Source organism: Psittacula echo (assembly GCF_963264785.1).
Source record: "Psittacula echo genome assembly, chromosome: 4".
Taxonomy (NCBI): domain Eukaryota; kingdom Metazoa; phylum Chordata; class Aves; order Psittaciformes; family Psittacidae; genus Psittacula; species Psittacula echo.
The window spans coordinates 87327691-87471869 of NC_137738.1; the positions used below are offsets into that span (position 1 = coordinate 87327691).

A 144179-nucleotide genomic window follows, 5' to 3' on the forward strand; every position below is an offset into this window, starting at 1 on the left:
ATAAAAGAAAACATTAAGAATATAAAAATAGTTTATTGAAACTTTGGAGCATGACATAAACTGCAAAGTAGGGTCATTGTATATTGATCCAAATTATGCATTCAACAGAGTCAAACTCCAGTACTGCTGGAGTTACTCATTTCAATTTCAACTGCATTAAAATAATGCTAGTATTAGTGTGCATAAGTTACAGTCTGTGCAGAGCTTTATGGGGGAAAATACATGCAAAATAAAGTGTAGCAACAGTCAAATGATGTGGTTCTCCAAGGGAGTTCATAGCTCGTGCAACCCTCTTACAGCATTTCATGAAATCCACAGTAAATATAAAGCAATTGCAGTAAGAGAGGATTTGGGACTCAGAAGCAGTAAGAGTGGCTGTAGCCAACCATTAAAGATAGATGCACTCCTGGCTTTGTGATGGAAAACTCTGCTTTGGTCACTGCAAGCAGAAAACACGCAAACTGCAACAGGTAAGTAACAGCAAGTTACTTACTGAAGAGGCATTGCTTGTCTGCTTTTACGTGCAGTTATGCCCATAACTTCCAGGGCACAGGGCTATAGCTGATGCAGGATGATCACATGGAAGCTACCAATGCTCTCCTCCATATGTACAGCTGAAAGAGAGGCAACAGCAAAGAACACAGCAGAGCACTCATACAGCTCCAGAAATATCTGTGCAAGCCAAAGTGCCGTATATCGAGATCCAGGAAGCAACTTAAGACCTGGTTCCCTGCATCTGAGTGTGAGAGGAAGGGGTGGCATTTAGAGAGCAGGTTGCTTCTGCAGCTGACAAAAGGACCAGCTCCAGGATCATTTCACATCATTTGACTCTGTTAGTCTCAGCCACTGGCATGAAACATACTTGAGACTTTCCACTGGCTGTAGAGAACCAGATCTGCTCTCTCTCACCTTGAGGGTGTCCTCCCCATCCCCTTCCTGCATGTCCTGGTGTGCTGGCAGGCGGGGCAGATCCCCATGCTGGTTTGCCCCATGCTCGCTGCTAAAAAAATGGGGTTTTCAAAATGCGGTTTCCATTCCCTCGTGACGCCCTGAAGCAGCTCCTCAGAACCAGCGAAGCCAAGAAGTCTGGCACAAGGTGAGCTGCACACCAGCAGAGCCAGCTGCAATTCACCATCAGCGCCACCTTCTAGAAAAAGCCCATACTGAAATTGCCACAAAAAAATGGGACAAATCTGCCCCCAGCCCAAAATGCTAGCTAATCCTATCTAAAATCCTTCAGAGATTTGATACATTCTGGCAACCCAACAGGAATTTTGGACATCAAAACCCGCAGCTTCTATGCTTCTCCTAATTTCACTGCTCAGACATAAAACTCAATAGCTTCTCTTCACTTCATGTCACAAGGCAGGTCTTGCTTCACTTTAAGACCATTTAGATTCTCCTCCTATATCCACTACTCATGCTCCAGCAAAACAAGCATTTCACCTTTCCAGTGGACAAGACACCCACTAAGCTGACCTGCCACATCTCATCAGAGCCTCCAAACCCCTGGCAGTCACTGCAGAGTGTCCATGACCTTCGGGCTACCCATGCTGGGTGCCCAGTGTGTGACAGGGCCTCTAGCTCCCTCCCTAGACATGGGCTCCACTGCAGATCCTGCACCAGCTCCAGCAAAGTGTCATGGGCATCTCAAGAGTAGCCAGAAGATGCCAGCAGCTGGATCAAGCTGAAAGCTCTGATACTCCTGGCACCTGAAGGATCCCTCAGCAACAGTATCATAATTTACCTGTAAACTGTAAGCAAAGCCCTCACCTTCCACATGTCTCAAACCTGCCACTTGCAAGTTTTAGCTGATGCTCCTCTGTTCCCAGGTGGGAAAAAAGAAGTTTTTCTTGCTCACTTTCTTACACTTGCGACTCTTAGTCCTCTCCCAGCTGTTTCATTCCCAGCCTGACTCATCACAAGCTATGCAACAATTCAGAAGCTATTCCAGATCTTTCTCTATCCTCTTTTCTCTTTGCTGCGGTTTTCCCACTTCTACTAAATCTTTATCAGATGACCAGCTTTAGGAAAATCAAAATGTCTGTTTGGTTTTATCAGTGATATATTAGCTACAGCCTCTGAGTAATTTCAAGCTTGATTACTATTTATTTTTATTTTGTAAAGGAATGACTAATGGGCCTAGTTTTCTCTGTAATTTGGATTGGTGGTGAATTTCTGAGTGACTGGATTTGAACACAACAGGAGAAGTAAATAAACAGATCTGTATTTGAAGTTTATGGCATGCATGTCAGAAGGAAAAGGTTCTTTTATTGGCCGTGAGGATAAATAACACTGGTGCCACATACACAGAGATGGTGAATTGAAAGCATGATTTTAGAGGTCATTCCATGATTGCAGCTGGTCTATATGAGAGAAACCACAGCATTTGTTAGTTACGTGGTTAAGCATCTAAGAAAAGAACACTGAAAATATTAGGATTTTCATTTAGGTCAGCAAGATGAGCTACAAAAGAAATATGAGACAAGAAAACAATGGAATAAAGAAGATAGCTTTCAAGATTAGAGCTGCTTTATATTCAACCAAATATATTTAAATTGCTAGTCTTGGAAAAGGTCATGGTCTTTATGAATCACTCATAATGTATTTCTTACTGGGTTACTTTACATAGGATGACGTGTATCTTCCTCCTTACAAGGACACGTATTTACATCGCAGGCACAGCCTGTGAGTAGAAGGCTCTCTGGTAATTTAATTGCTTCTATCACTGCAAAGAGAAGTAGCCCACTCATGCTAATGGCCAGTGGTTTACTTAAAAAGCAAATCAAGAACTGAAAGCCATTAAAACTAACACTCCTCAGCATTTCAAAGTTAGTGAATCTATAATATAAAAAAAAAATCCAATACGCTTCACCCAATCTGACACATGTATCTTGAAAACATGGGCTTGGATTAATTTGCTTTGGTATATTCAAGTTTCTTTATATGGAATTCCTGTTTCCCAACCTTAATTCCTGAAGAAACACTTCTGGTGTTGAAATGTGTTCTTAAAGTATGGGAGATAAATAACTTAAATTGCATTTTGTACTGCATCCATCACATCTTCACTTTCCCTGTTCATTTTTCACCATGTGTAATCATAGGTCGACACCCAGAAAGCAAACGGCTTAAACATGATTTGTAAATGATGCTGTGATGAGTTTTGGAATGAACTTTAATCCACAGTATTACATATACCTTTAAAAATAAACAGAGTCTACAGAAATATTAACCAACAAAGAGCAACACAGAAGGAAAATCAAACCTATAGAGCTGCACAATGATCATTGTATGTGCATTGTATGACATTTAACTTTATTTACAGCTAATGTGGTTTATGTGTAATGTGACTTTGTCACCAAATACCATAAAATTGTACTTCAGGTCCTGCTCTTGTACTTTACAACACTGTTACTTAATGAATTAACAACTAAAAACCTCCTACACTTAGTTCAGCTCAAGCATTTTCCGAATTACAGTAACATATTGATTCTTTCAATGTAATAAAACTAAATCAAATCCCAACAGCACGTGGACACTTAAAAGAGACTTTAACCTCAGAAGTTTTCTTTCTTGAGCTGTAAGTTCAATGGAAAAGAAAATCTTACAGTCGAAAACTATTGCAATTTTGTGCAATTATTCAGTCCATTAAAAAAAAAAAAAAAAAAAAAAAAAAGAAAAAAAAGAAATAAATAACAATAAAAAAATAATCTAGATAACGCACACTCACAGACCCTTTTTTGTTCCCCATGTAAAATTTTTCCTGGCAGGAAAAGGTCAGGCATCCAGAGCCCGGTGCGCTCCTGACATGATCTGTGCGGAGGGCTCACTCGTGAGGGCAGAGGCGAGAATGAATGAAGCTTTCCCCAGGACCGCTCGCACTCGAGGGAAGCCGGCACTAGAGGGCATTGCGGTAATGCTGGTAGATCCAGAGCCTTTCTTCCCACGAGCGCTGTAACTGCCTCCAGTTTTAACAGCACTGCTCTGCTCGTTAGCTTGTTGCAACAGCCAAGTACCAGCCATAAAAACTTCGTTACACGCAAGCAGCCAAAGAGCTTTCTGGAAAACGTGTTAATGCGCAGGGGTTTCTGCCAGCCGGCCAGGCGCACCGTCAGGCACAGCCAACTCCCCTCGGGGATGTGAACTGCTGCTTCTGCCCAGCGGGTGTGCGTCCCCGGCCACAGCACCGACCCACGGGGCACACGCGATGGCCATGAGAGCACACGCGATGATGGCCACGGGGGCATATGCAATGGCCACGAAGACACACACAATGGTCACGGACACACACGATGATGGCCATGGGGGCACACACAGTGGCCACAGGAGAACACATAATGGCCACACACACCTGGAGCTGTTCTGGCTGTTGCTGCATGGCAGACAAGGGAAGAAGGCAAAGTTAAGGAAGATTTCAGAAATGCCACTGAAAGGGGAATGACAAGCATCGCCTGGAATACCCACCCCAGCAGCAGTATCACACTGTCGGTGGTGAGACACTGGGACAGGTTGCCCAGAGAAGCTGTGGCTGCCCCATCCCTGGCAATGTTCAAGGCCAGGTTGGACGAGGCTTGGAGCAACCTGGTGTAGTGAAAGGTGTCCCTGCCCATGGCAGGGGGATTGGAACTGGATGATCTTTAAAGTCCCTTCCAACCCTAACCAGTTTGTGATATTATGATTCTATGAACTTGAGGTTCTCGTCCTCATGCTTCAGAGGATGAGAAACCTTAAGGTAAGAAATTAATAACAATGGGGGAAATGTGATAAAAATGCAGAAGACTCCAACCCAAACGAGAGAAAGAGGAAAAAAGAGAACAGGTTTTAAGCTCTTGTGATGTGTGCATAAGGCAAAAATAAAACCACAGTTCCAAGAAGCTTTTAATTTAATTAAGCATAGCAATGTTGCATGAAACAAGCAAGCACAGGGACACATGCTGCATGTTAACAACCATTTTTGATGTATTCAGCTTTTCCATCATACCCTACAAATGTTTATAGCGTTCCTTTTGCTTCTTACATGCAAGATACAGGGAAAGAGAGACAGTCTGTAATTGAATCACCTTGTCATTCATTCACAAGTAGGATGGACATTATCTGTTGGAAACTCAAATCAGCAATTAGATTAAAGAAAGAACTGAGCTTGTTTAGGATAATCAGCATGGCAATATAGGTAATCAGAAGCCCACTGAGTGGAAAATGTGATGTATTACTATATTGAACACTCTACACAACCCAAGAAATGTGATACCACCATAGGAAAAAGAAATGTCATATAGCTAAGAAAAATGAGTTTAATGGTTAATGGTTCTAACACCAAGTATCTCCTGGGTCAAATCAATAAATTCAGCAATGCAATCAGACAAGTTTTGTATTGGGATAAAAATAAATAAAGCATAAAGGTGCATCTATTTGGAAAGGTTGTTTAAATTTCATTTGGAAATTTGCTAACAGAAATCCACATGGTAAAACTATACAGTACATTCACAGTCAATCTGAGATACCTGAAATGCATCAGTCCCATAGAGCTGACCTATCTCTGTGTGCCCCACAGAGCTTACCCATGCATCAGCAGGAATCATGTCTGAAAGACGGTGCTGTTGTTAAATTAATGCGTGTTAAAGCACTAGGGGTGTCCAAGGGACACTTTGAACAGCACGGCAACTCAGCTGACAAGCAGGAACTTGTCAGTGTGCCATAACTCAGGCTCATTGCATTTGTGTAGTCAAACCTTATCCTTGGTATACTAATTGAGGAAACAACAGAAGCTGAATTTCATGGCAAAATTGGATTATCCCCAGCAGAAATCTGAGGGGTTCCCTGGGCAGATGTGAGGAATAGGACACTGACACACTTGCAGTTATTTGTCCAAGCATCTGTGAAAGGAGCTACAAAATGAGACAGGAAGAAACAGCTGATAACGTGGACCTGAAAGGACACGGTCAAAGCCTGACATAGCACAGACAGCTAGCTTTTCTCCAAGTGATGGTCCAGACACCTCAAATCTACAACATCCAAGATCCAGTGTTTAGGCTTCCTACACCATATCTAAAGAAATTTGAGGGACCTAAGGATAGGTCCCACATAAACCAGCACATTAAAGCAATTTACTGGAGATTATGGAGATGGTTCAATTTTACTTTCTCCTTTGGAATTCAAGAGCTTTCCAGCAAACAGTGGAAGAAACTCCTTTCTCTTTGGGGATCAAACTGCTAAGCCATGAGCCCTGGAGCTGCTTTTCTTTGCAAAACTGCAAAAGTATGTCCTTTCTTTCAAAAAACACCCAGATAAATCCCACGTGGTAGTGGTAAATGCGGGTTCCAGAAAACACTCCCATGAATTCTCCCCATAAATAAGGCTACTTCAACACTTAGGAGCAGGTGGAGCCTCACCAACAGAAACTCTTTATCTTTTAGGACTTTTTTGGATTTGCACGCCTATCTCCTACCTACAGCTCTCTGAAGATTTAGATCTTTACATACACCCTTTGTAGACAGGGTTATACTAAGGATAGAGCTGCCTTACAGATCTGTAATTCCATTTACTGAGAGCACTTCAAAACACTCCAAATGCACTGCAGTGATAAACTCGGAGTGCACTGGTATTTAACAGCCACAGCATCTTAGCGAGCCCAAAGACCTTCTCAGTCTTCTGTGCTGTAATTCCCCTGCAAGAGCATTCCCCCGCAATAGCATTCCCCCCAGCTCACAGTGCTGGCATGAGGATAGGTACCATGTAGCCCGGATGATGCTCGGGTATCAGTAGAAACCCCTGCAAGAACATACGGAAAGACTAAAAAATCCCCTACAAGAAAGCAGACTGAGTCATCTTCTCAGCCACACCCCAAAGGCAAAGACAACAACTGAAGACCTGGAACCACTCACTCTTGAGGTAAGGGCACCTGAGGGATGGGGTCACCTCTTAATAAAACGAGCACCTAAGTTCTCTCCTCCCAGAATACAGGGCTGCATCAGGGCAGATTTCAGGGTGTGCTCCTGCAAGCAAGAACTGTTGATATGCAGCAAGAGTAGTCTTGATCTACTGAGTGCTGCACATAGCAGTGTAGACACAGTCAAACCCACTTGTGTTAGATATATTGGCATTTAAACCCAAGCTAAGCTCTTTGGTTTGATTTGCAGTAGAAACAGGCACTTTTACTTTAGCAAAATCAAAATTAATCAAATTAAAACAAGTTAATTCCTCTTCAGAAACCAGTAAAACACTTTTTTTCCGTAGCCTTTAGAAATAAAATGTTAGTTTGCCTTGCCTGTCACCACTGAACATTGAATTACAGCTCCTCTTCTCTTAGCCTAATAAACAGTTTGTAGATACCCAGTCAGTTTGTATGATGCTGGAGAATTCATGCATGCTTCCACCAGTTTTAGTCTATTCAGTGAGGTCTACATTCTTTCTCAGTGTTTATTCTCCCTTTGGCTCACAGAGAAAAGGCACCAGCTTACCTGAGCTACCAGGATGGTCTTACATGGGAAGAAGGGTTCAGAATTACAGGATAAAGCAACAATTTGGCTTTCTCAGAATTTTTTTCTCAGAGGCAAGAAAAACCACAGATAGTATAGGATCTGACGCCCAACAGCAGTGTGTCCACCCGAAGGGTAGTTAATGACGACACCAGCATTAACCAACTGTGCTGTCCACAGACCCACGTCTACCAAGAGTTGGGGAGGAAGCCCACCAGACAAGCTCTGAAGTACAGAAACAAGAGGATCTATAACTAGAGAGCAAGCCAGGAGCTGGGTGAGCACAGCCTGTCCCTATACTTGCAACACCAAGTGGACTCACCCACAGACTTGAGGACAGGGTGGGCTTGACCCCTGTAGCAGGGTGGCAGCCACCAGCACCTCATCTGACCCCTCCTCCAAGACCCACGCACCCATCTTACTGGGCTGAAATACTGGATTTTAGGTCAAATCCCTGCAGGCAACGCTCAGGGGGCTGGCAGGCAGAAAGGGTGGTGGGGAGGAGGTCAGAGGCTCGTTCAGCACCTGGCTGCCCCAGGGCTGCAGCATCTCATTTCTCCTCTGGCCTCAGAGCCAGCATTTCATGCTATCTACAGGCTGCTGCTCTGTGAAGGAGTGAAGAAACCAAGGCACAGGCAGCTGAAGTTCAAAACCACAGCCAACAGAAACGGGTGTGCAGAACTAGCACAGCCTTTCCTGCTCCCCATGACCTGGAGGGAAGGTCTCCCACTGTGTGAAAGCCTTTTCTTTCATCTCTGTCCCCCTCAGCCCTGGAGATAGGCTTGGAGATAGCATGAGAAACAATGTTATCAAAACTAGTAGTTCTTCATTAATAATTTTTAATGTTATTATTTATATTCATCCTTTATACTATTACTTATTGTTTTAAATAACAAATTGGATTTATTTGGATTGGATTGCATTAACTGAATTAATTAATTTAAATTTGATTTATTTAGTAGTGCTCCCCAACTCCTCAGCGGGCCCTCAGCACAAAAAATAGCTGAGAACAGTCACTGATTTCAGGCAGGAGGGGAAACTTAAAGACAAAATGATGGCTTTTGTGAATAATCCAGGATTCAGAACAGAACCAAAAAAACACAGCAGGACAATGGTTTTACTTCAAAATAAAACCTCTGAATAAAATAAAAGGAAGAAAAGGTGTGATCATACATGTTTATAAGAAGTTAATATATTCAAATCCAGAGCAGAGGGAGGTCCCTGCCATATGTATCTAAATCTTGCAGAGGTCTAAAATGTAGGTCACATCTATTTAGGACACTGAGCATCCCTTTTGGCTAGTTCTATATGGCTTCACACCGAGCTAGTTGAAGAGCTGCCTGGTTCAACATGCTAGCCACTTAATATCCAATTCTAAAACACTCTCTCCTCACCCCAGGTGATGGATAAAGTTTCTATGGCTTCATCTCAGGACTGAGGACTCTGCTTTCGGGAGACAGGACTGAAAAACAAGCACAGCACTGCTGGGGATGAGAGTGCACATGTCTTTTGCAGGTGCTTCTCTGAGATCTCTCAAAGTACTTCTTTGGTAAAGGTGCCTTAAAGTGAGCGTGCTAATTTAAGTCATCTGAATAGCACACGTTTCCTTTGTGTAACAACGAACCTGGCCAATTTTACCTTGACTATCAACTTACTAATATTTGGGTCAAAAATTAGGAAAATTCAACAGGATTATAAAGAAAGATTTCTCATAGGAGTATGCATGGCCAGTTCTTAATCCTGAATTTTCTTATTCCTCCAAACTGCCAACACTAACTGAATTCCTCCAAAGAGTTGTTATATCAAAGCTTTTGCATGAACCTACAAATCAAAGAATACATTAAGTGCTGTATATATTCCTTGCTTGATCCTAGAACCCCTGCTGATTCAGGAAAATATCAATGTAATTTTAGAGGGTCATTTGGTTAAAGTTCCCTTTGAAGACAAAGGATATGTAGTAACTCAGACAAATACAACCAGTGCGTCTAAGAACTGAACACTAAAACATGCACCAACTTGATGTTTTCATGTTACTTTCAGCTAACACATTACTAATTGCTTACTACTCTTTCATCTAACAAAAAACTTAGGAAATGTTGAAGCAGGAAATACAAGAGATAAAAGGGAATGCAAAGCATCTCATCCTCAGATGGGGTTTTACAGCTATGAGATGTAATGTAAATGTTATTGACATTTATAAGCTCATTTTTTAACCTGGCACATTTGGGCTTTATTTTAGACTTTGACCCAAGCAGAAGCAAAACTACAAATCGAGAGTTCTTCCTGGGTGTTTCTGGTAGTATGCATATTGGTTTTATATATGTATGTTTCTGGTAGTAAATATAAACAGGGAAGAGCAATGTTTAACTTTGTGAATTAAAGCTTTCTCCTTCTGTATGATAACTTGTTCTAACGTAGGGTTTGGAAAGATATGCCCTCACTGCTAATAGGGAAGGCAGAAGATGTTTTTCAATTCTTTTTACAGAGTAGTTTGTCTATTTATCCATGCGTATCTACCAAAGGCTAAAGTAGTATTGGGTAGCAAAGGTTATCCAAACTTGAGAGAAGGAGCATACTGGAGTGAGAAACAAATTGGCTATAAACTGCTAATTGCTGAAAAAATCATCTTTTTCTTAGGCATAGAGTGAAACTGAGTCATTGCCTTCTCATTTGCTCAAGTAACCATCTAACACTTCAATTGATTTATTGATGAAGAGCTTAGAAAAAGAGCTAGTAAGCATCTTGGCTAGTAAGGCACATTTTTATTGCTCACAATTGAGATCCCTTGAGCTTGCAACACTACTGCAGATGAGTAAGCTAGATGGTCACCATTTTTTGTCTGAAAATGTTACTCTGCAACAGACTTACTAACTGTAGAACATATTTCCATAGGAATGTAAAAACAATCATAAGTACAATATATTTCTACAATGACAGGTCATTGCAATCTTGTCTGCCCATTAATACAACTAGTCTTCTGCTAAACAATCTTTTCCATACAGGAGGTGCTTGGAGAATATAAGAATTTACAAGTTTAGGCTTCTCTTGCTTATTTGAATTTCACAAACGTTCAAGATAATTATGGCAACTGCGTTCTTTTACTATGGAAGATCCCTATGCATCAGTGAAGATGCTCATCCTTGTAGCTATAAATCTGTATCTATTGTCTTAGCATGTGCGTCTTGGGTCTGGAAAAACCTTTAAAAAGCTTAGGGTTCAGTATTAACTTATTTGATATTAGTTTGCAAAGCTTAGTTACTGCTAGCTTAGGCATATCCAACTCACTTTATGGAAACCTTTAATTCCATATTACTGATACAGTACAACTGCTAAGTCATATCTGGGAACAATTATTCAGGAAAGCAAATGAATGTAAGTCTTCTAAAAAAATAGGGAATGGGAAAAAGATAAGCCTTTTCTTGTGTAGATTTCAGGCTGCAATGCATATGGTCTCCACCCCAAAACCACCACAGTTTTAACACATTCTGTAAAAGAATACAAAGATGGTTCCCATTTGCAGTGAAAGAGAAGTGAAGCTGAGGACGGTGTTTTTGAAAAACACACTTCTTTACACTATCTTATTTTTTATTTCAGAATAAAAAAGGAGACCAACTTTTAAGAGTTTCAGAACTCTTAAGGCAACTTGGTTTTTAATAGGCACTTCAGAGTCTTTATCTTCTGGACCCTAAGAAGACCATGCCCTGAGTATGGTTTGGAAATGCTTCATTTCCAACAATGTTTTAGTAACACTGAAGTGTGAGTATATGAGTAATAGCATAACCTTGTATTTACATTTGAAGCTGTTTTGGATGCAATGGCAAGTCTTTAGATACTATATTTTTTGACACTGTAATTACAGAAGTAGTAAAACATTTCACATACACATACAGTAGGTTCACTTGTGGAATGAGTTTGGTATCTAGCAGTAGCAATGCCTTATCTCTGCTATTGAAATATAAGGGATAACACTGGCAGAGGCCTAAACCGATGCAGGAAACATAATGATACTGTGAGAGGTTCCTCATAAATGAAAAACACTTTCAACTCCCCGGCATATGTATCAGCAGATTGCAAATTCATGTGTTGGAGGGGCTCCCAAAACAATCTTGCAATGATTGCTGAACACCAATGAAAGGCCAACAGTGGCTGGTATTTGAATCTAGCCAGCCCACTGAAGTGTGGGGTTTTTCTGCCCTTCCTCTTTCTTCAAAGAGATGTAGGAAAGAAAGGACAAGAATCTCTCTGAACTGAGAGAATAAAAAGCAATACTCTCAATTCCAGCCTATTAATTTCCACAGGCTACCGGGAGCTGCAAGGAACGAAGATGAGAGAACAAAGCACCAAGTTAACTTTATCCTTTTACCAGCATTTTTGCAATGTGATGGCCCCCCTGAGACTTTAACATCATTGCTGAAAGGGATTTTAAGCACTGCACTGCAGTGCCAGTTAGCTTGGAAATCACATTATAACCTTCATTTGCTAGACCAGTTGAAGCTTTTCCTCCTGTACATTAGCCTGTGACTTAAATGACAACTGAAGGATGCCACTTGCATCAGTTTCTTGTTAACTTTAAGAAAAAGCCTAATAAAACTATAAAAATAAGCAATCAAAAAATACCACATCAACCCTTCCTGGGCTGGGGGAAAGAAACTGCAGTCCACAGTGAAGTTTTTAAATCCATCCATTTATGAGTCAAAGCCATTGGAAATGGACTATTTTAGAAGTGAAACAACCAGTTATCACTTTTATTTGGATCAGACGGTTTCAATAATGAAGTAACATTGAAAATTCCCAACCAAACAGTCTGAGTCTGTGCTGTGACAGTGCACTCACCGCTGGTTAAGTGCAGCACAGTCAAACCATAGCTTTAAGTTGATGCCGGAGAGGGACTCTTCATCAGCGACTGTAGCGATAGGACAAGGGGTAAGAGGTTTAAACTTAAACAGGGGAAGTTCAGGTTAGATATAAGGAAGAAATTCTTTACTGTGAGGGTGGTGAGGCACTGGAATGGGTTGTCCAAAGAAGTGGTAAATGCTCCGTCCCTGGCGGTGTTCAAGGCCAGGTTGGATAGAGCCTTGGGTGACATGGTTTAGTGTGAGGTGTCCCTACCTATGCCAAGGGGGTTGGAACTAAGTGATCTTAAGGTCCTTTCCAACCCTAACTATTCTATGATTCTATGAATGTAACAGGCAAACTGTTTGCCTATTGGGCCATTACCTTAGTGGGGCACTCTTGGGCTAACTGGTCAGCTGAGGAACAGAGGTGTTTGGCACAAAATAAGGGCTTTTGCCTGAAAAACTTTTGTCTGAGCTGAGTTCAGGCCCAGCTGTGCTAGGAATAAAAGTTGGGGGTGGAATTTCCCAGACTGGGCCTCAGGAGGAACAGGCAGTGAGGAGGCAGTGGCAGAGGTCTGGGGGAGGGGAAGGTACAGGGGAAAGAGCAGGGTTAAGCAGGGCTAACCCAAATGCCAGTTTCTGAACTAGGTCCAAAGGGACCCATAGCTGAAAGGAAGAAGCAGACAGGGTAGTGAGGGGAGAGGAGAAAGCAAAATTACTGAGAAATGTCAAAAGAAGTTTGGAGATGCTTCACTAAAAATATTTAACTTTCTTAAAATTAATTGGCTTTATTCCTTGAAAAAATAAGTCACTGGCTTGTCTGCAAAAGGCAGCATAAAATAGCGTATAACCAGACAAACATGTCAACTGGCTGTGGCTGTAAATTACCTTCCTCTAATGTTTTGTCTTACTGGCTAAATACTACCCACACAGTAGCTAAAGAACAACAAAATGGAGAAGCCAGAGCCTTCAAACAGACAACTTGTATAAAACCTGAATAACTGGAATAAGAGCTGGAACAGCACCTAGATTCTGGTCGTAATGTAGGTTAAAGGCTGAGCTTACCTCCAGACACAGGACCAGGCATCAGACCTGACACTGGAGGACTCATTCCAGGAGGATCAGAAATGGGACAGAGATGCTATTAATTCCGTAACTGTGTCACCAATCTTAAGCAAGGACTCGTGGCCAGAAACTTCATAGAACTATACAAACCTACCTCTCATTGCTACTCGTTTATATAATGTAAGTATAGATGATTGCCTATATCTTTTTAAAAAATCTCCAACCATTTTCTGGTCTGCTAATACAGTCCTATAAATACTCTCTATAGGAATAACAGTAATAATACAACAACAACAGTTTAATATGGGTGTTTATCATGGATTGCATTGCCCTGTAAATAAAGGTTAAGCTGAAGTAATTAAAAAAATATATTATTATTTAATAATAATAATAACACCGAGAGTCCTCTTTAGAAAAAGAGGCTGTAGAACGATAAATTTTTCACATAGAGACAAAGGTTTAATATCTTAATCCTCCCCTCACTGGTTACCAAGAAAAATTGTATAATAAAAACAAAGGATTCCCAGTCATTTCTGAATGCCTTCTGAGCAAAATAAATCACTTGAACTCAAGAGATATTTTTGACAGTGAGCTAAAGGTATATTATGAGAGAGTAGGAGGCTCGGTGGGTGAATATAATCACTGCTTACCTGTGAGGGGTGTAATAGAATCTATAAAGAGAAATGTGTGGTTGCCCTGTTTAACAGACATTAGCCAGAAGAGCAGTCACACAATTCATCTTTGCTAACAATTCTGGTGAGTGTCGTATGGGTATTTTGAGCAGAGCTATACATCAGCATAAAACATAATTATTCAGCTGGATGACAAAAGCTAGTGCAGCACCTCTACTTCTAGTATATGCTATTGGTCACATTTTCCGAAGCACGGAAAAACCAAAAGAGAGTACACATTTTCATTTTTAGCATTCCACTTCAGAGGTCCTATCCAGATCTTTACATAGCTAACTCTTACTGTCTTCTCAGTATTTTCTAATAACTTCAAAAGCATCTAAAGGCAAACCTGCAATCAAACACTGACAGTTTGAAAAATATGCTTTGCCCTATTGAAAGAATTCCCTTTGAAATACATATAGTGATCTGTTTTAAAATATTTTGTGAAACTGCCATGTTATATTAGTATACATAGTGCATTATATACCATGCTCTCTACTGAGTCTTGACAAATCAGCTTTAAAAGAGATAGGAATTTGATAACGTGACTTGCTTATGTAAGATTATGCTAATTTCTGTTTCTGTGTGGGATCTTCTATAGGGTGGTATTAAGACACAATGTCAGGATTTGGCTTTGGCCAAACTGGGCAATAACAAGAAAATCAATCACAGTTACAACTCCATTTCAACATGGGCAATTTTATTCAGGTTAGTATCATTCATATAGTAAATTAAGCAACCAGTAGATTGCTTTAATATACTGAATTAGAACTGGTTTAAACATATTAATTAATTTTGAATTACTTCAGCTGAACCTTCATTCACAGGGCAATGCAATCCATGACTAACACCCAAATTACAATTTCCTTCTGCTAAAGCATCTCTTACCTTCAAGACTCATCTTTGCTGAATCTTAGCATCTGATTTGCAAAGCCAGGGATGCTGTCCAAAAATATGTTCCAGTTTCCGTACAGTATGTACTCCCAACAAAGTGTTTCACTTATACATTTTTAGTTAGAGCTCAGTATTCCACATTAAGCCTAGTTGTCGCTTCCAGCATTCACAATTACATTGCTTAACCATACAAACAAAGCTGAAGTCTATTTAGTTTTCACTAATTTGACCAATATAATTAGCATTTCATAAGCCCTCCTATAAACAAAACACTGGGTCAAATCAGTTATTGGTATAACTCCACTGAAAACAACAGAATGACCCCAGAGAATAATTTAGCCTATTTAGTTTTAATTTATTTGTGACTACTTAACCTGTAATTGTCTGCTTCTTAAAACATAGCCACATCCTTTCTAGCTGATGGGTCTGGGCCACATCCAGAGGCCAATCTACCCAATGGAAGACTGTTCACTGACCTCAGAGAACCTCAGGTTGAGTGCAAAATATGCTACACTTGAGACTTCAAATTCAGCAGAAAATCCATTTTTCAGTATCTTCGTCACAACACTGAGGGTATTGCCTTGAACTGAGACTTCCTGGTCTGACCAAACAGCTCTATAGCAGAAAAGGATCAACATCTGTCCCTCTCCAAGATCCACAGTCCAAGCAGGATAAAATAGGAAAGGCAGAGGAGGGAAGGTAGAAGTGGGACTGTAAATCATCACTTGAAATGGCAGCCCAGAACAAAAAGGCTGATGAATACCTGGCAGTGTTTTATGCCATCCCAATACCCTGCTTTGCTGCTTCCCCAGCAGAAGAAACTTTTACACAAGCACCTCCTGTCACAAGCAAATAGGCACATTTCAGAGTTTATAGCAAGAGTCCTGTGCCCTAAATTCAAAACCTCTAAGAAAAGGCAAGGAAGCACCTGAATCTCTTCTATGCCGTAGTGAAAATACAGTAGGTTTCCACCTGGGAGCCAAATGCTGGCTGCAACATGCAATGTCTTGTGTGATTTGGGATCATATCACCTAAGAAATTGCTTCTATCCCTGTGAAATCTTACTGCAGCCAAGATCTGCAGTGATGCTCAACTGTGGTTTTATGGAATAAATGTAAAGGTGTTTTTTGTGACAGGGGCTCAGTTTGGGATTCACTTACCCCCAAGGTTTCTGAAAGCTCAGGTCTGTTAACCTTCCAAGTACACTGTAAAACTCTTCTCTCTTTTCCTAGGCTCCAGTACAAGGAAAAGCAAAAAGCAGTGGAAAATGTTATATTAATGAGCTATCCTCTAGCACTATTTTATGTGTGTTAATGTATAGAAAAGATAAGCAGAACACAGCTGTACTTGTTGCACTGCCTGTAATGATATACTACATAAGGAAGGAAGAGAGGTTTGTAGAACAGGTGAAGAAAAGATTGGAGAGTTATTAAACCTGCCTAATCAGCACTGGCCACATGTTAAGCTTAGAAATGGAAATCCATCTGACTATTCCGTCTTCTCTGTATGATTACTTCATTGCTATTGTCTTGTTTAATTCCTTTTGTTTGAAAAGTAAATCATCTATTTCATTTTCCTTCTATGTTTCCCCCCATTTCATGTCTACTTCTGTTCTTTTTCTCTCTGTAAAACAATAACTTCTCTTTTCTTTCAGGAACTTGAAGACTTGAGGCAGGAATTCTTGGATGAAATTTTAGGGAAGGAAGCTCCCACTACTTGCTGACCGATGGGCAGTAATCACTGGTAAGCAGTTCTGGAAAATGCCTTATTTTGCTCTGGCAGATGCAATAGTAGACTTCTTAATTTCAGACTTTCATGAGTTTTTCATAAGTTGGCAGTCTTGAGAGGAGCATGGGTTGAGGATCGTTGATTGGTCCCTCACCAGCAACATTCAGGAGGCAAGTTAGATATTCACAGTAGTACTTTCAGCCTTAAATTCTGTGAATAGGTGAAGATCTATCTGTATCCACAGCGTCATCTTCTTTCTAGACCATGTCCTATAACATAAGCATAAGAGGTCACCATACCTGCCCAATTGCAGTGCCTCAAGTGGGTGGCTAGGCCATTTGCATACTTTTACCGGTGGTGGATGCAGTGTGATACCTAGCAGAAACACCATCAGATATGGAACATTTATAGATAGGATAGGATATTTTTACAAAAGGAGGAGAAGGAAAGTCAAATGATATTGGAAACATTGTAAGTTCTCATGATACTACACTGAATATGTGAGGAAAAGGGATTTCTTTGATGGTGATGCATCTTGCTCAAGAGATGAAAGAGTATGAATTAGACCCATCAAGTTACCATCAACACTGCTGGAAAAAAAAGAACAAAATGGGACAGAGGACTCTGTGGTATCAATCACGATGTCCAGGAGAGGAATCCTGATGCAATTAAAGCCTAGAGGCAGCTAAGAAAAAAGGTGCACTGTGAAGTTGAGGAAGCTGAAGCAGCACTGAGAGTGTGTGGTCCCAAACTTGCAAACAAGAAACTGCCTTTGACAGTTAATTCCACAAATACAAGTAATGGCTATATTCGGTGCTACCTTTCTGTAGACTCTGAGATACACTGAACGGGGAAGAAGCAGTAACCTTTATAATTCTATCATGTATTAATTTCCAACATAAAAAGTTTGCCATTTCCTTTGAAATGCTCTCTTCACAATTTTCTGTAGGCTTCAAACTTCAGCAGGCACATAAATAATGGAGGTACTTTTTTTGCCTTGCCCTGGAAAAAAATCCAGTTTTACTTGGAGAAGATCACTGAATGCCGGCATTTCTTGTCCATGTATCAGACAGCACAGGGCATTGTTGTCAGCCTGATAGCACTCTTCAACTTTTTTATTTCTACTCTGCATACATTGCCTTAGAATTAATTTTGGTTAGGAACAATTTGATAACTTAGATATTTTACTTGGAACAATGCTGAGTTCCTAAAACCATTTCTCAAGATAAGAGTGATATTTTAATGCAAGTGGGGAAAACAGCTAATAGTCTTTTATCTTGAGCACTGACTAGTGATGTGGAAATGACAAATTAAGTTAAGCCACTAAATCTATGCATAGTAAGAACTGAATATTGGTCTTCCACTTTCTCAGAAAATACTTTAAGCATCCTGACAGTACGGAGCTGGGTGAGGAAGGGGAATGCTGTCTGATGTAGCCAAAAAAAAAAAAATTTGGTTCACTTTAAACATTTGGAGTTGCAAAGATGTAGAACAGCTTTCCAAAATATAAAACAAGGACAAACATTAAAATCACCAACAATGAATAAAAACGGGACTTAAATCACTCTTAGTGAGATATATGATGATGTTAGATGTTATCTCACTTATCCAAGTGATTCTTTTCAGTCCTCAATGCTGTATTCCTAAGAGTCATTTTTAGTGAAACTCTTGTTTCTTGAGCAGGCCTGTTCCATCATGCCACTAGAGCAGTTGAACAGTCACACGGGGGGGGAAAGGAAGAAAATAACTAACCATCATCAAATGCTTTTGCTGTGTTTTTTATTTCTTCATTTGTTTACCTATTTACTTGTTGATTTGCTGCTCTTCTGGCCATGAGGAAGCTGCATGGCTGTGAAAAGCAGAGCACCTTCCCTTCCAGCTTCATGTCTGCAGGTCCTCTGAATCCTGCCTGCTTCCCAAGGCAACAGAGCTGCACAACCTTGTCTGGCACAGTGTCACCTTGTGGAGAAGACACTTGTTTTGTAACCTCAGACACTACAGTTTGAATGCTTTTCTTTCAGTGTTACACAGATTGTGAGAAACAAACGTAGACGGGACCTTTTGACATATGCACTACTGCAATAGAAATAAATAAGGGTAAGAGAAATACAGCAAAACTATACCATGCAGGTACACTGCCTCTCAAAGTCACCCAGGTATCTGTGTGAGGCTACTGCTGAAGGCCCTTCCCACCATTCCGAATTATTACCTGTCTTCTCTCCATGGCTGGTCTAACTAGAATAAAAGCCTTCTCCTTCTCTTGGATAAATGGCATTCTTAAGCATGAAGGTGTGTGGTAGCATGCTGCTGATGCAAACACTATAAAAAATAAAAACTTTTCTTTTAGCCCAAAAGGATCTAGGAAAGTAAATGAAAATAAAATATTTTAGGTTGTGAAGTCAGGCACCTGAAAGTCAAGAAACAGGAAATGCCTTTATTTGGTCATTTATGCATAAACTTTTAGGATACAACCTTAAATTACACAGTGACTGACTATGACCAGAAGGACTCCTATTTCATCCATTCAGTGCAAAAAATAGTTGTCACCTCATACATAAAGTCATGTTAATGACTGAGGAAACTCCAGTGTTGCTAAGGGTAACAGTAGCCATACTTCACTAAGCATACAAGCAAGAGGACATTAAATTACTTCAGAGAACAAGATAAATGAAACAACAGGAGCACATCCAGCGTCTAGGCCCCATACAGAATTGTTCAGAAAAGATTCACCAAGTCCTCAGTGCAAAGTGCAAGAGGGGGTTGAAACTGCAAGCAGGAAATATTTTAATGTTTCCCAGGAGGGAAATAAAAAAAGACATTAGTTCAGTCTCTAAAATTTAACAGAGAAATCAAATCTATGCTCCAATAAAACAACCTGAAAAGCTCAAAGCAGGAATAACCTTTTAATCTGTAAAGGGATAACAATATGTAATTACAGATTTAGACAGCCAAAGTCTGATAGCCAAAGGCTTACATGGAGTATGTTAATTAAAGTAGTTTTGATAATTTACTTTCCTTGCTGATGAGCAGTTTTCAAAGCTATTGACTGGGAAGCTGACACTCTTTTATGTAAGTCATTCCTAAAGACTAGAATTAAATTCTGTAAGTCCCTATACGTGCTTGTTGCTTTCAAAGAAATCTGAGACAGTAGGACAGAAACTCAATTTATGTAAAGTGCTTTAATTTCTTTAATGCAAATATAAAGATTTTTACTAACTCAGGACTTGGCCACATCCTTCAGAGATTAAGCCAAGAATGGCTACACCAGCTCAGACCACAGCTCATGTAACACTAGCACCCTGCTTTCACCCATGGTTAGTAGAAGACACTTCAGAAAAGTGAAGATACAGATCAACCCTTCTCTGGAGACATACTCCTAGCTTTCAACAGTCAATAGTTCAAGATTCTCCTGACTAGAAGATGCACCTGATCACTGTGTGAAACTCCTGAACTATTCTATGTTCAGGAAAGTCTTTTTTTTTCCTTTTCTTTTTATCAGCAAACACATAGAAATCAATAGACCAGTTATATGAATGAAATTACTTGCATGTTTAAAAGTCTAGGCCAGTACGATGGGCCTTTCTGAACGCAGCCATGTCCACCACTCTCCTGGCTCCTCACTCCCTTCTCAAGTCAGCTTCTCACATGCTATCTTGAGTTAGAGCTGATGTCGGCTGGTCATAAACAAGTGAAATACAAGTCCCTAACAGCTGGGAAAGCTGTGTTTCCAACAGCATGGACTCTGGGAGGTTACACAGGCTCTCTGAAAAGCATTGCTAACAGAGAAGTTCCCAGAAGCAGAGGCATGGCTCAACTATGAGAACTGAAAGACAAAGGTGTGCAGATAAGAGCAGGGAAGTCAATGATTAAGCGTGTGATAAAAATAAAGCAAGTAAAAAGGAAAACGGCAGAAAGAGGAAGAGAGCCACAAGCCATACAATGAAAGGTTTTGTAGACAGTATATGCTCTCATTTGATGAAGCTTAGTGTTGCAGTAAGTTTTTTTAGTAATCTGATCATATTTTGAACTACTTCTCTGTCTTTCATATAATATAGGTTTCTTTTGTCAACTCTTGATTTTTACAATAGCTGTTCACACTTCTAGAGTAATTTTTTACTATACTCATATCCATTATGGATTTCAAAAATCTTCATTTTATATTCTTATTATACTGATGTAAATTCAGAAAGAAAATCTGAATAGCAAGCAAAGAGGTTGCATTGCTAGGCTGCTTTTCATTCGCTGTTTAAGACAGGAATGCCTAGATTCAAAAGCAATCACATAAAGACACACTAAAACATGTAATAGGACTGATCTATAAATACTTCTTGGAAAGAGACAACAATGCTTGACAGATTTTAAGAGATGAAATCACAAGCCCATCCATATGTGGACCAGTAACACTCCCAGTGAAATTAATATCAGGATTGTGGCTTTGAACAAAACTCCCCTTTGTATTTATGAGTAATACCATCACAGCATTGTGTTATAACACTAATGGCATAAGAAACTACGAAACTGCTACAGATTGCACACAACAGACAACTCGGTTTATCCTCTGTTTAGTTATTTACGTACATCTTTTCTAAGTGAGAGCAAGGTGACTGTAACATACCATCATCCCAATCTGTTTACCCTCTCACCAAGCAAAAATTTCTTCATAAATACAAGACAAAGCAGTGATCCTCCCCTACAGAAATCAAAGTGCCTGAATTAAGAAGATAGGTTAATCCAAAAATATATTTGCATTTGACATTTTTATAAGCCTTGATGACTTTACAGACACTAAAGTGTTAGAATAAATTTCACAGTGGTGCTAAATGTAACAGAAAGATTCTTTTCTACACATTCAATTTGAAATATTATTTAATTCCTTATAGTTATCTCTAAACGCCAGTCATGTCATTTCTGAATATGCACAATGAATTGCCATTTTCCCAAGATGCACCCTGGCCAAGCCCTTATGCTCATCAGCAGAAGTGGCAAGAAAAAACACCAAAAACTGCAGTTTAGCATATTTGTTCACAGACACAGCAGGGCTTATTAGACTGTGAAGAGCATTGCCCTCATGCAGCTTCACACCTTTTGGATGAGAAGAGATACTTCCTTACAGTTTGCTTTCCCACCCCTCCATGTAGTTATGCCATTTACAGTGCTTCTGATGGTGATGGTGAATATAAGGCTGCTGTGCAGCCTTACAGGTAAAGCGAACACAATCTTGTCCACTGCTCCACTACACACAGCTTCTTAACATGAGTCACATTATTGTTTCTGTAACTCCCACCATTTATTATTTGCCTTTCCTGTGGAGTCCCTGACTGCCAGACTGCTTCTGGCCTTTTTTCTTGCCTGGCATTTTCACTAGCAAGAGTAAGGGCTCTGGAATCAGTACTAAATTCAGATTGGTACTAATGGATTTGCAATTAACATAGCTTACAACTGAACTTTCCTAAGCTTAAGCACTAACATTTTATGACTGATTTTAAAATATAAGATATTAAATACATGCCTTGTAGTTACAGCACTTGAGTGGGTTTCAGAATATCTGAGTTCTGTGGCTTGACTGACCACACTGACTTGGAGCGTTTATTCCTTACGAAAAACACCACTTGAATCACTTAATACTCAGTTGCGGTTGCAATGGATATCCCACAATGCACCACCTGTGGTTTCATAGCAAACATAGGGCTTAAATATTCATCCACTTAAATGTGAATTAGCAACATGATGTTCCTTCTTCATATTTAAATCATCTACTGTTTGAATACGGAATGGAATTTCAAAGATCTTTTGCTGTATTGTTGATTCTTCAGACTTTCCCTACCAGTAAAAGTTACGAGAAAACTACTATCACTAGTCGAATTCCATAGAGATCTGCTTGGAATCTCCAAGTCTTTTGAAAGCTTTCAAAATCCACTAAAATAATTCTTGGATTAATTGGTGAGGTACAATGTCAATATCTAGCTATTGCAGGAGAAGAAACATTTGATTCTGGAGAATAACAAAAAAAATACCATAAATCCTACTCACTTTAAGAAACTAATGAATTTTCCCAGTACAAAAATTGAACATGTTTGTGAAAGAAAGAGGGCAGAAGGAAACTACAGATAATTAGGATGAGAATGACAGCTCAGGTCAAGAAATATGTGTTGTTCCAGTGTGGATGATCTGTGTTTGCTCTGAAAATCTCAATGTGGCAACTTACTGTCTAGAATATGATTTTCTTCTGGATGAGGATAACTTTGAATTTAAAAGATTCAGACATCATTTTTTACACATATGTGCCTACCGATATGCTTAGTATAAAGCCCTTCTTCTACTCAGGTGAGATCCAGGAATCAATACAGCTGCTTAAATGCAGCTGTCCAGTGCTGTTTGAGGTATTTTTGGAAACAAATGTGACTTTATGGATGGTCTGAGGTTGCCAAGTTTAGATGCCTTTGCAGTAAGGAAGGTGGCAAGGTAGTTGACCCTCTCCTCTATCTCCTGAGTATGCATGTTTTATTACATTAAATGATGAGCTGAATAAATCAATTCACCAGGAAAACATAAACACCTAGTGTACTGGCACCTTCTTATATGTAGACAAGTAAATTTACAGACCTTAATCTTCACGCAAATCTTATTAACTGTCCATTTATTATGTTCAATGCCATTCTGAGACACTCATGTAGCAGTACCCAAGCAAGTCACCTGCACAATGGCAGCTAAGACACAGAACCTATAGAGGACCACACCTTCCTTAAGTGCCAGCTGGAGATAAGCATCATTGCATAAGGGCATCTGGCATTTCATTAGATATGTGGGGATGTGAACAAAGTTCCAAGAGATCATATTAAGGAAGAATGTAGAAATCCTAGAAATTAATAAGCCCTAGAAATTTCCCTCAGTCTTCCACTGTGAAACCTTGTTTATCACCTTGCTTATCTGGTGTTTGCTGCACCAGATGACCCACACAGACATAATGGGTATTGACCTTATGTTTGTCTAAAATAATGGAACAATTATTTGATATTTTTAATTAAATGAAAATTCTGATATGACAATCTGTGGTAAATTCTTAGAACAGACTTATTCTGAGACACTTCTACATCTGGTGTGCTAACTGTGGTTCAGTAAAGTTAAAAGTATATTTTTAAAGACTAAATCATAGCAGTTTTGCCCACGGAACAGGTAGGATGAGATTCAGTTCTCCTACATCTGAACTTCTCACCCCTATGCGTCCTTTGCAGTCAGTCTGATCTATTCAGACACCTACTTTAGAATGAGATTAATTGTACTTTACAGTGACTAGACCTCCACTGACGGTAAAGAAATGCACGGGGAACAAGCTCAGATGGAGACATCTGCACTGTATGAATTCCACACATTGTGATAAATGCTAATAAGTGTGTACTGAGTCCCTATAGACATTATTTTTGGCTGCAAAACCACCCCTACACTTGCCATTTTAAATAGCAATACCCTCCCTGCAAGCATAGCTTCCCAGCTCCTCACTGAATACAGAAGAAGCACTACTATCCAGCTAAAGTAGAAGTTAACTGTATGAATGATTTTCCCAATGTCTCAGTAAGAGTTTATAGCTTCTTTTTCATTCACTACTCACTCCCACGGGCATGGACATAAGCTAACAATAAGCACTTCACTCTGTTGTGACATTAATTAATATTTGCAAAGCCATTTAAAACCTTCAATGATCCAGAATTGTGAGGTATTATTATTGTGGTTATTATATAGTTTGACTTTGGACCTGATTTCTGTTCATGCTGCCTAGCTGTACTCTGATGGGAAGGCTACCATGAATATAGGTTCCCACACTTCCAAGTTTTGAACTTCATGAAACTGAAGCAACGTTTTGGTAGTGGAAGGTCAGTAAAGGACTCAGTAAAGAGATTGTAGACATGACTTGGCAATCATGGTCCTAGGTATGAACCAACTTGTATGTTGGTTCATTAAAATTAGTGATGTTTGTTCAAAGATTTAAGCAGGCACAGAAATGGTACCGTTTGGATTTCAAGTGAAAAGTCATGAATAAGATTTTAAAGCCAAACAGCAGAAAATATTAGTTTATGGGAAGGGGCTCTTCAGTTGATAGACTACTACTTTCTCCTATATACTTGACAATGAAGTCTTGAGTTACCACAGACAGATAGCCAAACAAGAAAATTACGTTAAATTAATAGCCAGATCCTCAACTCACAGATCTACAATGCTCAAATTCAGGTTACTGCAGTAATCAAAGTGTCTACATCTCCAGTACAGTCAATGGTGCCTAAGATCATACACTAAGGGCTCAGTTCAGTTGCTCATGCACCAGCATCTAGTGTCATGGCAGTTGCTCTCAGATATCACGCCTAACCTCCGATTGCCATTTCTAAAGAACATACACCCTCTTTAGGTCCTGCAATGTAAGTTATAGCCCATGCACATGTCTTGGGCAACTTGGAGCATTTGAAAACCATTGGAAGCTTAAGTTTACTGCCCACATAGTGGCTGACCAGGTGGATTTTGCAGTTGCCTTCGCTATACTGACCAGACCTCCATGCACTGTATCAGGATTTTAGGCATGTAGGGATTGAGTCAGTGCATAAAGACAGATGTCTGATGACTTCTCAGGCTGCGTATTTATTCAAGAGCTCTCCCGAGGCTGGGAGACATTACACAGGACCTAAGAAGGACTGGAGTCCTTTAGCATAGTAGCTCAGAAGCACCAGGAATAACATTGGGCTCCTGAAAATATCTGAGTTGATGCAGCTGAATCTCCTCATCTATAGGTACACAACTATATTGAGGTATCTTAATAATGAACTGAATATCATCTAGAGATTCTGACATAAATGGTACCTCAAGAATTTGTAGCTAGATTGTAGAGCTGATTATAGCAATATGTCATAAAGAATGTAATTTTCAAAAGTAAACATTTATGCTCTCAGAACTGGAGTCTGACAGAAGCAAGGACAGTGGTACGCACAACAGTGTCATTTAATAGCTTGGTAGAAAACACCAAGATACCTTGCAAGTGAACTTTATACAAAAGTGCAGTGAAACAAACACTTTTAACCGAAGAATTTACTGCCTGAATGGTGACAATGCATAGAAGCTACAGTTGTGCAGAAGAAAAAAGTTTACAGTCATCTTCCCTAAGTAGTATTATCTGCTTAAATCTGATCTATAGATATGCCTACATATATGTATAGTTGATCTATACAATATAGTTTTTATATATACAATTTAGTTAATCTATGCAATCTATACATCAAATACTTATTTCTCTTACTTTATGAATAAAAAATGTAAATTTTTACATACCTCTACGGTATTAGAATAAACTAATAATGATAATGTTTATGAGGATTGGAAGAATAGTCATGTGTATTACAATTATCTTCTTTTCCCTCAGTACCCTGCAGAACTAGGCTAAACTAAATATTCCATAATCAAAAGCAACAAAAAACAGACACAAAAAATGTAACCTGCCCATGCAGCTTAAACACATAGCATAGAGGAACAAAAATTCCTGGATTTATAAAGCCTTTGGAATACAAGAACCACAAAATTTATTTGATTTCATGCTTACAGGACAACAGAGAAGACTCATATTTATGCATGAACATGTTCCAGTTGAGGATGCTGAACTCAGTAGGACTAGGATGACTTACAGAAGTTTCATATGGAGCAATGCCTATATCTATTAGGGCCTTTTTAGGTATTAAAAACATCCAACTACAGAATGTTTTGAGTATATTTTTTTAATTTTATATATTAAAGTCTTACTTTGAATTACTCCAAGCATCTTCAGCTGAAACCTTCTAACATTTACTCAGTTTGAGAGAAACTTTGTATCACCTCTAAAACTCGGAGTGTGTGCAGTTTGGCAAAACAGAACTTCACGTGCTTTTAAATCCCAACAATAAGGGCTTTATTCAATTAAAATGATTTTTAAAAACCTTGAAAATTGTCAGATATACCTGCTACTGACAAAGACAAAGGATATGTGCATAATGATGTGCATAATCATTTTCTCTTTAACATTCTAATGGTCAGCAGCAGATTTAGCCTATAAAAATGCCAAAGTAAGCTCTGCTGGAATTAAAATGTGCAAGAATTGTTCTTTTAAAACAAACTTCTCTTACACTTTATTTGTTTTGTTATTTTAACTCTGGGATAAGTTAAAGGTAGCAAAGTGCTGTGTTGCCACTTGCGAAACCAGCAGCAGATCAGTCAAGTAAATGCAGGAGGCGTTAAGTTCCAAGAGCACTATGGACTCAGCTAGCATTTACCGGTCACTATATGGCTTTCCACTTTTTAGCGTTTTGAAATCAGCACCACAACTACCTAGAAATGAAAAATATTCTTGTCAAAAGAATCAGCTTAAAGATCAAAGCTCCCCAGTTCAAATGTAGCTGGTGAGGGAACACAAGCACGTTTCTCACATAACTGCTAAACTTCCCTTACTGATACTTGAACCAAAGGCATTTCATATAAGGCATTCCAAGTAGACACTTTTGCCTCTGCCTTCTATTCCTTAATTCTTAACTGCACACTATTTCTCTACCCATCCACTTTTTTTTATGCTTCTGATACTTTTATGTATTTAACTGCAGGCAGCAATTAGAAAGCTGGCACTTCCTGGCTACTAACATTTAAAGCTTCTAACACAAGAGAGAAGGAGCATGCCATGTACTCATAAGGAATAGAATCGTTACCAACAACTGCTATTATTGGCATGTTCCAAGTAGGCTCCAAAACAGCCTTTTTCTACATCTTAACCTCCTGTTGCTCAGCAAGGAATAGAATCACTAAGCAGGAAATCAGGCAAAAAATGTATCTAATGAATAAAAAAAAAAAAAAAAAAAAAAAAGAAAGAAGAAGAGGACACAAATCCCAACCCTGCTCTTGTGTGGATCTACTCTAAATCAGACTTTTTCTGCTATGAAAAAAGGGTGTGCATGAGGCAGGACATACAACTTGAAGTTAATGCAATGCTATGGCACAATCTTCAGCTTCCTGCAGAATTCAAAGTATGAGAACAGTGGGTTCAGTTGCAGCCTTACACTAATGAAAAATGAGTTATTTGTCTTTATGCACAGATGCTGATTTTAAAAGCATCTTTAGCAACAGTGAGAAACTACAAGTAAAAGATTCATTCCTTCAAGACTTGTTTAACACTAGAACTAAAATTCTACTGGAATGTATGAAAAAAAAAAAAGAGCATCTGTAGATTTCCCTAATGGAATTTCCCTCTGAGTTGGTCATGCCCAGCTCAGGTGTTCACATAGCCAGAACTTCTCAGGTGTGATGCAGCAAAACTGCTTTAGGGTGAGCTTGCAATCACCCCTTAAGGCTGCTCATCTCACTCCATTCACCACACAGGGAACTAAGAAGTACTGGTAACCGCTTATTACTGCCCAGATGGAGTCACCTACAATATGCACATTTAATCAGCTGCATCCCATACCCAGAAACAAAAGTCTCAAAGAAAGAACTGGGTCCATGAGTCCACCTGATCACAATTTCTCTTTCCTTCAAAATCAGGTTCATGAAAGTATGTAAAATGTATCAAATACTGTGAGAAATGACAGATGTAAATTATGAAAAGGAATTAACACATTTCACAAAGAGACACAATTTGCTAAGCAACACTTCCTAGTACCACACATACGGGACCAGCACTATCCACAAATGTAAGCAACGTCCTTATTTATTTCAGAAAATATTCAATACAGCAAATGAAAGAACCAACAGTATTAGAATTATAATGGTAAGGTAAGGAGACAGCAAAGAAAGAGCACTGGGGGGAAAAGAGCTAACAAGGGAGAGCTGCATTATTTTTTACACAGAACTTAAAAACACTGCTCTGCTAGGAAAATACAACCTGCTCTGAGACCTTTGACTGTCAGAGCAAGAGCAGAGGAAAGGTGATCTCTGTAAGGCAAGGCAAGTGTATTGCTTTACACAACCCAATGCCCACAGAGCTTAACCGTGCAGTACCGGTATGGAGAAGGTCGTAACAGCACAGATGAGGGAGGCACAAATCAGGATTTTACCAGCACCTGACCTCTTGGTGGGCTACACGGACCAGGACTGTGAAGATTTCCTGATGAACATGAGAAATCCAGGAAGAACAAGGTTTGCTGATCTGAGCAGCAGGTACTTCAAAGGAGAAAGGGAAGCTTGGAATAAAGGAGGAGATACCACACCTGCATTCATGCCTTTGAAAGAATTCAGAGTGAGAAGGTTTTGCTGGATTTAGTAAGCTGTCTGCTTTACAGAAAGGGGATATTAGTTAGCTAATAAAGGCTGTCATAGCAGGCCTGACACATACAATAAATACTTAGGGTCACTGGATTTTTTTTAGCTCACTTAAACCTTGCATTATATTAAATACTGCTTATTGATTTCATTTCAACCAAAAATAATTTCATCTTCTGAAGCAGTATTTAAAATAGATCATGCCTTGTCAGCTCTTTCAAAGGAAATTTCTAAAAATGATGGAGTATCACAAGCAGTCCTGTTCAGGGTAAATACTAAATCTGTCCCCCTTCTCGGTCTTTACTGGAGGTCAGCAGAGAGGAATGCTGACTGCAGTTTCCCACTGCTACCTGAAGGGAAGTTGGTGTCCAAGTGGTGGGGCAAGTTTTAGAGCTTGTAATTGTGGTTTGGCAGTGAAACACGATATGCTGCTCAGCATTAATATAGCCTGAAGACATTAATAATCTTGGATAGAGAAGGCAGGGATCTTAAGGTGCCCTCAGACACCTCCTTCAGGCTGCCTGCTGCCAGCAGAGGAATGGCCCAAAATACTCGAGTAACTCCCATTGTGCCAGTGACTGGGGCAGCTCTCAGCAAGATCAGCAAGATGGGCAACTCACTGACACCACCAAAAGATGGGCTTGCCCACTTGCAGACAATATACAGTCAGCCACAAGCCCCAAAGGTGGTATGTTCTTCAACAGTGCAATGGCCAGGCAAGTGCCACTATGACACCCTGTGCAGTGAAGTTTTGGTCTCAGGCACTTGGCACACCATCAGTGGAAGGGGAGGCTAACAAAGGGCAGTGCAATGCTTGGGGAAAATACTTGGCGATACTCTCTCTTCAGGCACCAGTAAGCATACATCCCAGCCCTGCGTTCTGGGGTATTTGCCTACTTTTCTGACAAGAGCAAGAAGAGAAAGAAAATGCTGTTTCCCAGTTTTCCATTATAATAAAAATAGTGAGATAGATTATTTGCTCATATACAACATACTGAAGCCAAAAAATACAGCTTCTGTTGTAGGCAGTCTTCACTTTTTATGAATTGATAATGTCCATACTTGCTTTGTCCAAATTACTTGTTTTATTTTTTTTTTAAAAAAAGCACATTTTTCTCAAAGAGTTAATACACTCAAGTCACTCTTTCTAGGTAAGGCTACAGCTTACAGTACTGAAATATGACACAGCCCAAATATGATTCTAAAACCAAAAGCCCTGCTCACAGTAAGGTGTGTGCTTAGAGATGCCCTCACCAGCTGGCACCTAAATCCAGGTCTGAGTGCAGTGAAAAAACCTTCCTTGTTCACCTGTAACTCAAACGGCTAAATTCAAACATTTCAGATATTTGAGATGGCTAGATTTCACTGGCAAGGAGGCTAATCTACAAAAACTAAGTACAAATAAGATGAAGTCTCAGCAACTTCAGTTCAAATTTGCACACAGGCAGCGCAATGTTCTACAAGGGTATCTGGAGAGCACTTTACATGTGCTTATTTATTACATGAAATAACAAACACAAATGCATTTAAATCTCTAGGATCCATTAGTTCTAAATTTGTTTCCCAGTTGTTTCCATCAAAGTCAATGCTTACAGTTAGGTACAGACTCTTAAACAGCTCCTTAAGGTGTGACGGCACCAAACATCCAGAGCAGGATTTGGCTGCTTACAAATGGATGCCTTGTGTTATTTGGGAAACCTTGAGATGCCTAAGGTTGGCAAATACATATCAAGTTGTCAGACATGACCCACGAGTTACATAGGATCCTTCTGCAGCAATGGCTGAAGGATAGAAGGGTGATTACCTAGAGTCCCTAACAGAGCCCTGAGCTCTTCAGCAGTTGCAAGGGAAGGCCATCCTGGGGAGCTGGTGTTCCCTGAGATGTGGTTGGTGCCCCTGATCTGGACATCAACCAGCCTGTGTTGTACCAGGCATGTCTGCGTGCATGGGCCTCTTGGAGATGATGCAGCACCTCAAATGATGCTGGGTCCCAATGGAAGCCAAATTGCATTTAGCCACTAGCGCAAGCCAGTGCTATCAAAACTTTTTCTCCTGTCAAAAGTGAGGATGCTGCTTTCTCCTTCACACCCCAACTCACTCAAATGGCACAGAGTCAAACACAGGTAAAGCGAATAAACTGCCAGTGTGCAAGAGAAAGCCTACAATTTTTGTAGGGACCATACCACAAATGGAAACAGAGATTTCAGTTAGCCCCTTTTACTGCATCAAGAAACTAAGCAAAGGCCCAGGTTCAGACACAAACACACGTGGAAGGTATTTTTATGTGATTCACAAATTTATCACTTCGGCACCAGCTGAAATTCTCAAGTAGCCTGCTGTGGGGAAAAAACAAAGAAAACCAATGAAAATGTTATTATCAAGGAAATGCAGGAAGATGTTGTTTCCTGGTGACAACAGGCAACATTCCAGGAAGTTCTTTTCATTGATTTCTGAATAAAAATGTTAAGTCACACATGAGGAAAAAAAAAAATCCTTAGATAACCAATAAGTTATATTTCAGTTTTTACAGGAATCAGTTCTATTCTGTTTTAGTCTTTCACTTCATGAGGTTTTCCCTATACTTAGGAACAATTACCTGCCTCCATATGGAAAAAAGTGAAATTATTACTAGGTTCATGTTCATAATGACTCTATGAATACTAATTTGCTATTGCTCAGTACTGTTCATTCTACATTATCTTCTGACTTTCCACTTTGTGTTGTTTTCTTTTATTATACTTTAGTCACTTCTTTTATCTTTTTTTTTTTTTTTTTTTTCCTATGGGAATGTCTAAAGTACTTTTAAAATTTCTGTGAAATCTAAGGATCCTAAAGGTGTAGAAAAGTTACTGTTAGGTCTGCAATATTAACCCTTTCTCCACTCTCCTTTGTGGAAGCTATATAAATGCTTAGGTGTTACCAGAATTTGTTGCTTATGTATACAGTCAATTTTGCTAACAGGTTTATGGTATATAGGCTGTCACAGGTTTGAGTTAAAAAAATACATGAACAATGGGTCAACTAAAAAGAATACCACAAAATCCTCTAGATCAAACCACACAGCATTAGAAGGTACAGCTAAAAAAATAGTAGTACTGGATGTTCAATTTTCATAGATAGATTTAAAGGAACACATCAGAAGGATTTTACTAACTAATATTTCACTGTATCCGTGATTCTTTCATAACAGGGACATCTTGCATGCACATACATGGCTGTTTACTTTGGAACTTCTTGCAAATCTTTATCAGGTGGTAGTGATTCCAAGAGCTGGACATATTTACGAAGGGAGGACAAGGCTGGAGAAGGCAGTTTTATGTTTTGCTCTGAAAAATATATTAAGACTAATGATCATACTGATGTCTTTCCAAAGAAAATTCACATGGAAACAGCCTGGCTGCCAAGAATACTTTGATCCTGTGCTCCAAACTCAGAAACATAGGAAAAAATTGTTCCATTGGTCAAGAGGAACACAGCTTACATGACAAGTCGTGATAATAACAAGTGAGATATTTCTTCAGGGTAATTTGGAACAACTCCATGAAAGATATTGAAAAGAGAGTCAAATTTTATTCATCATTATGTGCAGTTATGCAATTGAAATTCAGAGCACTATAACATTTTCTTGCAGTAAATTATGTCCTGGTTTGTTTGGGGTTTTTTTGACAAGTTATCCTATTTTATGGGTAACCTGTTTTCCAAGTAAAGAACACTGCAATCACAGCCTGGCAGCTACCTCATATCAGCTGAGCCCCTTTTATACATTTTTACATACCAAGATGCACTATACGATGCTGATGACTGTTTCCATAGTCTGTGCAGTTTCATCTTGTACACATGAAAATATTTTAGACTGTCAGTCTTTCATGATGCAGTTTGTGAAACATGTACGATACTTCAGGAAAGAGATGCTCTGCAGCTTGTTCCTGCCCCTTACATGTAACCAGGACAAGAAAACCAAAGTAGTCATCCCCTGTACTGCCCTGCTGTTATACTCCCTTTCATCTATATCCCTGATCATTTGTCTCCTTTTCTTCTGGTGCCAAGTTGTATCATGACGCTTCCCTAAACCCCTCCATAACCCAGGCTTGCTCTTGTGTCTGCTCTCCCTCTGGCTGATACCTTGCAAATTAAGAAGTGCAGGAATACGCAAATATTAACACAACAAGCTCCACTTAGAGCAATTAATCTTCCAAGCAGTGAAGCAAAATGTTATACTTCATTTCAACACTGTAATCAGAATGTAGGACTTCACACATTCTCTTGATTCTTGGGCATCACACTAGTTTGCTAAGTTTCAATGTCCATGTACATGCTGTGGAGTAACAGATGGACATCTGTCAGAACATTTTAAATGAAATTCCATCAAATTAGGAAGCATACCACAAAGTCTTTAAAAAAATGGAGTGTAATTTAAAGAAATTAATAAACACATAGAAAATTTTCTATCCAAGGAAGTTTAGAAATGGCATTTGGTTCTTCTAAAAAATGAAAATTAAAATAAAATGTATTACTTATTTGAGTATGCAACTAAACAGAAGGTTACCTACAACCAGATGCTCCTGAAACAGACTGCAGTCTGAATGTGATATAGTTACATAGGAGAAACTTTTCTATTTTATTGATCAAGGCAGCATTCTAAAGCCTGGCATACACTGCACTTCTCTGCTTTGTATTTTGCTTTTTCTGCATCACTTTTAGGACAGCAATTCAAGACAGTTTTGGAAAGTAAAAAGAAATTTAAATTCATAAGCAATTGATCTGACACTGGTTAGCAAAGGAAGTGCGTTTCATAATTTATCTGCAACAAAGAGTATTTGAGAGTAACTTTTACCCTGCTCTAAACCACAAGCACAGTACATGTTAAAAATATTAATGTATCAGATGAGACATTTAATAAGGAATATAAAATCTCCAAAAGCACTAAAAAATGAAAATGCTATTTTGAAATACAATATTAAGAAAAAGAATGAAATTTATTTCAGAAAGAAAACTCAAACCCAAACAATATAAAAGAACATTGACTGCACTATAAATGACCTCAAGAATGAACATACGCTACTATAGGAGATCTTTTATTGGTGGATATAAGAACATTTCCACTGATTTATCTAACCTTTAACAATTTATTTTAGCTGTATAGAAATGTTTTTAAGGAGCAAAAAGAGAAAAACTTTGGGAAGCACCCAAAATTAATCTATCACTTCTTAATTTGAAAAGAAAGATATCAGACCTTCAAACCAACTATTTAGATCTATTGTAATACTTCAGTCATCTATTTCATTATTTTCAAAGGTCAGTGTATGTACCTTTGAATTCCTAAAGTAATACAGAACCTTCTACATCTCATTGCAACTGAAATCTGGAAGTGTAGATAGTTCAAGTTTTCCTAAGAAAGGTCAAGGCAATATAAGAATACATTGCTTTACAAAAGGAGGAATAAGACTGAAAAATAACAGAGACAACTTTTATCTTCTAGAAGTGTAATATACATCAAGATTTTGGAGCCGTAATTTCTAAATTACCATTTAAGAAAACTACTATCAAATTACTTACCATCCATATTATTATAAAACTACAGGATGTCATAACTAATTGCATCCCTCTTCAGCTTCATCAAAATAATTCAGTTTTACTCACCTCTTGCATAATGAACAAAAGCTGATGTGCATGGAGATGGGAGATGTTATAGAATCCAATGCAATCCAAGGGCTGGCAGCAAATGTAACACTGCATTTTCAGATGTACCGCTGCTTTTTCTGCATATAATGCAGATACTTGTGACAAAAACACTCTGATCTACAAATCTTAGTACATTGCCATTTAAATAAACTGTGTTGTAAAGGAGTCATGCCTGGTCTATATGTAACACTTTGATTTCTCAACATACTAAAACTTTCAGGGAAAAAACAGGAGTCTTGTTTATCCATTTGAATTCCAGAAAGGAAGAGTAAATTTAAAATTCTGTTAAGCTACTAAAAACACTTACGTTAGTTATTTTAAAAAGAATCTCTTAAATATCAGCGTGACTTTTTTAAATCCAGTAACTTATCTAGCTCTGAAAACTAATTCTGTATATTTGCGGCATGAATACAAACTATAGTAGCTATTCCTAAATAACATGATTTGTAAACAGACCATCAAATAAGTGATATCAAAATATCAGACTGAAATAAAAATCAAATTACAGTGTGTACAATGCACAGCAAGAACACTTAACAATCGTATTTTTAAAATGTCTTACCTTTAAGTATAACATTATGGCAAAGATAACCCCAAAATAGCCAAAAAACAGGCCAGATGCTGGATAACAAAGCCACAAGTCACCATCAAGGAGAAGATCAGTTTCACGTCCTGCAGCTATCAAGGGCTAAAAACATCAGAGGGGCTTGAATACTCCTTCAGAGGGAAGGTGAAGCTTGTGTCACTCTTACCAATGGGAGCCCAAAGGCTTCCCAGCTAGAGGATATTAATACTTCTTACTCGTACACAACATTTTCCTATGTGATGTCTTCATGTCCCAATTTAAAAAAAAAAAAAAAAAAAAAAGCATTCTGAAGTCTACATATTATTTCCTCTATATTATGTTATCACGAGGAAGCCTGGTTAAGGGTGTGATAAAGAATTCAGACAGATGCATAGTCTTTTCAAGAAACTTGACTGTGCTTTTTCATTTCCTTTTCTAGCATAAAAAAAAAAGGCCCAGATTCTTCCTGTAGCTTCAACTATGCAGGATTTGAAAGGCTGCAAGATCAAGGAAAGTAAATCAAAAGAAGAAAAGGAAGCTTTGTCCTCCTTTCTGCTCATCAGGGAAGATAATTGTTATCAATCCCTAAAACTAAAGAATATATTTGTTCATTTAAAGTGAAATCTACTGTTACACAGAGAATAAAGGTGGCTTTATACTGATGCTCTTTGGAAAGTCTTTCACTCTTCATGGATGAAGCAAAAGTGTCGTCTTTTATCTTACTTGGCCTCTGTTTACACAAATTCAATAGAAGAAGAGCATTCATGTTCCGTAGCTTTACATCCAAATGACTTACTAAGCCATAAATCAATAACAATGTAAAAGTGGAAGATCCTCTGGGATTTTTGTCTTCCTCACCCCACCCCGTAGTTTTATATTGCTCTGTAAGAAATAAAAGGAGTTGTAACTACTTGAGATTCTCTCTCTGCTGTCTGCCATTCAGGAGGGGAAAAGAGAAACAAAAATAGCCTTCCACTTGTGGCGATTGAAGCTATTTGTTCAGTGTTATTTTTACAGGCTACTTGTGAAACTAGAACGCAGGCGTGAAAGATGGGAAGTTCTTTCTACTCCTCACTGCCATTAAAACACACAATCATACAGTAAGATACTTCTGTACCCCCGCAGCTGCAGGAGCTCTAAAAGCAACCTTGCAAGAGTGAAATTATTTGGACAAAGTTTCCTGAAAGGCCAAGTTGATTATGTGCATCATTAATAATACCATATATGATTTCTATGAACAGTCACCAGCCTATCCAGTTGCAAAACTTTGAGAATTGCTGGAGACTTTGCTGATATTTTATTATATGCCATTTGCATAATGTTATTAAGGCATTAAGAAGTTTTACAATGCAGGTCATACTGTCAAGAAGTAAACAATCATAGGAAACTAATTCAGGTGACCTCCAACGCACAAAAATAAATCTCATGTAGGAAATCAACACATTAAAACACCCTGGCATGATAAGGGCAATGAGATTCCAGACAAGCTTAAACAATTAATTGCATTCTTCCAGATGCTTTAGGGGTTATTAAAAATACAGTATCACCTAAATTAAAGAAGATAGATAATAAAGACACGGTACAAATAAATGGTTTTAACTGTTATTCTCAGTACTGACCTGCTACTCTCCAGGGCAATGCAGGAGAGTTGATCCATCTGAAAGGCAGCACTCCAGAGACTGAACACCATGCAAGCAGCCTTTCAGCTTCCAAGATGAAATATGTATCAGAGACAACTCAAATGACTACTCCACAAGAAACTGGTGTCCAATTTCTCCCGGAATTTGTGATTCTTAGTTTTATGTTTTCCTAACTGTTTTCAACTTCATTACCATGACTTAACCTTTACATCTGCTACAACAAACTTCGGCTTGCAACAACTTTTTGTGTTCAAACCGAGCTCAGGTCAATCTGACAACCCTAAGATGCTCTTTCCTTTGACAGAATTAATTTACTTTTTTAAGAGAGTATTTAAGATGGAAGCTACAAAACTGAGAGTGGTGGAAGGATTCTGGGTGGAGAAGGAACAGCTATGAAGGACTTAAGATAGGGAACCATAGATAGAAAGCTCTGGTGTATATTTCTCTTTCTCTTTCATGCCCCATCCTGAAAGTGTTCGAGTCCAGGCTGGATGGGGCTCTGAGAAATCTGGTCTAGTGAAAGGTGACCCTGTCCAAAACAGAGACTGGAACTAGATGGTCTTTAAGGTCCCTTCCAACCAAAACCATTCTAGGATTCTAGAATTCCATTACTTGTGCATATGGACAGCCTGAATCTCTAGATGTCTGATTTTTGCCTTGTTAGATTTATGTATGTATTTGACCATATTTTTGACATGTTTCATTACTGTCAATTTATCTACTTTATCTACACACAGTAGTAGCAGCATCTACCAAATATAACAGACACCAATTCTCCTTTGAGATAAAAGCCTTTATCTGTGGTATACCTTACACATCTCTGCTAATTGCAGGTGTATAGTACATTGACTACCAAGAGTGGAAAGAAGGTATTTTTAGATCATAAGACTATATGGTTATAAAACGACAAAAAAATTTAGAGGGCTAAAGGCTGATGCCATATTGGAAACTGTTTGTTGTTCATTTTCCAAACTGGCAAGGACAGAGAAACACGACAAACATAGAACAAAAATGCTTGGAAGATAAGTAAATTTTATGCATGAAAGAAATACTTAAAAAGTACAGTGAGAAACAGATAAAAGCCAAGTGAGACCAAATATCTATGCATGCATAGAAACACTGAGAAATCTAAGTGCAGTGATTTCCATCCTCTCAACACAACTGAGCGTGTACTAAATGAATAAACTGCTACTTGACATTTCCTAAATAAATACCATGGGGAGAGTACTTACTTTACTTTAATGAATCATTTTGGCCCCTACCACAGGAAGTAGCTGTGATGAACGATAATCTGTTTCGAGAAATATAATTCCATAATGGAGATATATATATGGACTGAAATATGAGAAGTTGTGGCCTTCAACAGGTCTCTACTTTAAAAGAGATTCTGATTCATCCATGCCCACTTCTACTTATATTTGATCATAGCTGTTGACATACTGTATCTGCTATGCAGAGAGATATTTCTCTACTAGAGTTAGGAAAGCCATATGGTTCGTGGATGACTATGAATTTTTGCAAGGCAAACTGAACTACTTTTTTTTTTTTTCCCCTGTAGTTATTCAAACAAAAATTCCCCATTTAGCAAACAGAATATTTTCAATTCAGTTGGGATATTCTGGACCATATAATACATTTCTATGTATGAACTGAAACTCTTTCTTCAATACAGTCATAACAGATGAGTTAACAGTAACTCGCTGCATTAGTGCTCATCTCGTTCTTTATGTATGGTTAAATAAATAAATAAATTCACTGTAGTGATGAACCAAAGCAACAAATAAGACTTGTCTTGTTCATGGAGTAGAACTGAAGCAGCTGATTTTGTTTGGCTGATGCAGTTTGAAAAGTCTGATACATTTCCAACAGTACACCTTGGAAAAAAACAGGGGTTTACTTTAATGTTCTTTTTATTACCAAAACTACTCATAGGATTATCATAGCCATACAAGGGAACTGCTTTGACTACGTGTAACTGCAAATGGGAAAAAAAGTTCCTGCCAAAGGCAGATGTAAAATAACATTTTATTGCCTTTGTTAAGGCACGCAAAACTATCCCAACAATTACTTCAATAACCGTAATTTAGCCAAAGCTCTCAATCAAGCTGAAATTTAGTCATCCATACCACACTACAAATATTTCCTATTAGAACATCTGCTGTCAGAAAAAACCTGTTGTGACATGGTACCTTGGCCAGGACAGGTGATATTCAGGAAAGCCTGCAGAGGCTAACCTCTAGGCAGGATGCTATCCTGTGTTCAGGCACAGTGGAACCTGAGTATCTAAGCTTTCCTCAGGATCAGATATGAATGTTCTATTTGGGGATACATTTATGCTATCACATCTACCAACTCATATTAAAGTAACTTGTTCCATATACTGGAATTTATCAGAACATAATTTTTAGTTAGCCATAACATACCTTCTTGACATATTTGTCTTGATTTGGTAACTTTTTCTTGTAACACCTTGGCATAGCCAGCAATATCGCCATTACTACTGGTGGGACTTTGCCCTACACAAATATGAAATCCCAGTCCCACTAAGTCATTAGAATTATTACAAGCGATCCTGCAAATCTTGGATTCAACTGTGTGGCTTTATGTGCTACATTGAAAAAACACGCTCCTTAATACCTCTTTCAAAAGCAGTCTGTGTCTGCTGGTTGTTAAATGCTTGTTTGAAGTATTTATGACTTCACTCCAAAAGTAACTTCAACTTGTACCAGAAATTTAAACCCGTTTCAGAGGGACTAGAAATTCTAAAAAGTTAACAACGAGGTACGCCCTACACCATTCCAGAGCAAACCAGGTATATGTGCAACTAAATGCAAATAGCACTTTATAGTACTAAAATGAAAAGCTAAAAATAATTTAAAATAGAATCTACAAATTTATTTGACAGTCCTAGTTTTTACTTTGTGTATAACTGCGCAATGGCATAATAAATGCATTTAACTTAGGAATATTATATCAGATCACACAGGGTCTGACTACAGCACTCCGAATTAAATCTCCAATGCATAACATTGTAATTCATAAAAATATTAATCATCATCTGAGTCCATTTTAACCACATACCAGACATCTTGAAAGGCATGCGAAATGATAGGGAGGGGACACAGCCGTTCAAATATAAATGATAAAATCTGGTTAGCACTGTAAAAATAGCTACACGCAATAAAATTAAAACTTGTAATTCTGAAAGAAAGTGCTTTGTGCAAACCATCTGGAAATTACTTAGAAGTATAATTGCTTTATTGTTGAAAGCACAGAAATATAAAACCACTACTCTTCCTATTTTACCTGTTTCCCAGATAGAATGCAAAGACAGAAATGAAGCTAATCACAGATGTGAAAGGCTGATGCCTCAACTGCATTTGCATTATAAAATAATACCATCCCCTGCTCTACCCCAGAGTTGCTTTTCAAAAACAAGCCCACTACAACCAGGATGCTCCCCTGACATTCCACAAGCTACAGTCCAAAGCATTCAACTACTAAGATCCCACACAAAATCCCTCAGTCACATGCACTCAGACCTGCGCTTGGTCCCACTGAAGTGACCCTTCCCCCTAAGCAGGGTCCCTGCTTGCAGCCACCTACTACCTAAATGACTACAGATATCCAGTGTTCCAAATTTTGCTAGTGCTCTGCTCGTGATGCTACTTCGAAGCACACAGTAACACAGACAAAACCCTCCAGTATCGAGAAGGGCACTTTTGTTTCTCAGCCTTGTTCTTGGGCTCACACCACCTGGAGTGATTGGAGCATTTGATCTCGTTCTGAAATGCTTTAATTTGGAAGGGATTCAAATACCACCTGCTCTCAGGGCACATTAAGCTGGTGTGAGCCTGTGCCGTAATGAAACACATTCGGGAGCAAACTGCTGCAGATTAGAAATCCTTGGAAGTTTCAGGGAAGTTGGGGCCGAAGCAGTTGCAGATGCGTTACTGTTAACGCCTCGTTCCATCGCACCGCACCGCTATAGGAACTGGAGCACCGGCAGTGTCAGAATTAGGTTACGAAGGCGGCAGAAAGAGGGGCTGTAGGAGAAAGCCCGTTCCACATTCCCCGCTGCCTGAAGAACTCCCCCCGGTCCCCGACCTGCACTGCACAGGGGTGGGGGGGGGACCGTTGCCCTCGCACCACCCCGAGGTGGCGGCTGCCGGGCGGTGCGCGGCTTCCCTCTGGGAGGCGAGCCGAACAGAGCTGCGCTCTTACGGTAATGCCGGTTAATTGATTTATTTCTCCGGCAGACGGTGGTTCAAGGGGCCGAGGGAACTCAGACAAGCTGGCTTCTGACACAGCTCTCCCCACGGGAAAACCCACCCGCGACAGTCCCGGCGACCGGGCGCAGCGCGGGCCCTGCGCCAGCCTCCGCGCCCGCGGACTTCCACAGCGGCGGAGCGCCAAGCCCGGCACGCCGGCGGCATGGAAGATGCGTGGAGCCGGCGCGGGGTCCACACGCCTCCCTCCCTTCGAGGGGCGCAACGCGGCCCCTTCGACGTGCTCATGTCCTTCGCGGCACGGCGCGGCTGCCAAGAAGGGAAAGGGGAAAAGCGGTTATAAGTGCAGGCGGCGGCGCGGCCGCAGCCCTGGTTTCCCCGGCCCCTCCTCGCGGGGCACCCCCGAGAATTATTCGCTCCCCAAATTTAAACTGCCACCGGTAATCCAGCTCCATGCGCAGCACCCCTTGCCCCGCCGCTCCTTCTGGCCAAACCGGCTGCACCGAAGATCGGTCTGTCCGTCCGCCCGTCCATCCCCGTTCCCCTACTCCGCACGCCGCGGCCGGCTCAGCGCACCCCGCCGCCAGACCGTTCCTCCCAAGCTGTACTGAGGCAAGACCCCGTCACGGGGAGACCTCGCCACGGCGGGCGCGGCGCCGGGACGCCCCGGTGCTGGGGGAGAACACCACAACCGACGGCGAGGTCGGCGCGCCGTCCCCGCGCTGCCGGGGCACGGGTCCCCGACGGCGGTGGTCCAAGCGGCACCGGCAGCCCCGTTCCTGAGTTGCGGAAGTGGAGAGGGGCACCCCGCGAGCGGCGAGCCCCGACGGCGGCCCCCTCCCTTCTGCCCTCATGTCCCTCGGCCGCTCGGTACCTTTTTCAGCGCTGACATTCTAGTGCATTATTAATGCGGCGGGCGCGGGCTGCGCGGGGGGCTGCCGGGTCAGGTGAAGAAGACGCCCGGCCGGCAGCGGGACCGGGACCAGCGGCGGGAGCAGCGCCGCACGCCCAGCATCACCCCGGCGCCACTCACCCCGCCGGGGCGCCGCCGCCGCCGCCGCCCGCCGGCCTCTGCGCAGCCGCGCTCCCCCTGCCGGAGCAGACGGGCACCGCGCCGGCCACCGCGAGCGGGCGGGCGGGAGGGGGGAGGGGCGGGGCCGCGCGGGTCCCAGCCGACTCCGCGGGCACGCCTCTGCCGCCCATTCCGCCAATGGCGCGCCGCCGACGCCGTGACGGACGGGCGCGGCCGCGAGCAGGAAGGAGCGCGTGCTCGGGGCTGCCGGCTGGAGGGGGCAGGTCGGGCCGCTTGTTAGGGCCATGTCCCTGAGCAGGAGGGAAGGTGAGACTCGGCGGGGCAGGGCCGGTGTTCTGCGCCGGGCGCGGTGGGAGCCTGCCGGGCGGCGGTCACTGGCAGCGCCCGCACCGTGGTACCGTGTGTGCTTCCCTGCGGATGGGGAGCGCGGCGACAGGGGGACTGGAGCCGCCTCCCCCCGGGGGGGACCCTGAGGTGAAGCTGGGGAAGGGGCGGGGGAGGCAGCAGGGGCGCGGCCTCAGTGTCCGAACCCTCCTGGCAGCTGTTGTCCGGTGGCCCCAGATTCGCAGGGCCCCGGGGGTCTTGCTGTGCTGCCTGTTGCTGCCTGGGCATGGGGAGGGAGGGTAAATAATTGCTTTTCTAATTACTGAGTGCCTTAAGATGAGCGCCTCTTCTCAGTGTGTGCGTGCGTGTGTACTCGTTGTTAGTGACCACGGAGCTTGGCTTGTAGAAAGCGAGTTAGCACATTTCCGAAATAACTATGGTACCCTGCCTACAAAGAAAAGAAAAGCCTTCCTTTATCCAGGCATAACGTCAGTCCGTTTGGTTTGCCTTTGTAAGGCATGGCTTTGTAAGAATGCAATAATAAAAATACAGGTGTTCTTTAAGTGATATCTTGTCCTTAAGGGGTGTTGAGTAGGGCTAAGCTGTAAGAGAGCTGAATGCTTGGCTACTGTAGTGACTCTGTGGCTGGCTTCTGAGTTTTCAAACGGTTCCAGCATCCTGAAACTCGGTTCCTTCCTTTGAGAACAGCATGAGAGTGAGACTTAACAGCAAGGGTTAAAGTTGAAGCTGTTTGCTCTGGCTGACTGCAACTAGTGATACTTTTGAAGGAAATATAAAAACAGACTAGTGTTATCTGCGTTTTAGATGCAGCTTCACTGTAAGAGGTTGATAAGATGGAGTAGCTGCTTTCCTTCTAGTTTTACTTCCTTTGAAGAAAACCAGAGGATTTCAGGTTGATGTCTTGTAGGAGAAGGGGAGTTGAGTGAGTTCATTCATTTGGAAATAAATGGTGGCTCTAGAACTGAGAAGGAGGGAAACAAATTCCAAAGCACTTGAACTGTTCAAAACCAATCAGCAAATAAAGAACTACTTGTTTCAGTAGGGTGGAAGAGAAAGTTAAAATGATCATGTTGAGTGACTGTGTTTACTGTCTAGAGTTAGGAAACACTCATGTTTTCTTCAGCCACTCTAAGAAGTGATGACTTAAGATTGGGAAGAAAACACAGTGAGGGATACAAGAATGGCAGGATGCCATGTGGTCACCAGGGATGAAATAAGAAAACTGGAAGAGTTTACAACCTCATCTGGTCAGCCACTGTAGCCAATAGCATAGGTGGAAATGGTTGACTTTCTGTTGTGTGAAACTATATACATTTTCAAAAAGACAGGTGTCTACAAAAAAAGCTGAGAAAGAAGGTTTAAATGCTTCTCTTGAAGATTGTTTTTGCTGCTGTCTATAGGAGTAGGTCGAAGATGCTGAAGATAAACTTTTGTCTGCATTGCAAGTGATCACTGACATTTTTTTTATTTTGTATTCAACTGGGCTATAATACAGAATAAATGGATGATCAACAGCTTGTAGGTCTTGGGTCTAGTGGTTAATGGGGAGAAACTAAATAGCAGAAAGACAGCAGTGCAGGTAAGCGAAATGCACTTTGTCAGGAAAGAGTTGGGCAGGTACATTCTGAGAGTGCAGAAGTTTTTGAGTTTTGTGGGGCATTTTAGTTACTCATATACCTGATAACAAGGCTAGGATTACTAGCAGTTGTCATTATATGCATTACTGACAGGATGTTTGTCCTCTCCAGGACAGCTGAATTCAGAATTCATAGCTGCTAAAACGTCAGTTGCATTTTTAGGACTGTAGTATTCATTCTTGAAAGTTTGTACAGCCCTAAGGTAATGTTATTGTAAAGGATTACAGAGTGGCGTTCCAGCTGCTGAAGGGTAAAGATACAGGTATGGGTGTAGGACACATTATTGACCATAACCACTAATAAGAAGTGATACAAAAGTCAGCATGCTGTACGAAGGGTGATCTAGTGGTACTACAGTGACTTCCTATTTGAGAAATTAAACTGGAAATTAAATACAGTCAATTCATAGCCATCGGTAACAGCAGTAGCAGGGGTTTAAACAGTGAGAATATTGCACAGAGGAGTGCTGTTTTCATCTGTTTGGGGCAGGAAGCTTATACTTGTAATAGGGATTGAAATGAGATGGCAGTCCCTTAGTTTTAGGGTTTTGTTGCTTTGTTGGTTTGGCTTTTTCAATGGCCATAGCTAATATTAAACAGCTTAATTCTTGCAGAAAAACACAAGAACCTTGAATTTTTTTATTTATTTTTTTGGGTTTTAAACTCAATTTTTGGAAAACACTTTGAGGCTTTTTCTGGAAAGAAAAAAAAAAAAAAAACCCACAGGGTTTTTAGGGTGGATGTCTTTTCGTTCATCCATATATGTTTATCAGTAAGGGAAATACTGATTAGAAATTGAATTTGATGCCTAACACTATTTTCTTCTGTTCTGGGAGAGGTATCTCACCCATCACCTCTCAAGCAATTAACAGTGTATGTTGCTGTCAGTAGTGCAAGATTTATTTCAGCTTAAAAAGGCATAAATTGTATTTGGATTGTAGTTGAATAAATCACAGATGTCTTGTTTGTGATTAAATGTAGAGGCTGCACTAGACCAAGTGTAATTGACTCTGCCATTAAAACCTTTGGGAAAGTGTGGGGGAACATTAGGCCTTTTTCTGTTGCTCCGTTCAACATTGTGCCTGGATGAGAAATGTAACCAAGAAGAAAGGCCAATGGTAATGAAAGAAGAGGAAGAAATGATAGATACAATGTATTTATAAAGTCTGAGGGTAACTCATGTTTACACATAGCTGAATATGTGGAGCCTGACATCCACATCATGTGGCCTTTGGGGTTCTGTGTTTTGGATGGGTGCGGCTTGTTTTTTGTTTTGTTTGTTGGTTTGGTTTTTTTTCAGGGTGGGGGGGGAGTTGTTTTTTTTAGTTGTTTTCTTTTTAGAAATTGCACTTTGGAGCAATTCTTATCTACTTTGCAGTGAGGCGGGATGGTCCACAAGAGATAGATAGGACTCTGCTTAAACATACTAGGATGTTTTTAGGAACGGGTGTATGTACTCGTGTTATTTAGTGAAAGTTGTAGGTGGGGAAGGAGGTGCCATTTTGGTGTGCTGGTTTGGGATTATTTTAATTTTTTAATCAGTGTGCAATGCTTTTCACTCAACTTTAGTTTTGAACTTATCAGTAGATTGCTGGAATTTTATGGTCTACCTCAGAGCAATCAATCTAAAGTTAAGATTGTCTCCTTGGTTTACCCTAGCTGGCAACGGAGAGAATAGGAAGGGCAGAATTGAAACAACTTGCGGGTTGAGATGAAGACGGTTTAATGGGTAAAGCAAAAACCACACACACAAGCAAAGCAGAACAAGGAATTCATTCACTGCTTCCCATTGTCAGGCAGGTGTTCAGCCATCTCCAGGAAAGCAGGGCTCTATCACACACTAGAGTTACTTGGGAAGACAAACACCATCACTCTGGATGTCCCCCTCTTCCTTCTTATCCTCCTGTCTTTATGTGCTGAGCATGATGTCATATGGTATGGAATATCCCTTGAGTCAGTTTGGGTCAGCTGTCAACCTCTCCCAGCTTATTGAGCAGCCCCAGCCTACTCCCTGCTGGGATGGAGTGAGGAACAGGAAAGGTCTCGGCAATGTTCAGGCTGTTCTCAGGAGTAATTAAAATATCCCTCTACTGTCAGTACTGTTTCCAGCACAAATCCAAAATCCCATATTTTAAGCACAACTCCCATACTAGCTACAATGAAAAAAATTAACTCAACCCCAGCCAAGGCCAGCACAGCTTGCGATTTCCAGTAGGCATGTGTGGTATCTTATGTTTTCATTTGCCTTTAGTTCAAAAGGTTGAAAATTATTCTCTAGGAAGTTTGCATTGCTATTGAGGGTTGCTTAATGGCTTAAGTTAAGATTTCATTTATGACTAGAACGAGAAGAAAATTTCTCTCTCATTGAAATATACAGTCCTTTTTAATGATGGGAAATTGGGTATAATACTGATTTTTACTGTACGTATATGTGGGGATGCTTACAAAAATTGCTTGATATTATGTTGCGATCAGACATTCAAAGGATGATACATTTACTCCCTGAAGAAGGCTATGTAGACATTCAATTGTATTTATATTTTATATAATATGAACTTATGATGATTCCTTTTAAATAAAACTTAAATGACGCACAGTCTTGTTGAACTTCTGCCTGTGCTCATTGATATTACCCCTGCCAGCTTCATGGTTTGTTTTGTAAATTTTGGTATATTGAGTTTGTATTTTAGTATATTTTAGTTTCATATGAGCAGAGACAGAAAGCTGTCTCTTTAAAGTTTCCAGATTTTTTTTCTCTTCAGTAATCTGAACTCCAAATTACTTTTTTAAAAGTGTTGTCAGCTATTCTTATGGCAGTGCTTTAGGCCATTATAGTACTATTTGTCTCTTTTCCATATTAACCTCAGCATCTGCCATAACATTTAACTTTACTACCCGTGTGTGGTGTAGTTTGATGTTCACTTCAAGCTGTATGCTGTTTGCATCTGGATAAAAGCTATTTGGGTTGAAGTAAGGTTTAAACTTTCTGAAATATAGAAAGTTTCCAACAGTACTGGCAGGCAGCTGGCCTTGGTGACCAGTGATGTTGTAAGTGCACAGCTGCTCCCCCCCTGCTTCTTCCTTCCCCCGCAAAATCTGTCTCAGAAGAGAGAGGAAAAAGCAGTCTCTTGCAGTCATGGTTTACAGCTGGCCCAACTTCATGTAGCCAGAATTATTAATAATAATTATTAATAGCAATATTCAGCAAAGTTGAGCTTCTTTATTAAGGGTGGGTGAGATATCTTTAGATATTTTGAGAGGTTTGTTTAATTGAGCTGAGTAAGATCAGGCTAATGATGCAGTATGAGAAATGTATTGTGAAAGATGTTTAGAACAAAGAATAGCACATACAAATTAAAATAATGGTGAAGATGCTGTGTTTTCCCAGCACTTTCCCAGTTTCACTACAAGGCAGACAGGGTTCTTATGAACAGCTAGAACAAAATCCTGATGTTCTCATTGTGATGTTTATGTAGCTTTTTATCATCTCTGTCATGTCAAGTTTATTAGATGTCTGGGAGCTTGTGGCTGCAATTAAGGTGGCCTACTGAAAGATCTCTAAAGCCTTTGTTGAGACAGGATGGCACAATCTATTAGTCAGATTCTCATTGAACTACAAAGTCATGCAGAATTTGCTGACAGATTTAACACCAGTCTTACTGATTTGAAACTGCAGTGTGACACAGAGATAGTGCTTGGTCAAGCTGAATCAGTTTCATCTAAGCTAAGAAGAGAAAACAAATGTCTGCTCTTTGTAGTGAATAACATACTAGCTTTTATCTGCAGTTGCTCTGAACTGTGTTGGCCTTGATACACAAAGGTCGATCTTTGAGTGATAAATCACTCTCCCATTGCCACTCAGTCCTTAATTTTGGTGACTACATAAATGTGGAGTGTGTAATCACTGTATTATTTTCCTTTCCTTCCTTTCTACCCTACTGGCATGTGCTATATACTTAAGTTGCTCTTGTTCAAAAGTTGCCTGAAAGATTGGAGAATGGTAGATTACTGAGTATTGGATAACAAAGTGGTTTTCCATATGTTACAAAAAAATCAGTGCTAGTTGGAAAGATAAATGGAGCAATGTTTTATGGACTACTATATTAGAGCAGAAAGCTGGCATGTTTTTATGCTATGTGGCTCTCCAGCTGTAATGAAGAATGACAGGAATAAAATGTAGGCAATTAGCATCTGATTTTTATTGTCTAATGGTACATGGAACACTAATAGATGCTGTGTCAGTGAGAATGTCAGAGGTCTTGAGACAAACCTTGATATTGCGAAGCTAGTATTACACATTAGATGTAAAACAGCAGCATCTGAGCTTCTTGTGCAGCTCCCTCTGATGTTCTGGTTAGCAACTGTACTGAGATGCAGATAGCTGATACCTAATATTTCAAGCATAGAATTCATGTGACCTTCAATACAGGTAAATCCTTCTGTTATTTGATTCCCAAACAGTACGTGTGGGTTCTCCTTTATCCCACTAAATATGTAATAATAGCTTTAGCAGTTAAGAGTAAAACAATCTGTGTTACGTGGAATGTCAATGAGATTGGTTGTAAAACTGGAAAAGAGGACCATTCCCACCTTGTATGTAGAAATTATGTCAAAAACTGTACAAATTTTTCCCTTTAAGCTGTCATTCAAGTCTTATGAGGCTAGTAGAACTGAAAGATTGTGTAAGGAGCTAGTCCAGTTAAAAATAACAATTTACGATATCAGTATTTCACCATGGCATTCCTACTCAGTCTTAATTCCATAGTTTTGTAGTTCCAGAAATAAGAAAACCAGGCAACCCACCCTCCTTGACATCTGCTGACCCAGATGATAATAGCTTGCAGGGGAAATGGGGCGAACAGGCTTTGTTCAAAAAGTGCTTTCTTTGCAAAGGCAGATAGTTAAAAGTAAGGTATATGAGGCTGAGAGACCATGCCTTCCAGACCAAGGCACTCTTCAGAATAAGAGTTTCTAACCTGTAGAGAGATATTCACAGGAAACAAATTACTGTGTAATACAAGATTCCTTAATATAGTAGGGAGAGGCAGAAAAACAACCAAGGCCAAAAAAGTCTCAAGCTTTGCAAATGTGAGTAATAAACATAGTGTGTGAGTGTGTTATGCTAAAGGTAATTAAGCACTGGGGGAAAAAATATAATGTGAGCTGCTGAGTTCCTCCACTTCCTAAAGGATCTTTGGTCTTTTGAAATGAATTAAAACTATTAAGACACAAGTTATTAGGTCTCAGTTTGGGTAGGTGTGTAAAATTACTTCTTACAGAAATTACTTCTTCCAGTCATTCAGACAAGATAGCCTAGTGCTTTTTCTGACCTTAAGGTGCAAGTGAATTCCACCCTGAAATCTGAAGCTGAAAAATTATTTGGTATCTTCCTCAAGAAAGAATTTAAGAGAATAACAGTGCTGTTTGGTAGCAAGGACGATAAATACACAGATATATGCAGTTAAGTCTGAAGTGTGAAAACTGAAGATGTAGATAATTTGCAGAATGTCATCCTCTTTGACCAAACACAAGATCTTGTAAGATGTTAGCTTCTGTGTCTGGTTACAAGTGCCTCTTTCAATAGATAGTCAGCTTCAGCCTGAATTTTATGTCCTTACTTATATCCTGTTTTGTCCCTTCTAAGAGCCTGTTACCATCACTTCAATGCAAGATAAGGATTGCTTGCAGACTGTGAACACAAAGCAAAATACTGTAAAATTGGAGGCTTCCCATTCCTATTTATATGAAACTGTACTTTCACCACAGCTAGAATTCTGCATATTTCACATTTCTTCCCACTTTTGGATAGCTCAAATTTTGTTATTCCTGTGACAGTGCTTTACTTTGGTTTGCTCATACTCTATGGCAGAATGGAGGTATGTCATTCTTGGCAAAGCTGACCTCACTGGTAGCAGGAAAATTATGTTTCCATTTTCTTTCTTCTGACTTGAAGCATCCCTTCTTAAATATAAGATACACACTTAGGATGTGAACTGTCAGGCTATACAGGATGTAATTGCATGTCACTGCATGCTGCTTCTTTTCCTCATATCTATGTGCAGCTTGAACATTTTTGGAAAGGAGGAATGGGGAAATGGTACCCTGTTCAGCTGCTGTGGAATGCTTTGTTCTAGATAATTCCTCTATTTTCTCTTTGATTTTTAATCTGTTCATACCTGTTGAACTGATATTCCAAGTCTGGGAATCTTCTCTACAGCTAAGTGGTCTCTACTCAAAGATTCTTGAAGTTAATGTTTAAAAAGCTACTTACTGCCCTCAGGGCTAGAACATGTGTGTGATGTGCACATACACATACTCTTGACTTAATCTGAGCCTCTGGTCTCTGCCGCTTTTAGCAATGGTTCTGGGGTCTTTGAGCTTTCAGCTACGTCTTTTTTGTTTTGCTATTGGGGTTTTGGCTGTGGGGGTTGATAATTGGAGGTTTTGTTTTTGTTGGGGAGCAATGCATGTGTGGAGCTTTTCTTGTATTATGAAATTTGGGTCAAGATTAATAAATCTAATTATCCTCAGAGGTACCATGTATTGATTTCCTTTGACTATAATGGGGGCTTATATGCATTGCAGTATCATCTGTATTGAGTACATCTCGGACACGAGGTGACTGCTTGGCAAAATTGGTGCCTCGAATATGTTAGGTCTCTGAAGGAGTGTTTGATGTGTAAAAACAGAGTATAATGCTTTGCATGTGCTTACAATTAGGCATCATAACTGCTACCTGAATTGTGCCCCTAGTTTCTGCAATATAAACTAGGTGCCTTTGTCTTTTTGAGACTTATGGAGCTAGACACAGAATCACTGTATATTAGAAAAAAAAAAATACGGAGCGAAGACCTTTGTTCATCAGTGTGGCTAGCTGAGCAGCTCCTTCAGAAAGAATCCAGAAGACCTAAAACAAGAAATTCTTCCCTGTACGGTTAAAGGGCAAGTATGTTTATGGGGAACGGCTTAAGGGAATACATAGTAGCTTCTAGCCAGCAGTTATCATCAGTCTTCCACCTGCTAGCTGGGAAGAATGGCAGTCTGGCTAACATTCTCTGTATGTAGCAGTCTCTTAAAATGCTTATACACCCTGTTGCTTTGGGTCCTAATGAAATCCAGGTCTCTCTCTTTCAAGAGCCACTGTTTTTCAAGTGGTCCCCTTGAGCATCTCTGGTCAAGTGTTGACTGTCCATCTGTGATTAGGGAAGAGGAGATTATCCAGGCAATGAAATTGTAATACCCAACTAGGGAAGGCCCTAGGCAATCTGCTCTAGTTGAGCTTACTCTGAGCTAATGGACTAAATGATGTCCAGAGGTCCCTTCCAAGCTTAACCATTCTGTGATTTTTATGACCAACTTTCATGGCATCTGTAGGAGAGGTAATACTTTCATAAGAAAAGAGACTTCAAGGATTTAAATCCTTTCGAATATCAGAGAGCAATTCTGCACTAGCAGAGATGAACTGAACATTTTAATGAAGCCTTGTCCATATGTTCTGCATGTGGATTATCATTCTGAATGCTTTTTCCGTCCTCTTCTTTCTGCTGTGCTCTTTACTTCTGCTTTAGCAGAAATAGTGTATTAACACATCTTATACATGGAATGGTTTCAGAAGAAATTCCTGACTCTTCCCTTTTTAGAAAACTTCTGTTTGTGGGAGAGAGAGACCAAGTAGGGCAATGTGCAAGCTTCACGGAGTTCTAATGTGTTCAGTGCTCTTGATGCCACTGATTTTTATTCTTGCTGCTGCCCAAGTTGGATCTGAGTAGGCAGAAGGCAACCAGTTGAGAAATGTGGTGGGGTGCTTACAGTATGCATGGCAAGTAGCCAGAAGGATGTGGCAAGTGTTCTCCACAGAAGTGCTTTTGAGGAAACTGTTGCCTCCTACACTCAGCTGGACAGGAACACTTCTGATGTTGTTCAGAACTTTGTTTAGTTATTCAACATGCTTTTATTATAGTCTGTGATATTAACTGAGTTTTAAGTCATGCTGTCAACCCCAGGAGACCCTTTATAAATCTGCCTTGCTATTCCAGTGTTGATATATGTGTGTTTGTGAGTAGTCTGCTTATGTACGTAAGAAAGTCAGTGGTGTCAATTTAATACAGAGATGCCAAACAGTGCATTTGTTTGAAAGAGGCTTTTTAATCTTCTCAGAAAATTGTAGTAGAAATATTCTGGATATTCAGAATTTGTATCACAAGCCAGCATGTGTTCTGCACTCTATTTCTTGGAGTTATACTTTGCTTTGTTTATATTGTGTTGGACAGTAGAGACCTGGTGCTTTTTCAGTTTTTCTGATGTATTTGCACTTCACTGTTTCCACACGTGAGTTATCAAGAATTAGCTATGGAACTACTTTGCTATCTGTTGTAACTTGTCCTCATTTCTGAAAATACTGGTTCTTTTTTGTCACTGAGGAATTCCTGGAAAGATACACCTTCTGGTGTCGCTTCAGCTCATTGCACAGTAGGAACATTTAGTGCTTTCAATTACATACAGGCTGGGTATTTTCATAGTGTTGCATGCTTTCAGCTGGAAAGTAAAATTGTTTCACTTTTGAAATTAAATAAAAGACTTAGAAGACAAGACTAAAATATGTAGGCATTTCATGTTTGTAGGTCTGTTAGAATTGAATTTTTTCTACTTCAGGCAGTTGGACTAAATGACCATTGTAGGTCCCTTCCAACTGAAATATTCTGTTCTAGCTGCAGAAATATACCAGCTACTCTCTTCATCTTGTGTTTACAGCCCTCTACATCTCAGACACAAGACCTCAGTGGATTTTTTTTGACACTACGGAAGTACCCACTTACTTCACTGTAAGATGGCGTAGGCTCTTGATAATGCTGTGAGGAAAGTTCATGTGTTTAAATATAATTTGAATGAATGCACAAGGGCTCTACAAATTAAAATCATCCGCTTTTGGCTCTTAAAACTGTGTTATTTGCCGCTACTATAAGCCAAATTACACTTCCTTTTATTAAGTGGGAAATTTGATGTCAATGGGATTACTGTGAGGAAACTGAGCTACAGCTGAGGGCTGGAGCATCTCTCCTATGAAAACAGGCTTGAGAGAGTTGGGGTTGATAAGCCTGGAGAAGAGAAGGCTCCAGGAAGACTTTAGAGAGGCCTTCCAGTACCTAAAGTGGGACTACAAGAAAGCTGGAGATGGACTTTTTACAAGGGCATGTAGGGATAGGACAAGGGGGAATGGCTTTAACTGACAGAGGAGAGATTTAAATTAGATATTAGGATGAAGTTCTTTCCTGTGAGGCTGGTGAGGCACTGGCACAGGTTGTCCAGAGAAGCTGTGTCTGCCCCATCCCTGGTAGTGTTCAAGGCCAAGTTGGATGGGGCTTTGAGCAACCTGGTCTCTTGGAGGTGTCCCATAACAACCCTCCTGTGGTATGTGGGTTGGAACTGGATGATCTTTAAGGTCCCTTCCAACCCAAACCATTCAGCGATGATACTACAAAAATCTTTTCCTAATGCTCTAAATGGGTCATGTTATGCATTTTTACGAATTGTCCTTACATGTGACTGTGCCTTAGGAACTGCTGAAGCAGAAAGCAAAGTTTGAGGTCTTGGTTAATGCACTAAGATGTTTTGTGGTTTTTATAGCTTTTAAAAAAGCAACAGCCATGCTGTGGGTGTAACTTACAACTTTTTCCTTTATGAATGTTTGTCTTGTCCCCCTTAGTGTACCTAACGAAAGTCAATTCACCTGGTATTGACATGTGATTACTCCTTTTTGCTAGCTTTAACTTCTTGTTGGTCTAAATTTGTCATGCAATAGCCTAAATATATCATTCATGTAATGTACATATGTACAATGTATGTACAAAATCTGCTTTTTGTAACAGATCCACCGTTATGTTAAGAAAACTTTCCCTGGTGACCTTTGTCGTAACTAAGATAACTTTTTGTCTACCTTTTTTTTTAGCAAAGTAAAGGATCCAGTATGATCACATACGTCTGGTCTCTGGCTTACTTTGTATACATGTCAGTAACCTAATTTAAGGAACCCTGGAGTGATCTACGAAGAATATAGTATTAAAAGCAGTCTTCAATATAGTTGGTTTTAGTCCTTTCTGTTTGCAATCAGCCCTGCAGTGTTCATAGGAGTTAGAGCTCAATATAAGAGACTTCTCTACAGTGTTTTGCTTTTTCCTGTTAGTTTATTGGAAGAATGTTGCAATACTTCTAGGTGCTCATCAGTGAGTTGAGATTGGAAATTCTCATTCACCACTAGTTTCTAATATTTTTGTTCATGGTCTAATGTAATCTTACCCTTGAGCTATGTAACTCTGTTTACTACTTGCTTAAAATTCTTTTGGTGTTTGTTTGCTTGCACTGAACAGCCCAAGCTCTCCTTGCTGTTCTATGCCTTGTTGGCTACTGTAAAAGCTCTTCTCTGTGTCTGCTTTAGGTTTGAGTTCAGCTGGTTTGTACACAGCCAGCTTAAGGCTGTACAGGGGTTTTTGTGAGGTCTTTTTAGATTCATATATGAATGTTGTTCATTTTCCTGTCTCATCTTAAAAAATACTTAGCCCAATAGGGTCTTGGATCACATTTTCACAGTATGTGACCTCCATCACACTAGTGGCTCCGTCTCTCTCATGACTGCTTAAACACAGGATTTCATCTGTAGTCACCTCCATTTTAGTAATCTCCATTTAGGAATGTTTCCTTGTTCCCGTAAGTATGGAGCCCCTCCAAACCCACAAGGCTAAAAAAAAAAAAAAAAACAAACAACAAAACAGTCCATAAGGTTATATTTCTCTCTTTAATCTTCATGACCTTATTAATGGAGACAGTGTCACTGGAGCCTGGTTTTCCCCTACAGCAAAAGAGCAAAGATTGTCTTTAAACCTTCAGGATTTGGGCCAGGTATTTCAGTTAATATTATTACTGTACAATACCTCCTTTTGACCATATGCCTAGCTCTAACACTGTGAAGTTTCCTTTGTATAATCTTGAACTGTTTTCCATCTATTCCACAAAACTGGTGTAGCATGCACAACTCTTGCCCCCCACCATCACATACATGTGTACACACAGTCTGCTATCTATCAAATCCGGGTAGATTCAGAACACAAAGTCATTTTTAGGTGATGATTATAAAAAGTCTAATGCTTCTCTTGCCTTCACTCACCTTCAGTGTCTTGTTTTCAGCGCTAATAATCTACCATTGTATTGAAGGCCTGTCAAATTCCTGGACGTGAAAAAGCACATTGAATGTGGCAAGAAGTTCTTTACAGCTTTATTTGTACTTGTGGTTGGACTCTGGAAACATCAGCAGTGAAGAATCCACACTACTTGAAATTAAAATAGCAACTAAGTCTGCTATGATAACACAGAACTCCAAAACATGGTGGTCCATGGGCCATCTCATCTAACCTAGAGGCTTAGAGCTTCCTCCAGTTGTCACATGTTACTAGGTGTTCAGAGCCATGTCTTCCTTCAGTAATGTATAGCTATGAGAAAACTTTTCTTCACGTTGCAGAAGAACTTGGAAAACACTTTTAGTCTTCAGTAGGTTGGGAGTAATGAGCTATCAATTAAACCTCAGAGAAATAGAGACACGATAAGCTGTTGTGGTAGTTCTTAAAGACTTACAGTAGTTTGGGTGAACTGAAGTCTTCCCTTCATTAATTCTTGCCCCATAAAACTTACTGGATTACCATCTGCTGTCTCAGATTTTATAGGGAAGTAAGAACACTTGAAATCAATGCAGAACTAATGCTAATAAAACATTCTATGTTGCTTTCAGCTGCATCCACATCACTGCCATCCTTGGCCCCTAAATAGCTTAGTTTATCTGCTTTCCTCTCTCACTTCCAGGTTCCCATCTGTTAGTTCCAGAGGCTGCTTTGTTCTAGGAGGAGAGATGTATCTGCAGTAGTCTGTGCAACAAGGCTTCCCTTTTCTCCCTTGTAATTGGCTTCTTACTGCTGTTCACATTTCTTTCCTGTTTGGTTCAAGGCAATGTTCCAGAGATAATTCCCCTCAAAGTATTCTTTCTCTTCCGGACTGGGACACCAGGTCTTGTAATATGTGAATACAATTTTCAAGAATGTCCTCAAAAACATATCCAGTAGAATATATTAAATTTGCTACCTTGTACCTTGTTGCATTAATGCTGTATCTACACGTGGCAATTTTCATTGCTTCTGACTCCAGATAGTGTATCCCTCATTCTTCTGCAGTCTCCCTCATCTTTTCTTGAGGTCTTTTTGAAAACATTTCTCAATGGTGTAGGATTGTTTTGAAACATCAATCTGCTTGGAAAAGTGTTCCCAGATTGGTCTCTTGAAAGCCCACATGAATCTGCACAGATCTCCGTTGGTTATGTTGACTGGAAAATAACAGCAGCAAATAACCATATGTACTTGACTGTGCCACAGGTATGGTGAGAGCAAGTCTTGTTCCACTTTGGAAATTTTATAGCTTAGATATGTCCCTGATGGTGGATATTTTTCCTTGAATTTGCTTCGCTGATAATCTCCTGTCAAGAGGTAGTTATTTTTAAGGGTTTGAGCAGTTTTTACCAGATGGATTAATTTCTAATGCCACATAGTGCCGAAGACATCAGGTTAAGCATCATTTTCATTAGGGAAGAAAAATTGCTCTATAGCATCAGACAAGACCAACCTCCTGTGGTTAAGCCAATGCTCTTGGATATCACAGAATTATTTTTTTTTTTTAAGTAATTGCAGCAATAAGGCCCTGAGGGAAGAGCATCCTCTCTCATCTGAAAAATGTTTTGGTAGCTCAGCTCCAAGACTCTTAACTGCAGAGTGCTTCTTTGGAGCATGTAAAATTGCTGAGTATGGCAGGAGAGATATTCCTCAGAGCCTAATTTTCTTGTTCACTGATACACAGGACAAACTTGTTCCAAAAGTTTTGGGCTGCAGGCAGATACTTTTTTCTTTTTCTTCTTCAGGCTAGAATATATGTACTTGGGGTTCCAAATACTTCAGACTGAATCAGTCAGGTTTTGTCAGCTGCTCTCTAGTGGTAGCACCTCCTTCATTCTCCTAAGGAAGGTGTACTGGGATGCGTGGCTTCCTGCTGTCTTCAGAAGGCTTGAAATACATCAGGTTCTAAACAGGGACCCTGTCATGCCTAGATGTCACTGCTGCTCATTTTCATTCTGCTGTGGTGGTTGGGGATTGCTAGTTGTCTTAAGAGCCAGCCTTGCAGTGCTGATATGCACTGACACAGGTGTGAAAGCTTTGCAGCAGTAAAGAACTCCCCCACTCTGCACCCAGCTGCTTCTTCCTGTGTCTGCTGAGAGCTCCAGCCTGTATGACTGGATGCTGCTTTGGTACTGGCAGCTAAACCACATCTTTGAAGATCACTGCTGCTGATCTAGATACCTCTTTCTAAGCAAGAGAGGTTTTCATGAAAGAATAATTTCCTCAGTATTCATAGCCTCCAAAGGCAGGCTTTATTTCAGCTTGCTTTCTGAAGCAATAAGTATTAGAGATGGGAAGAGCCCCATGTGAATGAGAAGGAATGAATGTTTCAAAACTGGTTTTGTATTGCTTTCTGAAGCAATGCTATTGTGTGTATAATGTGAGTATAGTCCCTATATTTTAAAAAGGAAAGAAACAGAGGGGGGTTGGTTTTTTTGTTTGTTTGTTTGTGGTTTTTTTGGTGGTTTTTTTTTTTTGGTGGTTTTTTTTTTTTTTTTTTTTTTTTTTTTGTGGGGATAGCTGAACAGATGACTAGAGAAATCGGATTTCCAGATGGGGAGCATAAACTCCACTGTAGCTATGGGATGGTTGGCTCTCTCAGCAGATTTGGAGAAAATGTGTTTCCATATATAGATTCATCAGTATCTCAATCATTTGCTTGGAAGAACAGCTTCCTCAATAGAAGTGCTTGAATGTTAATTTATGTACTGCTTTTGGCTGTGCTAGAGTTAATTTTCTTCATAACAGCTACAATGGTGCTATGTTTTTTGAATTTGTCATGAAAGCAGTGTTGATAATGCACCATGTCTTGTTTATTGCTGAGCAGAGTTTGCACAGTCAGGGCCTTTTCTGCCCCTCACCCCACCCCACCAGCGAGTAGGCTGGGGTTGCTCAAGGAGTTGAGAGGGGACACAGCCAGGACAGCTGACCCAAGGGATATGCCATGCCATATGGCATCATGCTGAGCATATAATAAAGGGAGAAGAAGGAGGAAAGGTGGCACATTCAGAATGATGCCATTCGTCTTCCCAAGTAACCTTACATGTGATGGAGCCCTGCTTTCCTGGAGATGGCTGGACACCTGCCTGATGATGGGAAGTGATAAATGAATTTGTTTTGTGTTGCTTGTGTGCATGGCTTTTCCTTGACCTATTAAACTGTCTTTATCTCAAGCCACAAGTTGTCTCAATTCTACTTTTCCTATTCTCTCCAGCATCCCACTGGGAGAGAGTGAGCAAGTGTCTGTGTAGGGCTTAGCTGCCTACCAGCATTAAACCATGACATTTAGTAATGGCTATACTGGAGTTCATTAAAATGCTGCAATATTAGTAGCAGTACTCAGGGAAAGGATCCAGGATAAACCTCTAGGATAAGTTGCTTTAGAGTCCAAGATCTGCAAAGGGCAGTTAACTTCGTCTTATTATATTGCTTGTTTCTACCTACTTTCTGTAGTTGTTCTCTGAGGAGAGTAATTGTGGATTTTGTTTTTCTAGCTGTGGAATATCCTGGCAAGGGAATCTTATGAAAAGAAAATAGTAATGTGTCAGTGTCTGTCTGTCTTTGAACAGCAGTCTTAACCCATAACTTTCAAAATTGATTGTGCTTGCTTGCTTACTTGATGTAGGGCATCACTGCAGCTTGTCACAGGTATTTTCATGTCACTGAATGAGGGATAAGTGCAGAAAAACTAACATTTAGGCTTCATGAGCTTTCTGCACAAGTATCTCTTCAGGCTTACACCTTTACCATAGGCCTTTCATAAGGTCACTGATTTTTATGATATTATTATGATTATTCAAGAGACTGGACACAAGCAAAAAGTGTTCATGTATGCTAGCAAGAGTTAAAAAAAACATCTAACAAGACATTCTCCCTCATAATTAGTTATTTATATGACTATTGAAGCATATCACCAAGATACACGTGGAGACAAAGTTTGCCCATCAGGGACTGGTGGCTCAAGGATGAAGGTGATTTTATTCAGTAGTAAAGGAAAGCAATTTATTGAAGACAGTTACCTGATGATAGTACGTTCTTCTGTTAGGCTGCAGTAGGAGCTATTTTTATAACATTGTAAGTCCTTTTCTCGTGGCAAAATTACTTTGTTAAGAATCTGCACTGGCTTGCTTGTACGGTCTCCATACACTGTATATTAAACTTAAAATTGGAGTTTAGATAATGGTTTGGGTTTTTTTTCTTCAATTCTCTCTTTTTTTTTCTTTTTTTTTTTTTTTAACCCTCCTTCTCCCATCCCACAATATCTGCTTAACTGATTAGAATTCATGAAACTGGGGATGTTTGCAATAGATAAAAACTTTCTTAGTATTACTTGGTATTTTCATATAATATGTAATTTCAAGTGTTTGAGATATGCATGCATACATATACTCATCAACAAAACCATAATCTTTATATTATTTGCATATATTACTTCTGTTTAATCAAGTGATGCTTGCATTGAATAACTAGTAGCAGATTGCCAGTGTCGTCAGAAAGGGGCCCATAAGAGGAAGAGGCGTATAAGAATACTGCTAATTCCGTAGAAGTAATTGGGTTACCATGTGTTTCTGCTGCTGTCTACTTCTAGTTTTTCTATGTGATTGAATAGTGGTAGCTTACTGATTTTAATGAGTGATTCAATTGCAATGTCCCTGTGCCAGAAGAGACCTGCATTTTGAGCAGCCTTATAACACTTGTGTAGGAAGGTTTTAAAAGAAATTTAAGAAATTAATATGTGTGTTTAGTCTGTAAATGTACTGCATAAATTTATTGCCAAAACGTATTCAAATAGAAGCCTTTAAATGTAACCTTGCTAGTGAACTCTGGGGCTTTGAAGCTGCTTCTCTGACTTAAGTTTAGGACTCTTAATGTACTATTTTCAGTTTTACCTGTGAGAGGTATGGACTACTGAAGACAGACTTGCATGAAATGTGAGGTAAACTATCTTGTATCAATTAGTAGGGTTTTTAAAAGTCTACAGTTATTTTTAGAACACTGCATTTCTTTCTGTTTAAAATATTTTTTTCTTACCCCACAGTGTTCATAGGTAAAGTGCTGAAAAGACTCTATGCTGAAACTTCATCATCTTCCCTTGTGCATACTTCAAGTGGAAAAGAGGAGGTAGTTCTTGGAAATCTGGGCTCAAAATCCAAAGCAAAGAGTTTGGATAATGTTCAGACTTCAGCAGATGCTAGCACATCAACTGATACATCCTGCAAATCAGTTCAAGGTGAGACTACATAGTCTTTTTTATGATAATACACTTTTAAATATAATTACTTGACATGAGAACAGTGTAGTATCTACTCTTTTGATCTATTGATACCAACAAAAAAACTTGAATACAAGCTCTAGTGGTACTTAATACCTAAAATACTTGAGGTCAGTGCATAAGTCCTGTGAAAGACAAGAAACAGTGTATATGTATGAATGCAGTGTTCAGCAGCAGCTAATATGAAACTTCAGTATAACCTATAACTGTCTCTGGTGAAATGTCTGTGGAATAGCAAGAAGATTACTTATACTGGTAGAACTCTGCTATTAGAGATACTCCTAAACATTGGTGGGAATACACGATCCAGTGCTTTGTCTTGCCCTCATGTGGTCAAGGAGACCCATGGGAAACGTAAACCCAACAAAAGTCAAATACCAGTTCAGGCACTAAGTTCTGTTAGGGTATGTACCCTGCTGAAGAGTATTATTTTATGTCTGTTTATGTAATCAAAGTGGTACATGAATATTTTGACAGATAAGTTAAAGTCCTTTTTCAAATGGGTTGTAAAATGTGGATGCTATACCAAAAGATGGAGAAGTTGCAAAATGAGGTATCTGTGTTATTACTTGTGGGTGAAAGGCTCTCTGCACCAAGTATAGAAGTGTGAGTTGCGTTGTGTCGCAGTTCATCTAAACCCAAATTTTGCCAATACTGAAAGAGGTCATTAAACTGGCTTGAAATAAAAAGGCGTGTTTCCTGAGAGTATAAAAACTTTCTTTACAGGAGGTTCTCAGCTAAACCTGGCAAACAAACCAGTATTGCAAATATGGCTCAGGATAGGAGACTGAAGTCCTGAAAGAAGTGAGCAAAATGAGTGGTAGGATTAGAACCCTGTACTATGTAAGAACAGATACTTGTTCAGGGATCTGCTTGGTAGCATCGGATGGAGGACTGGTCTGAATTACAAAGGAACTCTGGAGAGCTGGTTGGTCTTCAAGAATAACCTTCTCAAAGCACAAGAATGGCTCATTTTGATATGCAGAAAACTAAGCAATTGTGGCAGGATGCCTGACTGAGCTCAGATGTGTCAGGGAACAGCAAGGAGAAAGTGAGGAAACACTAGCTAGGGCAGCACAGGCACAGGAGCTGTGCCAGCGCTGTGGAAGTGGTCCTACAGTACATGAAAAAGGACAGCAGAGCATGTCTGGTTACAGTAACCAGGCTCAGCAGCTGTCCCATGACAGCAGGCAAGTCAGTAGCGACAAGGCAGGTCCAAGGTCAAGCCATTGTGGAAAGTCTGTGTCAGAGTGTGCATCAATTAGGGTATGTGCCCAGGCGCAGGCATGGCTGCGGGCTAGCTCAGGCTGGGAGCTGCTTAAAAGCCTCAGCTTAAAAGGAGCTCCTGAGTGATGTGAGGTGAGCCCTTTTGGAGGTGGCTTCTTAGAGGTCTTTCATAGCAGCTCTTTCTTCACAACAGTCTGGATGAACAGGTCTGTGATATCAGAGACCTGCCATAAGTACAGGCGGTTAAGAGGGAGCTCTGGGCCCTTACAACACAAAAGAAGTATAGAGAAGGTGACAGTGGGTATTTTTTAGCTACCCAAGAAAAATGCAGAGAGGTTGCTTGAGTATGCTGGAATGGAGTTATGAAGGCCAGAGCTCAGCTGGAGTTGAAACTCATGAGGGGTGTAGGAACAAACAAGAAGCGGGGGGGGGGGGATAACTTTTCTGATTATTTTATTATTTTGGTTTTTATACCTGGTTCCTAGTACAATATTCAAGTTAATTAAACAAAAGCATTTGATTCAGAATCCTAATACAGGTAAAAATGTAGCTCATGGGAAAGGGAGCGAACATGGAGCAAAAAAAAAAAACAGTTCCGTGTTTAGGATTTTCACAGTGAAGCAACAAGAATGTTCTTAAAATTAGCAGCAAACTGACTGAGCTTGTTTTCTGCTGGAGGCAAGCAGATCCTATGGTAGTACAGAAGGGGTTCTGCCTTGAGTGATGTTCTACAAATGCATACTTAAAAAAAAAAACAAAAAAAATGCCTTGAAGAGGATTGCAGTGATAAACTTGTAGTAAAAAGAGAAATCAGTTACCTATCTGTGAAACCAACAGATAATTTAATCGTTCTTCTCTGGCTGTGGTTTCATTTAAATTTAAGGAGGTCCTGCATGAATAGTCATTTACACGTTGTGATTTTATAGCATTGAGCACTGAAAATATGTCTTTAGTGAAAAGCTTATAAGATTTTGAGCAATAAGCTGTGCGGTCTTGCATGAGGAAAAACATGAAGGCGTTGGCTGATTTTTTTTTTTTTTTTTTTTTTTTGATCATGTAGCATTTTAAGTAACTTTTCTTGTACACCAAAGGTTATAGGCATACTTAGGAAACAGCTGATCATTTGAGTAGCAGTAGTCTAAGCTGGACAATGGAAAATTAGGTAATTTTTGTGTGTGGATACAAGTTCCTTTCAAGCTTGAAAGTGATTACTTCAGTCATACAAAATGTAGTGAATAATTTAATTTAGTGTCAATAAGAAACTAGGATTTCTTTTAAAAGAAGTTGACTTAAGTCCAGGTATTTTCTAGGATTAAGTAACAATTTTTAGTGTAACTCATCACAATGTTCTGCTTGCCTTTAACAGTTATTTTCAGACTGTGAAAATACCGTTACTGATTTGCATAAGCTAACACTCCCCAGAGTCTGATATTTATTGGAATGCAGTTTGCAGCATTGCTGTTGAAGCATAATAGGGACTTATGCCCATAAAATTTAAAGACCATACTCTGATATCCTGTGAGTATTTGCATTTATGTTTCTTTTTTGAGATCAAGTTGAAGTTGAGATGCTTAAGTATATAGAAGATCAGGACCCATGTTAGTGACTGGTTCTCATTTAATTTTGGAAGATGAATAATTTAGTATCAGAAAGGGTTGTTCCATAAAGCTCCTTATATAGTTCTGGAACTAAAGCTTATAATAAGACCCAGAATAGCTGGAGATTGAAGGAGAAATCTGAGGGACACTGTTCTTTGTGACTACAGAGTGATCTTCTGAGTGCTGTTTGGTTTTTTTTTTTTTAGGAAGGTGGTAGTTCTATTAGGGATTGAGAAATCATATGGAGGTGCCACACTTCTGAACCCCAAAGAACTTATGTATTATCTCTTGAAAATAGAATTATTTTTTATTTTAAATTACTTAAACCAAAAAAACCCCACCCACCTGCTTGTGGCCAAAATTTCCATTCAAGGACATATTAAGATGTGCTTTCCCTTTGGATTCTAGTTGTCCTAAGCCATATTTTGGTTTTCTGCTATTCTACCATCACTGGAAAAAAATGAATGTGACTGCAATAGGAGTTCCTCCCCACCTCAAGGCAATTAGATAAGCCTTGCTAAATATTTTTCCCCTTGAGGAACTTCACTCTTCATTGCAGAAACTATAGTTCTTAATTTCAGAAGATGGAAGAAAACAGTTTTTCTTGCTTCAACATAAAATTTAAGAGGGACTAGATAACCAGCTTTATTACCTTAAGCCATTTAAAGATATGCATACGTATCTTCATCTGAGCCTTCTTGACAGACAAAGTGTTAAAAGAGGAAATAGAAAACTGAAATGTCCTACAAATAAGAGGACTTAATTTATTTTTCCCTAAGCTTGCAAAGATGCTTCCAAGTCCAGTATTATAAATGCTTAAAAATTTGCTACACCACGAAATAATAGTGCCTGGCAAAAGACTGAGAAGGCATTTCTAAGTATGAATTTACTCATTTGGGCATGGGCTTTGACTAAGTTTTGTTCTGAGGATTGGTTTTGTTTGTTTCTGGCCCTTGATACGTCAGGATCTACTTGCAACAAGGGTTAATTTCATGGAGGGTATTTCTCTTGAGGTCTGCAGTTATGTGATTTTTGTTGATACTTTAAAATCTCACCAATCATTTTTAATACCTTTATATTTTCAAATAAACATGCATGCTTCTGACCAGATACTTGCAAACTGTAGGGCTGGCTCTTTTAATGGCCTCCTTAGTCTCAGGCCTTTTTCTTGGCCGGAATTATAAACACTTTTTAAAGGACTTGGGATTTACTGATATTTAGCATCTTCCCTATAAAAATTAAAACGTAAGAGTTGTTGAAGAAGGATAATTGTATGCAATTGAAATGTATAGTATTCAAATTTTCTATAAATTATGTAGAATAAAGCATGTGTGTGTGTGTATATATATATATGTAAATATATAGTATAAAGCATGCTGTTCCACTTTTGGGTTTTGTCTTTTCCCTAATTCTGAAAAAGGAAATTGGAGTGCAGAAAGCCTAGTGTCTCAGATCATTTGGAGGCAACCTATTTGATCTTTTTTTGTTTCCTTCATTTATTTAAGTAAGAGGCAATGCAGAAAAATACTAAGCTGTTACTATTCCTAAGTTTTAGTGGGTTTGGTTGTTTTTATAAGGGAATACATATTGTCATATAAATAGATAAAATGCAATTTTTTCCATATTCATTAAAAAAAATCTATCAACTGTGAAATATCGCAGCATTGTTATCCTATTTGACGAATTCCTGTCAAAAAAAAAAAAGTGCAGCTGTGTAATTTTCATAGGTGTTTTTTTGTTGTCCCTCTTAATTTTTCTATTTAAGTTATTAATGCTGACAGTACATTGTGTTTAAGACATCATCACTGGGACACCTGGACTGCATCTTTATTCATCTTAATCCTGTCTTTCTGCAGCCATTCTGTTACAGAGAACTTACACTTGTAACAGAGGCGCCTAGAAGACAGAACTTGTCTACAAAATTTGCCTGGACAGCCCTGGCTATTAGTTGGTCAAATTGATGAAATGCATGTACTTGAGAAATTAAACTCTAGCAATACCTAATGCAGTAAACAGCTTCAGAATTGTTAAGCAGTTCTGCTTCTTTTTAGTTAATTACTCTGAAAAGCTGTCTATTGTGAATAAGCTAAAGAGCAATAGAGATTATTATACAACAAAGTGTTGTCACATGCTCCTGTGTTATTCTCTCCAGGGTTTAAAAGTTCTCTCATTACATGCTGTATTACAGTGGCGTTCTACTGTGAAAATGGGGCAAATATATCCAGAAGTATTTGACTGAAGACACCAACCTCTGGTGGCTGTGGTAGAAATGGTGCCCAAGCAGATTTACAAGCTGGTAGCTGTATGCTTTCAGGGAATGTAGAGATCTGGGGTTTGGGGGGCAGACACACAAACCACAAAGAAAGAAAAAACCCTGTCTCTGCTCAGACTGAGTGGGCTGCATGTATAATATCTGTAACTTCTGTTGTGACAGAAGCAGCCTTGTAGTTCAGTCTCCAGCTCCCCTAGCAATGCTTTTTTGTTATTACTTTTTTTTTTATTTTATTTTTACTTTTTTCCTGCTGGTTGGCAGATTCTTTCCTTTTCTAGTGTTCTCATGCATATACATTCACTCATTCTGCTCTTCTGCATCTTCATTTCAAACAGCTTAGCTGTCATGGAGAAATCTGCTGGCTTCTGCGATAACTGAAGGCAATTTAACAAGTAGTTCATCTACTATGTAGCTGTTGCCTATTGGAGTAGAAAATGCCAGCTTTAGCTGCAAGTGTAAACAAGCTCTAAACCTAAATGTAGCCAGCTGCAGGAAAACTAATTATCTGGAGAAAGGAAACAAAGATGGCTTGTGTGTGGACTTAATAAATGGTCGTGTTTCAACTAGAGAAGGGCTGATAGACAGTCCTGAGGTGGCTCAAACTGTAGCATAGTAATTGTGTATGATAATGTTCTCATTGTCCACCTTGTCTTCCTGTTTGAAATTATTTTGATGTATTGATGACAAAACAGGCTGTGTGAGATGCCTCTCATGTTCCCATTTACACTAGGGAGTTTATTACTTATGCTGCCATTGTCAAAATCATAGTTGTTCTGAGTCAAATTTCATTGTTTTCTGCTCTTAACATGCTAATTTCGTACTTGTCTTTCCTACCAACTGTACCCTGTAACCACTATCTGAAAAGTGGAAATGCTTATCTGGACTTAGTACTGAACTATGTTCTGGGAAAATGATTTTTCATATTTTTTTTGTGCTCTGGGGGTTTGCATTATTTTTGTATACAAAAAGGAATGGGCTCTTGCTGATGAATTCCAATTATAGAATTAAAAAAGTGTGTGTGTGAGTTCAAAACCTTAAACTTTGTTTATTTCTATTCTGATGAGCACACCTGTTTCTTTTCTGGTCTAGTTCCAGGTAAGTCCCAGTAATGACATAATCACTTAATCAGTGAGGGTAATTAACTAATTGCAACTTACACATGGTCTTTTAGAGTCAGTGTTGTTGCTTTTATTCAATATATATATATATAGATAGATAGATTGACAGGGATGTGTTTGGCTTTTGAGAAGTGTGTTGAACAAATAAGATCTACAGCACTAGGAGAAATAATTGAGCTGAGTACTAACTTAATATTAAGATAGCTTTATTCTCCTGTTTATACAGCTAGAATTCTTAGGCAACATTTTGATTAAGTGTCTATAATCATACACCAGGACATATGAGACACTGGAGATTTTCATTAGTACTTAGCTGGATGCTGATTTCGTCATTACCTTGTATATTCAGCTTTCACATAAAATAGCTTGTACCACTTTATAGATTGGCTGTCTTGTAATCTTTAAATTGCCACCTGCCTATTGTCAGATTCTGCTCTGCAAGTGTTCTGTTTCTTGGCTTCCTTGATCAGGGCTTTTTCCCTACTTCAGTCTCACTTTGTATTTTGCTTTGTTTTTTCATTACTTTTTCTAAGGGAATGTAGATGTTTTAATGGTTCATAGGTAAAAATTCTTCATCAGATGATGAGTGAGAACAAGAGGAGGATTTTTCACTTATTTTTTTTAATCTGTTTTGTTGTTTGGTTTTTTTTCTGTCTGATAATGGATGTCTGCCACTTCTAATGTAATGAAACTGAGGCTGGGTTATTATGATGCTAATTCCTGTCTCCAATAAAATAGATCATAATACCATAATACATCCTTCCTAGGTGTCCAAAAATATCCCTTAGAGTTAGTGTACATGTGGGAGGTGCCGAGGGAAGTAAATTTGAGCTCTCTTGTTTGGCTTTTTTGTGTGGTGTGTTGGTTTGTTGGTTTGTTTGTTTTTTGGGTTTTGGTGGTTTTTTGGTTGGTTGGTTTTTTGGTTGGTTGGTTTGGTTTTTTTTTAAGAATTTTCCATCTCAGCTTTAGGCTTTGTAAAATGGGTATATCTTTATTGACCTCAGTTTCCTTCTGATGTTTTTGTTTTCCATCAAGCTGAAGAAGACAATGATGAGAAAGTACTGAGGATTTTCTCAAGTTGTTTACTTCTTCTTATGCTCTAGTCCTCTGAGCATCAAGCACCCTCCGCAAGTTTGACCATATTACTTTAATTGATAATTTGCAGTTATTCCATTGGAAATATTAACAGAAACCAGAATGGTTTAAAAATGCATTTTTAATAAACAAGCAAACAAAAATGCTCATAAGGTATGAATAGCAAAAGAAACAGTACCCTGTTTTTTTGGTTTGTGGTTTGGCTTTTGTTGTTTTGCTTTATATAGATGTATTTAATGATGTAGAGCATAGTTTAAAATAGGAAAAAAAAACAACTTTGTATTAGTTTTTAGGTCATCTTACACCTGTTTCAGGTCTTAAGAAAAAAATCGAATTCCTGCTGTTCGTACACGTGAGGCACTGATAAGGCCTCACGTGGAAGAGTGGAAGAGAACGTTAGTTTTGATTGGAAGAGAATGTTAGTTTTATACTAAAGCTGCAATCTACACTGAAATAAATACATAGCCATCAAAAGTGTAAGAACTGCAAATATGTTTATTTCCAGAAACTACTAACCTTTAGAGTGAAAGAAAAAAGCTTAAGAGACTGTGGTAAAATGCGATTGTATGGGAAAGATTACCTGAGCCTGTAGAGGAGGTAAATGGGACAGCTTTGAGAATCAAGGAATTGCCAAGATAACCTGTTACAGGTGTTTGAACCTGAGTACAGTAGATTTTAATAAAATTAAAAGTTAATTTGAATTGCAAAACAGAATTTAAAAACAGAATAAATAAAATCCAAGGTAGGCAGCTTTTCAAAAGTACAGAGGGCTTAACAAAAAGGTAACTAAGTTGGCAATATTTGTAGAAGTATTTGAGACATTTAATATGAGTGTATGGATCATCTGAGTGTATGGATCATCAATCGTTTGGATCCTGTCATTACTCCTCTTTCCATTCTCCCTCCTTTCTAATCATACTTAACGTTTGAACAGGAAGACTGAAATGTAGCTTGTCAAATATGAAGTAAACCCTTCTTTCAAGAAATATTGCAATGTGCTTAGTTGAAAAGGGTTGGGAATCCATCCCACCAAACCCATGGGCAGCACTGAATGGCTGTATCTAGTTTCACTGAAAATATAATTATCTTAGTACATTGGAAAGGACAAACTGTAAGGCAGGCAGGCAGCTACTCCTTTCCTCTTGCATTCTCTTCAGTTTGCATGCTCTACAGGGGAGAGAGCTGGGGGTTGCTGCTGTAGGAGTTGGTTCCAGATCCAAAGCCGTAGGCAAATGTTAGCTCCCTAGGGATGTGCCTACTGAAACATTGTACTCATCTGAGCTCCTGAGAAGCCTGGTGATCACAAGGACTGGCTGCAGATGATCATACGCTGGTGGGATGAAAGAGAAATCATATTGCTCATCCATGTGATAACTGGTGGAAGTCATCACAGGCCAAGGAGCCAAAGGCTATGGGTAGAAAAAGAAATTTTCAGTCAAAAGTAAGTCTTGCAGACCTAGCTTTATTTATCTAATCAAGTGTACTGAGTCACCAAGTTATAAAGAGGAATGCCTAGGAAAGACTCCCATAACTCCTGACTTCATTTACTTCATAGTCATTTCCATTATTTGAGAAGAGGGAGCAACCTCTTATCTGGAGGGTTCTCTTTTTATCTAGACTTTCTCTTTTTAATGAAGTGAAGCAGTTCTAGTAATATGAAGTGTCAGAAGGGAGGCTGGAGTGAACTGACTTGAGTGACAACATGCTACCAGACATAAATGGCACATGTATATCCTAAGAATTTGGAACAGTCTGCTGATATGGCTAGACTTCTATTATTATTAATAATTATTATTAAGAGTTATAATAAGTCTGGGAATGCAGTGGAAACATGCTATTTCTTGAACATCAAAGGATAGCGGATTTTTTCTGGTTATCATGTGAGTAAAACAAATGACCATCAGTAAATGATTGTCCATTCTTTGCTAGGTTGTTTATTATTACCGTCACTTTTTCTCTCTACCCAATGTGACATACCTAGTATTTAGGGAGAGAATCCTGCCGAAGGCTAAGATCAAGCAGCAGGGATTATGCAGCACACCAAGGAAAAGGAGTGTACTTTCTGATTTCACAGAAGGCTACTCGAGCTAAAAGGTTCTGCCTTTGTGGAAAGCACTCCATTGTGTGTGTTGATTTGAGACTGGAAAACAATCCTGTAAGAGTCAACCTGTGAGCAGAGGATGATTGCACACCATATAGCAGCTCGTGTTCCTTAAGTTACTCTGACGTGCCTACTGTGACAGACTAACAATAGCTTGATGTTCAAGAACTTGAATATCACAGTATCACAGTATGCTAGAGATTGGAAGGGACCTCAAAAGATCATCTAGTCCAATCCCCCTGCCGGAGCAGGAACACCTAGATAAGGTTACACAGGAATGTGTCCAGGTGGGTTTTGAATGTCTCCAGAGAAGGAGACTCCACAACCCCCCTGGGCAGCCTGTTCCAGTGTTCTGTCACCCTCACTGAGAAGAAGTTTCTTCTCAAGTTTAAGTGGAACCTCTTGTGTTCCAGTTTGTACCCATTACCCCTTGTCCTATCATTGTTTGCCACTGAGAAGAGCCTGGCTCCATCCTCGTGACACTCCCCCTTTATATATTTATATACACTAATAAGGTCCCCCCGCAGTCTCCTCTTCTCCAAACTATAGAGACCCAGCTCCCTCAGCCTTTCCTCATAAGGGAGATGCTCCACTCCCTTAATCATCTTAGTTGCCCTGCGCTGGACTCTCTCCAGCAGGTCCCTGTCCTTCTTGAACTGAGGGGCCCAGAACTGGACACAATATTCCAGATGTGGTCTCACCAGGGCAGAGTAGAGGGGAAGGAGGACCTCTCTCGACCTACTGACCACCCCGCTTCTAATACACCCCAGGATGCCATTGGCCTTCTTGGCCACAAGGGCACAGTGTTGGCTCATGGTCATCCTGCTGTCCACTAGGACCCCCAGGTCCCTCTCCCCTACACTACTCTCTAACAGGTCGTTCCCCAACCTATACTGGAACCTGGGGTTGTTCCTGCCCAGATGCAGGACTCTACACTTTCCCTTGTTATATTTCATCAAGTTATTCCCTGCCCAACTCTCCAGCCTGGCCAGGTCTCGCTGGATGGCAGCACAGCCTTCTGGCGTGTCAGCCACTCCTCCCAGCTTAGTGTCATCAGCAAACTTGCTGACAGTACACTCAATTCCCTCATCTAAATCATTGATGAATATATTAAATAATACTGGTCCCAGTACTAACCCTTGAGGCACTCCACTAGATACAGGCCTCCAACTAGACTCCACCCCATAGACTACAACTCTCTGGCTTCTCTCCTTCAGCCAGTTCACAGTCCACCTCACCACCTGATCATTCAGACCACACTTCCTCAGTTTAGCTATGAGGATGCTGTGGGAGACTGTGTCAAATGCTTTGCTGAAGTCAAGGTAGACCACATCCACCGCTCTGCCACCATCCATCCACCGTGTTATTTCCTCATAAAAGGCTATGAGGTTGGTAAAGCCATGTTGACTGCCCCTCATAACCCTCTTATCCTTGATATGCCTTAAGATGGCACCAGGGGTAAGGTGTTCCATCACTTTTCCAGGGATGGAGGTGAGGCTGACCGGTCTATAGTTACCCGGGTCCTCCTTCTTGCCCTTTTTGAAGACTGGAGTGACATTTGCTTTCCTCTCCTCAGGCACCTCTCCCATTTCCTAAGACTTGGTAAAGATGATGGAGAGTGGTCTAGCAATGACTTCCGCCAGTTCCCTCAGCACCCGTGTGTGCATCCCATCTGGGCCCACGGATTTATGGATGTCCAGATTGCTCAACTGGTCTCTAACCCATTCCTCATCAACTAAGTCAAGCTGCTCAATTGACCTTACTTCATCTGAGGTCTCAGGGGTACAGGGCTCTTCAGGACTGCCTCAGCAGAGTAGACAGAGACAAAGAAGGCATTCAATAACTCTGCCATCTCTGTATCTTCTGTCACCAGGGCACCCATCCCCTTCATCAGTGGGCCTACATTTCCTCTGAACATCATAAGAACAAAAATGTATGTACACTGGAAAATGGAGTGTGTTTGGGATTAACAGATTTGTTACAGCATTCATGGTGAAGGACTATTAATGCCTTCACATTGATCAACTGGAAAAGTATCTAATTTTCAGTACCACAGGTCAGGAGGACCCTCAAGGTGTGTATGTTCTACTATTAGTCACTGATACCACCTTTGCTGCACTTAAATTTATGAAGGTTTTTTGGAGGAGACAGAACTCTCTTGCCTGTGATTTGCATGTGCATTGTCTTTAAAGACACTTGTCTTGCAAGTCAATGAGGGATAAAGTGATAATGGATCTATATTGTGTAGAGAATAAAGAAGGGTTGTATGCGTGCACTGGGGATTGTCATGGTTTTCAGGTTGTAGTCTCAGTAATAAAATGTAATAAAAATGACGAATAGCTAGAAGATGGTCATGTTCTAGCTTACATAATAAGTAAAAATATACTTTAATACAAACTTCTTAAAGGAGATAACAGACCTTTTTAGAGCCTTACTTTTGTTCATGCTATATCCTATGCAACACCACACAGTAAGTGCCTACTAAGAATAATGACTTTTGTAGAAGGTGTGACATCGAACTCATCAAACCTTGGGTCTCGTATTAAACCCTCTCTTCTTTCACTTTTCTGTAAAGACCTCTTTTGCGGAGTGAACTCTTCCATGTGGAGAAGTGATAGCTGGGTGTTCCCGGGGATAATTTTGTGGGAATAATCGCAGTTGTGATCAGGCTGGGCTGACTTGACGATCGTTTGGGGGAGGTGGCAAAATGTTCTAGCAGAGTTCTGGACTTGAATGATATATTTGCTCCAGGAATCCTGCCCTGTGGGAGCACAGCACTGGGTTACAAAGGATTTGAGTTGCAGAGAGGTGCTTCATGGGAAAGACAAGTTCTATGTATACCATTGCTAAGCTCTATTGAGCACATACACTGGGGCTTCCCCTTGCCAGACACAGCCAGTTCCAGCTGGATCCAACCCACCCACCACAGGGCACATCTGAGCCCAACCCTGCAGCAGAGGTGATGGTGCCTCTTGGAAAACATGTGTGAGAAAGGAGAGAACACTCCAAGAGAGGATGGAACAAGAAGGGCTGACAAGTAACAGCAGGGACAGAGGCAAAGGAGGTACTCTGTGGTTGATCAAGTGTTCCTGAAGGACTGCAGCCCACAGAGAACCCCCACTGGCACCAGGGAGGAGTAGAAAGGAAGAGTCAGCAAAGAGAAGCTGTTACATAAGTACTGTAAGCAGCTTCCAAGGCCACCTTGTGCTGCCTCACTGCAGGGACTGAGTGTAACCTGAGGTGATAGTTAGCTGGGAGGAGAGAAGTTGGGAGTGAACATGAGCTGGAGAGGAAAGGTGTTTTTCTGAAGTGTTTTAATATTTGCGGTTTTAATTTTTGCTTCTGTTTCCCAGTGGCCAAGTCAGTAAATAAATATTTTGAGTAATTGGCAGTAAATTAAATCAATTTTCCCAAGTTGAGTTTGTTTTGCCTACAGCAGTAGTTGGTAAGAGATCTCCCTGTCTGTGACATATGAGCTCTCTCATTCCTGTTCTTCCCATGTTTTCTGTACCTCACCCTCATCCCATGTAGGGGGAGTTTGGCTGCTAGCCAGGGTCAGCCCACCTTGAAGCAATTCAGTCTCTGCCCAGGGTTTAATCAGGCTTACCAGCAAGCAGACGACCAAGATTATACGAATATGTCTGGCCAGCTCTGCGTTTGAGGTGCGCCTAAGCACATTTTGTGTTCTGGAGATCTGAAAACCATGCTAGTGTAATCTACCACCATTGAGCTGCAGGTAGGCGAAAGTTTAAGGATGCTGAAAATTAGCCTTAAAATAAAATATCCTGCATCTGCCTGAGATAATGACAGACTGGGCCGTTGGCAGTCTTACATGTCTGGAAGCTTTACCCTCAGCTCCTTCTTATAAAGGCCCAGTACTTGATTGTAGTAGGATAGCAAGTGATAACATAGCTAGGCCATTTACTGACATACTCACAGGTGCAACCTTGGTAACAGTATAGTTTAGATGCATTTCTTTACTCTGTGCACAAGGTTGATTTACATGCAAAGGAGCTCTTAGTGTGGGGAATATTGTGGAGAAGAACATGTATAGGAGACAATTCAAAATATTTATTCTATATTCTTAGTTTACCTTTAAGAGTAATGATTGTTGTTTTTATAGTTTTGTAAATAACCTTGTCCTGGGTTCAGCAGTAGCAGTCATTTTTCTTCTTCTTAGTAGCTGGTGCAGTGCTGTGTTTTTGACTTTTGGCCTGGGCTGAGTAACACTGATGTTTAGCCTGACCAAGGACTTTGTGAGTCTCATGCTCCGCCAGGGAGGAGGGGAAGCCGGGAGGAAGCAGAGACAGGACACCTGACCCAACTAATGAAAGAGGTATTCCATACCACAGCACGTCATGCCTGGGTTTGGGAGTTACTCCGAAAGGGCTAGTTCCATTGCTGGGTGGGGGTGCTTTATCGGTCGGCGGGTCGTGAGGTGTTGTATTCTCTTCCTTTGTTATTTCCTTTATCATTATTATTATTGGTGGCAGCAGTAGTGATTTGGGTTATACCTTAGTTACTGGACTGCTCTTATCTCAACCCGTGGGAGTTGCATTCTTTCGATTCTCCTCCCCTTCCCTCCAGGAGTGGGGGGAAGAAAGGGTGAGGGGGGATGTAGACTGTGTGGTTCTAATTTATGGCCTGGGCTTAAACCACGACAAACCTTTAGATGCTTTTTTCTTCCATAAAATAAAACTTCAAAAATGGGATTCATGACTTTTTGACTGAGATTATAATGAGATTATAATGAGAGTATTCTTGAATATCTCCAGTATCTGATTACTTTCATTAGTCAAAGAAAAACTTTTTATGTCACATTTTTATAAGCTTAACCATTTGCTTTGCAGCAATGTTTATGATTTTATACCCAACCAATCTCAGCCCAAGGAGACTATGGCTCCAGGCCAGAAAAGTCTAGATTTAATAGTTCAAGATTGGGAGATTTGATACACTGAGATTATACAGTTGTGTGTATATTTTTTATGATATGGTAGCAGTTTGGTTTTACGTATTTGCCCAGGATTAGCAAAGACTAGTGCTTGATTTATGGTTTGTAGACTACTTGAAGATGCATATGGGGTGAATAAATATGGCTTTTGGGGACTCCTGTTTAGACTTGAAATAGTTTTGATTCATCGTTCATTTACATAGTAAAAGTTGTTACTGTTCTTTGTAAGCTTAGGTGTTACAGATATTTCCCCAGATTCTGTCATGTATAACTGTCCTGGGAAGTTGTTATCCCAATATATCTACTTCTTTTAAGATTAAAGGGTTTGAGTTAGGCGGGACTGCTGCAAATTGAGTTTAAAGTTCTCATGGCAATCTTTGTTTTACAAAAACCTAAATTCAAGTTGGGGAAAAAAAGGAAAACTTAAAATTGTTCGAAAGGAAGTAACTCTAGAAGTATTTTTGCATCCTTGTGATTTAAAAGTGTTGCCAATTAGCACTTCATCATTAATGAACCAGAATGGGGGGGCGGAAATCAATGCAAGTACTGCCAGTTCAGTGACTTGGCATCATCTTCATAGAAAGGATCTGTTGAAGAATTGTGCCACATTAATTTTTAGTGGATCTTTTTAGAAATCATGTAATTGCTCTTCATCTTTCTGTATTATTTATTTCTTTTCCTTTTTTATCCTTTAAAATAAGCATCATCAATATCAGTTTGAAATTTTCTGGCTTGTTCAAGAAAAAGCAATAACTTCCTAATGTATTCTCAAAACAAAATAATTACATCCTGATGATGAAAACAGCTGTGATGTAGCTTTTCAGAAGTACCTTGAATGTTCTGAAATGTACTTCATCATAGATATCTAAAATGATCAGTCGTACTGAACTCTTTGAAGTGTGCTCTCTGAGAAATGTCAGTGTTTAGTTAAATTATGTATTTGCATGCAATGTGTATAGTTAAATTACACCTCAGAAACAGATGCCTAACAATAAATTTCTATCAGACACAGCTTCATTTTAAATGTTTAGTTATTAGTTTGATCGTAGTAGCTTGGTAATAGGTTTAGATCATCTGGGATCTTCAAGCAAGCTTGTGGTGTAAGGAAGTTAATTTGTGTCCACCTGCCAAAGGTACTATCTTAACAGTTCTGGCTATGTGTTTTAAAGGAGCAGATGGCCCCTATGAAGGGAAGGCTGGTTCTGTGTCTGTGTTGGCTTATGGAGCAAAACCAACCAACAACAAAAAAACCCACCACTCTGAACTGTCTGAAATTACATTGCAGCATCTGGAGACACCCTCACATCCTGGCCTTCTGGAAAGCTTTTTGTTTCCCTGTGGTTGAGGTATACTGCTGAGAGAAAAAAAAAGTACAGTATGCTATTTAGACTGATTTTGTGTAACTGGAGCAGAGATGCTTCTGTTATTGCAACAGAGTTCTTGTCTGGTGAGCAAATGAAAAGTTTATACTGCCGCACTTGAATGCATTTTTAAATACCTTTTAGAGGGAAAAGAAGTCCCACAAAAACAATCTACTGCCATCATCAGAAATGATTTCCTATACAGTGAACTAGTTGGAAAGCTGGTGCTTGACACGCTTCCACCTCCCTCACACACATACAGACACAGAAAGAAACAGAAAAAGGATGAAGAGATGCTTGGGCAGCCAAGGGGAAACAAGCAATAGGCTATGTTTAAAAGGTCTGCAGATGGACAAACCACAGTTCTGTGATTCCTTTTCTATTTCATCTATGGCTTTGTAATCAGGTTGAATCTCCCTGTCGTGGTTTAAGCCCAGGCTGTAAATCAGAACCACGCAGTCTACTTCCCCCCCACACACACCTTTCTTCCCTCCGCTCCTGGAGGGACGGGGAGGAGAATCGAAAGAATGCAACTCCCACGGGTTGAGATAAGAACAGTTTAATAACTAAGGTATAACACAAATCACTACTGCTACCAACAATAATAATAACGATAAAGGAAATAAAAAGGAAGAGAATACAACTGCTCACCGACCGGTACCTCACCCCCACCCTGCAGTGATCCAGCCCTTCCGGGCACTCTCAATTCTACCTCCTGGGCATGACGTGCTGTGGTATGGAATACCTCTTTGGCTAGTTTGGGTCAGGTGTCCTGTCTCTGCTTCCTCCCGGCTTCTCCTCCTCCCTGGCAGAGCATGAGACTCATAAAGTCCTTGGTCAGGGTAAACATTCTGACCAGCAACTGAAAACATCGGCTTTATCAGTATTATTCCCAGGCCGAAAGTCAAAACCACAGCGCTGCACCAGCTACTAAGAAGAATGAAAACTGACTGCTGCTGCTGAACCCAGGACACTCCTCATCCATCTTTTATGAAACAATTTGTAAAGAAGCAGTGTCTGCTCATGCTGGATGGGGAAAAATGTGTAGAATGTCTCTTAAAATATCACTGTAAGTGGAAGTTTCTTCTGAAGTTGGAGTATAAAAGTTGTCTGACACAAGGAGAAAAAATGTTTCTGATGGGAAGAACTAATCTGTGTAGTATTTAACTACAGGATTAGTTGTATGTATGTGTGTAGGATTTTAATGCAGTTTTGTTTGTCATAGGATAATTTCAGTGTTCTAAACCTGACTTTCTCTCACTTTTTTATCTGTAAGGATTTTTGAGACCACATATTATCATTGCTGTAGTTGGGAAAACGTTTGAGAAAATCTATACTGAAATCAATAGCCAGACACTTTGTGTTTTCTGTTTTGTAGGCAGTGACAATACAATTGTGCCTCCAAAGAGAATGTACACAGTGAATCTTCCTCCAGAGGATTATGTTGCAGATATTCCAGATGCCGCTAGAATTTCAGCTTCTGAAACCTCAGAGAGTAGTGGTGACTCAACAGGTAAGTGTGTATGGTTGTTACTATGATGAATTTTTCTCAAGTGAAACTTTTTAACAACTCTTATCAGGTAGACCCAAATTGCAACAATTACGTATTTAAACTGTTGCTGCCAGTGGGTGTCACTCTTTTGCAACGTAAGCAAAATGAGGATGTACATCTCTGTGGGTTGGTTTCCATTGTTAGAGTTTGAAGACCAAATTCCTCATTTGGTTATAGCCATACAGTGTCACTTAGCTTACTGAAGCTACATAAAGTTTTAACTGAGGACAAAGTCTTCAACTCTTCCCACTGAAGTGCCCCATGTATATCCGTATTATGCATGCTTACAGCCATACTACTTTTAAGAGTGAATGTTAGATAAAGTTGTTCTAATTAGTCGTACTTCTGATGTTCTGAGGAATTAGACAAAGTCTTAACAACAACCTTCCAAATTTACCTCTCCAGTTAGAACAGGCATTTGCTTGATTGGAGTTGATGAGGGGAGGTTCCAGTCCTTTAGCATTCACAAGCTTTCTGATGAGAAACTGTTACCAGGTAACTTCAGAACCAGTGTTTAGTGTTGTCAAAAGACACAAGAGAAGCAGTGCAGGATCTGTAAAGAAGTGGGCTCTAAGTTGGCATCAGTTAAAAACATGGCTTTCTGAATGATGTTGCCAGAATTAAATGAACTCTGTCTGTGTTAGAAGGAAGTCCTAAGCTTAGATAAGTCAAGTTAATTTTGTTTTTTCAATTGTGATGCTCCTGTGGACGTATGTTTGTCCAAAATCACTGTCATTTGCTGCTAGGGGCAGTCTACGGCCAACAAAATATCCAGGTGAGCTTGCTGAAGTAAGATGCTTGATACATAGTGTTTATTGAACTACTATATTTACTTCAGCCTGGAGACTGCCTAACTATAAGGAAAATCAGAAATACAACCTGCAGATACAGAAAGGCAAGTGCTCCTTACATTTGAAAGCAGTACCCACAAGAGTGAATTACTGGCTTGGAAATTGGGTCTGCACTCTATTCTGACCTCCATTCCAAACCTGAGTACAAGTAGAGCTATCAAAGTAGCCTAAGAGACTGAAACAAAGCACAGCGTGACTGGTAGCACATCAAGAATGTTCTTTCTTGGTGTGAAATGGTTTAAATATGGGTTTTGGATTGGGTAAGAAGTAACTTTATCAGAATAACATACTAGTGGGTCTTCATACTGTTAGGATTATGGATAGGAAGGTGTTCTAACGCACAGCTTCCAGGTTGTACTTTTCTCTCTACATTAGATAGGATTCATATTCAGAATCCAGAGTCTGTTTCAATACTGTCCTTAATTTTTTTGAATTACATAGTTCTCTTTGGACAGTTATTAGAGGGATACTCTCCTTCGTCTGTGTTATGCTAATAAAACTAAATGAAGTCTTATAATGCACTGTAGTTAAATAGACCTGTAACATTCACTTTTGAAGAGGGACTTTAGTGACTTCTAAATAAAGCATTAGAACACAAGCCTCTGAATGCTGCTGCAAAGGAGGTATATCCTTATTAAGGTATCAGCCCAGAAGTTCTGTGAGAAATTTACACTGCTGCTGTTGAAAATATATGAATAAATCCATATGTGGTGCATATTAAATGTTGATATATTGCATAGTGGAAAAGTAGAATAGAATTCAGGGGTGTGTTATATTGTCCCTTTTTAAGATCATATAAATATTTGGGTTTACAATGGATAGATTATTGAACAGTGGTGTGACTTGCTCATTTTGTAGATTTAATATATTCCTCTAGTATTTCAAGACTAACTTATTCAACTGTGATAGCAGTAAGTACTGTTCTGGTGTTGGTTGGTGACAGTATTGACTGTTGGATGGTGATCTCTCTTAGCTTATCCTAGTCTCAGTGTTCAGGAAGAATAGGTTTTGGACTTCAGCCACTTTAACAGTTAACAAATGCATTTAGAATTTTGAGAGATATGTGTTTGGATTCGTTTGTTACTTGGCTTTACAATTTATCATGGAATCCAGAAAAATTAAGTTCTAAGTGATCTCTAGAGGTTTTTAATTTGTTTTCTTTACAAGGTAGGTTTGACAAAAATGTCATTTTTGCCAGGTATTTTGCCTAATTTGATCTTAAAAACCCCTGCATACGGAGATTTTTCTTACATGCCCTTTTCCATTTGCTCTAGTGTTTCACTACCCTTTAATGCTTGATCTTTCTTGCTGCAGCTTAAGGCCCTTATTATTTATTCTGCCTAAATATGGATTAAAGAATTAAAGATCTGTGCTAATCCTGCAAGGCTGAGGGACATGGTTAACTTTGCTTGTGTTTATGTCTCAAATACATAAAATCTATTGCAGGACAAAGGCTGTGATTTCAGGCAGTGCTCATAAAATACAAAAGGAACAGTTCACCAGCCACACTGTGGATTACTTAGTTTGAGCATCACCTAGATTTAGTTGTATATCTCTTAGATCTTTTTTTGAAAGGATAAAAGAAATCCCCAATGGGAGCTTTTGACAGTGAAGAAAAAAGAGGGGGTCTGTATGTATGAACATTCTATGTATATAAATCTGTTTCATTTAGAAGTGCCACAGGTGTTCCCAAAGAAGCAACTCCATAAGGTGGAAATGCTGATCTAGTGCTGCATTATTTTACTCCTGCTACTGTCTACATGACATATTTTGAAGGTTAAGAGGCTGTCTTCTGCTGTGTTTCCTAAAAATGGGGCATGTTGTGTATGTGGGTAACAAAAGGCTGCCTTGTTAGCCTTTTCTAGTCTTTGGACCTAGAAATAGAGCAAATAAATTCTGTGGAAATTCAGACAAATGGAATCCTGATTCAGAAAATAATTTCATTGTTATCAGACCTGTCTAATAAAGATAATCTGACCACATTTTGGGATTAACATTTTTCAGGTGTAATTTTTTTATGTATCAGTGGGATTTGTTAAGCCTTTTCAATAAATTAAGAAAATAAAATCCATGTCTATCTGAATTAATATGACAAGATTATCAAGAAGAATAGATATGCCGTTGCTGATATTTCATTTTGGTAGATTAATCTGGGGAAGAATTAAATGTTCTGTCACTAGACTATGAATTTAAACATCAACAGTTTTTGAGTTATTTAGAAGTTGATTACAATTATAACTTAAAATAATTTCTTGTCAGCTCTAAAATATGTCTGGGCTTCTACATTATTATTTTTTTTTAAACTAATTGATACATTATAACTGATACTGTCAGGATGTTATTAATTTTGCTCAGATCATCTTATGAACAAGAGAGAAAAAAAAAAAAAGGCAAAGCAGGTCTCTGTGAACATTTCAGCTCAGTGTGTCTTTCTCCATCTGTCTCTGCATGTTGTTTTTAGCACTTCAAGTAATTTTTCAAGCACTTTTAAATACTTTTTTTTCTGTTGCATCAAATAAATTGTGACCAATTATGCTGTTAACATTATGCAGCCCCTTTGCGATGCATGGGTAAATGACTAATGGCATTGGGGCTTCAAGACTTGTGAAGGGTCTTGGCTTCCTTGTGTAATTCTCTTATAAATTTCCCAAAGGTGGTGGGAATAAAGCTGCTTTTTCAGGTTTGTTTTCTTCACATAAGCAGGTGATTGATGATCCTGTAGTAATGAGAAGAAGATTCTAAGACTGCCTTGTCTTTCAAGAAAATTATGAAAATTAAATTTATCTAACATTCTTAAAATAATATATTAGTCTTAGGTGTCTAATTATTTAAAACTCCCTTGCCTGTTTTGAGGGAATCGAGTCATTAAGATGGTGTGATCATGTCAGCCTTCTGTCAACTGAATTGAGTAACAGGAGTTAGACTGTCAAGGGAGGAAATAATGCAGTTAATTTCTTTTGGTTTTCACATGATTTTCATATTGACTTTGGTCCCTGTTAATGCATTGCTAATTTCCTTTTAGCAATAGACTATACTTTTGACAAGGGCATTAAAAATGTATAATATTCAAGCTACAGGGAAGTTGTCATCTGTCAAATTCTGGTCATAAATTCAATATCCCCACAGCCTAAAGCTCTTTAAATCAGAGATCAAAATGAATTTATTTTTATTATCTATTTATTGAGAAATATTTCTTCAGAAGTCACTTAGAGACACACCATCGTGTTTAAAAAGTCAGTCTATATGAAAGGAGAATCCAAGAAACTTTACATGTTCCTTAACTTACTGGGAAGCGGTAGCTTAGTTTTGATTTGGTTTGGAGTTTCAGTTTAAGAAAATGAACTTAGATTGTGGAGTTCTTGTTTCTTGTTTTAATATAAGCAAACATTAGGAAATACTGTATCTTGCATTAAAAGATGAAGGCTAAAATTGTAACTGTATTCCTTCTGAAAGATAAACTGTTTTGGTTTGTTTTCCTCCAGCAATGTTTCTTGGATGCTTTAAGTTACGATCATAGAATATAACATACAAAATTGTTTGATTTGTGCACAAAACAGTGTGCTGAATTATAATTTCTCTCACAAGTGCTTTAAATTAATATTTTTATGTAGTCACAAAGTAGTATTTGGTTGGTTTAGATATATGACAGAACAAATTCCTGGCCCAAAGACTGTGGAAAACAAAAAGACTGTGCGCACAGGAATTTAGGAATATGCAGTAGTTGAGGGCACATGGAAGAATAGATAAAGAGAATTCAAAGAGAAGTGTTCTTAGGCTATTTTTTTAATTTCATAACTCAGTCTTTTCGTACTTGTCAAGTCTCATTTTTCCTTCATATTTTTGAACCTCAGTACAGTATTCATCTGATAATATCCTGTTGTTACTGTCTTGATGGTAACCCATCCAGTTTTGGTTAAACCTTTTATATAGACAAGCAGCATGACCTAACTGTGCTTTGCCCTACCTGCTAATGGACGTGTTATGAGACAGAGTTTAGCTACAAGTAAGAGTCCAGCCTGGATGCTCCATTCCCATGCTGGGAAGATGTCAAATTAGAGAAATAAAAGCAAGCAATCCATTTATTTTCCTACCTTTTGGCAGCTGGCAAGCCTGAAATACTGTGGAAGGTGGTGCTTTTGTGGGACAGTTCCTCACCTACTTAAATTTGCTTGTTGACTTGAGGCAGTGCAGTTGTACATGATAGATGCATACGAGTCAGTTGTCACTGTAGCTGGCCTGTGGGCTGTTACTTTTATTTGTTTCTGTCAAGACAGTACTGAAAAGAATGACTATTACTGCAGCTGGAGGTTCAAGGTGAGAGAATGAATTTAGAGATTTTTCTCATTTACATACAAGTAAACAGAGTTATTCAAATGAGATGCATCCCAGGAAATTATTAGCCATGTTAGTGAAAAATTGTGACACTGGGGATTGGTCCTCAGCAGACCTCATAAAAGCTACTGCATTTCTGGGGTGTGGTTCTGCTGGCAAAAATGTTAGGACTTACTGATCAGCAAAAGATAAATTTGGTAAAGACATAATCAGGTAGTCTCTCACCTTGGTCTGCAGTGCTTTGATTCAACTGAGTTTTGAGGCAGCCATTTTAGGAAGACAATGCTTAAGCCTGTGTTTGTTTTTAAGGAGATGCTAGTATGAATCATGTGTTGACTCCTTACGTTCTTGGCAAGTGGTTGAAAATGTGCTACATTACAGAACTGATATACTTACCACACCAGGGGAACAATATGTTTTAAGAAGCTAAGGCTGGCAGCAAACCTTTTTGGCTGGTAGGTAGCACCAGTTATGCAACTCAAGCATTATTTATCTTTTTGTAGCCTTCAAACAAGAGGGATCATCGGATCATATAATTTAATCTGCTGTACTTCTAGGGAGGTTGTCGTGGTATAAACCACGAGTGAGAGAGAGACTGAGCGGCTAACTTGACAACAGGGTTTAAACCAGCAGTTTGTGTTTGACATGGAGAAAGAAATAGAAACATAGAATGGTTTGCAACCTTTAAGATCATCTAGTTCCAACCTCCCTGCTGTGAGCTGGGACACTTCCCACTACCATGCACATTTCAAAGATGTCACAGAGGCTCTGATACTTTCTGGTAATTTGTTCTAGTAGTTAATTTGCCTCCCTATAGTGTTTTTGCTTTGGTTTGGGGGTTGTTTGGTTGTTTGTTGGTTTGGGTTTGGTTTTGGGTTTTTTTTCTGGGGAGGGGAGGTGTAGGGTTTTTTTGGGAGGGAGGAGGGTAATAGTTTGAAAATTCCTTTTTTCTGCCTTTCTTCATTTAAGAGCCTTTGTTAAGCAGTGTTTTCTTCCCACAAAGCAGCACAGTAATCAAGTCACCATCAATCTTTTCTGATTAGATAAACAGATTCACTTGTGTATTGCTTGAAGATATTTACTTCAATCCTCAAGTCACTTTTGTAGCTCTTTTATGTATATCCCTTTTCACAGCATTCTTTTAATAATATAAACTCCAGTACTGCAGGTAGTATTTGTGGTTTCAACAAGGCCATGTGTTGAAAAAAACAGACAAATTGAGGAAACTGCGTCAATTTGCGGGTGAGAATTCTGCATTTGCAAAACAAAAAAAAAAAAGAAAAAGCAATAAAGTTCTTTTGGTCCAGTTTTATTCCACTAAAAAAAAAAAAAAAAAAAAACAAAGGATAAAAATCACATATAATTTAAGATTTCATTAAATATGCCTGAATAATGAAAGGTGTTACATCATAGAATCATAGAATGGTTAGGGTTGGAAAGGACCTTAAGATCATCTAGTTCCAACCCCCCTGCCATGAGCAGGGACACCCCACACTAAACCATGTCATCCAAGGCCTCATCCAACCTGGCCTTGAACACCGCCAAGGATGGGGCATTCACAACCTCCCTGGGCAACCCATTCCAGTGCCTCACAACCCTCACAGTAAAGAATTTCTTCCTTAGATCCAATCTAAACTTCCCCTGTTTAAGTTTGAATCCGTTACCCCTTGTCCTGTCACTACAGTCCCTGATGAAGAGTCCCTCCCCAGCATCCTTGTAGGCCCCCTTCAGATACTGGAAGGCTGCTATGAGGTCTCCACGCAGCCTTCTCTTCTCCAGGCTGAACAGCCCCAACTTTCTCAGCCTATCTTCATACAGGAGGTGCTCCACTCCCCTAAAATAATAATAATAAAATATTAATTTATTAATAATAATATTTATTAAAAATAAAAAATTATTTAAAATAAACATATTAATTGATTAGAAATAATTAAATAAAAAATAATTAAAAATAATCATCTCCAAGTAATGAGATGCTGAAGTACAGCTCTTAACTTAGTATAATAGTGCTTTGCAACACAGATGCACCAAATCATATTTCAAATGATAGCATCAAGAAGTTAATGTGAGCTGCAGATGTCCAGGTTTTTCTTACAACTTGCTAAAAAAAAAAAAAAAAAAAAAAACCAAACAAAACTTTTCCTGTCCAGCATTCAACTTCTTTTGAAACTATTGCTGTAATGTTTGTTTTGCTCTCCTGCTTTCCTCAGACTTGTTATCATGGATCTTTCCTTTTCTAGTAAGGATGATTGGCTTTGCAGGTTGAAAATTTATCTTTAAAAGAGTTACTACTTTTACAAGCGGTTTTGAATAATTCAACAAGGAAGAAGCAGTGATTATATAGGGGTTTGGCTCTTTTGTATTTCTAATGGTTAGGCTAAGTCTTTTTTTATTTCTATTAATGAATTTATCTAGTTAATTTGGGATGTTCTGGTTTTAACTCTTTGCCAGTTTGGATGTCACTATTATAAAAGCAGTATCTTTGTGCATGATAAAAATACAGATGATAGCTTTCTGTAATTCAGGTTTGTCCTTGTAGAAATTCACAAATTCAGTCCCAGTTTGTGAATGGCAGATTTTCCTGAGCTCCCAAAGCTTCAGGCATTCTCTTGTGTATGTCATCCTCAGCAAGCAAGCTGTAGCAGCAATGACACCTCTGTTAAGGCTGTTAATATAAGCCTTACCATAATGTTGCTGGTGTTTCTAGATTAATCAATAACTTGGAAGGGGAGATGTCTGTGAGGCTAAGCAACTTTCTCCTCTACAGCCAGTCTCTTTTTCTGCTTAAGTGTACTTGGCATTTGGGAACCAGTTATAGCGAAAGGTGCCACTACAAGTAGAGATGCTGGTGAAGAATTCTGTACTTCAGATGTTCTCTCCTTGAACATCCTTTCTGCAGACCTTGTACTTGTTGATAGATGCAATGACATTCCTAATAGATAAAATCACCATAGGTTTCTTTCTGAAATTGAATAAGATTAAATAAGCATTTTTATTTTCAGAGTTCAGATAAAGTATTTAATCATTGTTAGCTCAGGCTTGATTTAAAAAAATCTAGACCCACTAGTGCCCCCATTTACAGCGACTGTTATCACTTGACTTACATCACTGGAATTAAACTGCAAGGGTGAGAAAGACCTGAATCAAATCAACTTATCTAATTAAATATTGCTCTGGAAAATTTTAAAATCTTGTTCTATCTGAACAAGAGAAGGTTTCCTTTTGAAAATTACACCGAGGAATGAAAGCTTAAAAGGAAATGCTTGCTGATGTACCATGCTGCAAAAGCTAGCTGACTTCTTTTTTGGAAACCTTTCTTTAGTGTACTGCATGTGATACAAATTATAAACATTTGAGGTAGGTGTAGCTTGAGCAGTCACTTACAGAAAATATCTGCAGACTACCGTATCCTGCAGCAGTGTTAAAAGCAATTTCAGTGATCTGTCAAGCAGCCAGCTAGAATCGAGTAATCACCTCTCTTGATTTCACAACAAACAAGTCTGAACCTCCTGAAGGTGACTGTGAAATTCACTGCTGCCCTCTGAGGGTTTAAACACAGGCTTGGGCTATCAATTTAAACTGTAAGTATGAATCACTAGTTTAGGTTTACATACATTGTAGGAACCAGTAATTTCCAACTACCACTTTCTGTAGCTATTTACATCTCCTAAATGCCAATATATCCACAAGCATATGGGACTATTACAGAACTCATGCTTCATGGTATGGCTTGGGAGTTGTTTAACATTGCTGAAGGCTTCAGTAGTTCTTGTGTGATAGTTTCTGACGTTATGACATTGGTAGACACTCCACTAAAAAAAAAATGAAAAATAAAAAGTAAAGAAACCACCACAAAACCCAAAACACTTGTGGAAAATGTTTTTGGAAATGGAATGGCAAAGAATTCTGCCCCAGATTTTTAGTCCAAATTTATGTGTGATGTTAGAAAAGGCTGTAAATGCTGAAAATGTATTAAGGAAAAAATAAAGTGTTTAGTAATATGATACATTGGTAATGCTTTACTTTAGCCGTCCATAGCTGTATGATAATGCTTTATTAAAGATCTTTGATTTGTATTTCTATAAATGTAAACAAGTACACTTCCAGATGCTATAAGTATTAACTTTCTGCATGCTTCTGAGAAAGCCTTGAGTACTTGAGTAACAAAAATATACCTTTGAAATGAGATTTCACTCCTATGCTTTTCTGTAGTGCATAAAACAATGTACTCCTAATCTTGGCTTATGCCTTTACATTTTAACATAGTAAAAAGAATGCAAAAAAGACAGCAGGTGTGTGCTTAAGCAGAGTCAGAACTCAGCAACAAGTGCATTTTTAATAAGACGTGTTTACTCTGGCTGTTACCTTCACTTTCTATGTTGGTTCTTGTCCTTTTTGCTTCCTTTTTCACCATGATACAGTCAGGGCCTCAGACTGGATCTAGTCTTGTTTACATCTCCATAAATCTAAAAGTAATTTGATTGAAGTAGGTTCCACTGGTCAGGCGGCAGTACGTGAAGCAGGAGGAGAGAGAATTAAGGCCTTTTATCTCTTTTGCAATATTTTTTTCTTGCTTTTTGTTTCCTTTTAAAGTACAGTGATGACAAATATTTTGGTTGAGCATCCCTTCATCTAATAGGTGCACCTCACAGAACGAAGAGGCACTTGTGGCCTCCTGTTCTCTTCTTTCTTGACTGCATCACTTTAGCTTCCCGTATCATTTTTCTGTTCTTGCCCCCCACCCACCGAGTGCCTTCTCCCCTCTCAGGTGGAGTGTGCTCCCCCTTTCTCCCTTCTTGCAGCTGTGTTGCAGGCTTCCCGTCGTCATAGTGACAGTAGGCAAAGGATCAGAAAAGATAAGAAATAGAGAGCGGTGCCAAGAACCACCTTAGATCCCTGCAAAAAGCCAGCACTGTTATAATTACTGCCTCACTTGAGCAGACCCCCAACACTTTGAATATCTGACACTGTTTGAGTACTTTCACCTCCTTATTTCGTAACAAAAACATAATCAAGACCTAAGCTTTTGTACTTAAATCATCATGGAGCAGCAAGGTAAGACCAAGAGGGTGCTGGATTAAGGGGAAAGGCATGTCAGTAATCTTACAGCTTGGTCTCTGGCTGCTCAAAGCCTTCATCATTCTGTATCTCAGTTAGCCACCTGTAAAAGAAGGAGATTTGTTTTGTAGGTCTTGGAGAGGTTTCTGATCGCTATTAATAATGTATGATATATTCATTTTGCCTATCAGTTGCATGGTTGGTTGCATGTAAATTCATAACCTCCACTGCTCTGCTATTGCCTGTGAACATGTTGGTATGGAACCAAAGCAACATGTTGCTGTCCTGCATATCGAGACCCAAATACACTGAGAGACAACACATTTGTGAATAATAAGCACAAGAATGTGACCCTGGCTCATCCTCTTGTAGTTAGGGCTTATGTTTCTCTTTCTCTCTAACAAGATTTGTTCCAATGCAATATTTTCAAGTCTTGCGTTCAAAAAGAAAGAAGGGAGCAGGGGAAGATGAAAGCCCTTTGAATGCAGCATTTCTATTGTTATATATTGCCGTACTGATTAAATACTCTGGACACTTTAAAAACAGTAGAAAGCTTGATTCTAACATGAAGGGGTTTACAATTGGTATGGCTGATTAGAAATATGGACCAGACCAGTTAAGATAGCAGGAAAAAGAATGTCTGGGGAGTAGTAGTAACTATGGTTTTGTGGGTTTTTTTTTTCTAAAACAATTTTATGTAAGTGTTTTGTATAAGATACAGAAAACACCGCTGTCTCATGTTGAAAGTCCGAATTGGGCCTACCCAATGACTTCATATTTTTGTTGTTCTGTTATAGCAGCTGTTGTGATTTCTGGTTGTTTGCAGGCCTACAGCCACACATTGATACAGTAGTGTGTCTCCATTCAGTCTTCTCTTGGGAAATTTCTTGTATCCTTTGTTATTGCACTCTACAAAATTCAAGATTGCAGTCTTCTGAAGTACTGAACCTGTCTAGGCAACTGCAGCCATGCCAAGGATGCTTTGAATATCATCCTCTATCCATCTCCCTTTCCCAACACTTTTGCTAAATAATATTATTTGCTAGTTTCATGCTGTCTTCCTTCTATTTTATTGCTGCAAGTGGAAATTAGTTCATGACTGGAGTGTACCTTTTTAGTAATTTGAACTGTATTTGGAGCCTTCTGTGTACTAGACCGATGCAGAGAAGTCCCTTATTTCATTGTAGAATTGTGATTGCCCAGAATTACATGATTTGTGTTGCACATGCAGTGCATCAGCCTCATTCACCCTTTCTTTTCCCAGCAATCTGTCCCACCTCCCAGAGGGCTGAAAAAAATGGAAGTTACGTTGCCATAGCAAAAGACAAAAATACCAGCATACACAAATTTATTGCTGTAATCTAGCCAAAATGCACTAGAGGCAATGTCAGTGCATTCCAAGGATCCTCAGTTGCTATGAACTACATGTTCTTCTGGCTGACCAAAGCTACTGCAGTTTTTCTTATTGCTACCAAAGTTGTGTATTATCTTGCTGCATCTATGTACCATTAATTTCATCCCCCAGCTGCTTTGGCAGTATACAACTACGCAAGTAGGCATTAGGGCAAAGATACAGTCTTTCCTGATAAAGTGCAAATCACTTCAACAGCTGCATCTGTGGTTCACAGTACTAGATGATTTGTATCCAGCCGATGATGTTCCTCCTCACAAACTCCTCTGCATAAAATCTGAGTGTTCTCAGACTCTCAGCTGGTACAACCAGCACAGCTGTACTGATGTGAATGAATCTGCTAATTTACAGTAGCTGGCCAATGCAAACATCTGACACTTCCCTCCTTTTCTTTATGCAGATATTTTAAACAGTAGTCTTGCATCTCCAGTCTTGGCCTAGCTGGTCTAATGGCAGGTGTGAAATCATACCTGTTCTGCTGATTCTCCACTATTCCGTAAGAATTGAGTTACCTTACTTTCTCAGAGCTTTTTATTTCAGGGTGGTTTGATGATACTTGGCAAGGACTTCCATACATCTCACCTTTCAAACTCTCTGCATCTTGATACTGAGGGAGTAGGAGAGAACTCAGAACCAGTTTTGCAGAACTATTTTTGCTTCGTTAGGCTGATCATACCAAATTTTCACCAATCCAATCTAATAAGCATGAATGAAAGGTTTAAGTTGCTTTTTACAAGGGATTATTTAAAAGCTGAATTCACAAATGCTAGGAACATTGAGAGAATGCAGCATAAACCTAATTCACTGGTAAGTCCAACTTTAAGGTGTATAGAACAGGATGAAAAATGTCATGTGACCTGAAGTCCTGACTGCTAGAAAGAGATTCTACCAATTCCAATTCATTTAGTACATTAGTTTCAGTGGGTGATGTGGAACGAGGACCGAGGTGTGAATGTAACACTGAACTGGATATCACCATCCTGGCACAGATAACCGCAAAAAACAAATGTATTTTGTCGCTTTGCTTTTCACTGGCAAATAGAAGTTGCACTGTCACAATGTCAGTTATAATATTAGATTAAAACCTTGCTATCGTAGCTTGAATAATAGACTAACTAGATCAAGTATCTTAAGTATAATGGAACCACACTGGTTGCACCACTTTAAAGAGAACCTAAAAATGTTTATAAAAAATTACATCTTAATTACAGTGAGCTTAATTCTATTCATGCTTCGTTTTAAATCATTTAAGGTAGTTGCTTATCTGTATGGCTTAGGTTTGCAATATGATCACAGGTTGTTAAATTCTGGTTACATTTTTAGTGTGCACTCCACTAGTGTATCAGCATTTCTTAAATATTTACAAATGGAAACATCTTTTCTTAGTCTCTAAAGATGAGGAGTTAGAAGCAAATACTCTTTGTTACATATATTTTTTTTTAATAAAGTGCTTTGTTATTCTGCCCGTAAAATGATGTAAGATATGATTTCCAAGAATGACAAAGGTATGCAGCTGTTTAGTTGATATAAAATATGATATAAAAATTATTTGCTGTGAAACTTTATGAAAATTGACTATCATTAAATACAGGAATTCTGTCTGTGGTTACTCAGATAGCATTCTAGGGGAAGCAGCAAATAAAGTGAAAATATCTCAAATAGTTCTTAGTGCCCAAGTGTAGCAACTATTCTTTTCCTGCCTTCATTAAATATACTAAAAAGCCTTAGTTCTTCTATACCTAAGTAAAAAATAGAAGTTTTCCATTAATTTTTAAGTTCATTATTTATCTGGTTTCAATTTTAGTTATTCCTTTGTGCCTTTATCTCTGACCATTATCTGTACTGATGCTAACACAGTAAGCTCAAACGTCTTTGTGTGCTATTTTTATAAACAGTTCTGTTGGAGTTAGAGACAAGGTAGCTGGATTCAGTGTGCACCTTTTTTAAGACATTCCCCAGGGAGCTTGACTTTACTGAATGCTCAAATCAATGCACTTTTCATATCACAAGCAATGTAACATAGTAAAGATTCTGCTGTGGAAGCCCAAATATATAAAGACATGAGCAATAATATGCATATAAGAATGTGATTGAAATTAAGATGGTGTTGATAGATCAGCACAAAGAAGCAGCAACTATGGCAAACTGCAGGGCTGATCTGCAGGTCTGTAACACTTCATACCCTGAACTGCTGCAATAGAACACATCTGTGCAAGAACCTGATTTTATTCCACCTCTTCTCTTAAACTTTAAATCTTTAAAAAAATGAGAATACCCTTCTAAACTGCTCATTTAGAGTGAAGAGGGGCATCTAGTGATATTATAACAAGTGATGATAATAAAGCCTTGCTACGATCAGACTTACCATTTGGAGGAGCCTGTCTCTTTTTACGTGACCACAGAAAGGGAAAGGGAAGTGGGTATTATGGTAGCTTGTACGTCTCAGTTAAATACCTTAGCTGAACTGTAGTATTTTTACTGAAAAGAACATAGTGTCTATGCTTCATGTTCTTCTGCCAGAGAAAAGGGTTGATTGATTCTTTGTTCAGCACTTCTTTATTTGGTGTATAGTTGAACACTGTAGAGGAGAGAAATGTTAATTTGTGCTTGGTAGAGCTCCTTAAGAAATAGAAATATGTAGCCTTAGGATAGACAGGAAGACTTAAAATAATAAGACAATGATACAGCTCTTCCTCTTTCAGCTCAGGATCCAGGTTTAATCTTCTTTTTTTCCAGCTTTTTTCTTCCTTAAAATAAAGGAGATGCCAGATTTTCTTGGCATCTCCTTTGTAGCACTTGCCAGTGTAAATCTCACATTTACCTCCCTTACTAACTCACTTTTTCTTGGGCTTTTTGTGTTTAGTTTGGACTTTCTTCTAACCCCGGTTTTCCTGATGCCCCTTTTGGTTTTTCTGCTCTTCAGTGATTCTTTAACTACATTTGCCTATGATTGTTTTAAGGCACACAGGTGCCTAGCGAAGTGAGTACTTATAGTCCATTCTGAAATGCTGCTTAGCTGAACTTAGGTACTATAATCTTGAATACGTCATTGATGGGTGGACCCTTTAATGCCAAGTATTATACAGCTTTGGATGTGAATTGTGGGGTTTTTTTCTCTGACAAGGAAAAAGAATATATCAAGGAAGGATGAAAGATTATCATATATTATATGCAGTGGTTCCTTACTTCACATGTGTTACATATATGTTTATCTGTGTTTCTAATTTCAAGAAGATTGTAAGATATTTTAGTGAAGAAAATTGTTAAGTTGGATAGTTTTTTACGTATCTCTAGAAATTGTAATAGTATTCAGCATCCACTAATAATCAGAAATATTTGCATTTGAAAATAAACATCACACTTTTAGCGCAAAACTGCATAGATTTGCATAGGGAATTTCAGCAAAAGCTTTAGAGATGGTGTTATAACTTTTGCACATATGCAGAAAAATATCTAAATAAAAATGCAATGGTTAAATTACTTGGAAGTGTTCTGTAGTGATCAGAGGCAGTGCTTTTACTTTCCACTCTAAGTCTGGCATTTTTGTTTGATTGAATGCATTCATGATTAACTGTGTATTAAAGTGAAATGCCTCTAGCAGTTTTATTGCAAGCTGTATAAACTTTCATTGACTATTTTTTCAGTCTATTGACTATCTGTTAGTTCGCATGGATTTACAAGGGGTTTATACATCCTTTTTTTATACCTTCTTTTTTAATGGCAGTAATTCCATACACTTAAACTTCCTTGTAGTGAAATACTTATTTTAAAAGCCAAGTGAATGGAAAGCCCTGAATTATTCTGAGCAGTTTGTGGTCTATTTTCTGGTGAACTTCTGCCAGCTTTTTATGTCACTGTACTTGTTAGTACAGCGGGAGTTCTCTCTACCTGCTACAGTATAAGGCAACAGAAGTGAATGTTGTATGAAGTCCTGGTTAGCATGTATCTTGTGCAGAGAATGAATGAGGAGTAAAATTCAGGCTGCAGACTCCCATGATGTTGCTCAGCTGGAGAAGTAGCCAACACCACAGAGCCAGGCATGTGCTCCATCCAGGTGGTCCCTATTCCCAGTCCTGCTTTTACAGAGGGCTTTGGGCCTTATCTCTAGAGAACATCAAGCTGTTGCTGCTGCTTATTGGTCATATTACTGCAAGATTTTTGTGAACTCTTTAGTATTACAGAATGAAAAAAGTCCTGTAAACACGGGAACTGACTACCGAAGTCAAACCACCAGTTCTTTGAGAAGACAGAAGAAACCTGTACTGTGTGGCCTCTTGTCCAGCTTTATGAAGGGGTCAGGAGGGGGAAACCTAACAGCCGTTGGTAGCATTGCAATGAAACCTTAAGAAACTTGGTTTTGCTAATGAGATGTGTTGGGAACTTGAACCTTCATGCAGCTTTCTTGGACTTTATTTTTTATTTAAATAAGTTAATTTTGTTGAGTTTCTGCACTGCTTTCTCTTTATTGTTCATTGGTGCATAGGAAAATGACTTGCTTTCTTGTGGTCCATTTTCCATCTCTTTAGTTGTCCTTTGGAAAGAATTGAAACTGAGCTGAGCTGAGCTGTGCATAAAACCTTTAGGAACTGTATAAAGCATAGTATATTGCATTGGGTTGTTCTGTTTTTTTTTTTTCTGGGTGGTTATGGTTTGGGGTGTTTATTTAAAAACACTTTTTCATAAAGTAAGCAGCCATACAAGAGTCTTTATACAAAAAAAAAATAAAACCTTATTTTCCAAGAAAGCAATTTTGATCTCCTGTGTCCCCACGGAAAATACTCAGGTTGATACATATGCAGTATTTTTCACACGCTTCCTGAATAGTGTGTGATGTAGTTATAAAACCAATGGTAGTATAGTGCAAAAGCACTTGGATAGTTTGTATAGGTAGGAACAGCAACAATCATGTAAAATATAAAACTATTATGGAAGTACACAGATCTCTTTAAATTTATGAGACCTACTGAGCCAGTCTGCATCAGCTGTAAAAATTTGTGTTCTCAAGGTGAAAAAGGCCAAATGAAGCTGCAGCTTCTGACTCCAGCAAAACTTTTGCATTTGCAATGAGATTTTTTTTTTCTTTTCCACAAGACACATTTGTTAATTAAAGTTAAAGAGACTGTTACTGTTTAAACCAATTGAAAAACTGTTCTCAGGTGTCTATTGGGTATAAGGATGTTCCTTGCATCTAAATCCAGCATGTTCACTTTGTGCAACTGACTTAATAATCATAGAATTAAAGAATGGTTTGGGGTGGAGGGGACCTTAAAAATAATGTAGTTCCAACCCCCCTGCCATAGGCAGGGACAGCTTCCACTAGACCAGGTTGCAAAAAGCCCTGTCCAAACAGGCCTTAACACTGCCAGGGACAGGGCAGCCACAGCTTCTCAAGGCAACATGTGGCAGGGCCTCACCAGTCTCATTGTAAAAAATTTCTTTCCAATGTCTAATCTAATGGCTCTTTCCGTAAAAAGCCATTCCCCATTGTTCTGTCACTACATGCCCTTGTAAAAGTCCCTGTGCAGGTTTCTTGTTGGCCCTCTTTAGGTATTGGAAGACTTACATATAAGGTCTGCCCTGAGCCTCCTCTGCTCCAGGCTGAACAATCCCAACTCTCTCATCCTGTCTTCATAGGAGAGGTATAGGGGATGATCTTGTATCTGGCACCTACAAGCAGGCTTCCTTTTGTTCTCTTCTGGAGAAGAGAAGGCTGTGTGGAGATCTCGTAGCAGCCTTCCAGTATCTGAAGGGGGCCTACAAGGATGCTGGAGAGGGACTCTTCATTAGGGACTGTAGTGATAGGACAAGGGGTAATGGGTTCAAACTTAAACAAGGGAAGTTCAGGTTAGATATAAGGAAGAAGTTCTTTACTGTAAGGGTGGTGAGGCACTGGAATGGGTTGCCCAGGGAAGCTGTGAATATTCCACCCCTGGCAGTGTTCAAGGCCAGGTTGGATGGAGTCTTGGGTGTGTGGTGTCCCTGCCCATGGCAGGGGGGTTGGAACTAGATGATCTTAAGGTCCTTTCCAAACCTAACTATGCTATGATTCTATGAGTAAAATAAATGTTTTTACATTTTTTTGTTTAAATAAAATTCTGCGTGGGACATGTCATCGGGCTGTGCATTTAAAATGCAGTATTTCTATAGTGTCAGAAAATTTTCTGTGGTGTAGTAGCTATCTTGGGAAAAATCAGGTATGACTTGACTGCCCTAAGTTTTGTTGGAAGCAATTTCTGCAGCTTAAGCATGAGAAGCCTGAATACCCCTTTGACAAGCGTAACTCGGATGAGAGAGACCAGAAACAAAGTCTTTGTGAGGGGAAAAAAAGATGCATCACTTAGTCAGTTTCCACCTTTTGAAAAGGTTCAGATTAAAGCATAGCAGAAATCCAGTGCAGAGGATATACTGTATCAAGTAGTGTGATTTTGTAACCTTGTCACTACTCCAAAAGAGCGTTGTGATTGACTTCAAACTGAGCATCTTACTCAAGCAGCACTAAAGATTTAACAAAGGCCTCAATATCTCACTATTGGAATGATGCTGAGGTACTTTAATTCCCGAAATGGAAAACAGTATGTTTTTCACTCTAACCTGGCAAGAATAATATAAATGCAAACATTAATCCTGCCTGACCAATTTGGTGGCCTTCTATGATGGGGCTACGAAACTGATGGACAGGGGCAGAGCAGTTGATGTCATCTACCTGGACTTGTGCAAAGCATTCGACACTGTCCCACACGACATCCTTGTCTCTAAATTGGAGAGACATCAATTTGATGGGTGGACCACTCGGTGGATAAGGAACTGGCTGGATGGCCACACGCAAAGAGTTGTGGTCAATGGCTCGATGTCCAGCTGGAGACCAGTAACGAGTGGTGTCCCTCAGGGATCGGTGTTGGGACCGGTCTTGTTCAACATCTTTGTTGGTGACATGGACAGTGGGATTGAGTGCACCCTCAGCAAGTTTGCCGATGACACCAAGCTGTGTGGTTCGGTTGATACGCCGGAGGGAAGGGATGCCATCCAGAGGGACCTCGACACGCTTGTGAGGTGGGCTGATGCCAACCTTATGAAGTTTAACCATGCCAAGTGCAAGGTCCTACACGTGGGTTGGAGCAATCTCAGGCACAGCTACAGGTTGGGCAGAGGAGAGATTCAGAGCAGCCCTGCAGAGAAGGACTTGGGGTGTTGGTTGATGAAAAAATGAACATGAGCCGGCTTCAGTGTGCGCTCGCAGCCCAGAAAGCCAACTGTATCCTGGGCTGCATCAAGAGGAGCGTGACCAGCAGGTCGAAGGAGGTGATCCTGCCCCTCTACTCTGCTCTTGTGAGACCTCACTTGGAGTATTGTGTGCAGTTCTGGTGTTCTCAACATAAAAAGGACATGGAACTGTTGGAACAAGTCCAGAGGAGGGCCACGAGGATGATCAGGGGACTGGAGCACCTCCCGTATGAAGATAGGCTGAGAAAGTTGGGGCTGTTCAGCCTGGAGAAGAGAAGGCTGCGTGGAGACCTCATAGCAGCCTTCTAGTATCTGAAGGGGGCCTACAAGGATGCTGGAGAGGGACTATTCATCAGGGACTGTAGTGACAGGACAAGGGATAACGGGTTCAAACTTAAACAGGGGAAGTTTAGATTGGATCTAAGGAAGAAATTTTTTACTGTGAGGGTGGTGAGGGCACTGGAATGGGTTGCCCAGGGAGGTTGTGAATGCTCCATCCTTGGCGGTGTTCAAGGCCAGGTTGGATGAGGCCTTGGGCGGCATGGTTTAGTGTGGGGTGTCCCTGCCCATGGCAGGGGGGTTGGAACTAGATGATCTTAAGGTCCTTTCCAACCCTGACTATTCTATGATTCTATAAAGTGAAACAACAGTATGAAATTACTTTTATGTGGAGCCAGACTAGGAGGACAGAAGGAGAGTTTTGAGGGGGTCCTTTATTGTGTGCACTTGTTAAAGTTTCTGATGTATAGTTTGATAATGTAAATGCATCTCTTCAGAAAAAGAATATCAGGTAAGTTTTAGTTATGAACTTCAGCAGTGTTAGGGACATTGGACAAATACTGGCAGCATAATAAACAAATGTTATTTACTTGCTGAGAAGGCACTCTCAGAACTGTGATGGCAGGACGTGAGATGGTCACCAGACAGTTCTGCTCTATTTTTTTTTTTTTTTTTTTGTCTTAATCATGTGTAAAACTATTATGTTGTTATTAATTACTACTTAAAGGTCACAAAGAGCAAAATAAAGTCTGAAAGGATTGATGGGACAGCAAAGTACACTGCTGTGCTATCCAGCTCCTTCAGGGTTAAATCATTGCTTGGTTACACCAGTTTCCTTCTTTCAGATTGGAATTGATCAGTTTAGAGTTAAGACAGAGAAAACGGGTAGAGGGAGAGAAGGAGATGTTTGAAACTTTGTCCTACCTAAGTCCAGAAAGTCTTCAAAACTAACTGCTTGGTCAATGCCATATGTACTGACAGTATCCAATACAGCTTGACATGCTTACAAGTCATAGTCTGTCCCAGGCTATATTCAATGATACAGTAGTACAATAATCTCCTATGTCAGAGCTTTGACAGAGCTGCCAAATGACTTGTATCACAATTTCTTTGTCCAAATCTATTGTCTAGATGATGGAAGATGCACAAAGGAAACATTATTAAGCCCTAGGGAGGTGCTTATTAGGCCAGGATTTATTCCTCCTCTCACAGATTTCTTACCTGCTGCTGGGTATTTCACTGTTGGACAACATCCTGCCTAGAAGAAAGCTTGTGAGTTCAAGTTAGATGCTTGTGGCAGGATCAGCTCTCTTTGAGAACCTTTTTATTCCTTCCCTGGCAGTTTATGTCAACAAGGGGATTTACCTTCCTCCCAATGGTATTAATAGTAGCATACATCAGCCAGTTCATGAAAGCATGTGAAGGATTCATTAGTAATGAACCTCTAAGTACACATATAGATATATCAAAGAAGGGTATGCATATCCATAGCATATTATCTGTAGCCTGTGAATTACAGCTATTGATACTAAAGTTCTATGGAGTGGGAAATTAAAATTAAACTTTCAGTTTGTAGAGATGTCAGGCAGTGCACTAAGCAAAGACAAAAGCAATAGCATCACCACTAATCGGGACTGGGCATGCAGCATGTGATGAAAACTGTTCTGCAAGCAGATGACTTTTAAACTTTGTATGATATATAATGTCAAGTGTAGACAGATGAACACATTTGCCTTTATCATAGCAGGATTACTCCACAGACCATGGGGTATAACTGAAGAACAGTAAGAAAGTTGCTCTTATTTTCAAGAGAAGATACTATGCTTCAGTGAGATGCAGAGCAACTGCTATTTTTCAATGAATTAAATGGAAACTAAAAAGAACTTGACACTTTGCGAAGCTGAATAGACGGGTTGTGCTTGCTTTGCCATTGTAAGTGTTTTGTTTTTGGGAAGCAGCACAAGAAATCATGGAAATTGCAAAGACTGAATGATTGGTGTTATTCCAGTTGTGTTTTGCTGTGCCAAGAAGTAGGTGATCTAATAGTATAAAGCAGATGAGATATAGTGGGATAAATCCCTAGGAAGATAGAGTATGTATGATCTCTTGCTGAGAACGTGACAATTATTTCAGTCACTTCCCAAGCATTTATTTGGGTAGCAGATGGTATCAGTTTTTTGTCTTTTTTTCCATTTATTATGGATAATCACATGTTTATGTCATATATAATGTTTCATTCTTTGAAAAACCCTAGTTTCCCAGTAGAGGAGCCAGGATGGAGCTCTTGGGAGATGAGGAGGCATTTGCTGAGAGAGAATAACCTTCTAGATCATAAAGGACAAACAGGTTGGGGAGGCGTGATGGTGGCCAAGGAATAAGCTTTATGTACAGCAGAGACCAGGTGTCTGCTGAGAACAGCAGGAGCCAAGGCTTCAGAAGGACTTTCCCTAGAGACCCAAAGGAGACTGCAGACTCTTCTGCAACTCTGGAACTCGCTGATGTGCTGGACTGAAAGCAAACCTAAGCAAAGAGAATTGATTTATGAGAATGTAGTAGGCAAGATGTAGATACTATAATGTATTGTTTTGTTCTAATTTTCCTCATTTTGAGTTTTCTTCCCCCAGAATCACCTGTTGTAGTGTCTATTCTAATAAAACCTAGCTTTTCTGATTAAAAGCTGTTTCGGAGTATTCACTGTGGGAGGGGAAAAAGGTTTGAGCAGTTTGACCTCACAGCTCTGGCCACGGCAGAGTCCCATTGCAGTGCAGCACATGGTCAAGAGCAAACCTGCATCATTGGGAAGGCTGTGGCACCAGATTCCCATCTATTACAGCTTGGCACATTACCAGCTTATACAACTGTTTAGATCTTCCCTGTGGTTTTTCTCATTTTTATAGCATACTTTTTTGCATATTTATGATTAGCTTAACATAGAGCTCTTAGTCATTAAGAATTTACTTACATTAATATTTTCAACTATTCTTTAAAATGTAATTAAGTTAGATTGTGATTAATAAAAATAAGCTGAACCCTTTTCCTAAAACATCCATGGTTTTACAAAGCTGGTTAGAAACTATGTAATTAAATTTAATTCAAATCAGAGTTAAGACCCAAAGATAAATAGATAAAGGAAATAGTTTAAATAGTTTTGCAGTCTTTCAGACTTTCATTTCTCAAAGTATTTTGAACTAGAATTTACTGAAAGGGCTATGTAATAAATTGGGGTTATGGCAGCTCTTTCATATGTGGGGTTAAATGTGATTGGTTATTGGATGCTGTGTAAAAAGTTTAAAATGTTATGAAATGCTGCAGAAATTTAATTAAGGTATCATATTTAAATATTTGATAACTGAAATTGATAAATTTGGGCTGGGTTTTGTTGCTGAGTATCTTCATTTTACTATGGCAGTGTCTGTGTACTTTTGGATAGCTCTTGTACAAAAGATTTTACTTTTAGTTTCTGCTCTTTGATACTGCTTTATCACAGGGGAGAACTAGATATCAGTTTTCCATTAGGTTGCTTATCATTTAATAGTCTGTGGTCTTGTAGTCTAAATAACTTCTTATCCTTTACACTATTTTAGCTGGTAGATTTGGAAAGAACATTTTAGATGCTGAACAGGATTTTAAGATTGCAGCTTTTCTTATCATTTCTGTTTTTATTCTGAGCAAAGGAGAGATTTGGATTCTTTAAGCATTGGTTGAAAACCATCTCTGGGGGGAAAAAAATACTTTAAAGAAAACTCTGAATGTGTATTTGTGTACTGCAAAGTTAAAGGAAAATCATAGGGTTTAAGTGTAAATATGACATGAAATGTTCAAAATGTCTCCAGGGTTTTTTGATATAAACATTACAAATCTCCTCTTCCAATTCATGGTGATGCTTTCTGTTCAAATACAAAGGTGTAATCTTATTAGCTAAAGACTAAGAAAATTTCTGTATTTAGTAGCAATTAGTCTTTGTGGCTGCTGAACTGTAGAAACTCCACAGACAGCTTTAGGATCCTTAAGCGTTTCTGATTTAGTAGCCTTCAAAAGAGTTACCATTTGCCATTGAATCTGTTCTTCTTTCATGTCCATGAATGTACTCATCTCTGTGATTTTATTTTCCTCACAGAGATACTGTAGCTGAGTAAACAGTGGTTTAGAGGAGCACCCCTGAGCCCATTTAGGAAGTGCTGTGTGATGCCTCTGTTCAGTAGTGACTGATTCAGGTTGTTTGCACACCATCCCAAAAAAAAACCCAAAATGAATGAAGACAGTGAGCTTGAAATTTAAAAAATAATGAGGAAGATCAATAAGAGGTCAAAATATTTGCTTTTGTTTAAAAATTAAGTCACTGAAGGATGCAGAATCTGTATCAGAAAAGTTACTTAAGAAACCTTGGGGGCTTCATCAAGCATGGCTTTTTGCATGAAGTAACAGGAGGCTGAAACATTATTGTCAAAATTAATTTATTAGTTGGAATGGTTTCAAATATCTCCTGGATGCATTAGGTCAGTGTGTGAGTGGCTGAGTCTACATATCAAAATGCAAAGCAAGCTCGGAGTCTCTTTCATCGTATATCCAGCTGGGATTGTGAACATTCACTGCTGTGTGCTGAAAGATCAGAGAAGCAGCAGAGGGTAGGTAGTGGGATCTCCCATTTGTCCCCGTTCATTTATCCCTTTCATGTATCCCTGTTCACATCAGGATGTTGTGAAAAGTTGATAACCAAGGCATTGGTTGGTGGGACTCTGAGAGGAAATGTGGCTCTTGACTTTGTTCTGGAGTTTGACTCACAAGAGGCACATGGCTACAGCAAGCATTAGGTTCAACATCCTGCTCAAACAACAAGAGAAAAAAATCAACAAAAAAATCCACAGCAGTTGTGATCCATTTTGAGAAGGGACACTACACAAAAATAAAGATATTTGCTAAAAAGAACCTAAAAAAGAGAAGGGAGCTGTGCCAGGTGGTGTGGAAGCTACTTAAGGACACTATGTGGTATTCGAGGCCAGCATCCACCACCTGTCATGAAAGCCCCAAGGAAAAGTGAAAGGAAAACAGCAGAGCTAGACAACAGAGTAAAGGCAGTTGTTACAAAGAGGTTGGTGTCCTTTAAAAAGCTCAATTCACACCCAAATGATATTTTCACTGTAAAACCAGGGTAAGACAGGCTAAGGCGTATTTGAGCAAATGGTACAAAGTCTTCTGAGCCAGTGATTGTGGTATAGAAGGAGTACTTAAGGACGCCTGTTTCAAAGAAGTTAAAGAAATTCTTTGATGTTATCTGCGGGGAAAAAATTGTGAGGAATCCCATGCTGGAACACTCTTTCTTGGGCTTTCTCAGAGGATATGTAAAACTGAAGTGATTTAATGGTCGTGCAATAAGATAAACAATAAAATCACCAGTACCAGATTTTATTCACCTAAAATTTCCGAAAGAATTCAAGGAAAATTAAATTGCCTACATTGCCTATAGTGCTGCATAACCACTTGCTTTTCAAATTGCCTTGTTATCAGAGACTTTGTGGCTGAATAGTGTGATGCCAGGTTTTTTAAACAGTTCTTAAATCATCAGGGACCTGCAAGCCTGTAATCCTGGTGTTTGCTTTAGGCAGTTTAGCACAAATTATAATGCAAAATAAGATTTGTGGATGCTGGAAAACCTGTGATCTCCATGGGAGAGATCAGTGTGAGATTTGCAAAGAGGAAATGTCTACATATCTTGGAATTCTTTGAAGAGCCAGGGAATATGTAGATAAAGGTGCTACTGCGGATGTGGTTTCCTTGAATTTCCATGAAGTTTTTGATAAAGCACCTCATGAGGGGCACATAGACATAGCATGAAAGACAGAGTCCCAGAATAGGTAAATAGATGAAGAGACTGCAGTGGTTCTCAAAACAGGGAAGTCACAGCTGGAGGCTTGAGTTTTATAGATGGTCAAGTAAAGAGTGAACAGTGGAGCCAGAAGGTGTCCTGATAGCTACAAAGATATTGACTGCGCTAAAGACAAGAGTTGGGTGCAGCATGATCTCACATTGAGTGATCTTTCAAAAATGGGACATGAAACACGTTTTAGATAATTGTCAAGTGATTTTCTTAGGAAAAAATAACCAGCCAAAATCCACCTGCAAAATGGCTGGCTCAGAACTGGCTGTTACCAAGCAGGATCATATCCTGGGCTTCATCAAAAGGAGTGTGACCAGCAGGTCGAAGGAGGTGATCCTGCCCCTCTACTCTACTCTCAAGAGACCTCACTTGGAGTATTGTGTACAGTTCTGGTGTCCTCACCATAAAAAGGACATGGAAGTGTTGGAACAAGTGCAGAGGAGGGCCACGAGGATGATGAGGGGACTGGAGCACCTCCCGTATGAAGATAGGCTGAGAAAGTTGGGGCTGTTCAGCCTGGAGAAGAGAAGGCTGCGTGGAGACCTCATAGCAGCCTTCTAGTATCTGAAGGGGGCCTACAAGGATGCTGGGGAGGGACTATTCATCAGGGACTGTAGTGACAAGACAAGGGGTAACAGGTTAAATCTTAAACAGGGGAAGTTTAGATTGGATCTAAGGAAGAAATTCTTTACTGAGAGGGTGGTGAGGCACTGGAATGGGTTACCCAGGAAGGTTGTGAATGCTCCATCCTTGGTGGTGTTCAGGGCCAGGTTGGATGAGGCCTTGGGTGGCATGGTTTAGTGTGAGGTGTCCCTGCCCATGGCAGGGGGGTTGGAACTAGATGATCTTAAGGTCCTTTCCAACCCTGACTACTCTATGATTCTAGGAGTAAGATATTGCAGTATGATAAATAGCTGTGAAAACATTTCAGCACTCAGCAGCAGTCAAAAAGCAAATAAAGGAATGGTAATTATTAGAGTAAAAAGTACAAAAGGAGAAACATCATTATACCAATGTATAAATCCTTAGCTTGAATGCAGTGTATGACTGCTGCTTGATAAAGGTTATAGTACTAGGTAGATGTTGGTTGTGACCAAGTACAGTTCCTCTTATAGCAGAAGTTTGACATAGCTTATATGTAAGGCAAATTCATATGTATATACATTTAGGATTAAAAACTATTGCAGACCATGATATCTGCCTTTAATTATTTTTGCCATTACTGTTAATTGGATTTCTGGTAAATCCAAGAGGTAGTACTCTGTTGTGCTATGTAGCATTTGCTAATTTCATATGAATTCTTCACTCGTGAGTATACAGACATAGCACGAATGAACAAAGAAGAGATAGTCCCTATCTCTGTCCTGTCTTTTGCAATTTTCTCCAGTGTCAAAAGATTACTAAGACCTTTGGAGTGTGTTTTCTTCTGATTTCAAATTATGATTTGAAACAATTTCCTAAAAAAGTGTAAAAATATTAGTGTCATCTTGTGCTCCTGAGATCTTTCTAGTTTGGCTTTTATTCTAATGAGCCATTACATTTTATTGCATTTGTTAGCCACAGCTTTTCACTCTTGGCCAAATTATAGCTGCTGGTATCTTAATTGGCACTAAAAATAACATTATTTTTTTCCGTTGCAAGATCCTAAACCAAAATTAAATTCCTCTGCATTGACTGGTACACCATGGGAAAACCATCCAGTATATCAGGGAGAAGAAAAGAGTTTAATCTGGGTGAAAAAATAGGACAGTCATATGTCCTGTTTCATCTGATGAAAAGAACAAAATTACCATGAGCAACATCTGGAAAGCCTATTATGGGACTTACTTGATCCTTGAGCAGGAGAGCCAGCTGCAGTATTGACAGCAGTCAATAGAGGAGATTTCTAAAGCTCATAGGATATTCTTTGACTATCTTTTTCTCGGCCTGCTGTATTAATTTTTTTTAGTGGGCTGTTCTAAAGGCTTGTTCTACTAATATTTAGGGACCTGATTTTTAAAAATCCCTGGTATTGCCAGCTTATTCTCAGATACCCAAGGCCATATATGAGTTTGACACGCTGTGGTACTTTATCTGCCTTTTACTTGCAGACACCTAAGTAAATAGCCTCCCACTGTTCATTGTCTTCTATGATGCTATCCCTGAGTGTTTCCATCTGACATTGTCTGAAGGAACTGAAATAATACAGGTAAACTTGAGGAAGCTCATCTTTTCAGTCACGGAATTGCCAGCAATGTGTTTGTGCTGATGGTTAGTCTGAATGGGAGTCAGCCCACAGTCAGCTGTTTCTGTTAGCTTTGGATTTAATCTATTCATGTCTCCAGCTGCCCTGATGATAAGTACAAACTAACTCTCTAATATAATAGAAGTTAATAAATAAAAATCAGCTTCTTCAGAGTCTTGATGTAAATCACTATTTTTATTATTTTCTGGTTTTCCTTGAAGATGTAAACTGGATGTGCTGACTTTTCATTATCAAAATTCAATAAGCAGTACCTAGAAACCGAATCTTCTGTTTCATTTTAAATTTGGTTTTTGGAATATTTCTGCACTTGTTGTGTCCAGGAGACATGCAGTTTGCATGGAGAAAACTTTTTAATGTTTCAAACCAGATGAGATAGACAGTTAGAGGATGACTTTTTTCTTTCCTTTTCAGGCTGCTCCTTCCCACTTCCACTTCATTCTGTCAGTCAGGCTAGCGTGACTGTGCAGCTGCATGGTCAGTTGCATCAGGAAGGTAATCTGGACTAAAAACAATCCAGAAAGGGGAAAAGCAAAACCAACAAAAACCAAAGAAATCTGTTATTTTAAACTCTGAACAGTTCTTGAGGAGGAAGCTTCAGGAAGCTGAAATAAATGCTTATGAACTTATGACTATGGCTGGAAAATGTATATGGGCATTCTTTGCTTAATCTGAGAAAGCACCAAGTCCAGACTAAACAGGTTAAAGCCAATTGCTCCTGCATAATTGGATTATGTGATAAATTAGCGCACTTGTGGAGCAGAGGCAGGTCTTGGGAGGGAGAGAGGAGACAGGCTATTATGGAAAAGGAGAAAAATCATCAGTTCTTGTGGAATTAGGATAAGCTGTCGCTGCAGGTGTGGCTAGAGTTAGTGTAGTCCAAAAGCTGATACTCCTATCAACGTTGCTCAAGTGTGTATTCAGCACCTTAAGATTGTTTGTGTAGCATGTATTCCCTGCATTCGTTACAATTATGCTGCTTTGACATAGCAAGCCTCTTCATACAGAGGGAAAAATTACTGGAACAAAATTTATACCTAGTGAAATTCTTTCAGGCTTCCCTACTAGTTCAAAATGTAGAGAATCGGTAAAAAATTGTTTGGGTTTTTTTTTTCATAAAACAGTGGATTTTGTTAATTAGTAAAAATCAGTGTGATGAGCAGACTCTTGTTAAGAAGCACCATCCTCCATATTGTTGAATTTTGTAAAAGAGACTGATTCTTGTCAGTTGTTGAAAGCATCTAGCCCAAATTCATTGCCTACATTTCCTCTGAAGTTAAAGGAAAGGGAGAAAGATTAAGACTTCAGGGTGCTTTTCCATCCCAGCTGGTTTAGGATGAGGTAAATTGCTTTCTGAAGATGCTAGCGTCTCTTGGTTTATCAGAGGGAGCATAGGTCTGAGTATGTACTAAGTGTTTTCTTTTCAGATAGCTAAAGTTGTGGGAGGTGAATCCCACAGAACATTTCATTTGTTAAAATCACTGTGTGGGCTGTGACCTAAACATTATGGTTTATATTTCTTGTACAACTCTTCGTTATATTTTAGCATAGCTGTTATAATCAGGTAGTCTTTGTGGCTATATAAATAACCAGCTCTTGAATTCTACTAAGCCCTGGGCTCCTGTCCATACCACACACATATGAATTCAATAAGCTAACTGAACTGTTTGTAAAACAAGTACTTACTTTCTTCTATTTGCTTGTGAAACTGCTCAGGTTAATTAGATGTCCCCTTGTTCTTGCATGAGGAGACAGAGACAGAGCCCATGTTATTATTCTTTCTTTCAAGTCAAATCATACAAATCTTTTTGAAGTTTCCTTCTCTGGTAACTTCTTTAAGAGTCCTTCTCCTGTCTGACGGAGTGTAACTATGCTGGGATTATGCTAAGAAACAAGTGTTACAAGCTTGAAGAGTACAACAGATTTGTATAAGGTTTGGAATATTTTTACTGTTACTTTGCATCCTCTTTCTTATGTGTGCAAACAAGATGTTTGCTGTTTTGATCACTGATACCCACTGAGCAAATGTTTTCCTTGAGCTTTGCATACGGATGCACAGGTCTGGCTTTTGTTTTGTTTTTCCCAATCTGGTAACAGTTCACTCTAATCCTAGCAGTGAGTTGTTCAAATGAATCCCTTTTGTGTGCGTTGCTTTGCCATTTGTCAACTTCTAATTTAATCTGTTCCTGATGTTGAATCACTAGGAGCTCTCATGCATGAAGCAGTAGATACTAAAGAGAGATTAAAATGTGAGGCAAAGAATGACAAAAACTGCCAGTCTGAGTCCTCAAGAGAACTTGGTAAAGTCTTGTGTTTGATTTGTTTTCTGTGTTGGAGAAAACTTAGCACAGTTCTGATTCCCTTTCATTGAGTATTTATCTTAATAACATACACATCGGAAGACTACATTCATTCTGCCTTTTAACAGCTTCAGGCCTTCTGCTGTCCTGAGCAACCAAGGATAAGCCGGCTTCTGGGTTTGACTCAAAACACCTTAAACCCTGTTTTGCCTTCTGCACCATTTTTTTCAAGTGTCTTCAAACCAGCTGAGGGCGCTGCGCTGTACAACATACCGTAGTTCTGCTGAGAAATAGGATTCATGGATGTTTAAAGAGCACATTGGGCCACTTCGCTGAGAGCACAGATTAGAGCAGCTTTATTAGTAAACAGTGTGGTTGAGGTTAACAGAGGGCTGAGAAATTTTACAGAACAATGTATCTATGTTTACAGTGAAATTCACCTATTATAACATGAAAATCCAAATTAGATCTTAAGATGAAACACTGATATTTTGTTTATGTCATCTTTCACCATTCATATCTGCCTTCAGTTCTGATATTTTATTCCTACAGGACGACACAGACGTTATTTTTCCCACATCCCATATGTCCAAATCATGTAAAAAGATATTTAGCTCAAATACCATGCATGCAAAACATTCCACTCTGTGGGTATGAGGTGACGTTTGGTGTGTCTTTAACATGCTGTGGTGTTCAATTACAATACAGCAAATTTATTTTTGTGCAGCCTTCTTCATAGAAAGTATGGAAGATTGCTTTGCAGTGAGTCATCTGTCAGCTAGAGAACTTAAAGTCTTGTAGTGATATTTAAAGAGAAAAAGTGGCTCAGAGCTGACAGAGTTCAAGACAGAAAAAGAAACAGAAACGAAACAGAGGGCCTCCAACCATGGAGAAAATAGAGGCAAAGACTGGTAGGGGGAGGAGTGATGAGAAAGCCAAACAAGCTGATAATGTCAAAGGCGGTTCAGGAGATTTTGCATATTATTTGGAAACAAACATTGGGCTTCAGGTGTCTCTCCTGCCCTATGCAGAACAAAGATTCTTTGACCGTAAGGCAATGATGTAAAACTAGGTAAATAAGGGAATGGCATAAAACCAGATAAATAAGAGCACAGGGCTCAGAGCACTTTGAGGAATTTAGAAACATGCAGGTAGAGGCTGAGGGAAGGATAAATGGCTTAACTTTCTAGAGCAAGACTTTAGAACAACATTGGCATTCTGCACTCCATGATTGTTTAAATGTCTGAGGAGTTTGATAGACCGTGAAAGAGGGTATTTCAGTTAATTAGGCAGGAATTATTATAGGCGTGAATATGGACTTCCGCAGCACTGCAGTCAAAGGGAAGATGGATTCTGGCAGTCTTCCCTTGCTAATGCCAGGAGGGCTTACACTTAGAAGTGAGTGTGTGGGAAAGGCAGTCATTTCAGGGTCAGAGAAGACTTCAGAACTCTGGCTCTGTGTACAGGGATAAGATCTGAGTAAAGAAGCGTAAAAGCTGTCTTCAAGAGCAGGAGGGACTTCTTTCCCATGACATTTGAGCCTTTTGAAGAATTAGCTAGTAAGGAAATGATAATGTATAAGGGAATGATAGGACCAAGACAGGCTGTTAAAGAGATCAGAGATTACTTGCCAAGGTCACTGATGCCTTGCATGCTTTCCCTATAAAGTTGATGTCCAAGGCTAAGCTAGCATTAAGATATCCCAAAGGAGGAAGATGTTTAAGGAGGAGAAAGTAGAAGAATCAGAAACACGTCTCGTGTTTTTAAGGCACAGCACTATCATAGAGGGATATAGTAGATATAAACGCTATCATCTTTTATTGTGAATCAGATGCATTCTTCTTGCATTCTTGGTCAAGTCTACCTATTAGTGTTGTGGGGCTCTTGGGGCAGCTCTGTCATTCCATGTGCCTCAGCTTGCCCATACTGTTTTTTGTCCTGACAATTCTTTTGACCTCACTCTCTGTACAGAGCTTTATTTTCTGCCTTGAGAAAGTAAATGTGATGTAAAGTATGTAGCATGAAGGACAGTACAATCTTTATTGAAAGCAGAAGGGAGAAGAACTTGTCTTCTTATTCAATGCATTCATAAAAGTTGGCTTTGACATTGTAGTACTAAAAGGCATTCCAAGTGTAAAAATAAGGTTAGAGCCACTCCAACATCACAGAATTTGAAGGGAGTAATATTTCATTGTATGCAGTTCTAAAATGCTTATTACAGATCTTCTTATTTACAACTATCATGTCTCTTTTGAATCTGCAGAGGAGGAATATCAAGGACAAACCAAGAGAAAGCGCATTCGAAGGAAGAAACAAAAGAGCAGCTTACAAAACTCTAATAATTTACGTGGAGAACAAACAGATTCTGGAATGCAAGACACTCTTGTTCGAGATAATTTACAGCTGCAGCAGACAGACAGTCCCAAAATAAGCAAAAACAAAAAGAGGAAAATGAAAAAGAAGCGACAGAAAGAAAAAATGAGAGCAGCTGGCTTGGTAACAAAAACTACCGGTGTGGATTTTACGTATCAGCCAGACAAAAACAACAGAGAAGAAGCAGCAGGCTTAAAAGACATAGTTGAAAAGACAGATAGCATTCTGGACTTCCTGCAGGCAACACAACAAATTTATTTTGCTGACAGTATGTACCACTCCTTCTCTTTATTACCACATAGGGGAAAATAGATGTGCAGTTATTGTTGCTGTAGAATGGGGCAGATCTAATAGAGAAATGTCTCCTTTGAGCTTGGTAAGACATGCAAGTACTTAGTACTCATCCTATTTTCTGATGTGTCCATGAATATGTAAGAATCTACATCAATATGAAAAACAGTGCTCTTAATCTCTGTGTTTCTCTGTCTTTGAAAATATACGTAATATTCTTTGCTCTTTTTTAAAACATCCAACACACTTGGGGTAAGTGTAATGGTTAAAATGGAACAAATTCTTTGTTCCTCTATAAGCAATCATCCAGAAGGATTGGTTGCTTTCAGAGACCTTCAAATGAGGGCAATAAGTGCTATCCTAAATTTTCAGAACGTCCTGCTTCCCAGGAGGAAATTTATTTGGAAAATATAAGGAAATCTAGACAGCATCCAAGAGGAAAGGAGAAGAAACTGTTAGCAGTGGGAAAGCTTATTGGCATAAAGCACTTGTGAATGAGATGAAATTGATGCTCAATGCATGTTCCATAGCACTTTAGAAATGATTGCATGGATGTTATCCCTAATGGCATATTGAATTTTCATCTGCCCACTAAAATCAGAGAAATTCCTACTCTATGTTTCTTTTGTTGCCTTCCTAAAAAGCTGCTTGTGTGGTGGTTATGTCAAATGCTTTTCAGAGATAATGAATTTTTAAGGGTAAGTACTATAGTACTTACACGTACATACACCAGATTATGTTGGTATCATCTAGAATTAAATATGTTTTCTTAAGGGCAACCTGGCTTTAGATGCTTAGCTCAGAACATAGCTTTAAAATGGTAACTGTCTTGTAAAACTGAAAAAAAGCAGTGAAAAAGTTTTCAAAGAGTATGGCCGTGACTGTCTTTGTGAAGCTGAATGAAGAATATTAAATAACTTACCTATCTGTATGAGTCCATCTTAAGTCAGAGCTATCATCTCCCATTACCATAAAATTCATCTTTAGACTACAGAATGACTTTAAAAACTCTGTTAAGATGACATCAGGGATTTCATGTTAATTATTTTCTCTTCTTAAGATTTACACATAGAATTTTCTTTGCTTACTGATAAAAGTTTTCTGCTGTGTCAGGTCTTCATACTAAGCCTAGCATTGGAAATCCATCCTGCTCTCTGGCTAGTGTACCTCCATCACCAAAAATAAGAATTTTACTACATCTGCTGTATGGCTAATCAAATGTAAGCTAAGCTACATGCATTTGCTGTAGTGGAACTCTGGAGTAACTGAGCAAGATCGCAAACTCAGTTAATGGTTCTGCTGTTAATACATGACCCAGAACAGTTGTCCATAATTCTAAGTTGGTCAGTTGTCCATAATTCTAAGAAAAAGTGTTAAGGTTCCAGCTTTCCTGGAAGTCACATTCAGGTTTTGGCAGACTGACTGGCCCCAGTGTCAAACTTTCAGATCAGAAGGTTGAGCCAGTGAGGACCTTGGAATCCAGAGAGAGAAATTCTTAGGTAAAAGTAAGTTCATCTGCAGATAAGATGTCACATCCATAAAGCAGAGTGTGACTAACTTCCTTGTTAGGCCAATCCCAGTTTATATATAGAAGTGACATTATGTTGTTTGCCTTTTCTAGTTGAGTGACTTGAACACTCCCCCATTTTTTTTTAAACGAAATTGGAAGCCATTGCTTTTAGCAGCATTTTCAAATGGTGTCGTAGATTATACTCCTTCTACTTACATCAGAAAGGTGAATTGGGAAAAATTTGTTCTTCTCAGTTGGCTTGCAGATAAAAAACAAGAATTAGAGCGAGCCTGGTTAAAGGGACAGACTATACTTTGTTACTGGAATGGAAGAATGAATTTATGCTTTAGTACTATACAAACAATGTGTGTCCTTCTCTGCTGTAATACATGCTGTAATATCTGCTCTTTAAATAGATATGTGAAAGTACAATTAAAAGATAATTGGATGCCTCCAGAAGTGCTTTGCAGCAGAGTTGCTCCCTGTCTGCGTGTGTATACTTTTAAAATACACAGTGTGCCAGGAGCAAAACCACAGTACTTTGGCCACAGCAGACTTTCTTCATCAAACATTCTTCCTGTGCTAGTCTTGAAAATTTAGATTCCTCTTGCATTCCAATCAATATGAATATTAGAGTCCTTTTTACTTTTGGAATTTGATACTTTGCCCTCTTACCATTGTTTTAATATTTAAGAAAAAATGGGAGGAGCAAACTCCTCCTTAGTGTCAGAGATTTGTACATTATACTAAAAAGGAAGATGCTGTCTTTGAAAAGAAAGTATAATTTCAAATATTCTCTGTACTTATTGAACATTTTTAATCTGGCTTTCCAATTGTTTTTCCAGGTAAATCAAGATGCACAGATTCTGCTGTAAATGCAGCAGCTGCCCAAGAGCTTTTGCAGTATCTTGAATCTCGCACCATCTCTTCCTCGGATGTGACACTTCTACATCGGTTGAAATCCCTTGTATTGCTACAGGATATTGAGAGATTGAAGGATGCTTTGAAACAGCTCGAAGAACAATCCATGATGCCTCCTGGTAGGTTCCCATTTGCTTACATTCATTCACTGATGTTCTTTATTGTGTGGATTAAAATTCAGATTTGTCAAGTTGGGGTTTTTTTTATTAGGAAGCTATAAGTAGTTACATAGTGGTAAATATATGCTTGTACAAGATCTGAAAGCATAATTCCCAGTGAAAATACAGTGAGAGTCACTGTTTCTTGTTTGGTTATGATCAGTATAGAAACTTTTCATACTTTGCAGCAACTCTAGAGTACAAAATTACTCAGGTTCTTAAAACAATATTTTTAAAGTTGTAACATTACATTATGTAAAGTTTTACATTCTCTTTGGGCTTTTTAAATCACAGGAATTAACTTGTTTATCTTGGAGATTTCACTCATCCAGTTAAAGATTAATTTTCCATGCATAGAATCAATAAAGCTCATCATCATCTTGGTCACCTACGTGGTTTCTTTAACACATCAATTTTGCATGCCAAAGCTTGATTTACAGATTTAGTTTTGTTTAAATATGAACTTCTGGTTTAAGTTTTTAAAAAATTTCATTATGTAAAAACATAAAGTTACTCTTTATAAAAAAATACATTAGAAAGTCATTCATAAAAAGAAAAATTATTCAGTTGCTAAATCTTTTCATCTCTGAGGCACAAGTCTGATTTCACTCATGCCTCTTTTGTTCTCTATTACAACCCCTATAGTTTTAGTAGAATTTTTTCTTGGATAGTTAATAGTTCCTCAAGTGAATGTGGGATCAGCACATGGTGCATTAAAGGTATAATAATTCATTTTACAAGTAGTCTTCATTTAAAAAGTCACTGTTGCTTGTCATTAGCACTTTCGTTGCAGCATCAGACAAATCTACAGATGTGCTGAATTATCTTGACTCCCAAAGAATTTAATCGCAGTTGAGAGCACTTCCTATGGCATGAGGGAATCTCAACCATTTTAGATTGTGCTCTAAGTCTTTTGACAAGTAATGACTGAGCTGGTAGTAGTGTGGCAACAGAGTAATTATAATCATAGCCATCAGACACTTAGCAGTAACATTCAAAGAAGAGACTGCTGCTTGTAATATCATTAAATAATTTACTGATACTGGCTAAAGATCCCAGTCAGAACTGGAGCCTACTACATGCTGTGCATTGTGAAGACAGAAAAGAGAGAATTCCTGCGTGTAGCACTCATCATAGCTGATCACATTTCACATTTTGAAAAGGACACTTTTACAAAAGTGCATATGTATTCTTTAAAATGTTGATATGAAGTATGACAACCCTTAAGGTTCTGATAAACCTGAAATATCCACAGATACATGGACCAAAATCCTTTTGTGCATTCAATAATTAATTTCAAGCCTAGATTCTATGATCTTAATTATAATCAGATAGTCTCATTGGATCTAATATATATTTGCAAACTAAGTAGGACTCATCAGGTATTGGGCCTTTATTAAATTACCTAATTCAGCTTCTCTTGATTAAATCAAAATGGAACTGTTGAAGTGACCACATTCAGGATATTTTTTACGGGTGCTATCCAAATTCTGCTCAATACAGTGGGAATATTTTTTGACTTTGCAGCCTTGAGGCAAGCTGCTCTGTTTAATATAGCAAAAAATGTCAAACTGAAGAGAGAAAAGGAGACAAGCAAATTAGAAACAAATCCATGCAACTACCCTGATTTTTTTGTGTATGTATTTGTCTCTTGAAAAGTAAAAGACAATTTTCTGAGTGACTGTCATGCTGACAACTGCTGACAACTAAGTACCACACAGCTGCTTGCTCACTCCCCCCAGAAAAAGGTAAACCCCATGGTTGAGATGAGAACAGTTTAATAATGGAAACCAAATAAAATATAATAATAATAGGAAAAAAGAGAGGAATTAGCCCAATTAGCCCAAGTGATGCGCAGTACAGTTCCTCGCTACCTGCTGACCAATACCCAGCCCAACCCAGGCAGCGGTTGGTCCCTTCTGGGTGACTCCCCCCAATTGCCATTATTGCCATCAAATTATTATTGCCATCAAACCACTGAGCATGTGTCGTGGTTTAAGCCCAGCCGGCAACCCAGAACCACGCAGCCGCTCGCTCACTCCCTCCCCTTCCTCCGCCAGCTCCCGGAGGGATGGGGAGGAGAATCAAAAGATATTGAATACCCCTTTGGCTAGTCTGGGTCGGGTGTCCTGTCTCTGCTTCTTCACAGCTTCTTGTTCCCCTCCTCACTGGCAGAGCATGAAACTGAAAAGTCCTTGATCAGGGTAAAGATTACTTAGCAACAACTAACACATTGGTGTGTTATCAGCCTTATTCTCAGACCAAAGTTGAAAACACAGCACTGCACCAGCTACTGGTAAGAAAAATAACTATCCCAGACAGAACCAGAACAGTGATTTTTTAAATTTCTCTCTGTTTCTTCTAATACAGCCTGAAATAGTTACTCTTCCATTTGACTTTTTTTCCCTAGGAACCGTTGTCACTCCAGGCTCAGTTCTAATTCATTCCAAGTTCATGGTGGTGTAACAGTGGTAGTTGATTTGATATTCATGAGATACAGCAACATAGGAAAGAGGAAAATACATTTATATAAATTATTAAAGGATATTTAAACACCTGGTAGGTAATAATTTGCCTCAGCAGGGTTTAACAATGGATTCTATTTGTAATTCAGGAATTCCAGTGAATGAGAACATAGTGCTCTCAAATTTTACCTTGAATAAGGCTTTTAATTATACTTTTTTTTCTAATTTTGGCTCAAAAATAGGTCATCTTGCCCTTTTTTTTTTTTTTTTTTAATTTTAGATTTCATTCCCAATGATCAGGTGATAAAAGAGTTATTACAAAAACTTATTGTCTCAGCAAATTCAAGTTCTTATTATAGAAATACAGGTTAGGGCTGTTTATAAAGATGTACAGTCCACTATATTAATCTCTTTTGTATTTTACAAGTTTTTCTGATTATCCTGCCTTTTTCCTGGTTTGTTTGTTTTTACTGGGGCATGCTGTACTAGAAGAAAAGGTCATTTCTTATTAGCATGATGAAAAGAAAACAATTTTTCTTAATTTTAGCAAGGTGTATTTTTACAAAAGAAACCTATTTTCTTCCCGGCAGTTCAAGGAGCATTATGTTAACTGTTTTTCCCATGGTTATGATTCTGCTTAAGATACCAGCATCAAAGGCATAATGGGTGTTATGTTTTGCTCAGTTTTGTTTTTAATTCAAGGAAGGAAAGAGTAGTTAAAAAATGAGATGTGATCTGTCCCTTTCATATAAGTGTACATTTTCCATTAGTAAACTTTACAAAGTAAACATACCATTATATATCTTTTATTTCCTCATATATATATATATAAAAATATATATATGAGTAGCCAAGTCTTACTTGGGCGGTAGGCAACTTGGCAAATTGATGCCTGCTGGTAATGAATTTGCTTTTCTTAGTAACTTTTTACAGACCCTTAGAGTAAAGCTATGGACTGCCCAAGGTCTGCAGACCACAAATTGAAAAACACTGTTTCAAGATCATGTTCTGATATTTCCTTCACACCTCTTAGCATGTTATTCATATTGGGAATCACGGTTCAACCAAAAGAAACAATGAAGAAAAAAGTTTCTGTTTTGTCTTAAGCTCCTACATCCCAATATATGCAGTCAGATCAAATAAAGGTTGAACAAGGTTGTTTGGAGGGTCTGAAAAAATTTGTAGGAAGAGAAAATCCCCAAGGAGATTAAAACAGACTGTAAAAAGGAACAAAATGTCCTATTACTATTTCCATTTATTTGGTGGTCTTTAACAAAAGGTACTTACCTCTCCCTAAAGTCTTCTGGAAGAGCAGGGAAGAGAATGTTTAGAAGTCAAATAGACATACATTCTTGTGATGGGGGCTTGGCTGATCTCTGTCAGAAAGTCAGTGGCCATTTGCAAAAGGAAGCCAGAGACCTTCATGATGGTGCACAGTGCAGTGAGCAGAGGAGAAGAGCTGTCATTGGAAGTAACGCTCCATTTGCTGGTTGGAAACTGTATCTTTTGAAATGAGGGCTACTTAATTCCCATTTCACATCAATTATTAAAGCATAGGTGATCACCTAATTAAAAAAAAAAGTCATTACCTCCTAATTTATGAACTCATTCAGCTTCTACTCATCAACTTCATTCCATTCTCTATTAACATTTTCCCTTTGTTGGTTAGTATCATGTCTCAAATATACTCTTCCCTTGTTGCCTAGGAAATTATCACTCACAAAAGAGCTAGAAGCTTCCTTTAACTCCCTTTTTCAGGAGACTTGTCCTTTATATATAAATATATATATCTCCATTGTGGGGAGTGAGGGGGTACATTGTGCAGACCAGAAGTAATACAGTCACTGTGTGCCAACAATGCACAGGCCCTAAAATTATTAAATTTATACTTTTTCTTTTTTTTTTTCTTTTGAATGAACATTCAAAGAAAAGGAAATTAACTGTGAAAGCTATATTAGCATAACATTACAGAATCATCTTAAATGTGATATTATGTGATAAATGCTGTAGAAAGTCTTGTTGTTAAAAATAAATAAAGTCACATAGATAATCTCTGAATTAAGAAGCCATGGCATTTTGAGGTTTTAATGCAGCTGTCTGTACAAGACAACTCATTCTCAACTGAGTCTTCTAAGTGCTATTGTAAGTGAAATAGTAATGTGTGAAATTACTCTGCAGACAGAAAGGAGTGGAGAAGATTGCACTCTTTTAGCTTTACTGATATGATCATGCCATTTTGATCTCCTTTTTTTAATGAATTATTGAATCATACAAATAGGACATTGCAAAATAGAACCAAAATAATTTCCTATACAAGTAAGTGACCTACTAAAAGAAAATGTACCTTTTATCTAGAAATTCATATGTATTAGCCTTTAAGCTCCAATATCTGCATTGTTTTTGCTAAAATGCTAATATGGAATGGAGACAGATGTTCATACAGGTCTTTAATGTTCAGAAATGTTGTAAGAGTATTTCAGGAGGAATGTGTTTTCTTTGTTTCAGATCATACCAAGATAATCACGTCTCTATTTCACTACTGGATTACAGATATCCTTCCTGTGAAGAACAGGAAATAAACCCTTGCCTGTGCCCATATGCACTGGATTAAAATTTAATATGCAAACTTCTAACCAAGTAGCAATGGTTCAGGAAGAGCAGTGTCAATGCACATTCTACACCTTCAGGTAAATAAATTATTCTTCTGTGTTACAAACTCCAGAAGACAATAAACAGGGTATAACTAAATGTGATTTTTGATGGTTGGTCATGAGTATGCACGTTGTTTGTCTTGAGTCTTCAGCTGGATTACTATGTACATTTCACTTTAAGATAAGGGACTTAGCTGGAATGATAAAGTCTGTATCAAGTACTTTGCTTAAAAATGTAGTATTTTTTGTTGTTGTTCATAAATTGATTGTTTCTCTCTGGAGATTTTATTTCTTGACTTTTCTTGTTTATCTGATATATCTGTTTATCTGAAAAACAGAAATATATTTTTTTATTAAAATCTAAGCAACAATACGTCTGTGGAATGCATTTTTGCTGCACAAATGACTAAATTATGGAAATAAATCCATTTTTACATGGGGGTCATGTAGGAACTGTTTAGAATTATGCAGAAACTTGAATGGCATTTTCAGAAATACTCCATGTCCCAATCTGTTACAATGAAATGTGCTTCACTGACTGCAGAATTATGGGTCTGGGTTCTCTCACTGAATATTTTTCAGTCTTTCTGCAACTGAATTTATCCATGTGTAGACGATACAGTAAATAAAATCCATGGTTGTAAAATGTTTTGGAATCCTGAATTAAAAAATGCTTCATGGGAGGCTCTTCTCTCAGCTGAGTCATTCACCTGATAGGTGGTACAAAGCAAACCATTTCTCATATCTCTGTCTTAGCTTCCTCATGAATAGGATAGGGGCAACGTATCTATCTCCTTCAACATGTGCTTCAACAGGACTATATAAATATATATTTATATATATATGGCTTTTTTGCTTTTGGTTTGGTTTTTTTTTCATTATTATATTCCCTGATATATTCTATTGCAAGGCATTGTTTTTAGTGATAGAATCATAGAATAGTTAGGGTTGGAAAGGACCTTAAGATCATCAAGTTCCAACCCCCCTGCCATGGGCAGGGACACCCCACACTAAACCATGCCACCCAAGGCCTCATCCAACCTGGCCTTGAACACTGCCAAGGAAGGAGCATTCACAACCTTCCTGGGCAACCCATTCCAGTGCCTCACCACCCTCTCAGTAAAGAATTTCTTCCTTATATCCAATCTAAACTTCCCCTGTTTAAGTTTTAACTTATTACCCCTTGTCCTGCCACTACAGTCCCTGATGAATAGTCCCTCCCCAGCATCCTTGTAGGCCCCCTTCAGATACTGGAAGGCTGCTATGAGGTCTCCATGCAGCCTTCTCTTCTCCAGGCTGAACAGCCCCAACTTTCCCAGCCTATCTTCATACGGGAGGTGCTCCACTCCCCTGATCATCCTTGTGGCCCTCCTCTGGACTTGTTCCAACAGTTCCACGTCCTTTTTAGTGATGCTCAAAAACGTGTAAGAAAAACACAATCATACATCTTTCTCCTTAATTCAAGAAGTTGAAAGGGGTTCCGTAACATGCTAAAGGATTGCAGGTACAGAAAAATTGGTCTTAGGCATGGCTAAGGCAGCTGTGTGCAACTTTGGAGAACTTGAGTTAGGTTTGTATCTGCTAGGAAAGATATTTAAAACAGACTTTGCAGAGGGGAAACTAATAGTGTGTTCCCAGTTTTAATGCTCCTGACTTGCTAACACATAGGCACTGAACTGTAGCTGTGATATTTCACTGAGATGCTGTGTACATCAGTCCCACATCTGGAGAAAGAACAAAATGCCACTTGAATGTTAAGCACTTAGATATTCTATTGACAGACCCCACAGGAAGTTAATCATTTCATCCTCAGATTAAAGTTTGAATGCCCTGCGGTAGATAAGGCCTAGGAACTGCACAAAAAGAATATACTTCTTAGTTAAGCAGCATCCATCATATACACTGGTATGAAAAAATAAATGAGAACATGTATTAAACACAGTATTTTGAAACACAAATACAAATCAGGTCAAATTAGAACCATACAAACAACTATAGTACCTGCATTTCCTGATACTCGAGTGACTGCTGAGGAATGCTATAATGTGGACCGCAGGACCTAGGGATTCTTCCTCCATGTCCTCTGAATCCCAGGCTGGTGCACCTGAACGCCGGGATGTCTCTCTGTCCCACCCCAGTGGAAGAAACTACAGCTTTCATGTTTCCAGGTTCAGCCTGTAGTGATGCTTACCATATGAGCAGGGACACACATACATGACACTCACACGGCTGACTAGAGAGGCTGCCACAGGCAGGGCACCACCTTTAACACCACCCTTGAGTAACCCTGACAGGACTCATATAAAACACAAGTAGTCATCTTCTCTGGCTGACTGGAATGGAAGTCCATGAGTGAAAACACTTATGCCCTTCACTTCCTGGAATCACAAGCATACCACCATTCACAGATCCCTCAAATACCAGCACAGGCCACCAGCCTTTCTAATATCCCTGCCTGGATCCTGGGCCCTCTTACCTGCCCAGCTCACCAGCTGATCCAGCGTGACACACACAATCACACATTCGCACACTCTTCTCACAAGTACTCAGGCACTTGTCTCACAGCTTTGTTTACTGCCTTAATTTCTCATCTTTATGATTCTGTTTCAGTGCTTGGGCATTTCTTATAACATTGAAGTGAGTTTTAAAATTATTCTGAATTTTACATAGCTGTATACAGAAGAGCAGATTTGGGTAGCCTTGACAAATGGAAATATTTTGTACTATCAGTAGTCTAATCTCAGACTGTAAGTAAAATTTCTCATGTTATGAATATACTTTGCTTGAATTGACTAATAATGGGGAAAAGATTGCTTTCAGACTCTCTTCTTTCCATTCACTTAAACCCCACTGTAAGAGCCTTATATTCTGTGTGTAGAAATCAGCTGGTCATAACAAAGCAAGCCTGGGAACAGTTTCAGAGCGTAACTAGAGTCAGTGATATCTGATGTCTTTGTAAATGACCTGTGATAGGAGCTGGATCTTACACTTATCAAACCTGCCACTATTACATTAAGAGGGATTATAAAGAGTAGAGGATAAAGTAAAATCTGAGATGTTGGGGAGTTTAGAAAATGGGACCAAATTCAAGCAGATAAATTGTAGATTGTCCTTGTAGATAAATGCAGTTACATAAGAGTGCATTTGTTTCTGAAACAGATGTACCAAACAGTGGTGTGCTGAACTGCAATGTGCATAAGGACACTTAGGCAAGACACAAAAGAACACAGCAGAAAGATGTAGTTTAAAAGCAAAAGAAATGGACATTACTTATCCTATAATAATATCAATTAGCCAGTGTACTGAAAATGGCAAGGGGGAAGGATTGTTTGGTTTGGTGTTTAACATCCTATTTGCAGTCAAAAAGATTTCAAACACCAGAATTTTGATACCAGGCCACTTTTCTGTACTTCTTCTCTCAAAGAAATGGTGCTGAATCTCCCTACACATTTTATGGTTTATTTGAGCAGTGATATAACCATCATGGCTAGGATATGAAAACTGAAAAATTTAAATTAATATCCACCAGTGAACACAGTGTGTTTTCCATTTCACTATACATGGCTTCTTCAGCACAGCAATTAAACATTCATCACTTTGGATTTTCATGCTAAATTCCTAAATGGCAAAGGAGATGGCCTTACAGTTTTGTTTCTTCCGCATTATCCAGTCTAATGAATGTGCAGTGTCATGTGGAATTTCTGAGGCATGGAAGAGGGGGTTTTAGTGGACTTTGCATCAGAGAACTTCCAACTGAACTGTATCATGTACATGCTATTACCAGCATATTTCAAACTTCTGGGAAGACAGAATTTTAAAATCTTGGCTTTAAAACCTACATGGGCTCTAACAGTAGGAAGAATGTAAAGATCAGCTAGAAAGAAGCCTGCATGTGGCTTCAAGAGTTCACTTTCTCGTTTGCATAATTAAGCATTACACAATAAGGAAGGAACAGCAGCACAGTGGGAAAGAAATCAGGCTATGAGGAGGTGATGGTCCCTTACCTGGGCTGCGTGCACAAAGACAACTGCAGAAGCTGAAGTGGTTTTGAGCATCTGTAGTCATGAAGTACTTGTATGCAAGGGTGTGAGTTGAAAGCCATTATCTCTATAAATAGGTACATTGTAAGAAAGACCTTAATTCTTCTCTTTTGTGGATATGTAATGTGGGAATCAGTCCCTAATGTTAAATATTTTTGCTTCTTCATGAGTGGTGCAATATTTCATATAGTATTTTACAATCATGTAGAGTTCGAAATTCCTTAATGTGGTTTCTATAACAGCTGGTTTTTCTTCCCTGTGCCAGTGCAGGGGGCTGCTATTCAGTAGGCTGAATCTCTAAAATGGCATCTGGAAAAAAAAAAAAAAAAAAGAAAAACTTAAAAGAGAAGGAAGTAAAAAATTGGTGATTGGCAGCATGAAGGCAGGAAATGGTTAAGCTGTCTTTGACTGAAAAAACATATTTCACCCAGTACCATCTGCTATATCATAAATGCGGTCCACAGACATAGAGTGGAAAGTGATGTGTGTTATGCTGGTACAGTATGCTACAGGCTAAGTGTAATAACAAAGAGTGGTAATGAAAAAACCCCAGCAAAATGTAACACTTGAAAAATACATTCTATTGAATATTTAGGCCAACCTCAGGTTATAGCTAGGTAGATTTTGTGATTAATTGCTTCATCCCTAGATTGCACCTATGGATAGCTGCATTGCACATGTTTGTGCAGTTAATTTAGCTTCACTGGTAACTCCTTTATCCTCTGCATTTCATCTAAGTAAATTTTGTTGAATAGGCTAATTATAAAGTCTCAGTATTTCATAATTTCAATGCACATTTTTCTTAGATTAAAAGGTTTGTATTTTTAAACTGCTATATATATGCTGAACTAAATCATGGGGGAAAAACACTACATATATAAAGTATAAAATATAAAGAAAAAGCAGAAAATTACAAATGCTGCATATCTTTCCTATCTCTTAATGATCTAGGAAAAAACTATATATTCTGTGGTCATTTGAAAACAATGTATGTGCACCAGAGTCAGTCAAGGTCATTCTTCATGTAAGTGCTTAACTTTGTAGAATTACTGGTTTGTAGTCATTTTAATGAGCTGTATACATTTGCAAAATATATAAGCAAGCTGTAGCTCTCTTCTACATTACTACTGCAATGCTACATCCTGGTTTAGAATACAGAATAAATAAATAAAAAAAAAAGTGTTATTTCAGATTGAAGAGGACTACACAAAAATAGAGAAGGAATGGATCTGTGGTTCAGTACCTTCTTTTCTTTTACGTCAACTCTAGGTTGCTATAGGTTGCATCAACTACAGACTGCTTTGCTTTACTTTCAAGATCTTGGCCAGTCTTCTCAGTCCCTCAGTCAGTGCACAGGTGATTAGTCCATCCTCTCAGCCTCTGGTACTAGCTTCCATCACCCATTTGCCACATTTTCAGATTAACACATTTCTGCTTTTTCCCCACAGCTCTCTGCTGAGCAGTCCTGCTATTGTTTTCCTTTCGTTTTTAAAATTCTCCTTTGCCACGATGCTGCCGAAAAGCTTGGCAACAGCTAGGTCAGTAGTATGCTAAGACAACTGCCTACTCTGCTGACTAATGGTGCCTTATTGTATCTGGGTACTCCCACATCAATCTGCCTACTTTCTCATCTGTTTTCTCCCTTTTTAAACTAGTAGCAATCTGACGCAGGGTTTGACCTGCTGCACAGCACCCAGCACAACGAATTTGTATTACATCTGAGGAGCCAATGCACTATGAGAGTGTAATAGACTTAACTATAATCAAAATATGATAGAACATGTAAGAAAAGATGCTGATTAGTTAAAAATGGCATAATGATTTTACATTGCATACATGATCAGTCTGGTAAAACAGGGACCTGCTTCTCCATAGTAGACACTTTGGTGGAGGCAGTGTTCGTCTGCAGCTTCTTAAGGAGAGCTTGGAAACATGCAGGGTGGGATTAATTTCTCCTAACTTCAGATGTCCACAGTGTAGATTTTTCCATCTGATCTGCCTAAAGAACTTTATAATCACTGTGATGAAATAGATCCTTGTACAGCCTGATATAACTGATTGCTTCTAGACATCCGTTTTAGGGTAAGAACAATAGTATAAATAGAAGAACTTGCATCTTTACATTGACTGTTATGGGAGCATAAACAAGTAAGTGAGAAACAGCTGCATTACAGGCATCTGGATCTTGTGAAAAAAAGAAAAATCATTTACTGCATCTGAGAAAGGGACAGGAATGTATGTGTTGCATGAGCAAAACATCGCCTGCTCCTGGTGCTGAGCTGGCAGTGGCAAGCAACTTGGACAGGGATATGACCCCGCTCTCCTAGCTGCTTTCATATTTGCTGTTGGGAAGCCATTGCCTGGGACTGGTAAAAGGGAGAAGGAGAAGAGTAAGGAGCTGTTGTACAGATATGCTTGGAACTCACACAACAGTCTGAGGAGGTGCTTCTCCCACTCTTCCTCCTGTTCCCTTCATGCGATCATGCACAAAGTGGCTTCCAGCATTTCACAGAAAGACTCAGTAAAAAATTGCTGTGTGATTTATTCCTCCTCCAAGTCACAATAATGAAGTGGAAGTGAATGTAAATGCACAGACGAGTAACCATTGCTAGGAGTATCGAACTGATTACCCATTACCTGTGTTCTAGAGGGTAAATCAATAGCAAATTTTTTACAGAATCACAGGGGTAATCACCAAACTCTCTAGCCACAATGATAACTGTTTGATCTCTGTCTGGCATGTCGGAGCTTAAAATGAAGGTCCTGTTCAAATCTGATTGGAATTCAGAGAAGGCGTCTTAGCTTATTACCATTACTATAGTGCTGGATTCTATTTACATTGGTAAACAGTTTAAAATACTTGTCATGTTATTCAATTAAACCTGTGATTGCTAACTGACAGACCAAAGTATATTGATTTTTCCAACCACATTAAGCTAAGTACGTGGCACAGTGTTTCATTAGCCTGTCTGCTTAACCCTTTCACATTAATTCAATTACCCAGTATAAAATTAATGTGTAAAATATTAAATAACTCTAAATTTCTAAATTAGAAGGCATTGCAAGAATATATTCATCTTGATAGTTTCTGACATATATTTATTACTGGATGATTTACCATCTGCTATGGATCACATTGTTATTCAGATGGCAAAAATCACTCAGAAGATTTTTTTTCCTCTGTACTCCCTCAGTAAATTGATAGATTCATAGAGGATAAGACTAAAAAGGACATGAGATTATCTTCTCTGACCCCATGTAGGTCCCTGGTCATAAATTTTCCTTTTACTTCAGGATGAAGACAAGTAACTTTAGTCTGCCAAAAGCGCAATGTGTGGGTTTTGCTAAAGCAAGTCTTCTGCAGAGATAGGCAAGCTTAATTTAAAGACATCAAGAAATGAAGACTTAGCCCTCTTCTCGGGTCATCTATTCCAGTACTCAACCAGTCTCATGGTTAGAAATACATGCCTTATTTTAAATTTAAATTTGTCTAGATTTAACTTTCAGTCATTAGTTCTTGGTGTGCTTTTCTTCATCCACTATTTTCTGTCCATGAAAGTTTTGTGAATACTGCAGTCAATCATAGAACAGAATCAACTAGGTTGGAGAAGACCTTTAGGGTCAAGTTCAACCATTACCCCAGAACTGCAGTCCACCACTAAACCATGTCACTAAGGACCTGACCTACATGACTTTCAAATACTTCCAGGGATGGTGATTCTACCACTTCCCTGGGCAGCCTGTTCCAATGCCTGACTACCCTTTCAGGGAAGAAATTTTTCTTAATACCCAATCTAAACCTTCCCTGGCGCAGCTTGAGACCGTTACCTCTTGTCCTATCACTTGTTAATTGGGAAAAGAGACCAGCCACCTCCTCTTTCCATCCTCCTTTCAGGTAGTTGAAGAGAGCAATAAGATCCCCCATGAGCCTTCTGTTCTCCAGACTGAACACCACCAGTTCCCACAGCTGTTCCTCATAAGACTTGTGCTATAGGCCCTTCACCAGCTATAATGTAACCTCCTTTTTGCTACCCTAAACATTCAAAATTTTTTTGATTTAAGGCATTTTCTACAGTCTCCAAATTGGTTTTGGGGCTCTCTTGTACATTGTCATTTTTTTCCACACCACTTAGATGTGCTGGAACTGCCCATAGAGCTTCATTTAAAATCTCAGCAGTGTCAGCTTTCATACTCACTACTCCATTGTTTGTGGGTCCACTTTATGCCATAGGTTTTTATAGGGAGTCCATCTTGAATTATTTGTCACAGTAGACAAGTACTCTTGAAATTTTTTGCTTTCTAGGATTTAGTCCCTGGTTCCATACTTCTTGTTCTTAAATGTCACTTTGTGTTTGACCATATTAATGTTAATTTTCTTTGCCTGTGTCTAGATTAGTAAATGATGGATTGCTTTGTGTGCCTGTACTGGTTTCATTAGTGTAGACTATCTGCTAATCTTGGTGTCATCTGCAAATTTTACCAGCAATGATTCTATGTTTACTTACAGATCATTAATAAAAATGCTGAATGATGTCAAGTTCTAGTACTAATCTTTATGGGATCCGAAGAGAAATAGCATCACTCAGTCATGATTCCCTATTTATACCTCCTCTTTGGAAACAGAAAATTGAGATCATCTAGCGGATTACTAATGTATTTAAAAAGTACTCATTGTCTTACATGCTGGTTTTGTTTTGATCAGAAGGTTGTAGCACTAGATGACTTCACAGGAGTCTAAATAGCACAAGGTGTAATGGTTGTCTGCTGCTATCAACAAGTATTTCTTCAGTTTTCTACAAGAACAAGCTTTAATTTTTTTTAGGTATGGATAAGAGTCCAAACTAAATACACTGTACAAAACCCTATAGAATTGTATTTTGGAGTATGTTTAAGGGGAAACAGAATAATTGAAAAGTACTCAAAGTAAACACCCTCTCAGATTTGTCTTGTGTGTTTTCAATTTGTTGCATGCAGGGAATGATTTGCATTAGTTAAAAATAATTGTTGTGAAAGATTCCTTATTTTAAACATCAAAGGAAGTTCTTACTTCTTTCTTTTCCTGCAAGCTGTGATCCATAACCTTAACAACTAAGGTGCTTAGTGTGTCCTTCTCTGTTGTGTTGTATTCCAGCCATTAATGGAAGATCATTGCAATAAGTTCATTGATTACTGATGAAAAAAAAAGGACAGGTTAGAGACTTAGAAGTTTGCTTGGGAAGTTGCATTCACAGTTTTACAGTGGGATATGTAAATTTTCAGGTTTTTACAGAAGCAGTTCTCTCAGCAGATTTCTAGGCCAAAGCACAGGCATGTTCACTTTCAGTATCAACTGTAACTGTCTAAACCCTGAGCTATTGCTGGAGACCAGTGAAAGGATTCATCAGAGATTTTAAGCAATTTCTGCTGCTGATGGAGTGCCAGGTTGCAGTCGGTATCATGGATCAAAATGCAGACAGTGATAGCATTTTCTATTGGAGCTAGAAACGGCAATGACAAGTCCCAGTTACTTTCTGCCCAGAGCTGTCACAGTCCAGAGGGAGACAGGAACAGGTTCTCAGGAGGATCCTTATATGAGACAGAACCACCAGTGAGATTTCCAGTTCATTGCAATGGTTCATCACACTCACTGTTCCCTTTAGTCAAGGCTGTGTCACAGACTGGCCCCAAAGCTACACAGCGGAAAACAATGGAGTAATAACAACATAGAAGCACAGTAACCAGCAAAGTCACAGCAGGGCCAGTTAGTACAGGCTCTAAACATGAAAGAAAAAGGATTTTAAAACAACTTGCAACTGGAAGTACCACTCCTGCACCAGCTGCAGGAGCCCACAGCTCAAAGGCAGAAGAGAAAACTAAAGTGGTTTGTACTAGTAATTGCAAAAGAGAAAGAGACAAGGATAAGAGATATTCAGGACAATACATTAATTTGTTTTCTCAGTGTGAATAAAGTTGGGAGAATGCTGTTCTGCTGCTTGCTTTGAGGAAAGTCTAATTGCTGTAGCCAGAATCTGACCTGTGGCTGTATAAAGCTTTCACATACAAACAACATAAAGCCTCCAGCTCCCAGGTTCTGGCTCTGTGCTACCACATAATGCACTTTGCAGGATTCAGAAAGGTCCCTTAACTCTCCACTATACTGGAAGCCTTAAGGAAAAAACCAGCATTTCTATCAAAATGCCTTGTCAGCATCCTTTCTTCCAGTCCGATTCCCTTATGCGTAAGCAAAAAACATCGAAGTTCAGTATCAAGCCAGAAACATTTCAAATGTCCTAGTCAGGGTACCTGAGACACAAAGACATAGCTGAATGTTGTGGTTTTTGAAGTCCCATGCCCGTCTCCTTTCTCCATCATTTGCAAGGCACCACCTTGTTTCACAGAGTGAAAAGCAGTCTCAAACTACCTTGCAGGTACCATAGGATGAGAATCTGAACATCTGCAGATCCTGGGAAGCAACTGGCAACAGTGACTTACCAAGGTGATATGAACAGGAGGGAAGAAGGGAACCATTGGAGGTTGCAGTGGTGATGCACAGACCCATTCTGCTCTGTGCTTAACAACATTCTCATGGATAACTTGAGGGCTGCACTTTCAAATGAGAGTGATGGGAAATTTGGGAGGTGAAAGTCATGAAGGTGAGATGGCATTGGGCAAGTATCTTTAAGAGGATAATTAGTCTTTCAAATAGTAACTGAGGATCCTCTCTATCAACCTTGATGCAGCTCCAGTTGTCCAAGGCTGATCAAATTCATAGGAACTACCAGTACCCAGAAATCATAGATGCTTAGTACAGTAGTCTCTTGCATGGTATTTTGTTTGAAGTCAACCAGAGAAGTCTGAAGAGTTTTGTAATACTACAAAAACGGTAAACTATTGGTTAGAAACCCACACTAGGCCAGACTTTGCCACTTGAGCCCCTAAGTTGACTTTTGGGTTGAGCTAAAGACAGCTTAATGGGTAAAGCAAAAGCTGCCCACACAAGCAAAGCAAAATAAGGAATTCATTCACTGCTTCCTGTCAGCAGGCGGCTGTTCAGCCATCTCCAGGAAAGCAGGGCTCCTTCATTCATAACAGTTACTTGGGAAGACAAATGCCATAACTCCAAACAATTCCCCTTCTTTCTTCTTCCCCCAGATTTTATTGCTGAACACGATGCCACATTGTCTGGAGTATCCCTTGGGTCATTTGGGGTCAGCTGTCCCGGCTGCGTCCCCTCCCAATTCCTTGTGCACCCCCAGCCTCCTCACTGGTGGGGTGAGAGCAGAAAAGGCCTTGACTGTGTGTAAACTCTGCTCAGCAATAATGAAAACATCCCTGTGTTATTAACACTGTTTCCAGCACAAATCCAAACCACATCCCCATAACAGCTACAATAAAGAAAACTAACTCTTACCCCAGCCAAAAGTAACACACCAGGATAAGTAAGTCATCTGAAAAACCTACCTAAATAAAGCATTCTACCTACAGGTGCTGTTCCTCCTCTTCTCTGGATTCAAATCTGAGTCTGTGGACCCGGATATTATCTCAGTGCATAGAATGGTGTGCTTGCATTGCCATTATGCCCTGCAGGGATATTCATTCCCCTTCCCAATCTGGCAGCCTGTGCTTGTGAGCAAGACTCATTACAACCGAGCATGCTGTTCTGTGGTATGCCCTAAGGCGGCGGAAATGACTGTGATCCAACTCTCAGCTCAAGAGTATTGTGCACCAGGATATTAACTGTAAAATTGGCAATATTGCTTTGGTGCAGAGGCTTCCTCCAGGCACCCACAAGACAGATGGCTTTATCAGTACACAGCCATTCACCTCTGCATTGCAATTCGGAAGAAACACAAACAAATTTCCAACTATCTTTGCTAAGCAATTTTACAGCTGACTCTCTGAAATTAAAGCACCCTCCCTTGGTTGTGCTTTGCATTTTTATAGTGACTGTCAGTCTTTTTTCCACAGTGCTACACTCAGCCTTCTGCAGAGTTTCTAACGCTCTCAAAAAGTACGTGACACTAAGTTAACCAAGATGAGTGCTTCTGACTGTAGGGAACCGAGCAAAGGAAGATTCTGCATAATCTGTATAATTGGACACTTCCTATAGACCAGTGTAAAAAAACAAATTGTCTCTAGCAGGGAAAGGCTTTTGTGTAGTAGTTCATACAAATGCATTGGTATCCACCTCATGGAAAGTCTTTGTAGAGCCTGTACAAAGGGCAGCTTTCAGCCCGCAGCCCATCAGACCTGTTCCTCCTGAAGTGATCTGTGCACCGGCACCGGTCTTTGAAGTGGTATGAACCAGGGACTGAAGCAGTGCGTTTCTCAGTAACTGAGTATCTGTCTTTGCCTCAAATGAGTGGGAATCCATGAACATTGCCCTCAAGCTGGAGTGAGTTCTCTATCAGTCAAAAGCTGGTTAGAGCTAAATTTTGAGATGAAGCAACCAGGGCATTTGCACTCCCTCACTATGGTAGTATCTGTGGTCCGGTTTCCAAATAAGATCATACAAACTCCCCATAAGTGAGAGGTAACACTAAACCATGCTTATCTAGTAGTGCCACCTTGCCATCTGGGAAAAGCAGTTGGCTGAGATTTCTGTATGCTGTGAAATGGGAGGAGTTTGCAAACAGCTCTGAAAGTAACTTCCAGGTGGGACAATCTGTCCCAGTGATTCCTAATTCACAGAGAAGCCATGTACTGAAAGCTGTCTCTTTGCATGCAAACTGGAGAAATCAATGTCTGATAGTCAGTGAAAGTCTGTTGGCAAGTCTGTGATGCAGGAAGGAGATAAAAAATTCAGTGGAGGTTTTTTTCCTTTGCATACTGGGGCAGTGAACTGCATTTCCTGCCTTGGAGAAGGAGCATAGGAAGATTGGAGGAAGCCCTCTAACTCTTTGAGTGAGGAAAGAAAATCCCAGAAGCTTATATTTGAAACTCTCCCTTTTATCTTCAGGTCTGGGTAAGAACACAGATGGGATGCACCCGCGGGTGCTGAGGGAACTGGTGGAAGTCATTGCTAGACCACTCTCCATCATCTTTACCAAGTCTTGGGAAACGGGAGAGGTGCCTGAGGACTGGAGGAAAGCAAATGTCACTCCAGTCTTCAAAAAAGGCAAGAAGGAGGACCCCGGTAACTATAGACCGGTCAGCCTCACCTCCATCCCTGGGAAAGTGATGGAACACCTTATCCTTGGTGCCATCTTAAGGCATGTCAAGGATAAGAGGGTTATGAGGGGCAGTCAACATGGCTTTACCAAGGGGAAGTCATGCTTGACCAACCTCATAGCCTTTTATGAGGAAATAACATTGTGGATGGATGATGGCAGAGCGGTGGATGTGGTCTACCTTGACTTCAGCAAAGCATTTGACACAGTCTCCCACAGCATCCTCATAGCTAAATTGAGGAAGTGTGGCCTGGATGATCAGGTAGTGAGGTGGACTGTGAACTGGCTGAAGGAGAGAAGCCAGAGAGTTGTAGTCTATGGGGCAGAGTCTAGTTGTAGGCCTGTATCTAGTGGAGTGCCTCAAGGGTCAGTACTGGGACCAGTATTATTTAATATATTCATCAATGATTTAGATGAGGGAATTGAGTGTACTGTCAGCAAGTTTGCTGATGACACTAAGCTGGGAGGAGTGGCTGACACGCCAGAAGGCTGTGCTGCCATCCAGCGAGAGCTGGACAGGCTGGAGAGTTGGGCAGGGAGAAACTTGATGAAATATAACAAGGGAAAGTGTAGAGTCCTGCATCTGGGCAGGAACAACCCCAGGTTCCAATATAGGTTGGGGAACGACCTGTTAGAGAGCAGTGTAGGGGAGAGGGACCTGGGGGTCCTAGTGGACGGCAGGATGACCATGAGCCAACACTGTGCCCTTGTGGCCAAGAAGGCCAATGGCATCCTGGGGTGTATTAGAAGCGGGGTGGTCAGTAGGTCGAGAGAGGTCCTCCTTCCCCTCTACTCTGCCCTGGTGAGACCGCATCTGGAATATTGTGTCCAGTTCTGGGCCCCTCAGTTCAAGAAGGACAGGGACCTGCTGGAGAGAGTCCAGCGCAGGGCAACTAAGATGATGAAGGGAGTGGAGCATCTCCCTTATGAGGAAAGGCTGAGGGAGCTGGGTCTCTATAGTTTGGAGAAGAGGAGACTGCGGGGGGACCTTATTAGTGTATATAAATATATAAAGGGGGAGTGTCATGAGGATGGAGCCAGGCTCTTCTCAATGGCAAACAATGATAAGACAAGGGGTAATGGGTATAAACTGGAACACAAGAGATTCCACTTAAACTTGAGAAGAAACTTCTTCTCAGTGAGGGTGACAGAACACTGGAACAGGCTGCCCAGGGAGGTTGTGGAGTCTCCTTCTCTGGAGACATTCAAAACCCGCCTGGACACATTCCTGTGTAACCTTATCTAGGTGTTCCTGCTCCGGCAGGGGGATTGGACTGGATGATCTTTTGAGGTCCCTTCCAATCTCTAACATACTGTGATACTGTGATACTGTGATATAGATTAATAGGAAACGTAGAGAGGAGATAAGGAAGGAGGAAAGAAGAGTAAAAGGACACATCCAACTTGAAGAGTCCTGTTTGCTCATTCATAAAGAAGAAGCTTTGCCTACTTTTCTTTATATCCTTTCTGCCCTTTCCTGTATCTTTTCCGAGTTTGCTTCATCCTTTCAGAGATGGAAGGACCAAAACTGCCCATGTTATTAAAATGCAGGTTCACCATGCCTTTTTTGAAGTTTGCTGTGATTTTTTTCTCTAGTCCTTCCCAAGTAATTCTGTTGCTTTTTTGACCCCTTACTGGGTACTGAGCTGACATCTCCGTAGGCCTGTTACTTCATTCCTGAACGTCCTTATCAGTTCAAGTAATTGCGTGCACCACAAGTTGTTGGTGATCATAATGCTCTTCAGCAGCTTTGCACCGTCAGCTTTCAATTTTAGTCCCTGTGATAGCAGTAGTGGAATCAGCAGTCTCTGTTACCCCATTATTCATCACCTTTTCCAGGTCATTTAGGACTTTGCTGAGTAGCACAGATCCTGGCACAAAGTCCCATAGGATTGTGTCGGTGATTTCCTTCCAGTGGGAAAACTTCTCATTCCTACTTCGTCTTTCATATCTTTTAATTGCTTATTCATTCAAATGAGGATCTTCTTAGCCCATGAAACTTCTTTTTAAGTGTGGGGTTTTTTTCCCAATTACGTTTAAAAATGTACTTTAGTACACCTTGTCTGCTTATTTGCCAATTCCTCACAAAAAAAAGCCAAGTATGTCGAATATGTCATCCCTTTACAGAAGCTTAATGGGGTGCTTCCTTATACATTTTTCCATATGTCTGCTCATTCTTTTCCTTGCAGTGGTTCTACTGATATGCTGAACAAGGACATCAGGTTCACTGGTCTATAGTTCCTCGGATCACCCCCGGAATCCTTTGTAAAACTTAGCCATTTCACCACCTTCCCATTGCCTGACACTGAGGCAATTCCCAGTGAGAGGTTACACACCAAGGCTCGCGGTTGTGTTATTTTATCCTTCAGTTGGTTTAGAGCTCTTAGGTGAATACCATCTGGTCCTAGTGGGCTGTCAGTGTTGTGCCCTGGGAAATACAGTCTCTTAAGAGAGAACTCTGCTAAGTGCAGTTCCTCATGCTTAAGTACAAGTGCTCACTGTTTTGTCCCTGTTGTTTTGTTTTCCACTCCTAGGTAATTTGAATTCTGTTTTAATCATTTCTGCTTGGCCTCACAGTCAGACAGCCACAGCACTTAATCAGAATGAAGACTGCCTAATGAAAAAATAAACATTATAGAAATGCTGCTCTCTTGATTAAAATATTTTTCACGCTTTCTTGCCCACATAGTTTGTTTTACCCTCTTCTTACACTGATGAAAGAATCTTGCAGTGTTCACCTAGAGAGTTCACAACATAAATCATGTACCTTTACGCAGGTTTATGCCTAAAAATAGATTACTGATCTTGTTAAATAGCCACAACCGTGCTGGCACAATGCCATGCCACAAATAATAGATGTCTCTTTAAGGCATTAGGACTTTTAAATAGGAATACGGATAGTAAGGGATGGGAACCATGTGTAATCAGCAATGTGAAGGCAATTACAAGGAAACAAAACAAGGGGACATGTCAGAAAGTGTGTTAGAACAGAAACTCAACTAGCCAGGTTCCCACTAAAGCTATGTAATTTAATTTAAAGCTTTGAAGCATTTTCTATCATACTTGGAAGCCTGCAGTAGTTTATTATATTGCAGTTTCAAGCCTTACAGGAGAATTAATAGAACTTCCGTGGAATCTGAATTTTTGGTGTTTAGTTGGCCTGTGGCATTGACAACACACAGCATACAGTAATATATATTCAGGCCTTTATATCTGCAAAGATGGACCAAAGTATTTACAGTGTCTAAATTAGAAAACATTTTTTGATGTTGCAGATCTAAATATCAATTACCACTAAATATAAGTAACTTTCCTACCTAGCAGACTGCTAAGGAAGACTTCAGAATCTCTTGATGGTTTTGTTTATGCATTTGCTTATGCAAGAACGGTAAATGTCAATAAAATTCTACATTTTGATAATAGCTCCAGATTAATTTTAACTGTGATCACATGTAGAACAAGTTCCAGCCTTTCCAAAAAGAAGATTCTACAGGTTTGTTTATAAGGTGGATCAGGTGCCTTTGTAGGATTCATGACTCACAATTTATAAAGCCATATGGAGTATAGTAACCCACACATTTTGACTATCTGAGAGTTTTATTTGAAAAGAACAGAGATGTATCAGAGAAATGATTGACTGAAGTTGTGTACTTCTGTTGTAAATTGGTGCTTTAGAATTAGAACCAAAATTATGGTCATGCTTTGAATGTGTCTATATTATCTTCTTAGAATGAATCCTTTTCCATTCCAGAGTCCTGGTACCCCAAAGATCCCTACTGCAGCTATTGTTTCACACTGTGTCTGTGCTTTGAAACAAATCAAAAGTGTCCCTAGATACAGAGAAGCACAGGATACTCAATGTTAGGGTCTTTCTCACACACAAAATATGGCCAAGTCTCACAGTCATTCCCAGACGTTGCATTCTATCTTCATCTGCCATACCAAAATACCTGCAGTTCTGGAATTACATGTAGGATGGCTGCTTCTTAAGCTCTCTCCTTTGTGTGGCTCACAGTGAAGATTTGGCATGTGGGTAACAGGGTTGCAATGTGAGACATACATAGAGTTGGAGGCAGAAGAACCCTGCTCAATAGTTAGTTGCATATGCACCTGCCAGTATGCACAGTTTTACTGATGATAAAATTCCCCAGTAGCAATATAGAACTTCTGGGAATGATCTGTCCAGCTCTTTACAAACAAGTGGTTCAAATTCGGTAGCCTTTGGGCTGTGTGTGTACATACACAGTGGACAGGTGTCCTGGGTTCAGCAGTAGCAGTCAGTTTTTCTCCTTCTTAGTAGCTGGTGCAGTGCTGTGGTTTTGACTTTCGGCTTGGGAATAATACTGATAAAGCCGATGTTTTCAGTTGCTGGTCAGAATGTTTACCCTGACCAAGGACTTTGTGAGTCTCATGCTCTGCCAGGGAGGAGGGGAAGCCGGGAGGAAGCAGAGACAGGACACCTGACCTAAGCTAGCCAAAGAGGTATTCCATACCACAGCACGTCATGCCCAGGATGTAGAACTGAGAGTTCCTGGAAGGGCTGCATCACTGGGGGGTGGGGGCAAGGTACCGGTCAGTGAGCGGTTGTATTCTCTTCCTTGTTATTTCCTTTATCATTATTATTATTGGTGGTAGCAGTAGTGATTTGTGTTATACCTTAGTTATTAAACTGTTCTTATCTCAACCCGTGGGAGTTGCATTCTTTCGATTCTCCTCCCCGTCCCTCCAGGAGCAGAGGGAAGAAAGGTGGGGGGGGAAGTAGACTGCATGGTTCTAATTTACGGCCTGGGCTTAAACCACGACAACAGGTTACAACCCTACACAGGTCGGTATGGCTGTACGCTGCGTATCAGGCTGCAGAAGATATATGGGATGCTGTGATGGAGCTGCTCATGATCTGGGACATTCTGCAGAGGGAGTGAGGGATGCCCATGGACATGGAGTCTGACAGTCCAGCTTTTTGTCTCATCAGCCACAGAAGCAGCAAAGGATACAACGTGAAGAGTTTCCATCACAGATTGTTCATATCAACTCTGACAGTGAAAAGCACCCACTGAGGACTGGCTAGCCATAAACTCGTGTTCAGCCGGGCACAGAAGCCAATATCTGATGGATGTCTTGATGTAGATAGCGATTTCAGTGGCCTTTGGGGAGCAGAGTGAGAGGATATGCCTTTCTCTTTCACAAGCTCACCCCTCTTTGCTCCACCTCTTCTAAATGGAAACAAAATTACAGGCTGTTCACAGGAAAGAGCCTGAAAGCCTGATGTCTTTGTTTCTTTGCAAAATAGCAGCTATTATATGTCACTCCTGTAAAGCAACAAATAATGCACTGTCCTGGATTAATAGCAGCTAATTGGCACACAAACACAGGAGTGGATGTGCAGTTGAGTAATGGTGTGTCTTGTGTGTCTTATGTATCTAGCTATGTCCATAGATGTGCCATAGGCTTCCCTAGTTGGATCAGCAGTGTCTTGGTTGCTGAAAAGTGCCTTTATGTTAAATGATGATACCCACCTTCTTCACAAACTGTCAGGATTGCAATGTGTGTCCTTCCAGTGCGCTACCTTACTGAAGTGGTTGATACATGCTCTGAATACTGGGATCATTGCAAGACAGTGCATTACCCTTGTGAGAAAAAAGAAACTCTGCTACCAGCTCTTTCCAGGGTTAACTGTGACTCTGGACTTATACTGAAAGTCTGTCTGCTGCCTGCCAGATGTGATCCTTCCCAGAGCAATTTTTATAGAGAAATCTTCCCACCAATATGCACTCAGAAAATTCTCGGGCCAACAAGCACAGCCCATCGTGTTCCAGCTTCTCTGGTAGCATGTTGTGCTGGTTGGTTTCCGAACCTGCCCCAGAAGCAGCAAGGCATAAAGCTGTTGCTCAGGAAAGACAGCTGATTTTCTGCTATTCTTTTGCTGCTAAATTTGTGTCAGTTTCTATTATTTCATCCCTCAATGGCATCAAGGCACTATGGGTAGGCAGGCTGCAAATACAGGAGTAACTGCTCGGCCGTGGAGCTGTGGGAAGAGAACGAGTCAATTCTCACCAGGAAATAAATGAGTAGTTTAAGCTACTTCAATGGTAACTCCATAAACCTCAGCAACAGTCTCTTGCCGCTGTCTGTCTGTAACCTTGGGTGACTTTGAGAACTGAACTATCTGCAATTGTCTGTGCGTCAGCTCATCTGCACAGTATTGCAGTCTTCTTTTATTGGCAGTACTTCCTACTTCCATCACCATCACGTTCCAATACATCCCCCTATTTTTGTGCACCACAAAGATGTTACTGTGTAATGCAACAATATGACTAACATTGTTCCTGTTCCTTGCCTGCCTTAACATCTTAAAATTCATTAACCACCTTCACATCCCTCCTTAAAACTGTGCTTTGGTGCACCGCCTACAACAATTTGGAAACAATCTGACTGTGAGTGTGCTGAGAACATTACCTCCCATGCCAACCGATATACTCTCTTTGTTTCCTGGGCTCCTCCATCTGATGCCATCCATCTGCCTCCCCATGGACTGTTGGCTTTTTGGGTCAGGACCATGTCTTTCTTCTGTGACTTGTGCCGATCCTGTTACACCTACAGAGCCAGTGGTTTAGTTGCTGGGTTTTTAGGCAAAATTCTTTTTCAATTACCTTTAATATTTGAGTATGCATAGAATGATTTGCAAGGACGTACTCTCAGATCTAATAACTGTTGAAGTCAAAAGCCCAGGATTAGTTATACAGTTGTGTGCAGAGGAAGGTTTGCTGGCTTGTTTTCTTTATATGTTTTCATTTATTTATTTCCCTATAGGGACATCACTTTGTGTTTATCTGGCACAAAAAGCCACAGTGGAAGTCATTGGTAGGTTCAGAATCCTGCCTGTATTCCTCCACCCTGACCTCTTTAAGGATGGTGAATTTTGGAAAGTACTTTAGTTATATTGGATGCAGGGACTGTAAGAATGAGGACCCTAGGCCCACTCTAGGAGAAGATCTGGTTCGAGACTATCTTAAAAACCTAAACATACACAAGTCCATGGGACCTGACAACATCCATCCGCGGGTCCTGAAGGAGCTGGAAAATGAAGTTGCTAAGCCACTGTCCATCATATTTGAAAAATTATGGCAGTCAGGTGAAGTTCCCGATGACTGGAAGAAGGGAAATATAACCCCCGATTTCAAGAAGGGGAAAATGGATGACCTGGGGAATTACAGACCAGTCAGTCTCACCTCTGTGCCTGGCAAAATCTTGGAGCAGATTCTCCTGGAAGGCATGCTAAGGCACATGAAAAACAAGGAGGTGGTTGGTGACAGCCAGCATGGCTTCACTAAGGGGAAATCCTGCCTGATCAATTTGATGGCCTTCTATGATGGGGCTACGAAACTGATGGATAGGGGCAGAGCAGTTGATGTCATCTACCTGGACTTGTGCAAAGCATTCGACACTGTCCTGCATGACATCCTTGTCTCTAAATTGGAGAGACATCAATTTGATGGGTGGACCACTCGGTGGATAAAGAACTGGCTGGATGGCTGCACGCAAAGAGTTGTGGTCAATGGCTCGATGTCCGGCTGGAGACCAGTAACGAGTGGTGTCCCTCAGGGATCGGTGTTGGGACCGGTCTTGTTCAACATCTTTGTCAGTGACATGGACAGTGGGATTGAGTGCGCCCTCAGCAAGTTTGCCGATGACACCAAGCTGTGTGGTTCGGTTGATACGCCGGAGGGAAGGGATGCCATCCAGAGGGACCTCGACACGCTTGTGAGGTGGGCTGATGCCAACCTTATGAAGTTTAACCATGCCAAGTGCAAGGTCCTACACGTGGGTTGGAGCAATCTCAGGCACAGCTACAGGTTGGGCAGAGGAGAGATTCAGAGCAGCCCTGTGGAGAAGGACTTGGGGGTGTTGGTCGATGAGAAAATGAACATGAGCCGGCTTCAGTGTGCGCTCGCAGCCCAGAAAGCCAACCGCATCCTGGGCTGCATCAAGAGGAGCGTGACCAGCAGGTTGAAGGAGGTGATCCTGCCCCTCTACTCTGTTCTCGTGAGACCTCACTTGGAGTATTGTGTGCAGTTCTGGTGTCCTCAACATAAAAAGGACATGGAACTGTTGGAACAAGTCCAGAGGAGGGCCACGAGGATGATCAGGGGAGTGGAGCACCTCCAGTATGAAGATAGGCTGAGAAAGTTGGGGCTGTTCAGCCTGGAGAAGAGAAGGCTGCGTGGAGACCTCATAGCAGCCTTCTAGTATCTGAAGGGGGCCTACAAGGATGCTGGGGATGGACTATTCATCAGGGACTGTAGTGATAGGACAAGGGGTAACGGGTTCAAACTTAAACAGGGGAAGTTTAGATTGGATATAAGGAAGAAATTTTTTACTGTGAGGGTGGTGAGGCACTGGAATGGGTTGCCCAGGGAGGTTGTGAATGCTCCATCCTTGGCAGTGTTCAAGGCCAGGTTGGATGAGGCCTTGGGCGGCATGGTTTAGTGTGGGATGTCCCTGCCCATGGCAGGGAGGTTAGAACTAGATGATCTTAAGGTCCTTTCCAACCCTAACTATTCTATGATTCTATATACCTGAATCATTTTCAAAATGAGGATTTCAGAAGAATACATTTTACTGGTTTTGTCCATGTATGGAACGATAATTGTGTATGTTTTATAGGAAATACTCTTTTAATATGCTGCCCCTCTATCAGTGTGGAAGGCCTAGAGTAAATCAAGCTTAATGACCCTCAAAGCCAGTGGAGAATCTTGCTTTAAACTACTTTATTGTTCAGAAATGCAACCGCACATAGGCAGCACCCTGCAGTGTCCCGCCTGCAATCTTTATCCATCAGGTGAGAGCAGCAGCTGTTGGGAGACATCAGCTCCAACCACTTGAGCATATAGCGGGTCACAAGTAACTGATACCCATAAGCATGCACATTTGCCACCACGTGTCCTTTGGTGCCTTAGCCTACATGCTGCCATGAGCTTCCTGTTGCAGGTGTGCAGCCTGCCTTCCCATGGCACTTGCAGGTGCCCAATCCCGCTGCTTGTGAGGCAGGATTTTCCCCTTCTTGGTCTCATGTTCTTGCTCTCGCACTGCTGTTCTTGTGGCCTTGCCCCAGCAAAGCCATAATGTGGCTATGGTGGGTTCTCATAGGAAGCGACTGCAGCAGTGGAAGAATTACCTGCCTTTCCCCTGCTTCTACCACTATTTCTTGGAGCCCAAATAATACACATGCTTGGAGTTTAGCATTTGGTCAGCAAACACGAGCTCTGGCCAGCAGTAACAGCATCACAAGCAGGAACCACCAGCAGCAGCTTGAGCAGGTCCCAGTACAACTTGTGTACTTTCTGCAAGGGACTTTCTGGGCTGACCCTGCTGCACTGGAGAGCAGCCCTGGGGAGGCTGTTCATCTGGGAACCCACATCACCCCTCTTCCCACTGACCACTGAAATATTGTTGTAGAGGGAAATTATGTAGTTGCCCTTTTGTCAGGATAAATGTAAATGTGCTGGAAAGGAGGTGGGAAAATGAACTGAAAAATAAGAATCATTGTATGGAGCACAGGCAGCAAGGAAAACCAGGAGATGAGCCTGAGTTTAAAAGATAACTTATTTAAGGTTCTGAAAGTGAATTCAGGATGATGGGAAAAGTAGCTGTCTCTTTCAGAGAAGCTAACAGAAGCTGGGGCACATAGAGAAAACAAGTCCAGGGATGATTACAGTGTACTTTGAGCCTAAATATCCAAGGCAGCTGTCTCAGGGTGGTCAGCAACACAGTCTCAGGGTGGGCTGCAAAACCTGTCAAAGGCCTGGGCCCCATGTTGCCGTGCTTGCCCTGCTGCTTGCCACTGAGCTATGGTGGGTGACACACTTGTGTCCCTGTCCCATGCTCCAGAGAGGCGGAGACATGCTTGCAGGCAGCACAGGCAGCACAAAAAGCTTCTCAGGGAGTGCCAGACCAGGAGGGCTTCCAACAGTGTGAAGAGTAGTTGTTCCTGTTGGTTGATTGCTGCTGCATTTGGGGAAGCAGCCCTTGCTGGTCCTAAAGGCGCAGGATTATCGCAGAGAAACTTTTCACGTCATTATTGATTTCTCCTCTTAAAGAAGAAGAACACAAGGTGGTGGATATTGACAGCTGGGTTCAAATTGTCCCTCATCTTTAATTCTGGGATGAGGAGGATGTCAGCATTTCATTTGCATTCTCATCTGCTTTATGCCTCTTAGAAAACAGTGCCTCCATCAAGCAAAGAAGGCATTCGTAGATGAACGAGGCAAGCCATCTGCATTGCACATGGAATTCCCACGTATTTGCCAAGAGAGCCCTTGGCTGCTCGTGCTTTTCCTCCTCCATTAGCTGCTCCCCTGGCCAGGAGGGGCACGGTCACCTCTGTGTTGTGGCAGTCAGGACTCAAGGGGCTTGAACTTCAGAAGGAACAGAGGCAGCCCCTTGTTTGTTCCAGGTTCTCCTCGAACAGCCTGGGAGGGTTATTCTTTCAGAGTCCTCAGGACATTAATGCACATTTTGGTAACACCTGCAATTACAGAAAATGTTCTGCAATTCTCCTGTGTTGAGCATGGCCAAGAAATCATTTTTAAAGACAGCTGTGGCATTCAAGGCATGCTGTTTCCCTCCCTTTTATTCTTCACACAAAGAAACCTGGTTGGAAAGCTCTCTCTTTCTGAATGCTGTGCCACAGGAATCTCACCACTGTTCTTCGAATGGAAAAAATTACACAGAAAATGACAGAAATTGTTAGTAACACATTTTTTGCTGCTCCTGAAACTCTGATCCTGCAGTACGTACGTTTTCTATGATAGCAGGCAAGGCTGGAAGCTCAGCATGCTGTGTGTTTCCAGAAGAATAGGACTCTAGAGCATTAGCCTTGTCCTGTTCTGGGCAGCAAGACCAGGCATTTTCCTGGTTGTGCAGGAAAGTTAGTGTGGGACATACGGTGAGAAACAAGAAGAAGAAAAAAGCCTTTGCCTTTTTATAGCATAGATTTTCATCCCAAATTCATTTGGGCAGGTACAATGACTCATAATTACTGATATGCTTTCCATTAACGTCAGTCAGCTCTCAGTTTTATGTTGTTTTCTGTTAATGCAGTATTTTCTATAGCTAAGTTACACAGCACTTAAGATCTCGCTTGGGATCACTGCGCAAGTTCATATTTAAACAAATACCAACAGATTGGCAGGTCCCCAGTCTCTTCCTTTTAGCATTTACAGTGATGCTATAGGACGAGTTCAACTCGAGTGACCCTTTTTGTGAATGAGATACAGCTTCTCTGGTGTTGAGGGGGTTCACATGGCATAAACGTGGTGCAGCGAGAGGTAAAAGAGATCTGCCCAGTGTGTGCTATGCAAGCCAGAGCCTCAGAAGAAAGCAGCAGCATTCCTTTATCTAACATTAATTAAGCGTATGTTGCAAAGTTCTGTGAATTCTTGATAAGTGGTATTGTTGTGAAATACCTAATGTAGAGTATTTCTTCAGGTGGAAACGTTTCATGTTTCTGCTCTTTTTATTGCATGATTTTTTCTCAGAGAGCTTTAGGCTGCTGTGGCAGAGACTAAAGGGGTATAAATCAACACTGCTCTGTGGAGCACTCATGATAAAAACTGATGTGGGCTCATGTTGGTGCACTACCACCTAAAGATTTTTACTCTGCATGTTTAGAACTATGACTGCAACAGGAGCCAAATTCTGCCTTGCTATCCATATTCAAAGGTGCATGTATTGATAATGGAGAAAAGGAGCTTTTACAGCACAGTCTATTCATGGACACTCCTAAAAGAAGATATTAATTTTTTTTTTAGATTATATTTTACTGCTTCTTCTCACATTGTGTATTATATGATCGCAGGAGCAGAACTGAATCCAACTTATGCCACTGAAAAGCAATCACAGTTGACAGAAAGGAGTAATAACAGTAATAATAAGTATTAGATTAGGTATTTTTAGTGGTAAAGCTTTAGCACTAGAAAAAAAGGGCAATATGCTGAGTAAAAGAGAGCACTATCAGACAAAAAAAAAAGAATTCATTTTCAAATGTGCCTCCAAATAACTCTGTTATATTAGCACATCTTTTCAACTCGGGTCATGACCACATTAAGCTTCCTACCCAGTTGGGTCATCCTATGGGTATAAATATATGCTCCAAGTTATATAAAAGCCATCCAATCCTATTTGCATTGTCGCTCCACGACACAAAATGCTATAATGATCTCCTTTTTTATGTCCTGTGCTATCTATAAAGCAGGCTTAGGCCCTTTTATTCTTAAGGAGGTCAGCTGTCGCCTTGCTCGCTTAATGAGCTTTAGGCATTCCTGGAGAGTTTTCCAATATTGCGAGACATACCTGGCCCCAGGCAGGACAGCTACAGCTCTGCCAACACCTAGGCGGTGCAGGCAGATCCCATGTGACAGGTTATGCAACAGGAGCTGGGCTTTATATACCCCTAGGACCTTGAGCATCTTAAGGGCTCGAGGCAAAAGAGCATCAGGTGAGGAAAAAAATGTCTGCATACTGTGCTTCTTGGAGTTATTTGGCATTGTAGTGAACCATATTAGACAATCTTATGTTTCATTAAGAGGTCAACTTGAAAAGAATACCTGAGATGTAGTAATATTTTGTGTGTTTTATATTGTAGGGACTGAAATTCCACAAAGACTCGGAAACCATGCTTTTTCCTCTCCGGAGAATGACACCTGGGTATATGAGGTTGTTGCAGGTATGAAAATTCTGTCTTTTTCTCTGCTTTTAATTAGACCTTTGAAATAGTATTTCTCTTGCTCAGACTGATTTGATTTCAAATTATTGCATGACCAACCCAAGGGAACACGGGCTTCTGGTGGGTTAACTTGCATAACAATTCAAAGAAGTCTTAATTAAGCCTCTTCTGAAAAGTAAATGAATTATGATAATTCTTGATAATTGGTATCGTGCTGTAATACTGAATGCAGAACACTTGGAAAAAGTTTATGTATCTGCAGTGCCTAAACAGAAACTACTTCTACATCATTTTCTCTTGCGATGGCTTTGTGTGCTCGGGGCAGTAGGAAAATGTTAATGGGAAGGATGCTGGGTTCCCAAATGACTCAAATGAGCTGTCAATGAAACACTTCAACCAGCTTCTATGGTTATGGTAAACCTCAATCAATATTGACCTCTGGAACACTGGGGGACCAGACTATCAATCATTATATAAAGAAAAAAATAAAAGCATGCATAGAAAATGTTTTAAATCAGCTATCCTGG

The 144179-nt window shown here is 39.7% G+C and overlaps 1 protein-coding gene across 1 annotated transcript; it reads left to right on the top strand.

Annotated features, from left to right (window-relative positions):
• Positions 1-42486: 42486 nt before the first annotated feature.
• Positions 42487-117731, top strand: ERICH1 (glutamate rich 1; the record flags this gene model as incomplete). The annotated part of the gene is made up of 7 exons (XM_080615926.1): positions 42487-42543; positions 44271-44313; positions 60293-60484; positions 77628-77762; positions 109634-110011; positions 112390-112584; positions 117594-117731. The coding sequence occupies 7 exons, from the start codon at positions 42487-42489 to the stop codon at positions 117665-117667; spliced, it is 1074 nt and encodes a 357-aa protein (XP_080472052.1). The 3' UTR covers positions 117668-117731.
• Between the last annotated feature and the right edge of the window lie 26448 nt (positions 117732-144179).